Here is a 133,298-nt window from a genome sequence, read left to right as displayed (position 1 = left end):
AAAAATTAAGTGCACCAAAAGGTAATCTGAACAGTAAAAATGCAGTCGATTAATCCATACGAAATTTATCATTTTCGAATAATTAATCTCCATATTCTTTTAACCCGAATCCGAAATTTCATCGATACGTTGAGAGACTTGAAAATTTTTTTATTTTTAACAATGAAATCCCACACAGAACGAAAATATATGTGGAAAAAGTTATTTCTAGTGAGTAGTCAATTTTTAGAAAGTATTATGATTAGAAAGTAGGAATGATTTTTTTTATTATGGCCATACGCTATGGCTTCGGAGGTATACATCTATCTGATGATCCATATTTTCGATTCTTTCAACTTTTGAATTACTATTATCTTATTGACGTGAACTATTTACTTCAAAAAAAAAATTACAGCCCCTTTTTGTGGATTTATTAGATACTGAACCATCATTCGTGGGTTTTTAACTATTAACACTTGAAATAGTCAGTAAAGTTCAGCTTTTGTATTGATTGAATCTTGTATGTCGTCCGTCCGTGTTTTGTATAATCGTGGTTGAACACAATCGGCAAAACGAACCCAATGTTTGTACTACCTACCCTCATATTTTTGCGCTAAGATAGTTGGAGCAAACAGAAAAATAATTTCTTCAAACGCGAACAGTTTATAGAATTGATTCAGCCTCCGTAAACTGACTAATTTATAACAAAGCAGGTCTTAAGGTAGTCACGCACTTGTCGTGATCGCTCGGAGTGTTCGCAACGAACGGATCGGATTTATTTCGACGGCTGTAAGTAAACTGTCGACGCCAGTCGTGAGTTTGACCAGCATCCTGTCGCTACGGATGTCTCGTACGTTTGGTTTTTGACTCAAAAAAGAATTACGGGCCCTGTTTGTGGATTTATTAGATACTGAACCATCAATCGTGGGTTTTTAACTATTAACACTTGAAATAGTCAGTAAAGTTCAGCTTTTGTATTGATTGAATCTTGTATGTCGTCCGTCCGTGTTTTGTATAATCGTGGTTGAACACAATCGGCAAAACGAACCTGGCTCGCATGTATATCATCTCGCAATTCAATAAAGACCCTGTATAACAATGTTTGTACTACCTACCCTCATCTTTTTGCGCTAAGATAGTTGGAGCAAACAGAAAAATAATTTCTTCAAACGGGAACAGTATATAGAAGTGAATCGGCCTCCGTAAACTGACTAATTTATAACAAAGCAGGCCTTAAGGTAGTCACGCACTTGTCGTGATCGCTCGGAGTGTTCGCAACGAACGGATCGGATTTATTTCGACGGCTGCGCACACAGGTAAGTAAGCTTTCGACGCCAGTCTTGAGTTTGACGTGCATCTTGTCGCTACGGAAGTCTCGTACGTTTGGTTTTTGACTCCGTTTATTATAATACTTGTTGCTTACACAATTTTTTAAGAGACGACTCATGCCACTGGACTGAATCAGATCTGCAGGTTTTTCTTTCAAGTATTGAAGGTTTGGTAGTATGAAAAGCAATTAGGGCTTCTAAAGGATCAGAACGTCACAAGGTACACTTGAAGAATCCTTCCAATAACTTGTGTCAAAAATACAACTTATTATTATGATCCAGATGTTGATAGTTTCATCACAAGCCATATCAATGGAATACCTCCAGAAAAACTCTCATTAGGATGTAAATAAAAAACTTCTAAATACATAACATGCATCCTATAAACATATTTTGTAGAATTTTCCGTTTGAATTGAAAGACTCATCGTACAAATTCGAATTTTTTGTTTATGTGTTGGCTGAGTAGTAAGTGGCAACAGATCTGTTGGAACCGAATATGGTTCGGTTCCAAATACTTAATTTATGGTCAGGAAAAGTCAGTAATCATCTCGTATTTGATGTTCAGGTGTTCAGTGCGACGTTTGATGACTCTTCGCGAACAGCGGCAATTTTTGCCATCATTCACTCGGTACTTTGATGGAAAATATCATGGTAATGGATACCCATCGTTTTTGAATACATTGTATAATGATTTTTGATACAAGCACCTGCGCGTTAACTGAATAATTTGTTTAAAAATATTCTTTATTCCAATTTCACAAAATGAAAATATGATAATCGGGAATAATAATAAAAATAATAATACCGGAAGCGATTTTACTTAACCCCATGTATCTGTGTATTTAAACACGATTTTAAAATCTCCTACATGCGCGATTATGTAGGTTAAGTCGAACATTACAATTTACCAAAATTATGCACCTGCTCGAGCGCCTTTAGATCGATACTTTCTACATATATGTTTTATTACTCATTTAAACAAGAAATATCATAATTATTGTGCGGAAAATCGGAAACTGCTAGTAGTTCATTTGAAAATCACGAGCCCGAGGATAGAAGCATTTTATTTTATAAATCGCACTATATAGGATGTCTCAAAATTGATCTTTATAATAAGCCATCCTTGAACGGTTAACACTTGAGTTGAAACGTTCGAAATCTATAAGAATTTTATTTTAGGGTGACTCATTAATAAAATTTGTCTTAAGCATCAAAATAGGCTCCAATTAATGTGATAACCTCTTCATCGGCACACAAGTTTTATACAGCGAGCGTTTTCTTGAGGTTTGAAAACTGGAAAAAGTCGGTGGGGACTGGATCTGCTGAATATGGTGTACGCGGGGAGAATCCAAATCCAAATTCATGCACTTTTGTCATCTTTGTAATTGATTTATGACTTTTTTTCTATAATTTTTTGTTTAAAACACTCCTATAGAGGATAATTTAAGATAGTCGATTGATAGTCTTGCCAAACGACTTTTCCACTCTTTGGGGTCGATTCACCACGTGCAATCCACTCGAATGACTATCTATTGAACTCCGCTAAGAAATGTTGGTCATGGTCACATATCGACGGAAAAATTCGGGATTATTTGAGTTCCAAGCTTTGCTCAAAATCATCAATTCATCGTAATAGTTCAAACAAGGATAAATAGTAAACAGAAGTTTGTATTCTTCGATAAGCGTGGTTACGACCTAAGACGAAAATAAAAAAATTGTAGAAACTTTTCAGCCAAATCTACTTTCTCCAGCTTTGACCAATAAGTCCTTTAGGCGTGTTATTGTTAATAACCTACCACATGTCAGGATCACGTGTTTATTTATATACTTTTTGGTATTTTCGCTGTGTTGTCGTTCCAGTTATTGAATAGTAACAACAACAATTTTCTTTTTGGAACAGAATACAGCTGACACAATTACTTCTGAAGCAAATACGGCCGTTTTTGCTCGATGTTTTCGTTCAAACAAATAATACAAGCCCTGAATAGATTTCACTTTCCAAGATCTTTCCTTCGATTCCTTTTGTCTCACTTTTATAATCAATTGTTACGATTTGTCTATTTTTTTAATGTCTACACTTAACGTGCCTGTTATCTCTTCCTTTTTATATCGTTTTTGGGGTAACTGAAGACTGAGTTATCCAATGTTACATAGGAAATGCTTTTTAACTAAACAATTGTCTCGTCGTATTTACTCAAACTCACTCAAACACTCAACACATGACTATTGAATGGATGAAATTTTCGCGACTTAGTTTCTTGAGGGACACCGGGTATAGGGTCCTTATAATGAGACGTATAACAGACGCAACATGTGGGAACCGAGGCACACGCCCAGGTAAACGTAATCCTTTATTCACTTCTGCGGCTTGTATGAGATTTCGACCGTGCGATAACAAAGAAAATCGGTTTAATGAAACAGGACAACAGCAACAAAAATACGGTACTCTAAATTATTTGGATTTTATGAAATAATTTTCTACATTAAAAAAATTTCAAGTGATCTGGAAATGATAGTTCGAAAGGTTTCTTCAGAAATAAAATCCAACATAAATTATTTCTGCGCCATCGGTACCTTTTTGTGTAATAATACAAAAATGTTTATCGCTAAATCGATTACATCGCAAGTCTGCAAAAGTTGGTTGAGGGGGCTTCACTAGAGGTTGAGCCAATGCCTTGGGACTGGTCTCAATGCGGCGAGAATAGTTCTAGGAGAAGTGACATTCTTTTTTAACTTTTTGAGACTCTTTTTAACACTAAATTTGAAGGTTACAAGCAATAACGCTTTCGAGTACATACCATGAAGCATTTACAACAATTCTAAATACTGTTAACTGAAATCTTTCGTCAAAAGCTATATTTGAGTTGGTTTTGGTGGTGGTTTTTAGGGTTTTTTAGTTTTATTCTCATATGAAACTGTTTTAGATTCAGTTTTAATTTCAGGATTTTTCTCTGAACTAAGCGTTTTTTTTTTGGATTACTGACAGTTTTCAATTCCTCGATAACTTAATTTCGTGAAGGTGGGGACATGTTATATAGCTATGTTTGTGAAAATAGATAGGGTAGGTGCATTTGAACATTTAGAGTGTACGCCACTGATTGCGGTACGGGATTTCTTTGCTGATCTATCACAAATGGACAACAGCGCTAAGGTTGAACTGGAACGGTTCGTGTAAAACCATCAACAAAACGGATAGTTTGAGCCAGGCTCAACTTAATTGATTGAGATTAAACTCCTAATTTCCGCAAAATGCGAAATATCTCAAAAATGATAGAATCAAAGTAGATGAAACCTCATTCAAAGTTGACCTAATTTTCCATTTGTAAAACAAAAATTTGATCAAATATAGGACGCATCATGTATGGTTGAAAATGTTGGTAACGGTATGAGAAAAAAATTTTTATCACCCTATATACACTCGTGATCCAAAATAACGCACCATCCCGATTCCTGAAAATATTTTTTTGTTTAATAAATTTAAAAATATTAAACATTAAATAATATTAAATTAATATTGTTATTGTTCAACTTTTTTTCGATCATTTTGGTGCAACAATAAGAAATGTGTAGTAATTTTGAGTCGTTTTTAATGAGTAAAAAAATAAAACCAAATTTTCTTAAGTAAAACTTGCATTCTAATTTTTTAAAACGCTAGTAGCGTGTATTTCCGCCTCTGGATGTAATTTTTGCTAACATTCTCCTGGGCATGCTTTCAATTAGGCGTTGTATCACTTCTTGAGGTATGTTCTCCCATTGCTCTAATGCCGCTTGCTCAAGCTCATTTAAATTTTGAGGAGATTGATTTCGACGACGAATGCGACGCTTTAAAATGTCCCAGACATGCTCTATAGGATTCATATCTTGGTGTCCAGTCCAGGGTATGCATTCCTACTCCGTTTAGGTAATTCAGAGCATCTGCCTCAACGTGTGATCCAGCATTATCATGCATTAATCGAAAATCATCACCAATCAATGATCCAAACAGAACGACGTGATTTTCAAGAATGTCAGTTATGTACCTTGCTGCGTTAAGGGTGGGTCTAGAAAGAGACACTAATTCTGTACAGGCATCAAAACAAATTCCTCACCAAAACATGATAGACCCTCCTTGGAACGACTCCCGTCTTCGAATTTGATTACGTCCTTAGGGATCTCTTAGACTGTTCCTTGTAAATAAAACTTGGCACCAATTTTTTAAATTCGAATCTAAATGTTGCGTTGCAAATCTTAATCTAGCAACACGATGCTGCTTGGTTAGCAAAGGTGCCTGCTGTGTAGACCAGCATTCTGATGATGCCTTCTTATTGATCTATCAGAAATATTTACATTTCGGACTTGTCGTGAAAGGCTGTTGAGCTCGACACTTGTCTTAATGAATTTAATTGCAAAAAACGGTCATCTCGAGGAGTTAAAACTGAAGGACGTCCTTGTCCAGGCCTCCTAGAATGTGAACTGGTATATCGAAATTTGCCAATGGTTGTGTGGTGTAGGCCAATTTGACACTTCACGATAACTTTGTCCCTGCCCAACTAACTCGGCTATTCTTTCATCTTCGCGTTTACTTAACTGCCTAATTCATTTTTTGTTTAACTAGTCTCGACTTTAACAACTTTGATTGACTTAAATTACTGCTGTCCACAAGATGGTACAACAATAGAATGAAAGAAAAATGCAGTTATTTGCTGATAAGAAATTTTGCTACATTTTATCGCTAACATTTAAGATACTTCAACTTTTTGTTATAAGAAATTAACATTTTAGGTTTCGATATTGAAATAAAGGGTGGTGCGTTATTTATGGCCACGAGTTTATATATGAACAAAAAAAAAGAAACGAAAAACAGAGACGCAATTGTTACCTTAGATGTAATAACTACATTTTAAGAAAACAGCGCGTAATTGCGAACGAATAGTTTGCACAAAACCTCGGACTGTGATTGGACGTGCTCGCTTAGCGATGGTTCCATGAAATCATGTCCTTAGCTGATAATGAGTCTAATTAGTGGTCTCTGAGATTGTCGCAATGGGCGCTATTTTCCATATACAAGATGCCGCGTGTCTTCACGCATCAAATTAAACGATATATTCCTGATTAGGTACGTTACCCAGTACCGATAATGAACTTTGATATCGCCACCACGACCGACACGGTACATTTTTCGCTGCTTCTTTGTTAGAGATGGAATCGATCGTGTCAAATAAGTGGAATGGGATTCCCGTTGGGTATCGTTGTCGCTGTTATTATAGTATTTATCACGTTTTCTATTAGAGGTGGGTATTTACTATTTTCTAATATTCATAGTAACATAAAAGGATTTGATTTAAACTTTTGTCTTGACAAGTGGCACTATCTTGTTGTATAAAATATTGTTTTCAAAGACTAACAAGTACAAAGTTAATCCTAAGTTTTAAGCACTAGTTTTTTCGTCACGCAGATTTTAGTAGATAATCCTTAACAATTTTAAAATTACAAACAGTATATGTTGACTTATAAGCACTGCTGTGTTGAAATTTCAAATGCGACTCTGTTGGCCAAAAGCTTATAGTTAATTTTTTTATTTATATTGGATGTTCAAGCCTAAACTGGACGTTCAAAACGTTCAACTTGTACAGCAACGTTAAGGTACGTGGTTAATTAAACAATATACATCTGTTCAACAGAACATCTTACGTAGAACATGTATTGTGATGCAGCTTGTTCAAAATTACCTTTATTATAGTTAAGAGGTGATATACTGAAAACCCGACTTCTTACTAGCAGCTCAAAACCAAAAGATGTAGGAGGAATTTTAGTTAACGTATTTTTGACTATTTTCGAACAATAGATAAATCGAAATATTGATATAGTCTTCTAAATCAATAATTCATGAAAAATTAACAGTTACTTTTCTATGAAACATCTCTACATCGAACCTTGTAATTTTTTCATCTACTTTTATCGTTCTTCGTGAGCGCGGTGACAGACGAAGAACAAGAATAAGAAGAAAACCAAGACGTGATGCCTTGGACGAGTCGGGTCTCTTTGGTAGTCACATCCTACCAGGAAACGACGAAAAACTACTTATATTTCTTTTCGTTTTCATCAATTTCATTCACTCAGGTATTTAACGTTATTTAAGAATATTCGTTATCTATATACGAGGTCTGGCTACTAAATAACGAGACTGGTTACGAAAAAAGGTTTTGTTATAAAAACTATACTACATTCGAATGCTCCCCTTCAATATACACCTTTCAATACGTTTTATCCATTGATCGATACAGTGCTGGAAGTCTTCTTTGGCGTGGATCTTTAAGAGCTCTGCCCTTTTTTGCTTCACGACTTCCATCGACCTAAATCGGGTCCTTTCATACAGATCTTTTTCTAACCTTTCAAGGAAATCCCGTTGATGGAAGAGCTTTTGGTCAGGAGTCAGAATTTTTGCCAATAACTTTGCACAGACTTTTGTCATGTGTAATTCCTCGTGTAAAATTTTTCTTCATCGGCGTTTACAGCCTCGGTAATCATCCGGATGCTTAGTCGACGATCTGCACGCACAGTTTGGTTGATTTTGGTCACTGTTTCCGGAGTTAATACAGTTACTGGGCGACCTGGACGCTGGTCAGTCACAAAAACATGGGTATCTCTATTGATTCTCCCGCTAAGTGCGAATTGCGAGCTGTTATTCGTTTCTTGTAGGCAGAAGGCAACATTGAAGCGGAAATTCATTGAGGAATGAATCAAGTGTATAATGACACTTTCATGAATGATGTAGTTGAGGTTAAGGACTCAGATCTGTTGCTACAGACCACAATGTTCAGCGAGTTATATTTTGAAATTTTGTAATGCTTACGGAGAGCTATTAAAACGAATGCCAGTCCACACAGCGCTTGTGTAAGTCAACGACTCCAATGGCAATTCTAATTTTCGATACCCTCCATAGAGTTCTGACCTAGCAGCGAGCAGTTCTGAACGGAAGCAGTGGCGCTCCTAACTAACGTGGAGCTCAAAGATACCGTCACAAATTCCAATTATTGAATGCTACATTCCATGAATTGAGTATTGCAATACTTAATCAAAGATACAGACTGTATTATATCTTACTTTTAGTAATGAAATATTTTTTAGATGACGCCATCTGAGAGTTGTTCTGTATTCATTTACATACCGAAAGTTGCGTTCTGCAAAACACTATCGAGACGCTCTGGAGTAGACAACTTTAACTTAACCTTAAATGTGACACTAGCCACTTCGTTATTGACAGTTGACAGTTGACAGTAAATTTTTAATTTTCTCAAATAATTTGTTTTATTCGCCAGATAAAGGCGAAAACCCAACGGAAAACGTAGTGCTCGCTTATTTTTCAGAAAAATCTGAAATCTTGGTTTTTAAGTAGATAAAATATACATTTTATATGGTCCAAGTTGACTTACAAAATGTCTTCAAGGGCAATCCATATCTTTTTATAAGTCACGTCCTTCAAAACAGAATTAAAATCATTTTGTTCAATATAGTGAAGACAAAAAACATTTTTGATATTTTACACTTTTGTTTGAGACTAATAAAAAATTAATTTCGAGGAAAAAAGCTTTTGAAATATTTAGAAAACGTATTTTTCATGAAAATTAAAGTCGACTGAAGGTTCTATTACGGAAATGAAACAAATCATTTAGGATTTCACATTTATTGATTCTAATTTACAAACACACCGTTAATGAAATGGACATGGTATTAGTTTAGATATTTGAGACAACTTGTAAAGCCTCTTTACCTAAAAAATAATCACTTTTAAATGGATTATGACACCTCGAGGAATGTAATCCAGTGCAGACTACGCCCGATTATTGATATTATTTTAAATAAATCCATTTTTGAAAGAAATTACAATCGTTGTAAAAAAATCAGATATGGATAGTTAAATATTAAGAAATGATTGGCTAAAATGAATGATAAGTACACAATCTCATTATGATATAATCAAAACTAAAATTGAATTTATATTTTTAAGATATGAAGGTCGCTTGACATGATGCAAGGCAATTTCTTGCAAGATCAATATAGACCAATATTGCATCGTGGTTGCCACTAATAAAAAGTTCCATAAGTAAAAATAAACAATTTCCTAACTTGTACAAGTGATACAAAATAATTTATAATTATTCTGAGTACTTTCTACAATTCAAACAGTTGTACTGATCTTTTGGTTAAGACAGTGTAGAGGACAGAAAGTGTCTATTGGTGGAAAAAGGAAAAAAGTTAGCGATTATTCTAAGCATCAAAAACTTGTTTTAGGTATAAAGTGAAGTACTAAACAACGTGGCGTCTTCAAACTTGAAACATATGCTGTATAGATTGAGTACTTTCTAATACAGTAACTACAACCATCTGTAGGTCAGTCCAGGTATTTCTGAGACCATCCACGTAATTCGTAATATTGACTTATGAGTTTCGAGTAAACGATTTGCTTTGGAGGTCTTGGAGAGACACACTGTACAGGTTCTCTTTGTATTCATAAGCTTAACCGCGCGTAATGAATCAATTTTAGTAACGGACAGTTTAAAAAAAGTAGAATTTTTATTTTTCTGGACGACGCCACAACCACAATACCATACTTATAATATCCATTGAAAGTGACACTTGTATTATAATTTTTCACATCCGTTATAATTAATTTCAATAGAAAGCAAATGACTAAATTTGAAACGAATTACAATATTGAATATATCGGAGAATCTTCGAAACGAACATAAATCATATTGGGAATAATGCGACATATAAATGCTTCATTGTTATTACATAAGTTTATGTTAATGAGTGGCATTAAATGCGATACACAATCGAAATAGCAGTCATGAGAAGACCATTTGTCATCGGGAATTTTTTTTCTCGTTCAGTCAGATATGTTACAACCATATTCTATAACTATAAGTAGCTGATAGTTAATAATGATGTACGAAAACCGAACGGTCGTACAAGTCATTTTAATGATTTGTTTATGCAAGAAATAATTAGAGTTTTGAATATTTAGTTTCTATTTCAAAACGAGAACGGTACAACAAAGTATTAACAAACTGTATACGGTTGATTTTGCATATTATTAACATTATGCTTCTTCTTGGAATAATTACTTATGTGAAAATCTATTTTTTCTTTCAGTTTAACGTGCCTCGACAGCGCTGGCCATTGGCACACAAAAACAATCATAAGTTAAATACAGGACTGTTACAAAATCTATTACAATGCATAAATTAAATTATATTTTCTTATACAGCTTGGTAGCACGTTTTTCCTTATTTCCGTCAAACTGTTGATACGCGGTAGAATATTCTCTGCAGTTGGTGAGGACGTGCTTAACAGGAACTTGACAAGGACGACTCTCTGACGACATCAAATAGCCGTGAGTAAGTTTCGTGTGGTTGATGCGAAGTCTTCTTATTGTCACAGCTTCTTTTCTATTCAAAAAGTTTAGTGAAATGTGAGAAGTAGATGGGTGGATTTGATGTACTTAGTGCTGTAGTACTCTTGCGCCAAGATTTTTTAATGAGATGTTTGAAGTTAATCTTCAGATCATTGGCCAGCTGAACTGGGATTTCAGGATGATTCTTTGTGGCTTCTTTGGCAATCGGCACATTCGTTTCCAGCAATTCCAGTGTGCGATGGAAGCCAGATGAGAGAGATTGTTATATCAAGAGCAATGAGAGTTTGGTAGATGTCATGAATGTTTTGGACTACTGGATGGTCGGTGAATATGGTTGCGATTGATTGTATGGATGAAAGAGAGTCAGTACATGTTTATGGGGAGAAGAAATATATTTGAAGGCTTGAAGGATACTGTATAGTTCACCAGTGTAAACACTACACGTCGAGGGTAAGCGCAAAGAACTTATGAGTTCGTGGTTTGTAGTGACTGCGCAACCCACACCGGATTCAGCTTTGGAGGCAACCGTATAGAGAATGTATTGTATATTAAGATGTGGAATTTAACCATTTAAATACGAATGAGAATATGATCACAAATCTATAGGTGGAGTAGGTGAGTTAAAGAAATCAAACAAACCAAGTACGGCTTAGTAAATGTGGAAAAGCCTTATAGCAAATATTTCGGATTTTCAATGTTCGTTCTCGTTTCCTAATATTTTTCTCTTTGTATTTATTACAAAGTGATTCAGTTCTTTCTCGACAGTTTTCCTCAAATTTAAAAAAAAATAATGGGAATTACTTCACTTATTTTAATTGTTATATTTTTCAAGTCATTTAGTCAATAAATCTAGTTAAAACTTGATTTTGATATTCAAAATATTTTGATAAAGCCTTAAAGAAAAGTCAAATTTTATCTTACAAAAATTATTGAAAAATCTAATTTTAAAACAGAAGAGACCTAAAATCAAGAACATTTAGTGCATTAAAATCTTCTTCATGAATCACTCTATCTATGAGAACTTCGTGAAAATACCGAACCGCAGAGGCAATACAGATCTTTATTTGGTAATATGTGGTTATTTCCACTAATTCACCAAGAAGCCCTGTCAAATCATACATCTATATCTTTCTCATGAATCACTCTATCTAATGGCGAAAACTGCGTGAAAATCTGTGCAGTAGTTAGTTTGAGTTACTCAAGAATAAACAAAACCACAGAAGCAACAGGGGTCTTTGTGTTATAATATACGGTAATTTCCACCACTTTACCTAAAAATCTTGACATATATATCTAAAATCTTCCTCTTGAATCACTCTATCTATTTGTGAAAACTACGTGAAAATCTGTCCAGTAGTTTTTGAGTTAATTAAGAATATACAAAACTACAAAAGCAGTAGGGGACTTTGTGTTATAATATACGGTAATTTCCACCACTTTACCTAAAAATCTTGACATATATATCTAAAATCTTCCTCATGAATCACTCTATCTATTTGTGAAAACTGCGTGAAAATCTGTCCAGTAGTTTTTGAGTTACTCAAGAATAAATAAAACCACAGAAGCAACAGGGGTCTTTGTGTTATAATATATGGTAATTTCCACCACTTTACCTGAAAATCTTGACATATATGTCTAAAATCTTTCTCTTGAATCACTCTATCTATTTGTGAAAACTGCGTGATAATCTGTCCAGTATTTTTTGAGTTATTCAAGAATATACAAAACTACAAAAGCAGTAGGGGACTTTGTGTTATAATATACGGTAATTTTCACCACTTTACCTAAAAATCTTGACATATATATCTAAAATCTTCCTCTTGAATCACTTTATCTATTTGTGAAAACTGCTTGAAAATCTGTCCAGTAGTTTTTGAGTTAATCAAGAATATACAAAACTACAAAAGCAGCAGGGGTCTTTGTGTTATAATATACGGTAATTTCCACCACTTTACCTGAAAATATTGACATATATATCTAAAATCTTCCTCTTGAATCACTCTATCTATTTGTGAAAACTGCGTGAAAATCTGTCCAGTAGTTTTTGAGTTAATTAAGAATATACAAAACTACAAAAGCAGTAGTGGTCTTTGTGTCATAATATACGGTAATTTCCACCACTTTACCTAAAAATCTTGACATATATATCTAAAATCTTCCTCTTGAATCACTCTATCTATTGGTGAAAACTGCGTGAAAATCTGTCCAGTAGTTTTTGAGTTAATTAAGAATATACAAAACTACAAAAGCAGCAGGGGTCTTTGTGTTATAATATTCAATAATTTCCACCACTTTACCTAAAAATTTTGTAATATATATGTAAAATCTTCCTCTTGAATCACTTTATCTATTGGTGGAAACTGCGTGAAAATCTGTCCAGTAGTTTTTGAGTTAATTAAGAATATACAAAACTACAAAAGCAGTAGGGGTCTTTGTGTTATAATATACGGTAATTTTCACCTCTTTACCTAAAAATCTTGACGTATATATCGAAAAACTTCCTCTTCAATCACTTTATCTATTTGTGAAAACTGCGTGAAAATCTGTCCAGTATTTTTTGAGTTATTCAAGAATATACAAAACTACAAAAGCAGCAGGGGTCTTTGTGTTATAATATACGGTAATTTCCACCACTTTACCTGAAAATATTGACATATATATCTAAAATATTTCTCTTGAATCACTCTATCTATTGGTGAAAACTGCGTGAAAATCTGTCCAGTAGTTTTTGAGTTAATTAAGAATATACAAAACTACAAAAGCAGCAGGGGTCTTTGTGTTATAATATTCAATAATTTCCACCACTTTACCTAAAAATTTTGTAATATATATGTAAAATCTTCCTCTTGAATCACTTTATCTATTGGTGGAAACTGCGTGAAAATCTGTCCAGTAGTTTTTGAGTTAATTAAGAATATACAAAACTACAAAAGCAGCAGGGGTCTTTGTGTTATAATATTCAATAATTTCCACCACTTTACCTAAAAATTTTGTAATATATATGTAAAATCTTCCTCTTGAATCACTTTATCTATTGGTGGAAACTGCGTGAAAATCTGTCCAGTAGTTTTTGAGTTAATTAAGAATATACAAAACTACAAAAGCAGTAGGGGTCTTTGTGTTATAATATACGGTAATTTTCACCTCTTTACCTAAAAATCTTGACGTATATATCGAAAAACTTCCTCTTCAATCACTTTATCTATTTGTGAAAACTGCGTGAAAATCTGTCCAGTATTTTTTGAGTTATTCAAGAATATACAAAACTACAAAAGCAGCAGGGGTCTTTGTGTTATAATATACGGTAATTTCCACCACTTTACCTGAAAATATTGACATATATATCTAAAATATTTCTCTTGAATCACTCTATCTATTGGTGAAAACTGCGTGAAAATCTGTCCAGTAGTTTTTGAGTTAATTAAGAATATACAAAACTACAAAAGCAGCAGGGGTCTTTGTGTTATAATATTCAATAATTTCCACCACTTTACCTAAAAATTTTGTAATATATATGTAAAATCTTCCTCTTGAATCACTTTATCTATTGGTGGAAACTGCGTGAAAATCTGTCCAGTAGTTTTTGAGTTAATTAAGAATATACAAAACTACAAAAGCAGCAGGGGTCTTTGTGTTATAATATACGGTAATTTCCACCACTTTACCTGAAAATATTGACATATATATCTAAAATATTTCTCTTGAATCACTCTATCTATTGGTGAAAACTGCGTGAAAATCTGTCCAGTAGTTTTTGAGTTAATTAAGAATATACAAAACTACAAAAGCAGCAGGGGTCTTTGTGTTATAATATTCAATAATTTCCACCACTTTACCTAAAAATTTTGTAATATATATGTAAAATCTTCCTCTTGAATCACTTTATCTATTGGTGAAAACTGCGTGAAAATCTGTCCAGTAGTTTTTGAGTTAATTAAGAATATACAAAACTACAAAAGCAGTAGGGGTCTTTGTGTTATAATATACGGTAATTTCTACCACTTTACCTAAAAATCTTGACATATATATCTAAAATCTTCCTCTTGAATCACTTTATCTATTGGTGGAAACTGCGTGAAAATCTGTCCAGTAGTTTTTGAGTTAATTAAGAATATACAAAACTACAAAAGCAGTAGGGGACTTTGTGTTATAATATACGGTAATTTCCACCACTTTACCTGAAAATATTGACATATATATCTAAAATATTTCTCTTGAATCACTCTATCTATTGGTGAAAACTGCGTGAAAATCTGTCCAGTAGTTTTTGAGTTAATTAAGAATATACAAAACTACAAAACCAGTAGTGGTCTTTGTGTTATAATATACGGTAATTTCCACCACTTTACCTAAAAATCTTGACATATATATCTAAAATCTTCCTCTTGAATCACTTTATCTATTTGTGAAAACTACGTGAAAATGTATCCAGTAGTTTTTGGGTTATTCAAGAATATAGAAAAATACAAAAGCAGCAGGGGTCTTTATGTTATAATATACGGTAATTTCCACCTAAAAATCTTAACATAAAGCATATTTTTGATCCGTTCTGCTTTTATTGTTCTTTCTTCTGCTTTTCTTCCATTCTCGATCAGTTTCCTGTTGCACGTTTTTGTCGTTAATCAACACAATCTTGTTATCGATTCTCGATTTGTATCACAGTTTAATATTAAGCCGTATTTAAACAGGGCAAGTCACCGATGTGCCAATCGGCTTATAAAGAAAGAAAATTATGCGTACTTGTTGAACATTCACCTGGGGAAAGAGCAGCACATGTTGAAGAGCTAAACGCGTGCTTTGGTGATGTAGGTCAAGCTCTTGCTGGTCTCACCTGTAGACACATATATATATTATAATATCTTGAGCACGCAGAAGAGAGGTAAGCCGACAATTAACCGGCAGATAACTATCATGAGATATTTATCGTTATAAGTCGGAGGCGATTCGACTTACACCGGATCAAAATTTTTGAAGAGCCGTCCGTATGCCATAACATTATTATTTAATAAACCACAATTGTTTTTAATAACCTATTATAACGTTAATTGCATCTTTTCAATGATTCGTTTTCATTTTAAACTGTCGCTGATTTATGAGCAAAAAATTTAATTACAACGTATACCTATAAATGAATATCGGATATATGTGGACGGCGAATTGATTAAATAATTTATATCTAGCTGGACACAATATGATTGACAAATAGGAAATTTTTCACAATTGGTATGAACTTGTTCATATTAAAAATACTTTCTAATTGACAACTTTTGGAAAGCTCCTTTGTTGTGTTAACTCTGGTGAGTACTGCGGATATGGATGGACAAAAAGAAAGACTTTAGCAGTGGAAAACTCGCAAAATAAGAGTAACAACTTCTAGAAGATTTCTTTTATATGCATTGTAAAGGATGTGGTTAGAGAGTGGAGACTTTGAGCAGCCCGAAACTCGCGAATTAACTTCTAGAAACCTTTTTCCATTTGCATTGCACTGCTCTTCAAAAAGTTATAATTTTCACAATAGTCTGAAGTTGCCTGTTGTTGATAATGGTGAGTAGGGCAGATATAGATGGACAGAAAGACTTTTAACAACCAAAAGTTCACAAATTAAGAGACGATTTCTGGAAGGGTACTTTCATCTGCATTGTTGTTGTGGATCTGGATAGACAGTTAAGACTTTGAGCAGCAGTAAACTTGCGAATTAAGAGCGACAACTTCTAGAAGCTTTCGTCCATTTGTATTGCACTGATTTTCTTAAAGTTATAATTTGCCTATTGTTAATTATGGGCAGAAAGACTTTTAGCAACCAAAAGTTCACAAATTAAGAGAAAACTTCTGGAAAGCTCCTTTCATCTGCATTGTAGTGGCCTCCTCAAAGTCAGAAGCTGCATGGTGTTAACTCTGGTGAGTACTGCGGATATGGATGGACAAAAAGAAAGACTTTAGCAGTGGAAAACTCGCAAAATAAGAGTAACAACTTCTAGAAGATTTCTTTTATATGCATTGTAAAGGATGTGGTTAGAGAGTGGAGACTTTGAGCAGCCCGAAACTCGCGAATTAACTTCTAGAAACCTTCTTCCATTTGCATTGCACTGCTCTTCTCAAAGTTATAATTTTCAGAATAGTCTGAAGTTGCATGTTGTTGATAATGGTGAGTAGGGCAGATATAGATGGACAGAAAGACTTTTAACAACCAAAAGTTCAAAAATTGAAAGACGATTTCTGGAAGGGTACTTTCATCTGCATTGTTGTTGTGGATCTGGATAGACAGTTAAGACTTTGAGCAGCAGTAAACTTGCGAATTAAGAGCGACAACTTCTAGAAGCTTTCGTCCATTTGTATTGCACTGATTTTCTTAAAGTTATAATTTGCCTATTGTTAATTATGGGCAGAAAGACTTTTAGCAACCAAAAGTTCACAAATTAAGAGAAAACTTCTGGAAAGCTCCTTTCATCTGCATTGTAGTGGCCTCCTCAAAGTCAGAAGCTGCATGGTGTTAACTCTGGTGAGTACTGCGGATATGGATGGACAAAAAGAAAGACTTTAGCAGTGGAAAACTCGCAAAATAAGAGTAACAACTTCTAGAAGATTTCTTTTATATGCATTGTAAAGGATGTGGTTAGAGAGTGGAGACTTTGAGCAGCCCGAAACTCGCGAATTAACTTCTAGAAACCTTCTTCCATTTGCATTGCACTGCTCTTCTCAAAGTTATAATTTTCAGAATAGTCTGAAGTTGCATGTTGTTGATAATGGCGAGTAGGGCAGATATAGATGGACAGAAAGACTTTTAACAACCAAAAGTTCAAAAATTGAAAGACGATTTCTGGAAGGGTACTTTCATCTGCATTGTTGTTGTGGATCTGGATAGACAGTTAAGACTTTGAGCAGCAGTAAACTTGCGAATTAAGAGCGACAACTTCTAGAAGCTTTCGTCCATTTGTATTGCACTGATTTTCTTAAAGTTATAATTTGCCTATTGTTAATTATGGGCAGAAAGACTTTTAGCAACCAAAAGTTCACAAATTAAGAGAAAACTTCTGGAAAACTCCTTTCATCTGCATTGTAGTGGCCTCCTCAAAGTCAGAAGCTGCATGGTGTTAACTCTGGTGAGTACTGCGGATATGGATGGACAAAAAGAAAGACTTTAGCAGTGGAAAACTCGCAAAATAAGAGTAACAACTTCTAGAAGATTTCTTTTATATGCATTGTAAAGGATGTGGTTAGAGAGTGGAGACTTTGAGCAGCCCGAAACTCGCGAATTAACTTCTAGAAACCTTCTTCCATTTGCATTGCACTGCTCTTCTCAAAGTTATAATTTTCAGAATAGTCTGAAGTTGCATGTTGTTGATAATGGCGAGTAGGGCAGATATAGATGGACAGAAAGACTTTTAACAACCAAAAGTTCAAAAATTGAAAGACGATTTCTGGAAGGGTACTTTCATCTGCATTGTTGTTGTGGATCTGGATAGACAGTTAAGACTTTGAGCAGCAGTAAACTTGCGAATTAAGAGCGACAACTTCTAGAAGCTTTCGTCCATTTGTATTGCACTGATTTTCTTAAAGTTATAATTTGCCTATTGTTAATTATGGGCAGAAAGACTTTTAGCAACCAAAAGTTCACAAATTAAGAGAAAACTTCTGGAAAACTCCTTTCATCTGCATTGTAGTGGCCTCCTCAAAGTCAGAAGCTGCATGGTGTTAACTCTGGTGAGTACTGCGGATATGGATGGACAAAAAGAAAGACTTTAGCAGTGGAAAACTCGCAAAATAAGAGTAACAACTTCTAGAAGATTTCTTTTATATGCATTGTAAAGGATGTGGTTAGAGAGTGGAGACTTTGAGCAGCCCGAAACTCGCGAATTAACTTCTAGAAACCTTTTTCCATTTGCATTGCACTGCTCTTCAAAAAGTTATAATTTTCACAATAGTCTGAAGTTGCCTGTTGTTGATAATGGTGAGTAGGGCAGATATAGATGGACAGAAAGACTTTTAACAACCAAAAGTTCAAAAATTAAGAGAAAACTTCTGGGAAGCTCCTTTAATCTGCATTGTAGTGGCCTCCTCAAAGTCAGAATTTTCAGAAACTGCATGGCGTTAACTCTGGTGAGCCCTGCGGATATGGATGGACAAAAAGAAAGACTTTTAGCAGTGGAAAAATCGTAAAATGAGACTTTTCTTTCTTACAACGCAGATAAAGAAAGATAAAGACTTTGAACAATCTGAAATTCGCGAATTAACCCTAGAAGACTTCCCTCATCTGCATCGCGCAGCTAAAAATTCGACAATACTTTTTGGAACTACAGTTTTTAACATCTAAAAATATTCTAGTGCTACTATAACCACTCTAATCGACGGATCTATAGCCACGCGACTTTTTTCTGTTCCTCAAAATAGGAAATAACTAGAAAAATCGCTAGATTTGGTGTATAATAAATAATTACAGCGTCAATCTCATTCGTTTAATTATGAAGCTTAGTACTAATTTTATTTATGATGTATTGTTTATTGCAGCATGGTCATAAAAATACGTTTAATGCTCGTAACAGATAATAACGTCATTATAGAGATATTTACAAAGTATGTAAATAATTTGTTTTCAGTCTATAGTGCACTAAGCGTGTTAGAATATTTGCAGTTGTAATGTAAAAATAACACTCGACAATCTGCGTTCTATGAAACTAACCAACTAACCATCTTCGACAGTAATACACTTTTATTACTGTCACTCAACTATTTTCATCAAATGATAGCCATGATCATTACACAGATCCGTCTTAAGACGATATTACAGCTGGTTTTATATAACGTTTAAAAGAAGCTTGAAATTCAAAGTTTCGATCAAATTAAGTCATAACTGCCATTTAGCCTAAATATTCTTTTAATTTGAAATCAGAAATGTTCAACTTTAGTAGATTAAAGTCTCTTTCTGGTCTATATGGAAAATTAAGTTTGATTTTGAAGACGCAGAAATTTTTTGAGACCGAAAAGGCTTTTTCACGTACAAACTGTATTAGATGCTCGGCTCGGGACTCGTGCTCGTTGGCCGTTCAAGACCAGACAATACTCAATTATAGTGCTTTGAGAAGGTAGTTTGAGGAAGGACATTTTAGAAGACATCTTCATCTCGATCGCTGGGAATTTATACAATGAATCTATTATAAAAACGAGGAACATCGTAGAAATAAAAAGTTCGGATAAATCATGTAAAACCTTCAATATTTCAAAAACTATTGAATAGAATCATTGAAATGAAAAATTGAATTGGCAAATACAAAACACAACACACCACCAAACATCAAGCCGAAATAATTATTAGCGACAAACTAAAACGTCTACGTCTAATTTTGTTTCTTTGTTTTGATCCAAGTCGAAAGATACCAAAATATACTTAATAATAAAAAGGTTGAATGTGAAGTAGTCGCTCACTATTTTCGATTAGGGGATTAAGGGTAAACGGGTAAATAACAAACCCTTAAGACGTACAGTTGGGTAGATCTCGAAGACTTATGAAGAACGTACCATCTACCTGCCTTATCACAAACTTTCTCGACTTTATACTTCACGTTGAAGAAGTTGTTGGTATGTGTATCAAGAAAAATTTAATAAACTACAACTACATGTTATGAAAATAAAAAAAAACAGTTAGTGGCATTTGGACAAATCATAATCCGTTGTTTGGACGTTGATAGCTGTTTACAAGTCCAACTATTATTTCTTTTGATGCAGGAATCTTGAGAGACGATATTTCAGAACAATCTAAAAATTTTCTAAACTGAACAATTGAACAAAAGCAGTCTCGTGAAGGTGTTTCCATCCGAAACAAAAGAACAATCAAAACAATGAACTGAAAAGGGAGAACGGGCTCCAAAAAAAGAAAAGCTATCAACGGAACTTATTGCAACGTTTGGGCAAAGAAATCAAACAAAAACGGCCACATTTTGCTAAGAAGAATGTGTTGCTTCAAAATTAATGATTTAAAGTTTGAATTGCTACACATGCACCATTTTGGTGAATGAGTTTCCAACAATGAACAAGTTTATTATCTTTTTTTGTAAGCCCAGGCACTTCTTGCAAAATTTATTGAGTATAGATGTTTATTTTTGACTAAAATTCTCATTATTTCAAATTTATTTTGAACATAGTAGGAGATGGAGAGTATTCTGGTACAAGTCCTTTAGTTGTTACCAAATTATTGGTGGTGTTGTGGTTAAAAGTTGCCTCTAGATCGAAATGACGCATGGCCGCGCATTCTAGTTCGTAAATTAGATAAAAGTCTTTTATTGAACTGAATAATAGCGAAAAACAATAATTCCGATTGTCTATATATCCGTCGACGGTCCTGTATTATCGTTCGGAGAGCCGATCACAAAAAAAGTACAAAATGATGCCTTGTTTGTAAAGCACTTCCAGTAAATGCGATTGCACGAAATGCTTCAACGTAATTTTATAGAACAAAAATCAATGGGCGAAGAGATCCGCGCAAATATTCAGAGTCCTGCAAAATTCGAAGCATGTCCATTAAAAAGTCTTGGTTCCGCTTAAAACTAAAATGTATTAAGGATATTTGACATTTTATTGCGTAGCGTGCTTCGCGACATTTGGTGCTTGTTGAAACATGTTAATTGTTTTGTCTTTAAAAAGTTTCTTTGTCAGAATATCTCGCTAATATGGATACGAAAGTAATCACAAAATTTGGATTAAAATATCGTCGTTTTTTATCTCGTTTCCATTGCTATTCATAACTCAATTCAATATCATATATCCAGTGACGGATTTAGACTTATCGCGCCGCCCTTATTCAATGTATTTCGTTGGAATATAATTTTTAATTATAACTGATACATAAGTAATTAACGACAAATTAATAAATATGGTTTTTTTTAGTATCAATCAATTTTAAAATTTACTTTTCCTGTCTTTGTTCTGCACAAAAATATCACCATGATTAATTTCTTGGACTGAGTTTGAATAGACAGTATTGCAAGAGAATTAAGTCTATCTTGACTCATACTTCCACGTAAATAGTTTTATTCTTTTCAACAAAGAAAAAAAATTTTCTTTACAACAATTTGTAGACGAAATACTCAAAAAATGTGTGTCAGCTCTGACGCACGACTGGAGTTCGATAGTCTAACCAGACGCAAAAAGAGTTTATTTAACTTAAAAAATATTGGTTGATTGCCAGAATATTTTGGGCTTCCTTTATTAATTTTTTTTTAATCTGTAAGCTCGCTGGCTCTCGGCTGGAGTTTTTGGAGGTTTAGATTTTTTCCTAATTTATAAATGAATAATTATAAAAATTTTAACCGACTCTAAGAAAATTGATAAAAAAAGGTTTTTATAAACATTTTTTTTAAATTATTATAATTAATTTTTTATTTAAAATATAATATTATCTTAATAATTAACAAAAATGGTTATAAAAAGATAATTATGTCACTAAATCTTTTACATACAATAATAAATAGTACATGAATTATTTAAATAAGCTAAAAAATAACTTTTCGAAAGAAAATTATATAAAAACATTATTATAATGAAAAAATATTGTCGATTTTTCTGATAATATTATCGAATTATTGACTACAGTTGTTAATATTTAAAAATTATTTATAAAATAAATCATAATAACGTGGAAGAATTTATAGACATCGACAAAAAAATTAATTTTTGGTTAGGTTAGAAATTTTCTATTTTATGTGGATGCGCCCGATAATTCAAATTGGGTTAATTATCTAATTTTATGTGTTGTTTTCAAATATATATATTTATATAAACTACATCGATAATTATTAAAATATTTAATAAATACAAATTGCACATGCTCATACATATAATACATGAATTATAACGTACCTTGCAACCACGTGTTTGTTAGATGTTCCGGCAATATCACCTACACCTCTTTCTGCCATAGTTATTTGAAAATACTTTCAGTTCACTTTAGCGGAACACAATGATAAAAATTAAAACTTCACAATGACAGCTATATAAGTATGTTGACACTGACAAATTAGAAAGTTGCGCATCATAGGGTGCGCACCAAAAACGTAACGAGATCATTCATCGATAGATTTTACTCCTTACATTTTTCTCATACCGGGCCCCTTATATATGCAAATCGATTCTTAAGGAGTAAACTCCAATAAACTCCAAAAATACATAAAAAAATATAAAAATTTCGGTGAATGTTGCATATACTTTCTGCGTACAACTTTGAGTAAATGGGAATAAATACATTCAATTTCCAAATCGCCGGGATACTTGTCGACCAGTTTATTGGCAAGATTTTTCAATTCGTCTATTTCAGATAAATTATCGAAGGATTTGAAATTTTCTTGAAGCTTTGTCTAGAAAAAGCTATTCTTTCATCTGGCTGTAGCACACTTGACTGATAATGTTTTAGCGTTTTCCTCATATTCGGAAAATTATCTGTCTCTCATATCCCGAAGGAATAGAGCCAGAGAATTATAGAACTGCACGACTGATGATAAATCAGCTTAAGTTTCTTGAAGCTTCTCACTACATTCCAAACAAAGACTAGAATTGCTGAAATGAAAGAAATTCCATACCACTCTAAGGCACCATGTTGAGCAGACCAAGGAATTTGAGAAAGACTCTTTACTTTTAAATTTGTACGCTGTACCAAGATTTCCGAATATAGTGGATATAGTTACTGATAATTCTTTACACAAATTAATCTGAATATATTTTACTTTTCTGAAATTTTGGCGTTTCAAAAATTTCAAAAATCATGCCGTCCTAGGCGTGAATCCATCACAGCATATATCCTTAACTCATATTTAGATTTTCCTCAGAATTCTCATTTTTAAAAGTTCACCAAATTATATAGGGTGTTCTAAGATTATATTTTAATATCGAAATTGTCGGTATACGGAGTGAGCTAAAAACTAAGCTTATGATTTCATATTTGGAATAGTTTTGGGGGGCTTGAAAATATCAAAAATCTGCTCTTATTTTTGTATGATAAAAATAAGAAAAACGAGTTGGAAAAGTGTGAAAAATGAGGCTTGAAGGTATGATAACTTGATCGTCAGTGATTGCTAATAAATAAAATGGTAAAAATATGGAAACTGGGTTATAAATATATGAAAGTTGATGTTCACTCTCTGTTTTATTCTTGATATTAACTAAGATTCAAATCTACTACTAAAAATCAGGGTTGAGATATGAAAAATAGAGCGTCGAAATTTTTTTTCATTGCTTCCAGCTAATAACATGAAAAAGTGGTTCAAAGATTTGAAAAATCCATCATCAATAAATTTCTGAAAATGTAACGACAAGAGAAATTGTAGAAAACTCAATATTTTTCTTATGATTGCTATTAACAAATGTTGAGAAAATATGCAAAATTATGTTTAAGAATATGGAAAATGCGCTGAAAACCACTCGAGAGAAATATGGAAAATTAGGCTTAAAAACATAAAAAAATTTGCCAGTAATTGAAGTGCTGGAAATGTGAAAAAAGTAATTGATGATATAAAAAATAGATTGTTAGATTGTTATTTGTAATTGCTAGTGACTAAAGTGTTGGAAATCCGGCTGAAAAATATTAAAAAATGGCTCCGATTATTAAAAATTTACTCTCAGTATTTTTTCATTAATGAAAATTATGGGAAATGGGGCTTGAAGATATGAAATATTTATCGTCAATTTTTTCCTGTGATGACTGGTAACAAAAGTAGTGAAAATATAGAAAAAGCGACTTGAATGTGTGGAAATATGACCTCAGTATTTTTTTGTTAACGCTAATCTGGCAGAAGACGTTCAAACCTAGAAAATATCGATCGTCAAAATGTAACCTAGGATTGCTAGTAATTAAAGTGTGGAAAATATTAAAAACGGAGTTTAAACATATGAAAATTGATAGTCAGAATGTTTTTTTTTATAGCTATTAACAAGTGAGAAGAAGATGGAAATGGGGCTTAAAGATAAGAGAAAGTAATGCATTCACTTTCTATTTTTATGATTTTTTAAAACCTATGGTTTATGGTTTTGATAATTATGTTTGATCGAAATCTGGTTTTGTGATTTCCCATTCCTTCTGGGTAATTTTAGACGAAATAAAACATGAAATTTTTATTGAAATCAACATATATTTGCAAAAGTTTACATACACAATTCAAAAAATACGTTATATACCTAAGATTATCTTAATTTAATAAAAAAAATTTGCTTAAATTATAAACAACCTTTAAAGGCACCAATCCGTACATTCTGTATATACAAAAAAATATATATATAATAGATATCTTTGGTTTCGTAAGCTGCATGACGTTTTACTGAAAACTTTCGATATAAAAACAAAATTTATCAGTAAAACTAAAAAAGTGCAATACTAAACAAAAGTGTGCAATTTTTACAATTTATTACAAATTTAACCAATGGAAAAGTAGAAAATGATGAAATTTCGAACACAATTATCGAAAAGAATCACCAGTATCTTAGTTCAAAGTGAGGGATTTAGTATTTTCCAAAACCAGCACACAACTTTCCTGGATTTTATCCACAAACGACAAAGTTTTAATTTTATCACATAAATCTGGAAAGCAATTATTTAAAAACATTTTGGTGACAATGAAAAAGCTTTTGGATACCTATATTAGAGAGGAGGTATTCAAATTTTATCATCGAAAGAACTATCCATCTCTCTAACTAGATAAAGCTGCAGGCTCCGGTTAGTTTGGTCTCAAAGTGAATATATGGTAAAAAAATTGCAATTTGGAATGTTGAATGGGTATTCAACAATATCATTAACACAACAAATAAATAGGGGATACCTTCTGTGATTTACAGAAGACTAGAGGCTAGCATTGGAAATAAGATAGTCATAGTCATTCTGAGCAAAAGCAAAAGCTGGTGGAGGTTGCTTACGAGAAAATCCAAACTTATTTAGCGCAGAATAATCCACGACGGATTTTTTATCCCTAAGGTACTAGATGACATATTAATTGTGGTCAAAGTTAGTAGTTGTGATATCTGGAAAAATTCAGGCTACCCTGTGGTATATAAGCCATAGGAATTTACAGTCATTAGTTAAAAATAAGAGGAAGAATGTGTGGTGAAAGCTTGCATACTATTCGTTTGAATGTGGAATTTTATATTTGTCCAAACATGCTCCATTAGAGTGGACGAAGAAATGACAAAACTAGTTACGCGAATTCCATTCATTGGAACCAGAACCCTTTCTTTTGCATTCTGAAATCAATAACTAAACCTGCTACTGAAATTTGAGTAGATAACTGTAGGTTATGTTGAAAAAATGCGTCTCAGGTTGAGAATAAGCGAATAGATTGGAATATTTTAGACAAAATTCAAGACAAACCTGATAAATAAAGAGAAAAAACAGCCAAATCTGTGATATTTTGTTTTCCGGGTATTGTGAACTCAATAAATATATCAAATTGATTTGTTTGGCAAAGAAGTCCTAGTATAAATCCTGTAATTCAGAGGAAGCAGCTGTGGAGTACATTATTTGTCACTTAGACAGTTTTCCAATACTATGCTTAGAACTAAATCAAAAAATCAATCTCTAGGCAAATAAGTTTCATAAAAAAATGAAGGTTGGAGATTTGTGGATGACTTTGAAACCTATTTGTGTAATTATCTACAAGTATTCGATGAAGAAAGTGGAAAATGGAAAAAAACATACCTTTATGTCCAAAATAGGGTAAAAATGTTTTCATAATACCTAAAATATCATCACCTCAACTAACTATAGTTAATTTTAAATCTAAATATTACCAGTAAGATGCAATAATATGTAGAATAAGCCATTCCACAACAATGTATCAAATCTTGTTCAAATTTGACTTTCGATGGTACAGCTGGTTATCTGTAGAGCTTGAAATTGAGTTCCATGAAAAGATTTGTTGATCGAAAATGACAGACAGCTGGTTGATTATTTTTTAAATTGAGTTCGAAAATTAAAAACCTCACGGTAACATTTTGCGCATATTAAAATAAATTTTTCATAACGTTTTAAATTTCCAATGAATCATTAAATAAATATGAACAAATTGTAGACCATTCTTTTAAATACGTATACAAACGGCGAGTAATTTTCTATATTAAACTCGATAAAAATAAATAAAGTTCCACTTGATTATTGTTGCTGTGAGGTAATCAATTATTATTTATATAAATTTAGAAAACGTATCTGCACTTTTTACACTTCATACTGGGATGACAACCGATAAAATTATTGTAGTAGATTCATTTTGCAATAAAGAGTAATCAATCTTACTTTTCAGGAGGTTCAGATCGTTTTTCACTAATTTTTTCCTCCTATTATAAAGTAGAAAGCAGTAATTAAATGTTGAAAATATATTTTGGATTCGTGTGAATAAGATATATAACAAGACATTGTTATTTGGAATAAAATTCAGTTTATTTGTAGATTAGCAATCTTTCAATACTCAACAGTTTATTAATAAAGTTTGGTACGTCTTTCTTCGTTAACATTTGTTTCAAGCTGCCAAAATAACTCACAAAAAAGCTCATGGAAACTTATTTGAAGTAACCGAGTTAGTTATTGTCGAGAAGAGATTGAGACGTCGTTCGTTGAAGAACTTTTCTTCTTCTTCATGACAAATTGCTTTTGACTCGTGACTTTTTGAGTGCGAAAAGCCTTTTTTTTTGTCCTTATTTCAATTATCCACTTGCGATCGTTGTTTTAGCTCGACAACGTTAAAATAACGGACCATTACAACCCCTGGAATGAAATTTCTTGGGCTTTTTGTTTGATTATTTAAAAAAAATTGTAAGTGAAAAATTTACACGTGGATTAAATATATTTTCAAATAAATTGATCAACATAACCTTTTATCTTTCCTTGATGTAACAATTTTCAAATTCAATGCAACTTTGTATTATCAACATCAAATTTTGTTTTGTATAAAACTTGTTCATATTTTGTTCTTAGATAGTTTTCAAAAGAAACGGACCGAATGAAGAAAAAAAAAGACAAATTATAAGAAGAATTGCAAAGGGAAATAAACAATACTAACTATGATATATTAGTAATGATTAGCCTGAAATAAAGAACTAATATCGGAGATTTAAAAGTAAGCTTGTGCAGAAAAAATTGATTTTTTAGCAAGTAAAAGTATTTGGGAAAGAACTTAAGAATATTAAGGTCAAAAGAGGTGCAGAAATTGGACGTTACCACCACCTGCTGGTGATGAAATGGTATAAAAAAGAGCCCGAATAAATAACTGATGAAAATAAATACTAAAAATGATAAGAGAAAGAAATAAATACATTAACAAAGAATATATATTGAGAAATATGATAGATGCATGTGAAACAACGAAAATGGTCAGCATGCAACACAAGAAAACATATTAGTGGTCGAAAACCATAAAAGACACAGTTAAAAAGAAAAAATACAAATGGAAAGAACACCTAGCAATTAAAACACAATCAGTCTTCGAAAAATACAGGATTGAAATAAGTTAAACGATTAATTAAGAAACAAAAATAGAAGTTAATGCGACAATTAAGATGTCATAAATGAGTTTAATGGAGAAGTTGGAGTAGCAGAAACCCAAACCACGAGATAATAAATAATTATAACAGAAATACAATAAGCATTATAGATAACGAAATTAGATAAAGCACCTGGAATAGTCTAAAAAATGACAGTCTTCATTTTAGATTTGAATTATTGCTTTTTCATTTTCTTGGGAAATTCCTCAAACTCATCTGTACTATAAAATAATGTCTTATAAATAAATTGGACAATTAACTTACCTTAAATCCAGCTTTGAGCTACAAAAAAACCTCAAAGTCTATATAAATACGAAAAGAAAACAAGAAGCAGCAGAAAAACTATGAAACTAATAAAAAAAGAAACGATAAAAACATTAAATTATATCGAAAATTCGATTATACTAGTATCGATTGTATCCCAGTATTCGATTTGGTAACAACTAATCCTACCTTAGACTAGACTGGTCAATGCCCCGCGATACTCAACTATGTACAATATTTTTTACGGTTAAAACAAAACACAATAATGGAATGACGAAATTATAATAATCATAAGTACAAATATTTACATTTAATATATATAAAAAAAAATAATATTTTCACTAGAACATTAACACTAAGCGTACATCTTTGCTTTGGTCATTTTTGGACGGCATACATTTATTAATTATGGCATAGAAATGGCCAATAGATATTTAATGGCAACTACAGCTCACGGTTATATATATTTTTCGTTTTATAATTATTATCACTCAGTATATAAACGGAAAACTATAAAAAGAAATGTATTAGAACATATTTGTATATTATTAGATTAGTTATAAAACGCGAAAACTGCCTGAAGATATAAGTAGATAAACGTGTCATGTCTCCATTTTTAATTAATAACATTTATTTTGAAAGAAATTTTGTTCAATAACTTTTTAATATTGTTTGTTAGTATCACATAAATGCAATGAACAAATTAAAATTTTTTCAAAGATCTTGGAAAACTCACATTTTCTAAACATTCCCATTCGTTAATATCAACTACAACAGTGTTAATTTCTTCTATGAATCTCATTCCTAGAGTGATGGGAAGGAAATAATAAATAATTTCTGACCTAGAGATAGTTGAAAACAACGAACAACAGATAAAAACAAGCAAAAATTCAGAAGAAAATGGTATACATTCTCTCATACAATATTTCAATCATTTCGTGGATTATATTGGGTGTAGTATTTTATTATCGAAATTATATTGCCGTTTTTTGCAATCATGTGATTCAAACCTTCATTCATAAACTGAATTTTGCATTATAAAAAAAATTCTATACAGTGTTTAATGGAAAATGTAGGTATCTACCAGCGATGTACAAAAATTTGATTTCAGATAAAATGTGATGTTATACCTTTATCCACTTATATCTCTAATTTTTTTAATTCGAATTCACAAAGAAAATTTTCATTTATTTCACATTTTCGAATAATTTCTGACCCAGTTTCTAAAAATATAAACAATCAAGGTACAAAATTATATACATTTTTTTAAAAACAAAAATTTGTATTTGTGGTTTTTAACTGTTGACGTACTTTTTGTTATACCCTGTTTAAAATGATCTATTTTCATATAAATAGTACAATATCATTCACAATAACGTGAAAAACCATGTCACAAAGATTTTAAATTGCCGAGATCTAAATCATAATACAAATACATACTTAATACATTTTTTTCGATTATATATTTTCATGTAAAGTTAGTGGATTTTATGATGGGCTAAAAGTCACATTTCGCTGCAGAAAACTCTATTTAGTGTGATAAAACAATGTTGACAATTCGATAAACACGACGGTGATATTGAAATAGACGAAAACAACTTGTCAAACATTATGATGATATTATTAGACATTCTACCGTTTTTGTATTATATTGCCATTATTTTTATTACCTAAAACCTAGACCTCATTAGTCTTTTATCTATTTTTTCCAAGCTCTTCAAACAAAAAACTTTTTCTAAAACTATTAGCTACTGAAGCTGCACGAAGAACTTGTTCACAAATTGAAGCACAACCTTGGAGAATTGTAGTTATAACTAACGCAGATGACAGACATTATTGCTTTTTACGCTAATTCTAAAGTAGCATCCTTAAATTTGAAAGATAGTTGCAACAAAGTCCAAAACTGGCTACAAAGATGAAAATAAATCCATCAATACGAAACTTTTCGTCTTCCTAGTAGATACAGACTCTACCAAATCTATAGGTATACATCTGGGTTGGTGGTTGATTTGGAAAAAGCTTACGTTCACCAAGAGAAACAACTCGGGGTAAATTTGTAACAAATGTAGTTGATGATTGGTGGATAATCATGATTATCACTCGCAAACAATCTCCTCATAAACAAAACAAAGTTCACGGCATCAAAAAATAAATTAGCGAATACAGATATAAATATGAAGAAAGACTGTGGATTGGACTGTTGCAGATTGAAGCGTATCAAACCAGCCGACTTACTTTCCAGATTTTAAATGTTTTTTTATGAATTTGTGGTTTTCAAAAATCATGTTCTCATTTCAAATCATTTTAAGTTATCGTTTCGTAAGAGATAAATACACTGAACTTTATAAAAACAATTTTTGATTATATTTGGCGCAGATATTTTCGAGGCAGTAGCCCATGAGAAAATCCACACAGTCTACTTTCTATACAAATATTCAATTCATCGACAAAATTGGTTATATCTTAATGTAAAATAATAATATATCGAGGGTGGGTCAGAAAATTTCAATATATTTTTTATTCGGCTACGTTTTCCTTCAAACATTTTGAATATTCACGTATTTTGGCACAGTAGTCACTTTTTATTGACACTCCATTCGAGATATTCAATGAAACCTCGGAATTTATTCTAAATCGTCCTCTACCTATCTACACTACAGTGTTTAAATTAAAGTAGACTTGTGGTAAGTTTAAGGTAAGATAACTTTTCAACTTTGAAATTTCAGTTGTCTTTATTAATTTCCTTCTGTTTTAAGTAAATTGTGTAAAATAGTTTCCGTGTAAATTGGTATTTTCTATTAATTTGTCTAACAGAACGAGTAGAAAGAATAGATTTGAATAAAAAGGAGTTTATGATCTAGCTCTAACTGAATTCACGTTTTTTTATAAATATGACCAAACAAGAATTTATTATATAATAGTTTTGGGGGCACAGAAACTACCAATACCAAGTTATAATATATGAAATTGGTATTTTCTGTTCCCCAAATAAATAAAAAATATGAATTTATATGGAAACTATTATACAAAATTTGCTTTAAACAAAAGAAAATTAAATATAATTGGATTATAAATATAATAAACAAAGAAAAAAATATATTTGAAAAGCTTACCAGTGAATCATCACAAATTCACTACAATTTACTTCGATTTAAACACTGAAACGTAGATAGATAGAGGACGATTTAGAATACATTCCGAGGTTTCATTGAATATCTCGAATGGAGCGTCAATAAAAAATTAAGTGACTACTGTGCCAAAATACGTGAATATTCAAAATGTTTGAAGAAAAACGTCACAAGTCGAATGGCAGATGACACAGAAAAATGGGTCGCAAGACACCTTAAAAAATTTCGTAGGAAATTTCATGCTTTACAAAAAAGGTATTTGATATTTTTTCCAAAAATTTCATTTTTGTTTTGATAATGAATGATACAACAACAGAGAGGGAGAGAAATAATTTTGATGGTCATTAGAAAATTTTACAATTTTATGGACAGGTGAAAGTTTGATGATGAATATCTTTCGACCACTCAATTTAATGGGCAAAACATAAGATACAGAAGGTAGCAACCCATTTGTCCTTGTCACTCGTTAAAAAAACCACCTTAGTGTTTAAGTATATTAGATCAGTTAGATCATATTTGAAAACCTCACATTCCAACAATAGCACCCTGTAAGTAACAGTCTAAATTTTCCATATATACTACGAGACAACTTAAAATTCCCGCGTAAAAAAATACAATACAGTAAAAGTGTCAAAAATGGCCTATTACGATATAAATTGTCTTGAAAATGACAAATTCAACTACTACTGCTAACTTCACCTTTTCCATTGTCCGACGAAACATCGTTTGTTCTGTTATTGTACATAGCCAATATGGCTTCCGGAACGTCAGGATGCATCGTTTCCCTATGCCTTCTTAAATCTACTTTCCTCTGGAACGCTTTTACACATAAACCGCACGAGAACGGTTTGTATCCCGAATGTTTGCGCATGTGCGTTATGAGATTGGACGATTGGCTGAAGGCTTTCTTACACACGACGCATTTATGTGGTTTCTCGCCTGCAACAAAAAGGATTTAATTAGGATTATAAAGGTTAATGTTAGAGATTCATTTACGTCTAGAGAATTATATAACAAATCGTTTTCTTGCGCATGTGTTTTTTTTTAATAATGAAAATGATTGGTTTTCAATGTAAATATATCTGACGCTTATGTGGTTTCCTCCTATTTCAATAGAGGTATGCAGTCAGGGTCGTTAAGGGTTTCTTAAGGTATTAATTTACCTTTGAAATATTAATGGTGTTGAAGTTTATATTGATTTTTTTTACAAAAATTACGGAAATTAACAAAAATATTTGAAATTTCTTTCTACCTTATCAAACTATGATAGTTTCATCTTTTATTTGCTTATTTCGGACCAGGTTAAGACTCTCTAAGAGTTCCCGGCTCCCATACATAATTCAGTCATTAAGTCATAAATGTATTCTATTGGTAATTCGATGGTATTTTCTATCTCTTTAACCATAATCCGACCATCGTCTAGTACCAATCCGAACGCTTGTCGTCAGTCAATCTGATCAAGCAACTGGATTAATTTAACCATGATTAGACGTAGGCGTATCAACACTTGAACGATTCTTAAACTGAAATTGAGTTTCCCAACTCGTGCGCAAATATATTCCCCAACTTATATTGATAAGTGCTGATACGTTCAGAAAACTTTTATAAGAAGAAAAGCCCGGATTCGTAGCTATGTTTACTTGGTCCCAATAGAAAAATAATAAGCGTAGTTATTTCGAATAATATATTTTTAATCAAAATCTTTGTGTATACGTTTTTTTTGTTATTTGTCCATAATATTCTTTATATTATCCATCTAATCACCAAATGATTTAATATTATCATTTTTAGACGAAAAAAATGAAGACAACAACAGTTGTTGCATGAAACTTTGTATGCAATCCAACTGATCTATAGAATCATACATATCAAACATTCAAACTTTCAATTGCTGATAATTCTGTCGAAAAAACTTCAAACGTTGTTCTGGAGAGAGATTTGGCAAATTTCGTATTGATTTAAATAGTTCTAAAAGTTTTCTTCTGGCATCTTCACAAAGCGTATGGTCTAACAATGAATTTGGTTAGAAATCTTTGGTAAAACAATGCGGAATTGATTGATTCGGATGGGGTCCACCTAGAACGTCTTGGCCATTTTAAAAATGTAATGAATGATAATTCACAGGATATAGAAAAGAGGAAACCACGAATGCGTTGATCAGACGATTCTTTTTATTATCCACCTCATCACCAGATGATGTAATATTGTCATTTTTAGACGAAGAAAAAAAATGAAGACAACAACAGTTGCATGAAACTTTGTATGCAATCCAACTGATCTATAGAATCATACATATCAAACATTCAAACTTTCAATTGCTGATAATTCTGTAGAACAAATTCCAAACGTTGTTCTGGAAATTACGTAGGAGATTTGACAAATTTCGTTTTGATTTAAATAGTTCTAAAAGTTTTCTTCTGGCATTTTCAAAAAGCGTATGGTCTAACAATGAATTTGGTTAGAAATCTTTGGTAAAACAATGCGGAATTGATTGATTCGGATGGGGTCCACCTAGAACGTCTTGGCCATTTTAAAAATGTAATGAATGATAATTCACAGGATATAGAAAAGAGGAAACCACGAATGCGTTGATCAGACGATTCTTTTTATTATCCACCTCATCACCAGATGATGTAATATTGTCATTTTTAGACGAAGAAAAAAAATGAAGACAACAACAGTTGCATGAAACTTTGTATGCAATCCAACTGATCTATAGAATCATACATATCAAACATTCAAACTTTCAATTGCTGATAATTCTGTAGAACAAATTCCAAACGTTGTTCTGGAAATTACGTAGGAGATTTGACAAATTTCGTTTTGATTTAAATAGTTCTAAAAGTTTTCTTCTGGCATTTTCAAAAAGCGTATGGTCTAACAATGAATTTGGTTAGAAATCTTTGGTAAAACAATGCGGAATTGATTGATTCGGATGGGGTCCACCTAGAACGTCTTGGCCATTTTAAAAATGTAATGAATGATAATTCACAGGATATAGAAAAGAGGAAACCACGAATGCGTTGATCAGACGATTCTTTTTATTATCCACCTCATCACCAGATGATGTAATATTGTCATTTTTAGACGAAGAAAAAAAATGAAGACAACAACAGTTGTTGCATGAAACTTTGTATGCAATCCAACTGATCTATAGAATCATACATATCAAACATTCAAACTTTCAATTGCTGATAATTCTGTCGAAAAAACTTCAAACGTTGTTCTGGAGAGAGATTTGGCAAATTTCGTATTGATTTAAATAGTTCTAAAAGTTTTCTTCTGGCATCTTCACAAAGCGTATGGTCTAACAATGAATTTGGTTAGAAATCTTTGGTAAAACAATGCGGAATTGATTGATTCGGATGGGGTCCACCTAGAACGTCTTGGCCATTTTAAAAATGTAATGAATGATAATTCACAGGATATAGAAAAGAGGAAACCACGAATGCGTTGATCAGACGATTCTTTTTATTATCCACCTCATCACCAGATGATGTAATATTGTCATTTTTAGACGAAGAAAAAAAATGAAGACAACAACAGTTGTTGCATGAAACGTTGTATACAATCCAAGTGATCTATAGAATAATACATTTCAAACATTCAAACTTTCAATTGCTGATAATTCTGTAGAACAAATTCCAAACGTTGTTCTGGAAATTACGTAGGAGATTTGACAAATTTCGTTTTGATTTAAATAGTTCTAAAAGTTTTCTTCTGGCATCTTCACAAAGCGTATGGTCTAGCAATGAATTTGGTTAGAAATCTTTGGTAAAACAATGCGGAATTGATTAATTCGGATGGAGTCCACCTAGAACGTCTTGGCCATTTTAAAAATGTAATGAATGATAATTCACAGGATATAGAAAAGAGGAAACCACGAATGCGTTGATCAGACGATTCTTTTTATTATCCACCTCATCACCAGATGATGTAATATTGTCATTTTTAGACGAAGAAAAAAAATGAAGACAACAACAGTTGTTGCATGAAACTTTGTATGCAATCCAACTGATCTATAGAATCATACATATCAAACATTCAAACTTTCAATTGCTGATAATTCTGTCGAAAAAACTTCAAACGTTGTTCTGGAGAGAGATTTGGCAAATTTCGTATTGATTTAAATAGTTCTAAAAGTTTTCTTCTGGCATCTTCACAAAGCGTATGGTCTAACAATGAATTTGGTTAGAAATCTTTGGTAAAACAATGCGGAATTGATTGATTCGGATGGGGTCCACCTAGAACGTCTTGGCCATTTTAAAAATGTAATGAATGATAATTCACAGGATATAGAAAAGAGGAAACCACGAATGCGTTGATCAGACGATTCTTTTTATTATCCACCTCATCACCAGATGATGTAATATTGTCATTTTTAGACGAAGAAAAAAAATGAAGACAACAACAGTTGCATGAAACTTTGTATGCAATCCAACTGATCTATAGAATCATACATATCAAACATTCAAACTTTCAATTGCTGATAATTCTGTCGAAAAAACTTCAAACGTTGTTCTGGAGAGAGATTTGGCAAATTTCGTATTGATTTAAATAGTTCTGAAAGTTTTCTTCTGGCATTTTCAAAAAGCGTATGGTCTAACAATGAATTTGGTTAAAAATCTTTGGTAAAACAATGCGGAATTGATTGATTCGGATGGGGTCCACCTAGAACGTCTTGGCCATTTTAAAAATGTAATGAATGATAATTCACAGGATATAGAAAAGAGGAAACCACGAATGCGTTGATCAGACGATTCTTTTTATTATCCACCTAATCACCAGATGATGTAATATTGTCATTTTTAGACGAAGAAAAAAAATGAAGACAACAACAGTTGTTGCATGAAACGTTGTATACAATCCAAGTGATCTATAGAATAATACATTTCAAACATTCAAACTTTCAATTGCTGATAATTCTGTAGAACAAATTCCAAACGTTGTTCTGGAAATTACGTAGGAGATTTGGCAAATTTCGTTTTGATTTAAATAGTTCTAAAAGTTTTCTTCTGGCATCTTCACAAAGCGTATGGTCTAACAATGAATTTGGTTAGAAATCTTTGGTAAAACAATGCGGAATTGATTGATTCGGATGGGGTCCACCTAGAACGTCTTGGCCATTTTAAAAATGTAATGAATGATAATTCACAGGATATAGAAAAGAGGAAACCACGAATGCGTTGATCAGACGATTCTTTTTATTATCCACCTAATCACCAGATGATGTAATATTGTCATTTTTAGACGAAGAAAAAAAATGAAGACAACAACAGTTGCATGAAACTTTGTATGCAATCCAACTGATCTATAGAATCATACATATCAAACATTCAAACTTTCAATTGCTGATAATTCTGTCGAAAAAACTTCAAACGTTGTTCTGGAGAGAGATTTGGCAAATTTCGTATTGATTTAAATAGTTCTAAAAGTTTTCTTCTGGCATTTTCAAAAAGCGTATGGTCTAACAATGAATTTGGTTAAAAATCTTTGGTAAAACAATGCGGAATTGATTGATTCGGATGGGGTCCACCTAGAACGTCTTGGCCATTTTAAAAATGTAATGAATGATAATTCACAGGATATAGAAAAGAGGAAACCACGAATGCGTTGATCAGACGATTCTTTATATTATCCACCTCATCACCAGATGATGTAATATTGTCATTTTTAGACGAAGAAAAAAAATGAAGACAACAACAGTTGCATGAAACTTTGTATGCAATCCAACTGATCTATAGAATCATACATATCAAACATTCAAACTTTCAATTGCTGATAATTCTGTCGAAAAAACTTCAAACGTTGTTCTGGAGAGAGATTTGGCAAATTTCGTATTGATTTAAATAGTTCTAAAAGTTTTCTTCTGGCATTTTCAAAAAGCGTATGGTCTAACAATGAATTTGGTTAGAAATCTTTGGTAAAACAATGCGGAATTGATTGATTCGGATGGGGTCCACCTAGAACGTCTTGGCCATTTTAAAAATGTAATGAATGATAATTCACAGGATATAGAAAAGAGGAAACCACGAATGCGTTGATCAGACGATTCTTTTTATTATCCACCTCATCACCAGATGATGTAATATTGTCATTTTTAGACGAAGAAAAAAAATGAAGACAACAACAGTTGTTGCATGAAACGTTGTATACAATCCAAGTGATCTATAGAATAATACATATCAAACATTCAAACTTTCAATTGCTGATAATTCTGTAGAACAAATTCCAAACGTTGTTCTGGAAATTACGTAGGAGATTTGGCAAATTTCGTTTTGATTTAAATAGTTCTAAAAGTTTTCTTCTGGCATCTTCACAAAGCGTATGGTCTAACAATGAATTTGGTTAAAAGTCTTTGGTAAAACAATGCGGAATTGATTGATTCGGATGGGGTCCACCTAGAACGTCTTGGCCATTTTAAAAATGTAATGAATGATAATTCACAGGATATAGAAAAGAGGACACCACGAATGCGTTGATCAGACGATTCTTTTTATTATCCACCTCATCACCAGATGATGTAATATTGTCATTTTTAGACGAAGAAAAAAATGAAGACAACAACAGTTGCATGAAACTTTGTATGCAATCCAACTGATCTATAGAATCATACATATCAAACATTCAAACTTTCAATTGCATATAATTCTGTAGAACAAATTCCAAACGTTGTTCTGGAAATTACGTAGGAGATTTGACAAATTTCGTTTTGATTTAAATAGTTCTAAAAGTTTTCTTCTGGTATCTTCACAAAGCGTATGGTCTAGCAATGAATTTGGTTAGAAATCTTTGGTAAAACAATGCGGAATTGATTGATTCGGATGGGGTCCACCTAGAACGTCTTGGCCATTTTAAAAATGTAATGAATGATAATTCACAGGATATAGAAAAGAGGAAACCACGAATGCGTTGATCAGACGATTCTTTTTATTATCCACCTAATCACCAGATGATGTAATATTGTCATTTTTAGACGAAGAAAAAAAATGAAGACAACAACAGTTGTTGCATGAAACGTTGTATACAATCCAAGTGATCTATAGAATCATACATATCAAACATTCAAACTTTCAATTGCTGATAATTCTGTCGAAAAAACTTCAAACGTTGTTCTGGAGAGAGATTTGGCAAATTTCGTATTGATTTAAATAGTTCTAAAAGTTTTCTTCTGGTATCTTCACAAAGCGTATGGTCTAGCAATGAATTTGGTTAGAAATCTTTGGTAAAACAATGCGGAATTGATTGATTCGGATGGGGTCCACCTAGAACGTCTTGGCCATTTTAAAAATGTAATGAATGATAATTCACAGGATATAGAAAAGAGGAAACCACGAATGCGTTGATCAGACGATTCTTTTTATTATCCACCTAATCACCAGATGATGTAATATTGTCATTTTTAGACGAAGAAAAAAAATGAAGACAACAACAGTTGTTGCATGAAACGTTGTATACAATCCAAGTGATCTATAGAATAATACATATCAAACATTCAAACTTTCAATTGCTGATAATTCTGTAGAACAAATTCCAAACGTTGTTCTGGAAATTACGTAGGAGATTTGGCAAATTTCGTTTTGATTTAAATAGTTCTAAAAGTTTTCTTCTGGCATCTTCACAAAGCGTATGGTCTAACAATGAATTTGGTTAAAAGTCTTTGGTAAAACAATGCGGAATTGATTGATTCGGATGGGGTCCACCTAGAACGTCTTGGCCATTTTAAAAATGTAATGAATGATAATTCACAGGATATAGAAAAGAGGACACCACGAATGCGTTGATCAGACGATTCTTTTTATTATCCACCTCATCACCAGATGATGTAATATTGTCATTTTTAGACGAAGAAAAAAATGAAGACAACAACAGTTGCATGAAACTTTGTATGCAATCCAACTGATCTATAGAATCATACATATCAAACATTCAAACTTTCAATTGCATATAATTCTGTAGAACAAATTCCAAACGTTGTTCTGGAAATTACGTAGGAGATTTGACAAATTTCGTTTTGATTTAAATAGTTCTAAAAGTTTTCTTCTGGTATCTTCACAAAGCGTATGGTCTAGCAATGAATTTGGTTAGAAATCTTTGGTAAAACAATGCGGAATTGATTGATTCGGATGGGGTCCACCTAGAACGTCTTGGCCATTTTAAAAATGTAATGAATGATAATTCACAGGATATAGAAAAGAGGAAACCACGAATGCGTTGATCAGACGATTCTTTTTATTATCCACCTAATCACCAGATGATGTAATATTGTCATTTTTAGACGAAGAAAAAAAATGAAGACAACAACAGTTGTTGCATGAAACGTTGTATACAATCCAAGTGATCTATAGAATCATACATATCAAACATTCAAACTTTCAATTGCTGATAATTCTGTCGAAAAAACTTCAAACGTTGTTCTGGAGAGAGATTTGGCAAATTTCGTATTGATTTAAATAGTTCTAAAAGTTTTCTTCTGGTATCTTCACAAAGCGTATGGTCTAGCAATGAATTTGGTTAGAAATCTTTGGTAAAACAATGCGGAATTGATTGATTCGGATGGGGTCCACCTAGAACGTCTTGGCCATTTTAAAAATGTAATGAATGATAATTCACAGGATATAGAAAAGAGGAAACCACGAATGCGTTGATCAGACGATTCTTTTTATTATCCACCTAATCACCAGATGATGTAATATTGTCATTTTTAGACGAAGAAAAAAAATGAAGACAACAACAGTTGTTGCATGAAACGTTGTATACAATCCAAGTGATCTATAGAATCATACATATCAAACATTCAAACTTTCAATTGCTGATAATTCTGTCGAAAAAACTTCAAACGTTGTTCTGGAGAGAGATTTGGCAAATTTCGTATTGATTTAAATAGTTCTAAAAGTTTTCTTCTGGCATTTTCAAAAAGCGTGTGGTCTAACAATGAATTTGGTTAGAAATCTTTGATAAAACAATGCGTATTTAGCTCATGTTGAGCCAATTAACAGTTTAGGAATGCGAGTTGAGTGATTCGGATTGACAGGAATAGATTTATATTCAAAATTGGTCGTATATATTTTACGCGTTCCTCGTGCATCTTGTATTTTGATTTTGAATTTGAATCAAATTGAATTATAACCCGTTTTCATTAATGTTTTTTTTTATTCTAATTTCCAATCATCTATTCCATTATTAAAATTGAAACGGCAACTACTGTTTTCAATATACTAATAATGTGTCGTCTTTTAAACAACTATTAACTACGTAACGGTTATTTCAATCAATAAATAATTTCAAATAGGAAAAAAAACCGCGGAAGCAATTATTCAATTATATGTTTAATGAAAAATGATGGCGATCCTTTTTGATATAAGATAGATATAGAAGTTGGTTACATTGTTTTCTACTAAACTTTATTAAACAGTCCCCCAAGGATCAAACGAACATTGTACGGTTGTTGTAGGCCATGTAGGTGGTTAGCAAACACGAATACAATCTTTTCGAATGTGTGTAAACATGCTTTTAAAAATAATCAGATTCTACTAAATAATTTTCTTCAGTTGTAAGGGGAAAATTAGAAGCAGAAACCAACAAAAAAATTATGTATTAGTAGTCAATAGAAAGAGTATGAATAAAAAGACACTTGAAAAGATGAAATAAATAAAATTTGAAAGAAATTAACTACATGAACAACTATATAAATAGATGTGGGGAAAGAAATTGGACAAAATGATACAATACATTAAAAGGGTGATCAATAACTGTACCAAAACTACAGACGAACTATTATTCTAAATGTGGCTCATGATAACTACCAGGATGGTACCAGAAGTACCTGGATCAACAGAGAATGCTGTTCAAAGCTGTTCAAAATAGCCATTAACTGCCTACATTATCTCTTCATTGTTGGAAAATCTGCGAAAAGGGTTTAATTCGATAATTTTGGCCATTGCAATAAAGGATTTGTGATCTAGTGCTAAGTCTTGATGAAACACTATTTTCATCTTAGCCAAATGCGGCCGTTTTTGTTTGATTTCTTCGATATAACGTTGCAATAAGTTCGCCATGATCTTACCAGCAGATGGAACTGTCTTTGCCCTATTAGGAGCCGGTTCTCCTTGTTCTTTTATTTCGGGCGTGTTGGACTCACGGTTTATCCATGCCAAACTCTCGATGGAAACATCTTCACGACAATGTTTTTGTCCCATTGCGAGCAAACACGGCTTCCATCTTACAACGTGTCATGCAAGGTCGTCATTTTAAAAGCCATACTAATTAAAGTCATCCAAAGTTACTACCAAGATTATGAACGAGTCTGTTAGTGTTCAATTGTCCAAGAAGACTACTTTAAATGATATAAAATTGCTAACAAAGTTTTGGTAACTGGAAAATCAGTCTCTTTACTTTTTTACGCATAGTATAAACTAGGAAATGGAATGTTTCTAGTTTTTATTGATAGATCGACATGAGAAGACAATGTGAACTCCTGTGTACAATAATACATCGTGATTGTGAACATTTGGTGTACGGAAAGAACTAGAATCGAAACTATAGATAAAATAAAGTTATGAAATATAGGTGAAAATAGATATTGAAATAGTTATGATTCGATAAAAGCAAATAAAAGGGACACAAAAATGGAGACGTGAGTTTGAAATTGCAAAAACCGAAAAACTAGGACGAGGGAAAAACTGAAGATATTCAATAAAAAAAACAGAAAAAATGAATAAGAAACGTTTGAGTTTGAGGTATAGCTGGTATGAATAAATACAGACAGACTAACAGGAAAATTATAAATCGAAGAAGATAACCAAGACTGAAATGGATACACCAAACAAAATCACTGACACCAAAATATAAGTCATTCTTCAAAATTCTTATTTAGTATTCTAAATCATTGGTTTTCATAATTGTAATGGAAAAAGAAACTGAAAAACGCAAATTTCTTTCTTATTTCAAAAACTTGGAGTTTGAATTCGTATAATATCCTGGCCTAAACATATCAACATTAATTTCAATTAGGATTTGACGGTTTATCATGCATAGCTGTTTGGAAATTTGTAATTTTACTCGTGAAACAATCTTTAGGTCATTTGATTATCATAAATTGGTTACTAACACAGAATTCCTTTGAGGAATCAGTTGTAGCTACCGACATTCATCAGGATTATCGATGACGTAGCTCTGAATTCTCAGACACTGAGATTTTTTCCATTTTCTTATATTACAGAGCCAGGATTTCTTCTTCCAGCCCATGCCTTTCCTCTTTCTCTCTACTCTGCCTTCCATAATGTTCTGTATCCTATTTAAGATGTTTTTTTTATCTTAATAATTGTATTTTGTGACCAATTCGTGTTAGTACTTCGTCGTTAGTGATTCTGTCAGTCCACGGTATCTTCAGGATGCGTCTATAGAGCCACATCTTAAATTTTTTGATCATTTCAGTGTACAAGGTCCAAATTTCCACTCTGTATAGCGGTACTAACCACACATAACAATCCATGAATCCTATTTTGACGTGAAGGTTTAGATTTATGTTTGCAAAACATTGAGGTGTACTTTACAAATGCCTTTCGAGCTATTTCAATTCATATCTTGATTCCTTCGTCGGGATCCATTTTAACGGATGCAGATATCCTTATTTTCGTTATTTAATATCTGGTTGATCCTTCTAAGGATTTTTTATCAAGATGTGCTTGAAATTATAAGGATATAAGAATATGTTCAGAATACTTTAATATTTTATTGTATGTTTGGTGTCTTCGTAATTTGTAGATGAAGAGATTTATTGTCGAAATAATCCAAACTTTTAACTATTACCGATTTTTAAAAACTTGTTTTGCGTTTGATAGCTCGTCATTTTTTTTCATTTTAATTGTATTTTCACCACTTTTATCATTTTTAACAGTCAATTATGTCTGTCTATATTTCGTTCAGTCCAGTTGAGTACTAGTATACATATTTGATTGGCTTTTTATTACGATCATCATCGTTTCGTCCCTTTCTCTCTGTTCTGTTATTTCCTATTATGATTTTCACCTCACGTAAGTTCGCATTCTGTTCCTAATAAATATTACAAAAAATAGAATAAATCAATGACTATACCACCGCGAGTTGTAATCAAAGTCTCACATACACGTTGAAGGTAATACCCGCATTTTAAATGATAACTATAGATAAAAGATAGGTGTAATATTTTGTTGCGAGGTGCATAACCTTCAAAACAAAATACGTTTCACCAGTTATATACGTTATTCTCGTTATCATCAAGGCTACAAGACCTTGTAACTCAATTTGTATTCAACTTCTTTCTCAACTCTATCAGCCAAAACCTAATCGTAAATGAATAGTTGGCAGCGAATGGCAGGATCATATTAATCGAGGTTAAAAAAATGTTTGTCTATCCCTTTGAGGGTGTCCACAAACTCGTGATTTTAATACCTGCTACAACATTTTAATTTCTGTTACAATGTGCCTACTCGTGATCGTGGTTGTCATGAATATTTGACAACTCGTTAAGGAATATTATGCAGCTCGGGATTTCAATTAAGTAAAAAACTGGAAAAAGTACTTTGGATAGTATTTAGAAGTGCCATCCATGTAAATCAACCCCAGTATACAATCAAGAACGTTTGTTAAAAGACTTCGTGTTGAAAGAAAACTTTGATCAACAATCGAATACTTCTACATCAATTTACTTTATCAGGTAATTCTAAATCCTTCTAAATTTAGATTTAATGGTGAAAGAACGTCCAATAAGCTGAAAAATTAACGCATATACTGTTGAATTATGCATCCGATTCCATAGTTTCAATATTTGTACATTTTCTAACCACATATATGTTATTTCGTAAACTATTCACAAGTTTTTCACAGTTACCAGGTAAAACTTGGTACCACTGTTCTAGAACACGATTCCTTACACTGTTCAAGTTCTATGGTGATGTTTTATATTCATTTAGATGCGTTCTCAGTCTCCTAATATCCATAAAAAACTTGTCCAGAATCAAAATTCCATTTATAAATGCTTTCAAAAATATCTTCTACGTAAATTTTAGTTCAGCCCACAAACTGATTCGATGTTTCCATTTTATTTGGATAATCTGAGTAGTTTTGTGAATTCTATCCATGGACAAACCGGAGTTGATGAAAATCTAAGCAATGCTCTGTTTAATTCTCTCTGGGTTTTGGCATATTTTGCCCATCTGTTTTCTGGCATTATTTCGATGTGATCTTCTCAACATCATTTACGTTTTCGAACCCATATCACCATATCCATGATTTCTAGTTTTTCGCTACTTTCCTGACTTCTTTGAGGCTCATTCCTTCAATCGTTCTTATCGTTTTCATTTCATTATTTGTTGCAATCTGCAATATCTAACAGGATCTTTGGTTATGTCTTCATATTTCTTCAGCTAAGGCTCTCTCCATGATCTGTAATTATTTGGACAGTCCCTTTTTGGTTTTGCTCCTTGTTATATAACCCATTCTCCAATACTGTTTTGATATATTTAGTTCTTCTGTAGAATGTTGAATCTGAATCATACTGCATCATATGCTTAAGTGAGGTCAACAAAACATACTTTATCTGAACTTTATCGACCCAATCCTTGCTGTTGGAAGTTGTGTGTCTAAAATAGCTGCGATTTCTTTCTGTAATGTCATTTACTATCTCCTTAACTTTTTTTCTGTTATATTTCACACCGCCATTTAAATCTTGATTGACGATATTCCTATGCGTTCCATACTTTAAATACACTCTGTATATATAATATTACAAAAAGTATATTACAGTAGGTAATTATTACTTTATCTATAATAGTTACCATTGCTTTTAGCTGTTTAAATGAAGTGTATTTAATCGGTAAATTGGAGCTATGTCAGCGCGTTATCTTTTCAAATGGTTTCTTTATAACTAAGATAGAAGTTGTAATTGACATTTTATTATTATATTTAGCGTGAATCACACAGGTCTAGATATCTAACAGATACAAAAAACGTAAAATAGAGAGGTGATGGGTACGGCGACTGATAATACTGTAAATATAAACACACTGCTTAACAATTGATGTATCCTGCTGTTGTACTTACTGCAGCTTCTACTAAAGGACAATTTTCCTCATTGTAATAAAAGAAGATCTGTTGTGTTTCCTTTTTTGTCATGGCACCAGGCGACACCACGTTGTTATTCATAAATTGCTTTTACTTAGATTCATAAATTAAATATAACTTCCTCGGTTAAAACACCTTATCCTGACTCGATCTCTGTAGATTTTTCCAGTAACTGGTTTTACTTATCTACCTAGACAGGATTTATGGAACCATTTTCAGGCTGATTATACTGAAGCCACAAATAATTGGCTGAGATCTAAATCCCAGAGAATTCAACCCATTTCCAAGCTAGTCGACAAAGCCTTTCAAAAAGCTGCAACTTTGTTAACTGCTTACAATGCTTTTCGATCCACCGACATCTGGTTATTAAGGACTGATGTGTTCACAGGAGCAGACTTTTTGGCAGCAGCGACCACTAATATTCAGATACCAACAGCAACGGCAAGGGATAATGAACGTAGACCATCAATGATTCGACCTGTAGAAGCTCGCTCCTTCGACGAACTGAGGATTCATGAAACTTTTTTTCAAACTTATTATACCAAAACTGCAAATAACTCACTAAGATTCAATCCACATGAGGAATAACTCGTTTCCAAGCTGCAGAGCTGATCGACAAAGCCTTCCGAAAAGCTGCAACTTGTTCAACTGCTTAAAACGCTTTTTCGATCCACCGACATCTGGTTGTTAAGCAGTGAGGTGTTTAGAGAAACAGACTTTTTGGCAGCAGAGATCACTAATAATGAAGATAATGAACATAGACCATCAATGATTCGACCTGTAGAAGCGCGTTCCGTCGAGGAGCTTGGTTTATCAGTATCTGATAGGGTTCATGAAACTTTTTTCCAAACTTATTATACCAAAGCTGCAAATAACTCACTAAGATTCAATCCACATGAGGAATAACTCGTTTCCAAGCTGCAGAGCTGATCGACAAAGCCTTCCGAAAAGCTGCAACTTGTTCAACTGCTTAAAACGCTTTTTCGATCCACCGACATCTGGTTGTTAAGCAGTGAGGTGTTTAGAGAAACAGACTTTTTGGCAGCAGAGATCACTAATAATGAAGATAATGAACATAGACCATCAATGATTCGACCTGTAGAAGCGCGTTCCGTCGAGGAGCTTGGTTTATCAGTATCTGATAGGGTTCATGAAACTTTTTTCCAAACTTATTATACCAAAGCTGCAAATAACTCACTAAGATTCAATCCACATGAGGAATAACTCGTTTCCAAGCTGCAGAGCTGATCGACAAAGCCTTCCGAAAAGCTGCAACTTGTTCAACTGCTTAAAACGCTTTTTCGATCCACCGACATCTGGTTGTTAAGCAGTGAGGTGTTTAGAGAAACAGACTTTTTGGCAGCAGAGATCACTAATAATGAAGATAATGAACATAGACCATCAATGATTCGACCTGTAGAAGCGCGTTCCGTCGAGGAGCTTGGTTTATCAGTATCTGATAGGGTTCATGAAACTTTTTTCCAAACTTATTATACCAAAGCTGCAAATAACTCACTAAGATTCAATCCACATGAGGAATAACTCGTTTCCAAGCTGCAGAGCTGATCGACAAAGCCTTCCGAAAAGCTGCAACTTGTTCAACTGCTTAAAACGCTTTTTCGATCCACCGACATCTGGTTGTTAAGCAGTGAGGTGTTTAGAGAAACAGACTTTTTGGCAGCAGAGATCACTAATAATGAAGATAATGAACATAGACCATCAATGATTCGACCTGTAGAAGCGCGTTCCGTCGAGGAGCTTGGTTTATCAGTATCTGATAGGGTTCATGAAACTTTTTTCCAAACTTATTATACCAAAGCTGCAAATAACTCACTAAGATTCAATCCACATGAGGAATAACTCGTTTCCAAGCTGCAGAGCTGATCGACAAAGCCTTCCGAAAAGCTGCAACTTGTTCAACTGCTTATAACGCTTTTTCGATCCACCGACATCTGGTTGTTAAGCAGTGAGGTGTTTAGAGAAACAGACTTTTTGGCAGCAGAGATCACTAATAATGAAGATAATGAACATAGACCATCAATGATTCGACCTGTAGAAGCGCGTTCCGTCGAGGAGCTTGGTTTATCAGTATCTGAGGATTCATGAAACTTTTTTTCAAACCTTTTATACCAAAACTGCAAATAACTCACTAAGATTCAATCCACATGAGTAATAACTCGTTTCCAAGCTGCAGCGGATTCTGGCACCTAGCAATGAACGTTTCACTGAACCATTGTTATTAATAACTGAGATTTTAACACCTTTGGATTACCGTCATCAATATCAAGTGATCAGAAGCATTTTTTAAAATAAGGATCTAACTAGCAAATATGAACAACAGTCATCTTTCGAGTACATCCTTTTTTATTTCTCCAAAGGATATTGTGGCCATCCCTAGAACATCTAAAGAATTAGTGGTGGATTGGAATTCTTTTCACTTAGCCCCCTCGGATTATTTTCTGTCCCCAGTCTTGAAAAAATGGATCGTTGGTCAAAGATTTTCCAACAATGAAGAGGTGATGTCAGTAGTGAATGATTATTTTGAGGAATTTGACGATTCTTATTATCTAGCTTATTGAACATCGCTGGGAAAAGTGTAGGAATGCTTTAAAGAGATTACGTTGAAAAATAAATAGATTTTTTCCCAAAATTTTTGTTTCCTTTGCTGGACCAGTTATTTCTAGGACCATCCTCGTATATTATCAAAGATTAAATTGTAGTAATCTAAGGACGTCGATTTTTATAGATTATTAAAGAACATTGATGGGAATAAAAGTTTTGAATCGTGGTTTCTTAGATTTTTCAAAGCAATATGTAATTTGTGAAGGGAAGAATTATATTTGAACCATAAACTAACTTCAAAAGAAATAAATGATATATAAAGCTATATAAAGCTAAGTTTTCTTTGTCAGTCAAAGCCTTTCAAAGATTTAATGACAGAAATTTATTGATCTAGATAAGTTAATTATTTTACTCGATAAATAAATTATCTGAAGGTTTTGAATCGAATTAATCTAGGGATAGTTGACTTTTATAAAGATCCATTGGTCTATTGAAAAAATTAATAAAAGTAATAATACAGGGTGTATAACAAACAAAGATCCACACTGATATTTGGAAATATTTATCAGAATACACTTTTGAATTAAAATAGACGTTTTCCATTATCTTATTAAAATGTTATAAATACTCCCAGCTTAATATCAGCATGAATTGTTTTCATGAATCACTCTGTATTTATATTTAACGTATTATGATGTGTTATTTTTCTGTTGAATCTTGGAATACCAGAAAAGTTATGGAATCAAAATGCTACACGATAAAAGTATCAAAATCAAGTATTTTTTTCCGTGTTGGTAAAGCTTGTATCACACGTTGCGTCCAATGCTTGCAAAGTTGGACGCTGGTATGATGGGACGCATCGTGTGGCATTCGAATGTTTTGCTTCCAACGTTGGTCATAGGATGTCGGTTCTTTTGAGCCAACATCGGAACGAAGCTTGAACACTTGTGGTAAAACTATATACACTTCTTGTCCTCTTGCGCGCGAATGCTACGTGTTTTGTATGAAAAACCAAAGTTGTCATTATCATCCAGGTTATTTCAATAGTATTTATATACTTTTTCCCACGTTTTCACTTCTTTAGAAAAGGTTCCAGGATTCGATGAATGTTGGAAGGTGAATATTGACGTAAACGTTGGACGTATCGTGTAGTACCAGCTTAAGACATGTTTTGATCTAGGATGAAAAGTATTTATTTCCGTAAAACTTTTTTTAAAACTTTATTTATTACATTCGCACGAAATATACCTGAAGAACTTGAACATTTAATGAATAAATCGAATTCTTCTTTATTCGTCTTTCAAATGACAAAATCTATTTGGAAAAAAACATCATGTAGAAACTGTTTTCTTCTTGTTAACAGTGTATGTAATCTTGTACGTCTTTTTTAGACAAAAAATACTTTCTTAACGGATTAATTACTAGGAAATATTTCAATTTCGTTAATTATACTAAAAATATAGAGTTTTTTGCTTAATTCTATGAATTTTCCGATAAAAGTTACACTAATTTTTCTCAATAAAGCGGCCTAGAACAGAATTTTCACAGTCTACTAGATTTTCTAGTTTCTCTACATAAATTTGGGTTCTCAGCCTTTTCTTCTTCATTATTTGTTAAGTTCCATAATTCAACACCATGAGATACAAGGGAGGTGTAACTTTTGATTGAAAAAGATATTTATTTTCACATTCTTGTTCAAAATTATTTTATTTAAAGCCATTCACAATAAATTTTTGAAAGTTCCTTGCCATCATCATTTCATTTGTCTGAAATTGCTTTCCAATAAGCTATTTTATTTATTTGGAAGCATGGAGTAATCTAAGGGAGCTAGATCTGGTAAATATGACGGATGAGGTAATAAATTTTCGGCTAATTTTATACCTAAATACCGACCGAAAAGGTAGATGCATTAATGTGATGATAGTAAGTAATATTTTTGTTCTTTTACATCAACACGTGTCAGTAAATCAACGAAGCAATCATCAGTATTCCCTTCCATCATTCTGAATCCCCAAACACAATGATATCGAACTTTTATTTTTCACAAAAACGTTTTTATTTTTATTTCTCGAATGAAATTCCTTATTTCAACTTCATATGTTTGTTATTAAACACGATTTTATCAAACATATCGTAAAGTAACTGGAGGATTCGTATTCATACGATTATAACTAAAATCAGTGAAACATCTACATGGGACTTTTCTTTTTTTAATTGTTTTTCCACGTAAAAACCAATGTTCAATTAGAATTTAGTTCCTTCTTCATATTGACTCTAGGATGAAACATTTTTCTTCACATGAGTTGTACAACGAATTCATCTGACAGATTTATGTGAAATTTTGACAAATGACATCATGAAAATTGCGACAACTAACGATATAATCTGAAATCTCCCTCGTATTTTACCATTCCACTATGCTTTAAAATTCGCAGAATAGTGAGTATAATAACTTCCATTCTGTGACTATGTGACTATAAGACAATAGTATGACTCAGATTTATCGCTAAAACGTCTTGTACGTGGACAATTCCTTTCTTTTATTAATTAATAGTAAGATTCGTACAGTGATTTCCGTCGTGAATGCATGATTAAATAAAAATATCTTTTATAATATTTCTTTTCACGTTATCAAATTGCTTTTTATGAGAAATTCGAATTGAGGAAACTGTCTAAAAATCTGCGATTCGAAAAGACAAAATATATTCCTTTCTTAGAGAGATCTAGGTCAGACCCTGCCGACTACCTTTTTCTCTCCAAATCGATTCATCTGAATTAAGCAATTTGAATAAATAACGTGTTTGATGAATTTTAATACACCTCGTATTTATATGCAAGCGACGTATATTTTTAACATCGACACGATACCGGTAGGATCATTACAGACACATTCTTCGTATAAATAAAAGGGCACAAGAGGTTGCAAAACGACGAGAACCAGGACCAGTTGATTGATAGCTCGCCGTAAAATGAATCATAAATCTGGCGATGTACTCGACCACATTGGAAACAAACAATTAAACAGGGTGATAGAGAAAACCGAGTTTTGATTGTGAAAATATTTTTTAAAAGTACTAGAAACGATTATACCTCAATTCGAACCAATAGTTAGTTGATTAATTGATATAAATAACTAATAAAAACGAAAATGCTTTTTTAGACGACGCCATTTGAAAGTTCTTCGTTCTGTATTCATTTACATAATACCGAAAGTTGCGTTTTGAGTGTTCCATGTATTGAAAGTGACAGTTCCGTACTGCAAAACGCTTTCGAGACGTTCTGGAGTGACCTAACCATTTCAATGTTGACAGTTGACAGTTGACAGTTTCATTTCGATAATTTTGCATAACCTGATGATAAATGATGAAATTTGTAGCATCTTAACGTTTTGACCTATTTCGGTCTTTATCAAAATCTTAGTGGACAACGATTAGTTGCGTAATAATTATATTAATCACTAGATTATCTAAATATTAATATCATTTAACAACAAAAAACGATTTTGTTTTACTTGTTATATGCCAAACATATGTAGTAATCAATTAATATATTCCTAGCTGCATAATTCCTGATTTTTTAGAGATTTTTTCTTCATTTTATAAATATTTCGAACATAAAAATGTACTTGTACAAATGTATAACCAGTATAAGTTACAACAAAAAGTTGGGGCATAACAATTTTAAATTTTCCATAACCTGTTCGATATGCAGCTGGTCTCTTTCTATATGGCTCTCCATATATACGAAAAGCGATGAAATAGTCGACTTGTTGCCAACTAAATTATCAGTTCCAACCAATATACCAATTACAATGTATGTTAGAGTCAAACATGATCATTATATAGAAGGATTCTCATTGAGCAGACATTTCCATGACAAAGAATGATTAGCCCTGCTGTTATACCCATCAGACATTTTTTTTTTTTTTGATACACGCATCTTGAAAGAGCTAGTTACTCTTATTTTTGATCAACGATCATTCTCAGATTATTTTTAAATTCCTTCAATACAACGTCGTTTCAAAATTGCAAAATATGATCAAGAATCTGAGAAAATATCTGAGAAACAACACAGTAAATAACTTAAAGATTGAAATATCATAAATAAAATGCTTGGAATGGTTAATTTCACCAATGAATCTTCAATATAATTAATGATATAAGAATATGGAATTATTTGAAATCTCAGGTTATGTGTAACTGAAACCATTTCGATTTACGAAATCTTTGCAACAGATGACAAAGACAGAATTTTCATTTTTACCTAACATTTTAAAAAGCACCTCTATCAACTGTTTCTTTAGTGGATAGAACCACTTTTCCTGCTCATCTTCACAAACACTAAAGTAAAGTACTAGTTTGGTCCAAGTATCTAAGTTTGGACGCTGGACAAAGAAGATTTTTGGAGTGAGATCGCTCACTGTAGTACAGAATGATGATACCAAGGAGATGATGATATTAAGAGAATGTAATCAAATTGGTAAATGTCGCACAGAATCAACACCATATGGACTCAATTAGGGGAGGCTTATATCCAGGAATTGACTCAGATGAGATGAATTTACCTTACATTAATTTGGATACACTCTTAAACTAAAATACTCGTGAATGAAATTGAGAATCAAATCGTACGTCATTATTTAAAACTTCTCAAATTTCTCCACTGCCTTTTGGAAATTGTTGAGCTTATATGGCACACTACCAACAACAAGATGATCAGGTGAAGTTGAACTGTATCTAGCGGATTCAACACCAATAATTAATTCGTAGTTTCGTGGCATCTTCGTGCGTGGAAAACGAAAACATTCACTCGAAATCTCTTCTTGCGTACTGGTTCATCATTTACCAAACAACCTTAAGTTTGACGATTATGTTAAGAGGCTATCCTGGCATCATACTGATGGTGGCTTACCACTGCCTTCCCATGAATGGCATAACGAGTTTCCATTTTAAATATTGAATCTACTCCGTGCCAACTTAGGAGGCAGATTATCGTACTTATAATAAAATAGATAAATGTATAGGAATCAGATTATTGATAAATATTAATCGATTACAACTTTTACGATTATTTCCTTTCCTTAAGTTTTAAAAAATCACCTCAAGGTAACTCATTTTGGATCTCGTAACCGACTAGCTGAAGGTTGTTCTGGTATCGTATTTCTAGTATGACTAATGGTGGGACCACACGATACAGATTTTTGTTCGTACAGATATCTGTACCCAAACATTTGGATAGAATGTATGTTCAGACATTTCATTCGAAAATACAATTTAAATTTCTAAGCTACGACAAATACGACTTTTAGATCGTAACGAAATTTGTCTGTATTGTCTAGTTTGCACAGACAAAGTCTGTATTGTGTAGACCCACCATATTTAATTGTGATTCTACATATTTAAAGAAAACCTCTCTAATTACAAATCTTTTGTGTATTTATATCTACTATTTAGTTGAATCGATATACTGATTGATAAATTGTTAAATCACCCTGTATTAAGAATTGACGATTAAAAATTTATTTGAATGGGGCGCAGCCAATTCTAACGGGAATCCTGTGTATACATGTGCGTGTAAACGTAAAGTGCATATTGCGTGTTACGTTGCATTTACACAAGTAATGCTAATGTGTTTAAATAAACTCGAACTAAATTTCAATATTAAACTTAATTTTGAACATTACAAAAAAAATACGCATCGCTTGATATTTATGGAACAGATTTATTTTTTAATTGGTTCATATTCAACAAAAAAAATATAAGCATTTAGCTTGAAAGTTTTTGGTTTACGAGGAGTGAAAGTTTGGAAGCTTCAGCTTCAAATTTTGAATAAGGTTTCATGTATGTGGGTTTTGTCATTCTGGAGGCATCCTTTTTTTGCGATATAAACAAGTGAGGTTAACAAGAAGATGTTCGAATTATCAAGATTGATTTGGTCAAACTTCGATCGTGAATTTTTTTATCATTTCAAACGTAACAACCTGTACATTTCTCGTGCATTAAATGGCACTCTCAATTTCCTATCAAGTGCATAAGGACTTCCTCAACTTTTTTTCTAACCTATCTTTTTATAGTCGCTTGTTGTCAATTATTAACAAATTTGGTAAATGTAATAAACAGAATCGTAGTTTGTGTCCGATTCTTTTTGTTATTAACAGTAGTTGATGATGAATACAAAAACAAGAAAAATCGTAAGACAAACAGGTTTAAGTTAAACCAGATTTGAGTTCGATTGACCTCTTTTTAAGGCGTTCCTCTATAATGTTGCCAAATATTACAGTACAGATTACCGTTTACAGTAAAATTGTTAGAAAAATTATATTGATTGAATTGGTCATTTGAGAAACACCTTCAAAAAATTAAGCATTCAGGAAATACGAAAAAAAGTCAACTAGTTCATAATTTAACATTATTTGACTTGACAGATGACAGTTAAGACTTCTGGTGACTAATGGCGTTGGTGACATTTGACATTAGAGATGGCGTAATGGCTTTGTTTATTTACTGATTTTCATGAGGTAATAAACGAAGTACAGGATAGATAATAGCTAGAAAATAGTTAAAATTGGCGATAATCTAGAGGAAAACTCACTATAATCCTACATGCTGAAGCTGAAGAGAATTATTATTGTATATTGAAAAAGTTAAAAACTACGCGTCTGATTGTTATTATAAAATGACAGCAGATTCATGTGAAAAATGATTTAGTGGGCTAAATATTCCACCAAGAATCGATAATCGTTATCGGCCACGCGGCAACTACGTAAAGTACCGAATATCATCAGGAGAAACGCTTTTATGATTGAAAACATATATGTATCTCTTTCACACGATTAACGGTGTAAAAATGTATAAAAGCTTTGTGAATAAGAAAGTCAGAAGCTCTTCTCTACCAAAAAATACGCAATAACAGTATTTCTAATGTACCAAAATACAAAAGAAAAGGCGTTCTACCAAAATACAACTTAACAGTGATTATAATGTACCAAATCACGAAATAACAGTTCATAAAAATTCTTTATGATTATTTTTGCTTCAAAGATACATATTTATTTCGATTTTGACGTTTCAAATATGTATTATTTCGAAATGTTACTATTTGGTTGTAATACTGATGGAAGTGTAGAATTAAAAGTACTAAAAAAGTATACCGTTTACTGTAAAATTGATAGAAAATATTTTATTGATTGAACTGGTCATTTGAGAAACACCTTCAGAAAATTAAGCTTTCAGGAAACACGAAAAAAAGTCAGCTAGTTCATAATTTAACATTATTTGACTTGACAGATGACAGTTAAGACTTCTGGTGACTAATGGCGTTGGTGACATTTGACATTAGAGATGGCGTAATGGCTTTGTTTATTTACTGATTTTCATGAGATAATAAACAAAGTACAGGATGAATAATAGTTAAAATTGGCGATCCAAATAACAGGATTTATAATGTACCAGAATACAAAACAACATGCGTCCTACCAGAATGCAACTTAACAGTGATTATAATGTACCAAATCACGAAATAACAGCTCCTAAAAATTCTTTATGATTATTTTTGCTTCAAAGATACATATTTATTTCGATTTTGACGTTTCAAATATGTATTATTTCGAAATGTTACTATTTGGTTGTAATACTGATGAAGGTGTAAAATTAAAAGTACTAAAAAAGAATACCGTTTACATTAAATTGATAGAAAAATTATATTGATTGAGTTGGTCATTTTAGAAACACCGTCAAAAAATTAAGCTTCCAGGAAACACGAAAAAAAGTCAGATAGTTCATAATTTAACATTATTTGACTTGACAGATGACAGACAAGACTTTTGGTGACTAATGGCGTTGGTGACATTTGACATTAGAGATGGCGTTACGTAATGGCTTTGTTTATTTACTGATATTCATGATGTAATAAACGAAGTACAGGATGGATAATAGTTAAAATTGGCGATCCAAATAACAGGATTTATAATGTACCAGAATACAAAACAACATGCGTCCTACCAGAATGCAACTTAACAGTGATTATAATGTACCAAATCACGAAATAACAGCTCCTAAAACTTCTTTATGATTATTTTTGCTTCAAAGATACATATTTATTTCGATTTTGACGTTTCAAATATGTATTATTTCGAAATGTTACTATTTGGTTGTAATACTGATGGAAGTGTAAAATTAAAAGTACTAAAAAAGAATACCGTTTACATTAAATTGATAGAAAAATTATATTGATTGAGTTGGTCATTTTAGAAACACCGTCAAAAAATTAAGCTTCCAGGAAACACGAAAAAAAGTCAGATAGTTCATAATTTAACATTATTTGACTTGACAGATGACAGACAAGACTTTTGGTGACTAATGGCGTTGGTGACATTTGACATTAGAGATGGCGTTACGTAATGGCTTTGTTTATTTACTGATATTCATGATGTAATAAACGAAGTACAGGATGGATAATAGTTAAAATTGGCGATCCAAATAACAGGATTTATAATGTACCAGAATACAAAACAACAGGCGTCCTACCAGCAACTTAACAGTGATTATAATGTACCAAATCATGAAATAACAGTCCATAAAAATTCACGAGTATTTCGGAAAACGCTCCAAAATGCTAACGAGCTGTGTAATTTATGAAAACATATTTGTATATTCCTTCTGGTCAGTTCGAGTTACCATGGTGAAACAATGTCACCACCACGATAGTGCTTCAGTAATCAAATGATAATATAATATCGTCATTGCGAGATGTATATATATATATATATATATATTGTATATAACATAATGAAAAAGGACACGAACGTGCTGCAACGATACGCGAAAACGGAAGTCCACTAAGCGGCTGACGTGAGGGTGTAACTCTGATTCTCTACCAGTTTCCGGTACAACACGTGTCCATCACACGTTTCCAGCTCACACGATCTTATCGTAATTATATTATGATTAACGAGACAACATTTTGTTGATGATGACCGTTAGTTATTGTTTTATAACTTGATATTGATAAAATTTAAAAATATGTACCGGATACATTTAAGTGTGGTAAACATTTGAGACTTATTTCCACATTATGTGAAGTTCGGGATATTGCAACATTACTAAGTATAAGTTAGGTTAGGTTAGTAACCTCGATTTACTTTTGGGTCGCGAATTTGGGATAATCGCTTTTAAAATCTCATTGTCACTTTTGATTTTGCTGTTTCTAAGGCTTTGTGTAGATTGTTGTTCATTGAAAGAGACCACAACAGTACATTTATAACATAACCTAAGAAAATTTTGTCGCATTCGTTGCTTTATAGTTACTCTACCGAAAAACGAGTGCGACAAAATATTGTCTTATAATAATAATAATTATCCGAGAAAAAATGATAAACAACATATTCAAGAAAAGGATAAACAGTTACTACTAAAAATTAAAGAACAAAACAGGGTAATTATACACTTTCACGGTCACCTGGTTTTTTGGCTCTAGAAAATCGAAAAATGGATGGATTTTAATGATCTTGGTCTCAAAATGTTCCATTTTACGGCGGATTTATAAAAAAAATTAGTAGAAATAGCTGGAATGAAAATTTCCCATAGTTTTACTGTTTTAAATCGTGAAAAAAACGGTTTTGCAAAATAATCATTTACAAAAAATTATCTCATTATCAGATAAAGTTCTTATATTTTTTTTGTATTCTACATAAATTAATAAACAATTTAAAAAAAAATCCAAAAAGAATGATTTTTTCAGTTTTTATAGCTTAAAATGAAATCGATGAAAAACAATCAATTTTCGTGAATAGCTTCGTAATATATTCTATATTCTATATAATCCGCCGTAAAATGGAACATTTTGAGACCAAGATCATTAAAATCCATCCATTTTTCGATTTTCTAGAGCCAACCTAACCTAACCTAACCTAACCTAACCCAACCTAACCTAACCTAACCCAAACCAACCTAACCTAACCCAACCTAACCTAACCAAAAAACCAGGTGACCACGAAAGTGTATAATTACCCAAAACAGGAACGGAATATTAAAATCCAATACATTTTTCCTTACCATATGTACAAGGACTTTCCCAACAATTATTGAATTTATTTCAATAAATATGATATTAGTATTAGTCATAAATGACATAATACATTATCCAAATATTTCACTAAATAAAAATCTAAAACATCAAAAAACAAAAGTAAAATTATATATCAAATGCCTTGTACTAATTTTGACGGTGTCTACATAGGGCAGACATCTCAGTATTTGGAAAATAGACTAAAAGGTCATCAATTCGATAAAAAAAATAAAACTGCATTAACGAACCACGAAATATCAAAAAAACATAAATTCAATTATAAAGATACAAAAATTCTTGAAACGGAATCTAATACACGAAAAAGGGAATTTTTAGAAATGGTTCACATTCATAAGAACGAAAAAGTTATAAATGATAAAAAAGATCTAATTAATTTAAGTAAAATTTTGTAAATTGTAATGAAACTACAAATAATTTCATTGATTACAGCTATATATTGGAGATGTAGGGACTGAGGAAAAATTAATTTTTCTTATTTTTATTCTTATTTTGATGTTATGATGTAAGTGATCTATTGATTAATATAAATACGCAAATTTTCAGTGTCAATATCATATTTTCATGAAGAAGTTAAGTCGAAACGACAATTTTTCAAAAATTATTTAAAAAAACTAATTTTAAAACAAAAGAGACCTAAAATCAAGAACATTTATATGCATTAATATATCAAAAGGTCTAAGAAATGAGAAATAACTTATATAGAACTCCTTTTTTTTCTTTAAATCCTTCTGTTTTCCTCAGCAAGGACTTGACTACCTAACGCCTGCACTTTGGCTGTAATAAGGTTGGAAAATTTTCAGACACACTCGTATTCAGGGCCGGATTAAGATTTATAAGGCCCGGGGCTAAAATAATGACGGGGCCCCCATAAGGAATTCGAAAACCCGGAAAAATTCACAAAATAATATCAATACGTTAGATTTGTGGTATCAACACATCAAAAAATAATTTCCAAATGATGGGGCCCTCTTGGACCTGGGGCTCGGGGCTATAGCCCCCCAAGCCCCTAGCTTAATCCGGCCCTGCTCGTATTTAACCCTTGATCTCGTATTTTCACTCATGTTTTTCATATTCTTTTTACTAAATTCGTCTTTTGAAACCTGGATCTTGAATTAGAGACGTTTCAATTTCATTTTGTATACAACCCTCAATTTTTATTGTTTCACGATATATATGAACAAATACCGTTAAGAAAACATCAATTCCGCTCAGTATAAACATCGACACGTTAGAGCGGTCGTATATATAAACAAATAAATAGTAAACACGTTTTACTTAAGTAATATCCTCAAACGTTCAATTCAATTTATACACTAATATGATTGATTTGTTCGTGTCACATGTCAATTGAACAGTGGTAACCACTTTGGTTATTAGAAGAAATCGAGCAATTACCGCCGCGTTCCCTTTATTGCGATCAAACTATCAAGAATATTATATGGAAAAAGTACAAATAAATAGATATATGGATTGGAACTAAAATTTCGTAATAGGACGTTACGAATGTAGGTCGTGAAACAACTATAATTTGAAAATAATAAACATTAGGGTGTACGTAAAATCGATATCCTATTGGGAAATGTTATGACTTATCTAAGGTATTATTTTTCATGTGGAAGATAACAGAGCATTGGTAACTTTTTTATTATTAATGTTACCCACACAAAGAGAGATTCGTTGAAGAATTTTTAGGAGGGATTAGGGAAATTAGTTATAGGATAAAGGTTTGTTGGATCTGGTCCTGATATAGGATCTGCTCCTCTGTACAACTTGTAAGAGTTGCGTGGCGTTGTCTTAACTGTCCTGGTTGGAAAAGAGGAAAAGCCAACGGCATTTACCAAAATAATTATTCTCGATCTGGGGATTTTGTTTTGTAAGTTTTTCGTGAGTTTTTTTGTTTGTTTTTTGAAAAATTCAAATGGAGGTTGGACGGGTACAGCTGCGGCTGTATTATTCCCTATCGTCAGCCATTTGGCTGGTGAACCAGTTCACCAGGTTCCAGAGAAACTGCGGAAGTGATGATTTTTATCTTATGGATATGGGAAAAATGTCAAGGAAGTTGGGGTAGATTTCATGGAGAACTTCGTATGCTGTTGTTAGCAGCATTAATATTACATATATAAGAGAAAAAAGGACTAGATTTTAGTTTGAGGTTATGTACAAAATTCTTGTGGTATAAAACAAGTGGAAATTGCATATCCCACCCTCAAATATAGTCACTGAATCAGGGTAAATACGACAGTAGTAACCAGTCTTAGTTCGAACTTTAGAAATATACATCAATTAATAAAGTAGAAACTGAATGTAGTTCTTAAAATTTTAACAAATCGGTCCTTCAAATACAAGCAACAGGTTGTATTTGTACAAACGAAATCTAGTACTTTTTTCTGCGACAAGAAAATAATGTTTTAGTATTGAAAAATTATTAGAGTCAGAAAATTATTGATTGTGAAATTTTGAGGGATATGTTGTACTTATACGGGGATATATTGAAAAATTCTTAGCCTACTATAGAACCAAACAAAATTTCAATGTCAAAATATTTGATTACTCAACATATTCTCCTCTTAATTGGATACATTTATTACAGGGAACAAGCAACGTCTTTAAGCCTTTCAAAAAAAATGTTTCGTCTTGCTCTGCCAGCCAAACCTCCACAGCTTCTGTTACCTCCTCGTTTGAAGAAAATTTACGACCTTTTAAGCTTTTTTTCACTTGAGGAGAGAGATGATAGTCGGACGGAGCCAAATTTGGTGAATAAGGAGGGTTTTCTAGTAATTCAAACTTTAAATCACGAGTTTTTTGCATGGCAACATGAGATTTGTGTGCAGGGGCGTTGTCTTGCAAGAACAAAGCACCTTGGAGAGGTGGAGAGTGGTCAGTAATGTCGAATAGTAATCTCCAGTTATTGTTCTACCCTTATCCAAAAAATCAAACATGATTACTCCACGACAATCCCAACAAATTGAAGCAAGAACTTTTCCAGTAGATTTTTGGACACGAAACTTCTTAGGTCTTGAAGAACCAGAGTGTCGCCATCGATTGTTGCTTTGTTTCTGGATCGTAGAAATGTACCCAAATCTCTTCCATAGTTACCATTCGGATTAAGAAGTCTACATCGTTTTCAAATCGAGCGCAGATTGATGCTTCTACACTTGTACGCTTTTGGTCAACATTCAAACATTTGGGGATCCATTTTGCAGCAATTTTTCTCATGTCCAAATTGACGTTAACTATACGATGAAATATTCAGTGCTTTAGATATCCGTTTTAGCCCAAATCGACGGTCTGATAAGTCATGAACTGCATCGATATTTTCTGGGACTGACACAAAAACTGGCCTTCCCGATCGGTCATCATCTTCAATGGAAAATTTACCACTTTTGAAGCTTGTAGTCCAATTTTTCACGGTCGCATACGAAGGACATTGATCACAAAAGGAATTAAGCATATCTTCGTAACTCTGCTTACATTTTAACCCTTTTAAATACAGGTACTTGATGATGGCTCGAAACTCCAATTTTTCGATTTTCACTATTTCGTTGGACACCTTTTAATTTATTGCGTGACTCTTGTTTACTTTTTTGACGTCAAACTTTACACTTACACTTCTAATAAGTTATTGTTGCTATGGTAACGCAATATTTTGTTGCATGGAATTGGTCTAGGCTAACTAGATATCAATACATCATCGTAGCAACTATAAAACCCGCGTTGCTAAGTAATCGAATAGTTTTCAATAAAATTTTGTGGTTTGATTCAAAAAGTGTGAACTTAGTGGTTGTTTTAATACTAAAAAAATATCTCGTTTCAAGTTTTTTTGAACTCCACCGGAATCAGTGAAAGTAGCGTCACAAAAATTATCACCAGCTAAATGGCGGAAAATTCACGAAACCGCATTTTCAAGATGGAATGGATCATGGAAACGAAGATGAAAAAACATACGAAAAAACATCAAAATTGTGGTCGAATTATCCAATAATAAATAATTTAGACATTAAAATATTTCAAATTAATTACTTTTCTGAAACCAAATGAAAAAGAAAAGATGCAAGTCCAAGGAAGCAGCGACTTCTACGAGTACAAAAATTAGTGACTTCCTAAATAATGCTCTCGATGAAGTTTATTTAATGGTCAAGCTTGTTGTATTTTGGCACGCACGAGCTTGTCGAACTTGCGAAATCAATCAAGTAACACCAAAACCGATGATGGTACTGAAACTTCTTCAAACGAAATCAAAAAAGAGACATTTCTTAGGTATTTTTGAAAGAGCGCCCAATTTTTAGAGACTCCGAAGAATTTTTCAAAATGATTAAAAAGTTACACTATATGGCCTTCAGACGCGTAAAGTCTAATTTCGTAGAGTTTGAAATGATTCTTACAAATTGAAATTCGTAGTGGTACTGGTCAATAGTAAGGACATTTTAATTTTTTTAGGGCTCATGCTATCCCTTTCCTTAAAAGAAAAACACAAGTTTAAGTCTATATGATGATAAACTTTGTTTGTTGGTGAGCACCAAAATGTTAGACCGTGTCAGTGACTGAATTATTTTGAAATTGATAAGATTTAGTATTTTGAAACTTTGGAAACAAAAACTAGAAACTATTCACGTAAAAAAGTAAGAACGAAGACTCTAATGGAGAAAAAGAAATAACATACATCCTGTATAACAATTCTATGTGAGCCATCATCAATTTCAGATTCACAACGTTGAACAAAACCCATAAATAAAAAATAAAAGAGGATACCATCAATCTGACAGTAACAAATATATTTCTGAATATTTTAAAGGCACGTCGATACCGCCTCCATTATGTCTAAACACCTACGTTTGAAAACATAATATATTCTTTGTTGAAAAGCCCTTTTCGATTCTATTAATTCTAGTTCTAAACTGGCCTTTACGGTAACGTTTTATTGACGGAAAATTGTATCTATTACACGATTAAAACGAGATAATATATATGTTGTGGTCGTTTTATTAATTTGATAAGAAATATCTAATAAAAACATAATTAAATTGATGATACGAAAGCAAGCAAGGCACCAAGAAAGACTAGTACTGCAGTGAGATCTCTCAAAAAAGTTAATAACTAAAAAAAATCTAAACATTATTAATCACTAATCAACAGAAGAAATTATCACTTGGCAATCGCCTTTTAATACTTTGATCAACTGGGTGAAGTCGACCAGTTAAATGATCCTCCGATATGTATAGTACTGGCGATCTAAAATAGTAGCGTATTTAACCATAGTAGTTTGTTGCATATAGTTGCATTGTGTTTATGTCTTATTCATTCAACAGTCTCTTCACTAACCAAATTACACATGACCAAAATCTGCGCGAAGTTGGTGCCCAAAAAATCTGATTCCTGACCAAAAGGTCTTGCGTCAACGGGTCTGCTCAGATTTCCTTGGAAGGTTAGAAAAAGATCTGCTTTGGAAAGGACCTGATTTGACTCGATGGAAGCGGTGTGTATAGTCCCGCATAATACTGGCCAATCGAAAGTGATGTTATAATAAAGAATACGAGGTCCGTTTATTAAATAACATCCCAAAACGTCACTATTATAGTATTTGTGCAGTAGCAGTTTGAATCTAACGTGTTTTAGTGATGGCCGAGAGAGCACTGAAGATGACCAGCGCCAAGGTCGCTCTGTGACTGTTTCAACTCCGGAAACAATGAACAAAATTTACCAAATTGTTCGTGTAGATCGTCGAATAAGCATCCGGATGATTGCCAAGGCTGTAAATGCCGGTAAAGAAAGTTGGTGCCAAAAAATCTGATTCCTGACCAAAAGGTCTTGCGTCAACGGGTCTGCTCAGATTTCCTTGGAAGGTTAGAAAAAGATCTGCTTTGAAGGGGACCCGATTTGAATCGATGGAAGCGGTGTGTATAGTCCCGCATAATACTGGCCAATCGAAAGTGATGTTATAATAAAGAATACGAGGTCCGTTTATTAAATAACATCCCAAAACGTCACTATTATAGTATTTGTGCAGTAGCAGTTTGAATCTAACGTGTTTTAGTGATGGCCGAGAGAGCACTGAAGATGACCAGCGCCAAGGTCGCTCTGTGACTGTTTCAACTCCGGAAACAATGAACAAAATTTACCAAATTGTTTGTGTAGATCGTCGAATAAGCATCCGGATGATTGCCAAGGCTGTAAATGCCGATAAAGAAAGTTGGTGCCAAAAAATCTGACTCCTGAACAAAAGGTCTTGCGTCAACGGGTTTGCTCAGATTTCCTTGGAAGGTTAGAAAAAGATCTGCTTTGGAAAGGACCTGATTTGACTCGATGGAAGCGGTGTGTATAGTCCCGCATAATACTGGCCAATCGAAAGTGATGTTATAATAAAGAATACGAGGTCCGTTTATTAAATAACATCCCAAAACGTCACTATTATAGTATTTGTGCAGTAGCAGTTTGAATCTAACGTGTTTTAGTGATGGCCGAGAGAGCACTGAAGATGACCAGCGCCAAGGTCGCTCTGTGACTGTTTCAACTCCGGAAACAATGAACAAAATTTACCAAATTGTTCGTGTAGATCGTCGAATAAGCATCCGGATGATTGCCAAGGCTGTAAATGCCGGTAAAGAAAGTTGGTGCCAAAAAATCTGATTCCTGACCAAAAGGTCTTGCGTCAACGGGTCTGCTCAGATTTCCTTGGAAGGTTAGAAAAAGATCTGCTTTGAAGGGGACCCGATTTGAATCGATGGAAGCGGTGTGTATAGTCCCGCATAATACTGGCCAATCGAAAGTGATGTTATAATAAAGAATACGAGGTCCGGTTATTAAATAACATCCCAAAACGTCACTATTATAGTATTTGTGGAGTAGCAGTTTGAATCTAACGTGTTTTAGTGATGGCCGAGAGAGCACTGAAGATGACCAGCGCCAAGGTCGCTCTGTGACTGTTTCAACTCCGGAAACAATGAACAAAATTTACCAAATTGTTCGTGTAGATCGTCGAATAAGCATCCGGATGATTGCCAAGGCTGTAAATGCCGGTAAAGAAAGTTGGTGCCAAAAAATCTGATTCCTGACCAAAAGGTCTTGCGTCAACGGGTCTGCTCAGATTTCCTTGGAAGGTTAGAAAAAGATCTGCTTTGAAGGGGACCCGATTTGAATCGATGGAAGCGGTGTGTATAGTCCCGCATAATACTGGCCAATCGAAAGTGATGTTATAATAAAGAATACGAGGTCCGGTTATTAAATAACATCCCAAAACGTCACTATTATAGTATTTGTGGAGTAGCAGTTTGAATCTAACGTGTTTTAGTGATGGCCGAGAGAGCACTGAAGATGACCAGCGCCAAGGTCGCTCTGTGACTGTTTCAACTCCGGAAACAATGAACAAAATTTACCAAATTGTTCGTGTAGATCGTCGAATAAGCATCCGGATGATTGCCAAGGCTGTAAATGCCGATAAAGAAAGTTGGTGCCAAAAAATCTGATTCCTGACCAAAAGGTCTTGCGTCAACGGGTCTGCTCAGATTTCCTTGGAAGGTTAGAAAAAGATCTGCTTTGAAATGGACCCGATTTGAGTCGATGGGAGCGGTAAAGCAAAAAACGGCAGAGTTTGTAAAGGCTCCCAGTAAAGAAGACTTTCAGCACTGTTTAGAACAATGGAAAAAATGTATGGAAAGGTGTGTGCCGAAGGAAAGGGAGAATATTGAAGGGGAGCATCCGAATGTAAAATAATTTTCATAATAAAACCTTTTTTCTAAATAGTTTCGTTATTTAATAGCCAGACGTCGTATACGTCTGTTACCGTTTAAGTTTTTACAAAAAATCTGACTGAAACAAGCTCGCCCTTAAGATCTATACATTTCGGCATAAGCTGAAACCAATTCTGGAAATAACGTTCCACTTTGAAGCTGATATCTTAAAAGGATGATTTCGAAAGTTTTCAACAGCTTTTTGATGTAATGGAAATCGCTGTCCGCGCACTTTTTGTTTGACAGTGTGGAACAAGAAAAAGTCATTGGATGATAAATCGGGTCCATATGGGAAATGAGACGTTAATTCGATGTTTTTCTTCATTCAAACATTCATTTGTTTGACGTGCTTTATGGGAACTAGCATGAGGGATATATCTGGAACATATATTTCTGATAACTAAATGTTCATGTCAAATTTATTGTTTTACGGTCTGCGATCTATTTTTTTAGACGCATGTCGATGTTTTTCGGAATGATAATCGATTTTGACTGACTTTACCTCTGATGAAAGCACGACCATATCGAAATTCTTCTCAGTCTTCTCTGATGGTGCTTCATTATAAAAAGTTGCACGAAGCGATTGTGTACCTTCACAGGTTATTTCCATTTTTGCACAAACTTCATTATCCTCAACCAGAACTCGCCACCTATTATCTATTGTAAAAACTTAAAAGGCAACCCTCGTATTAAATGAAAATTAAATAATTCCTGTTGAAGATTTCTTTGAGCTGAGAGATTTCTGTCAATCATTGAAATTCACGAGTCTCCTCAACTAACTATTTTTCCATCTGATTTTCATTCAATGATTTTACGTGTTTGTACCTGTATAAAGTGGTAAAAACCATTATCACTAGTAAGAAATCAATGTGTAATTTATGAAACTTTATTGTCTGGAATATTTAACTCAGTAAATAACCCTTCTTGGACAAAGACTAAAATGATATATTATTATATGGAGATGCACATGCCCCAAACTTTATAATACAAGTTCATCATATATAACTCGGTTTAGGCCAGTTACTGAATGTTTATTATATATAAATTTGAGATATCGAACACAATACACAATTTTATTTATGTATACTTCAGTTATGGAAAAAATTACTTCCAATTTATGATAAAGGATAAGTAGCTCTTAGTTTTGCCGTCCCATTTTATTTCATTGTATTTTATATTGTGGACAAACAAATTGAGTGAGAACTACATTGGAAGAAATCTTCCTAACACTAAATAATCAAACCCCAAGTTTGCAGACTAAAATAAGAAGAAGAATTTTATACCTGTCATTTTAAACCAATCAGATCCTCAACTTTATACCGAATTACTGATAATCTCCCTGGTTTGACAGCGGATGTCATGGTAGCAGTACTTTTGAAACTTCAGTTTTTTGTTTTTGTTTTTTGAGGTTAAGTTTAATTGGGCCGTCTTTTGATTTGCGTCAGGCACAGCACGAAATGCAAAATCTTGGAGTTTGCAACCTCCGTGGACCGTGTCAGTACGGTTTTTAATTGCATTAAATGTCTGTGCTTCATAAAATAAAGATAATACTTCGATTTTACTGAGTTTCTCTCAACACTGGTTTCATGGTTGAAAATTTGGATGATTTCAATGCTCAAAATTGTTTCAATTTTTTTGATTTCGACATTTGTTTCCCACAAATAAAACTACGATTTTAAAAATTGTCAGGAAACGTCAAAACTACATTAATTTATTAAGTCACCAAATATCAAACCAAAACAAACAGTTGTAAATATGTAAAAACTTCTATTTTTCATTTTTTATTCTTAGTATAACTTTTTCGTGAATTTTCGTGAAATTCAAGTTCTAGGAAGAATATGGGTCAATATTTCCCTTTTTCCACAAAAACATATCTAGACGAACTTTTCTTTCTACTTATAGTTCGATGGCAAAGAATATAAGCAAAACTCTTTAGTGTGTTTCGCAGACGCCATTTTGTTAAGTTGAGCGGCGCGTTGACAGAAACGCCCTACTGCTATCTAGCGGAAACTACGTAAAACTCGGTTTACACAATGTATTGCTGGATTCTTAGTTAAATAGCTACGATTTTTCTGAATCTGATGATTCTTTTTAATCCGGCATATTAGAAATTTAATTGTTATTATACAGATGATATAATATAGTTTCACAATACCCCGACTAAATACTTAAGACAGTTGTAGACGTCGACGTTTTCTCTATAAATATCCCATGTTCGAATAACTCGCTTTTGTATAAATAATTTATAGAATTTAAACTTTGTTGGAGTAGTTTGTAATTTATTGGAAGCCGGTCGTTATTGGAATAGCAGATTAAAGGTGAATTCATGCAATCAAAAGGTTAACAAAGACATATTTAGTGTTTTGCTTCTTTACTTCTGCTTAGATTTTCATTGATTTTCAGTCAACAAATTATTAAATATATTCGGAATTATTAGAGTTAGTTGATTATGTTAAAAAATTAATTTTTAATATGTTTAATAACGTTATTAAATAAGCAAAATGTAGTGGTGGATTTCGAAGTCATCTTTGACAGAATTTGTAAGGTTAGAAAACTAACCTTACTGAATGTGTATGCCTCATCGGAGGAGAAAGATAATGAATTAAAAAATGAGTTTTATGGGATAATTCAATTATAAAAAATATGATGTTGAATTAAATATTAGAAAACTTTAATAACAGAAACCTGGATCTCTCCGCAAAAGAAACCAAATTGATTATGTATTAATGGAAAGAAATTACGCAAGATTAATAACAACATATTGATGGTGACAAAATTGAAGGAAGCAAATGCAAAAAACGAACAAAGACACAAGATCCCAAGAAGTATAAAGTAAAGAACGAGTGAAACAAAATTAAGAAGAGAGAATGCTGAGATTGGAAGGTTATGTTAGGTTAGGTTAGGTTAGGTTAGGTTAGGTTAGGTTAGGTTAGGTTAGGTTATATGATCAGATAGAGATTGGCCATAAAGTGAGGTTTATATAAAGGTAATTCTCATCTTATTGTCCTTTCAGTTTTTACTAAAATATAACCAATACATGGTGGTAATTATTTTTTCCTTGTAAAAAACATTTCTCGAGTTAATAGTGTTGGTTATACTTTTTTAACCACATGGAGATATATATATAAGATAGAGAGAACAATGAACAAAATTTGTTTCAAAATTTTTATAATTAACTCAGTAGTCATTTAAATTTGGTACAAAAACTTTTCATATGTTTTCTTATCATTTTTGTTCCTCTGAAAATCAGAAGGGCTCTGTCAAAAAAAGGGTGAAATATCAAAAAAAGAAAGGCTGAGTAAAACTTATTTCTGTTATGAGTTTCAGAGACAAAATACGCAAAAATTCGTGAGAATTCGACATGACTTTTGAATGATTTCATTGAGAACCTGCTACAGAACCTATTTTTCGTAATATCAAGCGCCAAAGCTGAAAAAATTGAAAAAAAACCAAAATGAGGAGAAATATGATGTCAAAAGTAAACTAAAATCGCTCCATCATAAAATCATAAAAGAAAATTTAGTGAGGAATCTACTTTTTCAAAATTATTGAAAATTACTGAAAATTCTGAAATCAGAACTTTTGAAAAAACTCAAAAGTAAAGTTTGCTAATTTCATTTTATAAAAAAAAAAACTTAACTTTAGTTACCACCTTTTAAGCGGAATATCTCGGAATGGTATGGGCCGAGAAATTTTTTTTACAGGAAAAAAACCCATCTTAATTTTGTCGCATGGATTTAGAAACACCCTATATTTTGAAAATCATTCGTTTTTTTATCAATTGAGGTTCATTAATATCCTAAAATCATATCCTCATAGTTTATTCTTGCGTTTAATATATTATTGAAATTATCATATGCATGACAAAAAAAATATAAATGAAAAGTAAATTTTTCCCATAATTTTTGTGATTTTTTGTGATTTCCATATATAAACTGTCATTTTCTTGTTAGTAGTTTGATAATAATTTGTTGTATTTGTTAATAATAGTTAATTTATAATAAAATCAAATTTAATAGTTAATTTTGACTCACCAGTATGGATGTAGGTATGTTTTTTCATGTCGGATTTCTGATGGAACCTTTTACCACAATACTGACACGGATACGGCCTGGTATCGGAATGTATTAAAAGATGTGTTGAGAGAGTCGAGGAACGTTTGAAAGATTTTCCACATTGCTGACACTGGAACAAAAACAATTTCCACATCACTTATATTTATCGAAAAAGATTATCAATATTAATGTCCCGAGTGCATGTCAAATTGTCGATAATTTAATTTTCTCGGAAATTATGAGACAATTTGACATGCACGAGAGGGCATTTTGACAGACTATTTCCTGAGAAAAATTTAATTTAAAATAAACTTAATTCTGTGTTTAAAATTTGTTATTCTTTAACAAATTAGGTTAACAGAAAAAAGATGGTTAGTCCAAAACACCACCGAGCCTGATAAATGCCCAATAAGGTATTTAATGTAAAGCATGATATCAAACAATCTATCATTATAATTTTGCAGGCTTTTTAAAATGTTGAAAGAAAAAAGAGGAAAACATATTACGGTCGATCGTCTTTTCTTAATTGTAAACCCATCATGGATGAAAGAAACATCAAAAGGTTTTTTTAAAAATTGTCCAGTAGGACGAAATGAAATTTGAAAGTGGACAAGAGATGCAGCGGAAGCTATAGGAATTGACACGAAAAGAATAAAAGTGACAAATCACTCGAACCGTGCTGCGGCAGTTACTCAGCTTGCCAATGTTGGGGTTTCAGAAAATCAAATTATGAAGGTTACCGGACACTCAAATCAGGCCTCGATAAAGAGTTACCTCCAAGTAAATAGTGAACACCACGAGGAAATTGTACAAAAAATGCGAAATGACAGTAGCGAAGTAACAATAAGAAGCATAGAAACACCATCGTCGGCCTCCAGTAAAGTTGTATATTCTAATTGCATTTTCAATAATTGTTCCTTTTCTTAAAATATAAAATTAAAACCAAATGATGTTTATTAATCCTAGACGAAAATTTGGCAGGCACTAGTGCAAATTATCGATAATTTGCACTAGTGCAGTATTATCGCTGAAATTTTATCGTTGCTAGGTAAACATAAAATATTACAGCTTTTTGGTTGGCTTAAATTTTTCGAAGGAAATAGTCTTCAAAATTTTCTTCGTTATCAAGGAATTACTTTGTAAACACTAAAATAAAATAATGGATACAGTTGAAAATTTGGAAAACTTATCATATCATAGTTACATCGGAAATATTTCTATACATGCGTGTTTTGGTATTCAAGAAAATCTCATAATTTTCAAAAATACAAGAATTAGATTGTTTTTTGATAACTAGCACCTACTGTTTCAGTCGACATCAAATTGGAGAGAATACATATTGATAATATAGCCTTACAATACTAAGAGCTCATTAGAAATAAGGGCTGACAGATCAACTTTAATGTGGCTATATAAATCTCAGAGCAAATATAGAGCAAAAACGACTTGGTGGTAAATATGCAGTTACTTTCCTTGCAAATAATCCAACATTTGAATATTTTCTTCCAACAAATTGACAATCAACACCTATAATATGAAACGCTGGTTGGTAAAGATTCTAAATTGCGACAAAAACCTAAGAATGCAAGAAAAACAAGATCCAAATTTATAGAAACTCTTAAACATTATCGAAACTATCAGAAGATACATAGAGGTGCCTCTAAATCGTAACTGATTCACAGCAAAACCACCAAAACAATTCTCTCATCCTCACAGACTCGATTCCCTCCACTCTAGACAAACAATTTATTTCCAAACATCATTTGAAAGAGCTCAACATTGCTAAATGATGATATCATCTTTCATGGATTCCATTCCATATTGGTATTGGTATTGATATTCCTTAAAGCATGATTCGTGACTAATTATGTGACTAATACGAAAAATTACACAAGAAATACAGTTTTACTGGATCAAGTAACTTATCTAGTTAAGTATGTTTTTTATAATTATCAGAAGCAAGCAAATAAAAAATTAACACGAAAATTTGTGCTTGCTTGTGATATAAAAACATATAACTCAATCCAACTCTGTGTTTGGAAGAATATTCCTAGTTGATATTGAAGATCTAAATCGTAGACAGTTAGACGTAGAGCGATATAATAGAATCCAACTTAAATCCGAACCAGTAGCTCTATAAAACACAAACTGGACACTCATAATATGAAATGTTGGTAGGTAAAGATTCCAAATTGCGATAAAAACCTAACTATGCATGACAAACAAGATCCAAATGTCCAAGATGCCTCTAAATCGTTCGTAGGATTCGTATCTGGTTGTCAGCAAATCCTAAATAAAATTCCATCTTGGACAAGCATTCTCCCAGCAGAACTATTCGCTAAAGATCAAGCCTTAACAGATATAAAATAAAGTAGCCACCAAAACAATTCTCTCATCCAGACAGACTCGATTCCTTCCACTTTAGACAATTTATTTCCAAACATCATTTGAAAGAGCCCAACATTGCTAAATGATGATATCATCTTTCATGGATTCAACAACAACAATAACAGATCCTATCTCAGGATAATGCTTATTATAAACTGATGATATTTATTAAAATAATTAATGTATTCAATTCAGTAACTTTTCTATACCTAGATGTGAGATGTCGAATGTGTATCGGCTCTTGGAATCCCTTTTGACTCCTTTTTTTACTGTCGTAATTTCTCCTCTATATCTCATTATTTTTTCCCCATTTAATACTTCTCGTATTTTCAGGTCACTGTTTAGTGTGTATTTGGTTTTCGGTCTTTCTTCTTGTCAACTTCCTATTGGTTCAAAAGCTTTTTTCATAAGTACGAAGGATCTTTTCTCTGAATAGTATTTGAGCTTTTATGTCTTTTCGCTACATTGAATTTTAAGTTCACGATCTTCAAGAATAGTTATTGGATTCTTCTCAATATTTTCCTTTATATGATTTTTAGCTAATTCCGTCTAAACTTGAACTTGAACTTAATTCATTCTTGTTCAAATTATTTGTTCAATCATCAATATTCTTTTAGTATCTTCCACTAATCATTTCGACATTCAAGTGTATCACAGGATACTCCATGTTTGCCTTATGTAATCATTTTTCTGAGCAAAATTACAGCATTGGCCATATGTATATAAATTAAAAGTCCTTTTCACATCAATATGATGGTAAAGCCTTATAAGTAATCATTCAATTAGCACTTCAACAAAGATAATGTGCAGAAGCGGCTTCTTTAATAAGTAAAAAAAAGACATTAATATTTTGTTTGTTTTTCTTCGCCATTCTACCTTTTTTTTTTATTTTTAAATAAAAAGTTATACGACAAACCGTTTCAAATAATAGTTGCTGTCTTTCACGTCCGCGTCTGATGAAAATCGCTTTCCACGTCAATCCCGAAAAATCGACCAGTGAATTTATCCCAAATAATGAATTAGTTGAGTAGGACTTGAATCCATGTAATTTCTAATCGTGAGATCAAATCAAATGAATGATCCACAAAATACTGTTACTTGATATCGACGATTTGAAGATATCGTATTTAAAAAAGAAGAAATGCGCTAAAACGTCCAAAAAGAGAATCGTTTTACACGGCCAATCACCTCTTGAATGTGGAACACCTTGTATGTATGTGTTTTATAGTTTGATATCTGATTCATTATATTTTTTCATCCCTTCATATAATTTGATTGCCAATATGTTTGTTAATTTTTATTAATGATATCTTTTAAGTATTACTGACTTTTTAATATCAAAATATCTCACGATGCGACGTCGTTTACATAGGACAGACATCTCGATATTTGAACGATAGATTGAAATATCATATGTTATTTAATCATCAAGATCTGACGTATTAAGTACATAAAGGTTTTCGATATGCAGTTAGATGATTCTTTGCTAGGTATATTTTCTAATTCCAAATAAAAAAATTGTGTGTGTGTGTGTCAGCTTTGACTGGAGTTTACTCCTTAAGTTCGATAGTCTAACCAGGCGCAAAAAGAGTTTATTTAACTTAAAAAAGATTGGTTGATTGCCAGAATATTTTGGGCTTCCTTCATTAATATTTTATTAATTAATTAATTTTATTAATCTGTAAGCTCGCTGTCTCTCGGCTGGAGTTTTTGGAGGTTTAGATTTTTTCCTAGTCAAAAAATATAAAAAAAAATTAGAAAATTTATAAATGAATAATTATAAAAATTTTAACCGACTCTAAGAAAATTGATAAAAAAAGGTTTTTATAAACATTTTTTTTAAATTATTATAATTAATTTTTTATTCAAAATATAATATTATCTTAATAATTAACAAAAATGGTTATAAAAAGATAATTATGTCACTAAATCTTTTACATACAATAATAAATAGTACATGAAAATTATTTAAATAAGCTAAAAAATAATTTTTCGAAAGAAAATTATATAAAAACATTATTATAATGAAAAAATATTGTCGATTTTTCTGATAATATTATCGAATTATTGACTACAGTTGTTAATATTTAAAAATTATTTATAAAATAAATCATAATAACGTGGAAGAATTTATAGACATCGACAAAAAAATTAATTTTTGGGTAGGTTAGAAATTTTCTATTTTATGTGGATGCGCCCGATAATTCATATTGGGTTAATTATCTAATTTTATGTGTTGTTTTCAAATATATATATTTATATAAACTACATCGATAATTATTAAAATATTTAATAAATACAAATTGCACATGCTCATACATATAATACATGAATTATATCGTACCTTGCAACCACGTGTTTGTTAGATGTTCCGGCAATATCATCTACACCTCTTTCTGCCATAGTTATTTGAAAATACGTTAGCGGAACACAATGATAATAAAACTTCACAATGACAGCAATATAAGTATGTCGACACTGACAAATTAGAAAGTTACGCATCATAGGGTGCGCACCAAAAACGTAACGAGGTCATTCATCGATAGATTTTACTCCTCACATTTTTCTCATACCGGGCCCCTTATATATGCAAATCGATTCTTAAGGAGTAAACTCCAAAAATTAAAAGTTTGCCTCAGCTTCCTTTGTTATGTAATAAATTACGAGTAATATTGTCCTGATATTCCTGATTCGTGACTAATTATGGAAGCTAATATGGAAAATTACACAAGAAATACAGTTTTACTGGGTCGGGTAACTTATTTAGTTAAGTATGTTTTTTATAATTATCAGAACTGAGTTAATCAGAAGCAAGCAAATAAAAAATTAACATAACATAACAATGTATACCTCAATCCACCTCTGTATTCGAAAGAATATTCCTAGTTGATATTCAAGATCTAAATCGTAGACAATTAGACGTAGAGCGATATAATAGAATCCAACTTAAATCCGAACCAGTAGCTCTATAAAGCACAAACAGGACATTATTTTTTCTTTATTTATGTATGACGTCCTGCAATAATTATAGTGGAAATAATTGATTCGGGTTGGTAAAAGACAATCGTAATCGATACAAAGTACATCAAGTCATGAAACTTTATAAAATATTGAACATGTTAAATGAGAAGAAATATATATATATATGCTTAGATTTAATGGGCGGCATTTATACGATCTAATACAAAGTCGGAATTTGTATTATTCATAAAGACATTAGAAAGTCGTAGAAGGAAATAACCGATAATGAACGTATATTAGAACACTTTATTCAATCAAATATGAATATCATTTTTCTGATATGATGATTCATAACCCGACAAACCAACCTGGCTTTGACAAAATTCATCCAATCATACCAAAAGGTGATCATACGTTACTGTATCTCAAAATTAAGCTATCGCAAACTATTTCCAAGTCAGTAGAAAAACACCACGTAGCTTGTCTGCCTGTCGGTAAGACATAAAACATATCTAACGGTTTCAGTACACACAGATCAACCGGACATTTCCTGGTTTATGTCCTCAACGCTTAGACTAAAGTTATGAAGAAATATGGGGAACCCAGAGCAATCGCACTGGACATATCGAAGGTTTTCGACAGGATTTCGCGTGCCAACCTTCTAAATAAATTGAGATCGTACGGTTTGTCGTCCTCACTCATCGGCTTAGTACCTTCTTCTCGATTACCCAGGTATCATAAGCAGTCGTTGTTTTGTTGCCAAAACTCAAGAAAGAAATACTGTATTCCTGGTGGGTCATTTCACTGTTTCGCAGTTCTGTGTTAACAAATCATTGTTGTTTTCAAATTTTAGTGATGTTGCAGGCTACAACGATATTGCTGCTTCTTTTGAAATTTGCATTTTGTTAATCTTAGATCATAATTTGCGGTAGACAATAATAACATCCCAAAACCTCACTATTATAATATTTGTGCAGTAGCAGTTTGAATCGAATGTGTTTTGTCTCGTACCGAAAACCATGACCAACGTATCAATCTCAAATTTCTCGTTAAATTAAAAAAAAAACTCCGACTGAGCGCTTTAATTTGTCACAAGAGGCTTATGGAGACAATTCTCTATCTCGTGAGTGTGTTTTTGAGTGTTGTAAGCGCTTTAGTGATGGCCGAGAGAGCACTGAAGATGACCAGCGCCCAGGTCGCCATGTGACTGTTTCAACTTCGGAAAAAGTGACCAAAATTCACCAAATTGTTCATGTAGATAGTCGAATAAGCATCCGGATGATTGCCGAGGCAGTCCATTCAAATTTCTTTGAAAGGTTAGAAAAAGATCTGCTTTGAAATGGACCCGATTTGAGTCGATGGAAGCGGTAAAGCAAAAAACGGCAGAGCTCCTGAAGGTCCTCAGCAAAGAAGACTTCCAGCACTCCTTCGATCAATAGAAAAAACGTATGGAAAGGTGTGTGACGAATAAAGGGGATTATATTGAAGGGGAGCATTCGAATGTAGAATAATTTTCATAATAAAACCTTTTTTTCGTAACCAGTTTCGTTATTTAATAGCCAGACCTCGTAGTAGTCAAAAGGAGCGTTCTTCGTTTCAAACTGACTTAAATACACCTCGCACGTATCAATTTTTTCATCATTAAATTCCAATAAACCATATTTTGAAGATGTGAAACTGTTTCTTCAGCTCTCCGACTGAAAATTTCCAAGTGTTTACCTGGTTGCAGTATCTAAACAGATTCTTCAAGTAGATAACTAATTATAATACAGAAAAATTACCTTCAAGTTTCAATTCTATATAATACCTCATTTTTTTGTAATGAATTCTCATCAATTCAATCCATGGATTGAGAAAAATTTGCCGTGAATTTTGCACTGCGCCCATAATTTTTTTTCAATATTTTACAGACGTGTTTTGTTAGCTTCAAATAAACTCTATTTTTATCTCCTTAAACGACATAATATCAAAATCAATTAACCTATTGATCTAATTGATGTAGCAAAGCCTTTTCGGAAGGCAGATTGAAAATTCTCATTCAGTAAATTATGTGATAGTTTTTTTTTTTTTCGAATAGCGAAAAGTTATAAAGAAAGTATTAAATCTAAATTGATTGAGTACAGGAAATCCTTTTAAAACTAATCTAATTTATCTTCCAACAATCCAGATCAGAATTGCTGATTATAAGGTTTCTATTCCTAACCTTAAATACGATGAAAATGAAACCAGATTCTACCGTATTATTATTAAATTACGAATTTCTATTGATTAAACTTTTGTATTGAAATATCGTATCATATCAATTTTATTTCTAATACATCTCTATCTGATTTTATGAAATGTATTGTATATAGGTTTCATGATATCTCAAAAAGGAACTTACTGTTTTTTATGGTGAATGATATTGACTTAACCAAAAATGGTCAATAATTGATTCCGATAATGATTTGTCACAATATAAACATAAATTATATTCAATTGGTACACGAAAATACCACCGATTTTAATATATAAAGCGGAGTAAAGGCCCGTTTACACGGCTTAAAATTAACTAAATACTTGCTCATTAAACTCGTGTAAACGGGCCTTAAGGCATCTCACGAAAACTGTTTAGTATTCAACTGGAATAAATATTCAAGTAAATTGAATTTGACAACAAAAGTGTTAATATACAAAGCGAAAAATTAATCATCTCAAATCTTTGTACTAATAGTATTAAGTATTATTGATTATGATAATAAAACTTCCAAAATAATAGGTTAGGACATGAATGAATTAAAAATAGAATACAAGAACAAACATTTAGCTGAATCATGTCTTCAGATCTGAAATCCTTGTTCAAAATATTCTCTCACCGTTTTTAGTAAATCTACACTTACAGAAACAAAATTTCAATTAATAGCATTCATAAACGCCTTTCCAGATAACCAAATATACTTTAGGAATATTGTTAGCTTTTGAATTGATGTATATTTTTCAAATAAATGACAAAATGTTTGCTTTATGTAGTCCTAACTTACTTGCTAATATTTGGGTTTCTATTTCTATTTCAGTTTACCTAATTTGTAAGCACACTTCTCCAATTTCAGAAAGATCTTTGCGCCTACTTACTCCACGTTCAGAATTAGTTAAGGGCTCAATATTTTACAATGCAAAAAACGCACAATCACTTGCCAAAATCATCTTTTCCCGCAATAATTTGAGGGCGTATTTAGTGGAACATTCCTTCTACTCTATTAACGATTTCTATTCTAATAATAATATATACCAAATTCTTCGTGTATAATCTGAAGTTGTTGCGTATATCGGTGTATAATCTACCACGACGAGCTTTATACAAGTACCTCGGTTCGGTTGTGTAAAGGAACCGGTTGAATCAACAGCGAATCGAGTTGCTTTCGTTTCGTTCAATGTGAAATAAATGCAAATTTTCTTGACATTATGGTATAGTAAAAAATAAATTTGTCTTATTTAGGTATGGGTAAATACGATACTAACAGAAAACAGAACCGTAAAAATGTGTAATTAGAATGTAATTCTTCTGTAATAAAATCCGTAGTGCTGTACTAAAAGAAATTCTTCAAAGATCGTCGTATTGGATTTCTTTTGAATGGAATTTTATCTATAATTAGTTTTTTGGTAAGAAGAGTTAATAGTTGTTGATTGCTCTTTTTAAATTATTTCTTTTTTAAATGTATAAATAACGTATCCTATACGACTAAAGACTAATCTGATATTTCTAATCTTGAAGGAGCTGGATCTATCTAATCTTTTAGAAATTACTTCAACAATATCCTTGGTGGTATCATTATTTGCGTTATTGCTACACCTCCGAAGAAATCTTGTATCTATCGAACTAAAAAACTGAAAAGGAAGTATACAATAAGGAAAAAACCAAAGGAAAAAGGTAAATTAAAGAAGAAAAGTAAATATGACGCCATATATTGATTGTGAGATATTTTATCTTCATGCTGTAGTTTTGAGGGTAAATCTGTAGATTTTATAATCACAATACCTCACGAATGAAAATTAAATCACAAAAAATTCTTTTAAAATACGCACCAAAAGAGTTTGAGACTTTCATATCGGCAGTCGAATGACTTTTTTAAATGAAACCCGTATTTGGTATTTGAAAACTGTCTTTTTCAAACTGGAGTCGTCATTTGTTTTTCTATACTGTGTTTCACAATTTCAATTAATAATTTTTCTTTTGAGACTGTCATTTGTCTTTAGAAAATGTCTTTTCATTGTATGCTTTGTCTTATCAAACTTATGAAACTATTTCAAATTGGAAACGTAATTTGGTTTTGAAAACTGTGTTTTCCAAATTCTAGTCATTATTATTTCCTTTTGAGTCTTTTTCATATTAAAACCTCAATTTATCTTTGGAAACTGTTGTTTACAAATTCATTTCATTATTTCTCTTTTGAGACTGTATTTTGCAAACACGAACAGTCATTAGTGTTTCAAAACTGTGCTTCAAAATCTTCATTCATTATTTTTTTTGAGAGTGTGTTTTTCAGATATATACCGTCATTTGTCTTTAGAAATTGATTTTTCACAAATTCATTCCATATTCCTCTTTTGAAACAGACTTTTCGAAACTCGAACCGCCATTTGTTTTTGAAAACTGTATTTTCAAATTCTAGCCCTTATTTTTCTCTGAGACTGTCTTTGTCAGATTCAAACCGTAATTTATCTTTGAAAACTGTCGTTTACAAATTCATTTCATAATTTCTCTTTTGAGACTGTATTTTGCAAACACGAACAGTCATTAGTGTTTCAAAACTGTGTTTTAGAATTTTATTAAATTATTTTTCTTTTGAGACTGTCTTTTTTAGATATAAACCGTTATTTGTTTTTGGAAACCGTCGTTTACAAATTCAGTCCATTATTTCTCATTTGAAACAGTCTTTTCGAAACTCGAACCCCCATTTGTTTTTGAAAACTGTATTTTTCAAATTCTAGCCCTTATTTTTCTCTGAGACTGTCTTTGTCAGATTCAAACCGTAATTTATCTTTGGAAACTGTCGTTTACAAATTCATTTCATAATTTCTCTTTTGAGACTGTATTTTGCAAACACGAACAGTCATTAGTGTTTCAAAACTGTGTTTTAGAATTTTATTAAATTATTTTTCTTTTGAGACTGTCTTTTTTAGATATAAACCGTTATTTGTTTTTGGAAACCGTCGTTTACAAATTCAGTCCATTATTTCTCATTTGAAACAGTCTTTTCGAAACTCGAACCCCCATTTGTTTTTGAAAACTGTATTTTTCAAATTCTAGCCCTTATTTTTCTCTGAGACTGTCTTTGTCAGATTCAAACCGTAATTTATCTTTGGAAACTGTCGTTAACAAATTCATTCCATTATTTCTCTTTTGAAACAGTCTTTTCGAAACTCGAACCCCCATTTATTTTTGAAAACTGTATTTTCAAATTCTAGCCCTTATTTTTCTCTGAGACTGTCTTTGTCAGATTCAAACCGTAATTTATCTTTGGAAACTGTCGTTTACAAATTCATTTCATTATTTCTCTTTTGAGACTGTATTTTGCAAACACGAACAGTCATTAGTGTTTCAAAACTGTGTTTTAGAATTTTATTAAATTATTTTTCTTTTGAGACTGTCTTTTTTAGATATAAACCGTTATTTGTTTTTGGAAACCGTCGTTTACAAATTCAGTCCATTATTTCTCTTTTGAAACAGTCTTTTCGAAACTCGAACCCTCATTTATTTTTGAAAACTGTATTTTCAAATTCTAGCCCTTATTTTTCTCTGAGACTGTCTTTGTCAGATTCAAACCGTAATTTATCTTTGGAAACTGTCGTTTACAAATTCATTTCATAATTTCTCTTTTGAGACTGTATTTTGCAAACACAAACAGTCATTAGTGTTTCAAAACTGTGTTTTAGAATTTTATTAAATTATTTTTCTTTTGAGACTGTCTTTTTTAGATATAAACCGTTATTTGTTTTTGGAAACCGTCGTTTACAAATTCAGTCCATTATTTCTCTTTTGAAACAGTCTTTTCGAAACATGAACCCCCATTTGTTTTTGAAAACTGTATTTTCAAATTCTAGCCCTTATTTTTCTCTGAGACTGTCTTTGTCAGATTCAAACCGTAATTTATCTTTGGAAACTGTCGTTTACAAATTCATTTCATAATTTCTCTTTTGAGACTGTATTTTGCAAACACAAACAGTCATTAGTGTTTCAAAACTGTGTTTTAGAATTTTATTAAATTATTTTTCTTTTGAGACTGTCTTTTTTAGATATAAACCGTTATTTGTTTTTGGAAACCGTCGTTTACAAATTCAGTCCATTATTTCTCTTTTGAAACAGTCTTTTCGAAACTCGAACCCCCATTTGTTTTTGAAAACTGTATTTTTCAAATTCTAGCCCTTATTTTTCTCTGAGACTGTCTTTGTCAGATTCAAACCGTAATTTATCTTTGGAAACTGTCGTTAACAAATTCATTCCATTATTTCTCTTTTGAAACAGTCTTTTCGAAACTCGAACCCCCATTTATTTTTGAAAACTGTATTTTTCAAATTCTAGCCCTTATTTTTCTTTTGAGACTGTCTTTTTTAGATATAAACCGTTATTTGTTTTTGGAAACCGTCGTTTACAAATTCAGTCCATTATTTCTCTTTTGAAACAGTCTTTTCGAAACTCGAACCCCCATTTGTTTTTGAAAACTGTATTTTTCAAATTCTAGCCCTTATTTTTCTCTGAGACTGTCTTTGTCAGATTCAAACCGTAATTTATCTTTGGAAACTGTCGTTAACAAATTCATTCCATTATTTCTCTTTTGAAACAGTCTTTTCGAAACTCGAACCCCCATTTGTTTTTGAAAACTGTATTTTTCAAATTCTAGCCCTTATTTTTCTCTGAGACTGTCTTTGTCAGATTCAAACCGTAATTTATCTTTGGAAACTGTCGTTTACAAATTCATTTCATTATTTCTCTTTTGAGACTGTATTTTGCAAACACGAACAGTCATTAGTGTTTCAAAACTGTGTTTTAGAATTTTATTAAATTATTTTTCTTTTGAGACTGTCTTTTTTAGATATAAACCGTTATTTGTTTTTGGAAACCGTCGTTTACAAATTCAGTCCATTATTTCTCTTTTGAAACAGTCTTTTCGAAACTCGAACCCTCATTTATTTTTGAAAACTGTATTTTCAAATTCTAGCCCTTATTTTTCTCTGAGACTGTCTTTGTCAGATTCAAACCGTAATTTATCTTTGGAAACTGTCGTTTACAAATTCATTTCATAATTTCTCTTTTGAGACTGTATTTTGCAAACACAAACAGTCATTAGTGTTTCAAAACTGTGTTTTAGAATTTTATTAAATTATTTTTCTTTTGAGACTGTCTTTTTTAGATATAAACCGTTATTTGTTTTTGGAAACCGTCGTTTACAAATTCAGTCCATTATTTCTCTTTTGAAACAGTCTTTTCGAAACTTGAACCCCCATTTGTTTTTGAAAACTGTATTTTTCAAATTCTAGCCCTTATTTTTCTCTGAGACTGTCTTTGTCAGATTCAAACCGTAATTTATCTTTGGAAACTGTCATTAACAAATTCATTCCATTATTTCTCTTTTGAAACAGTCTTTTCGAAACTCGAACCCCCATTTATTTTTGAAAACTGTATTTTCAAATTCTAGCCCTTATTTTTCTCTGAGACTGTCTTTGTCAGATTCAAACCGTAATTTATCTTTGGAAACTGTCGTTTACAAATTCATTTCATTATTTCTCTTTTGAGACTGTATTTTGCAAACACGAACAGTCATTAGTGTTTCAAAACTGTGTTTTAGAATTTTATTAAATTATTTTTCTTTTGAGACTGCCTTTTTTAGATATAAACCGTTATTTGTTTTTGGAAACCGTCGTTTACAAATTCAGTCCATTATTTCTCTTTTGAAACAGTCTTTTCGAAACTCGAACCCCCATTTGTTTTTGAAAACTGTATTTTTCAAATTCTAGCCCTTATTTTTCTCTGAGACTGTCAGATTCAAACCGTAATTTATCTATCTAAATATAAACCGTCATTTATCTTTGGAAACTGTCGTTTACAAATTCATTCCATTATTTCAATATCTTTTTGAAACTCGAACCGAGTTTTTGAAAACTGTATTCTCCAAAAGAAAACTGTCGTTTGTTTTTCAAAACCGCGTTTCATATTTTTTTTTTCATATACAAACCATTTTATTGAAAATTAACTTAACAAACAAATATAAATTTACAAGATGATATTTAATCATAGTTAGAAAGAGGTTTGTCATCAGGCGTGTCCCCTTTTTTCAATTACATTTGTCATTATCACTAACAAACATACATTTTTCACAACCCTTGTAAATGAACTTTTTCCAATTTATGTCATTTTAATTAAAGAAATATTCCGATTTCTATAAATATAGCTACCGCTCGTTAAGTTTATTATTCCGTATCGGATTCCTATTTCTCGTGATTTTAATTTCCGTTTGTTCTTATTTACAAATAAATTGTCAAATTTTTGTTCAATTATGATAATTGTTCACTGTCGTACATTACAATGAAAAACCGTTAATTTTATTTCGGTTAGATATTACGTCGGCGAGCCATTTGTATTATTTCTAGTGATATTATCAATCGATGTCAGTGTTTTCCCCGGAATTTTCAGCGTTAACACGGAAAATAAGTAAATTGAACAATACTACTGTAATATTTCAAGTTACATTAAGATCTACAATGTTATTAATTTCCTTTACATTTCAACTCATCTTTTTACTAGCAGTAAATCTTTTATTGTCTCAATCTTCTAATAAATGTAATAATAATTAAAATTCTATTTCCTTTTTTGCGTAGAATATTTTCTAGAATTATCAACATAACTCTGGGAGAATTTCCTCCTATCTAAATTGAAATCTTGTACTGCTTTTTATATATTTTGTTTTTCCTACCTTCTCAAGATTTTCCTTCATTTTCCCTTGTTTTTTTTTGTATGGCTTTGTACCTGTCAACTTCTATGACATGTTTGTTTGACAAATTGTGAAATTTCAAAAAAACATTGTGATCTAGACGTTAGGGTGAGTGTTGGAAGTACAATTGGAATAATAAAAGTTGGCGTGGCAATTACAAACATTCTGAAAGTTGATCTTGAAAGTTTACAGACGAGTTTTAAAACACTGTAGCTGATAACCTCCAAAGAAAACAGATTCTCAATTGAAACAGTACCGAGTACAAAGAATAATCTATGCCATAGAAAAAACACTAGAAAATCAGGAAGTCTACCTCTCTGTTTTCTTGGACGTGGCCCAGGCATTTGACAAAGTTTGACATGATGATTTCCAAACCAGGAAAACCACCAAACGTAATAAAAGATTACTCAATCAAAGAAAACTCATACCTTCACAACAGTTTGGCTTCTGACCACCATAGATCAAGTACACAAAATAACCGATATCATAGAAGATATAGAAAAGAAAGTCTGTTCCTCTGTTTTCTTAGATGTGGCTCAGGCATTTGACAAAATTTAACATGAGGGGGTCAAATACAAGCTGAGCAAACTCTTTCCTAACCAATATGCAAAACTGTTAGATTTCTATATAAGAGAACGAGTCTTCAGAATAAAGCAAGAAGATGCTAGTTTTGAAAGGTTATCAAGGCGGGTATACCATATGCTTACACAGCAATATATTTGGGACTAACACTAGATTGTAAGTTACGCTGGAAAACTCACATAAAAGGGAAACTAAAAGAACTAGGTATTTGTTACAATTTATTATAAACTACTTGTATATGAACAAATCCTGAAAGTGGTATGGATCTACGGAATTCAACTAAGGCGATTTACCAGCAAAAGCAACACCCAAATAACCCAGAGATTTGAAAACAAAGTGCTAAGGAGTATTGTTGATGAATCCTGGTACTCTCAAAATAACTTTCTCCATCGTGACCTGGAGATGGACTCTGTAAAACAGGTATCTACTAAATTTGTAAGGAGTCACTAACAGCGGCTCTTAAAACATGTTAAAATCAAGAATCCAGCTCCTCGACAACACCAACCAAGAGATTAGACTCGAGAGGACGAAACTTTTTGAGTAAGTTATTTAAATGAATAGAATAAAATTTTTCACAATGAAAGGAAACCCTTGCAGGTTTTATTGAAAAGAAAGGATGCAACATCCATTAAATAGTTCTGGTTACTGAAGACGATAAGTTGGTAATCGTTGGTATACCAGTGTACCAATAATGTATCTGTTTAATTTTGGTCAAAGTTTTGCATGACGTTTCGAAATTTTTATGGTATAGATCTGGATCTATCGGAAACAACAACATTTACGCAAATTTTTTCTCACTTATTCGTATAACAATGAAAACATCGATTTATATCCATGCTTACAAGTTTCCACGATTTTTCGTAGTGAAATAAAAAGAAATCCGAATGAAAGTAATTATTCGTAATACATAATTTATTTCTTTACCATGTAAAATCTAAAATATAGATGGTTTTTTTAGATAATTACAGCTACGAAGGAGGTAAAATTATATATTAATTATGAACGTCGTTTGAAATATTATCGGTTGTTTTTAATTGTATCTTTAGAAATTATTAAAGAAAATGATGCGATTCTTCGGGAATCCTGTTGTCGATTTAATTGTTTCATAATTATCGAATACTTTGTTATACAAACGCTACGTTTTTAATTCCACCTTGCTTTGTCACGACATCTTCAATTTATTAGGTGGGTTGAACGACTTCTATACAAACTAACAGATATTTCATTTATTTTATTGGTGTCGATCAAAACATAATATGTTTACTTTACATGAATCTCGACCTACCACATAAGAAAACCTTCCGAAAGGGTAGATACCATTAGAAAGATTATGTGTCAAAAAAAGACATTTCAAATTTACCGCCTTAATATATACTGAACATACTGTTTCAACTACCACAACACCAACACTATTGTGTAAATGGATTCTTTATTTGAAGATTAAACTCTTCATTTATTTCATTCTAAACAATTCCGTTTTCTTCCCTTCACGATTAAAATTATTTTTAAATCTTTTTCGAACATGTATTTATCACGGTGAGATTTTTCTAACACAGTTTCGCGATTAACAATAAGTTTACATATAATACAGTTGTATATGACATGAAGTGTTGCCAACTGTTTTACTGTTTTTCACTAAATTATACTTAATACTGTAGAGCAAAAATAAAGTATACAAAATATTGTTTCCAGTATAAAAATGCAAACACAGTATTATTTGACTTGGACGCTCACACAAATTTGTTTTTATTTAGTCAGAGGGCGCTCACTGCTCAGTGCAGTGCAGCCACAAACAAATCACATTGAGTTTTTGAACGAATCTGTCAATGTCAAATATTCTGTCACTCACAGACATGCGAGTGAGTACATAACCTCTTTTCGCGTGGACAGATAAGAACTCGTTGACTATTTCTTCTGATACAATTTTAATTAATTGGACACCAATTTGTAAATGTTTGTTTGATGTTGACTGTTCAATCAATCAATAAAACAATCAAAAAATTAGAGGGTAATAATGTAACTATTTTAGATATTTCTAATTATATGACTGGTTTAAACACTGACATAATTAAAAAAAAATGATGAATATTTTGGCCATTGAACAAAAAAATATTACATACTATTGCAGAGTATTCACAAAAAGTTTTTGATAGAATTATTATAACTTTGAAGAAAAGGTTCGCTTTCAATTAAACTAACTGGCTTTTCTTAATAAAATGTATTTTCATTGAAGTCTTCGATCATTTCGAATAAATTATAAATAATCTAAATTTGTATAGACTAAATATTGGTATGGATAATTTATATTCAGAATTAACAAATTACAAAGTAATTTATAAGAAAAATATCAGAAGCCAAAGACTTTCTTGAAATGAGTACTGGCCAAAAGTGGAGCCAGTTAGTTTTTAGAAAAGATTGTAAATTAGTAAGTTGTGCTGTCTAAAAAATATGTATTTAAAACAATGAATAAATAAATAAAATACTGTTAATTTTTCTAAAATAATGTTTAATATTATTCATAGACCTGAATATACTATTAAAAAATGTTGGCATCCCTAATTACATCCCAACTTTTTGTGGCCGAATTTACCACACCAAAAGGTCATCTGCTTGGTATCTGGACGAACTTATAAAAAGTTTTTAAACATTAAAATATTCTTTCTAAGCATTTTTCTATTAATAGGTAGTAAAAAATTTGTTTTTACTCACCGTGAACTGTTTTTCTCCGGAAGGGCCTATCGTTGGTATCCTACTATTATGAAGTTCCCTATCATTGTCCCATTTCCATCTATTTTCCATTTTTACTGGGCTGATTACAGTAGTAGTGACATTGGAGTCCGGTCGTAGTTCGGTTGCTTTCATTTCTTGTTCGCACAAACTTCCAGGAGACCAAATACGACCCTTAAGGGATAAATTAAGAGGTACTTCTTGATCTGTAATAAGTAATTTTCAATTGAATATTCGTATTTTTTCATAAAGACGATTAAAGCAAAAAAAGAATTGGTTTTGTCATTCCTGCGTGCTCAAATAAACTCCAAATTTAATAAAACCTATATACAAGTGTTTTCGTCGTAATGAAATAACTAGAAATAACTATTATCCAACCAATAAATCCTTTTTATCTAAGTAACTTTCAGTTGCAATTTTTTCGCAGTAACTAGTATGCAAAAAAATTTATAAACGTATGTAATGACTTTCGGAAAAACACATAGCCATTAGTTGACGCAAATTTTGATATTTCTTATCACGTCGAAAGTATTTGTTTTAAAACAAAATAAAAACAAAACCTTTTCCTGGAGTTTCAGTGATTATTAAGTGCAGTCTATTCATAAATAATTCTAATCGGTAAAGTTCTATATTAAGGTACTAATTACTTAGATAATAAAAAGCTCCGTTAAAAACAACAACAAAACTTACACAAAAATAATGAGAACAATGCAATTATTTATAAATAATAAGGCTAGAGTTTGGTCACCACAAATCACATCTTTATCGGTATTTATCAAATCTCCATGTTTAATAAAATGCAAATTCAACATAAAAAATACTTTTTCATCAGAAACAACCGTCATTGACGGTTTTTAAACTCGACTGTACAGGCTAAGCCGTCTTTAACAGAAAATATTGGAAAAACCATAAATATCGTGATTAAAAATACAAAATGAAATTGAAGGAGGAATGGAAGGGCACTTGCTTAATTTTCAAATCCCTTGTATAACGGGTTGGTGATATCTGACCCCTTACAGGAAAGTTCCAAGGGCACAAGCTTGGCCCAGGCTTGGCCCAACTATGTAGAACTCTGAGCCAAGCTTGGAAACTTGTAAGCATGTCAATTCGAAAATCAGCTCGAAATTTGGTCAGGAAATTATAATTTTTCATATCCGCCACTGCGAGATAGATAATCCACCAAAAATTGCAAGATGGATCCCATTAAACCTTCATAATAATTTTTGTTGTCAACCAAGTTTAGTAATTTGGACCACGCTAAGAATTGGGACTCTTAAACTAAATTCCCCAACTCATTAACTCTTGCGACTGTAGTTTTGTATGATAAACTGATCTTTAAAAATTCCAAGTATTTTTTCAGGCCAAATTTGTAAAAGAAAAACTGTTAGACTTGTTTCTATATTTGAACCTTGCTTTTACGTGTGCTGAGCACTCATCGATGACATGATTTGGAGTATATACCCTCTCCATACCACCATACCAACATTTCCTATACCTAACGCATCCACCATCTTTCTCACCAGGTGCTATAGGGACAGCTAATGCCACAGATACCGTGTATCTCACGAAGAAAGAATACTCAAAAGGAAAACGCCAATATTAGAGTCAAATACAAAAGATGAAAGTGCATTTGGAAGGCTGGGGAATAAGAAACTAGATGAAGATGATGAAAATACAAAATATATTTGAATTTATAAAATCCCAGATATTGAAATGGTACAGTCAACTAAAGAGACGAAATCCGGAGTCTTTGATAAAAAAACATTGAAGAATTGGACACCAATACGGAGATGATTAAGAATAAGATGTTTGTGAGATACGAAATTAACAATAGAAAAGAATGGACAAGAAGATAAATGCCACAAAAACAGATGCGGACCATAAGTGGCAATGCGAAGCGACTCGTAGCAACCGAAGCGCCTTGCGCAAATAACGCAGAAGCGAGTTAATTCTAAATTTAGCGCAAAGTAAATAGACAATAAGTTGGTAGAAAGAACACGAGCTTTTTTTAATTTCCCTTAAGTCTCTGAAGACGATAACTTGATTATCGAAACGAGCGTCAGACAGTGTCAATGGTTTTATCATTTTTCTATTCAATTCATAACTTTCTTTGCTGCTTAATCAACTTACCTCTTTTAAAGATATCAGTAAATCTAGGATCCAGCGTTGTCTTATCGGGACTTCTTGAATCGGAGGAAGTTTCGAACGGTAAGATGGTTTGTTTAATTTTTTCAGCGAATCGCGGATCTAACGAAGCATTTTTCGGACTTAGAGCTTCAGATGGGGGATATGGGAGAATAACTGTTGGGTGCCACATGTAACCGGGAAAAGGAGAATTCACAAACTGGTTTATAGTGTTCGCGTACATCAGCGCTCGCATTTCTGAAACAAAACAATAATATTGAGTGAGTTTTGCGGAAAGGGGCAGCACGAAATTGATTGGTGAATGATAATATTCAAAGTGATACTTGAAATAAACTTCGAGGCATATTTTTTAAGTAAGTACCGTTTCGCGATTCCGCCGCCGCAACCCCAAGGTCGGCGTTCCGAGCAAGCTGGAACTACATCTCTTGTCTACGCACTGAGGCCATTACAGTCTGATTCTTCATTGTTTACACGTTGTTTACTGAGTGTTTAAGATGCCTCCGACGATCGCGAGTCCCGCCGATTGTGAAGTACGATTTCTTAGTGCTTAGTGAGATCTGTCAAGTTTCGCATTGTGACCGAGAACTTGAAATACCGGAAATTGTGTTCACGTTGGGTTCCAAAAATGTTGCACAAAACCCAACGTTTAGGCAGTGCATTGACTTTCCTTGAGCAGTACCACAATGAAGGTGAAGATTTTTTATACCAAATTGTTACTGGTGACGAAACATGGGCGGCCTACGTCACACCAGAATCGAAACAACAATCCTTGGAATGGCTACATTCATCATCGAACAATCTGCGTCGTGCAATCCAGAACAAAAGAGGTGGCAAGTTGAATAAGGGTATCGTTTTGCTGCATGAGACAATGCCCGTCCACATGTGGCTAATCAGACCAAATCTTTTCAATGGGAAACTCTAGATCGTCCTCCCTACAGCCCTGATCTGGCACCCAGCGACTACCATTTGATCCTGCACTTGAAGAATCACCTTGGCGGTCAGCGTCTTTAAGACCACAACGAAGTCAAAACAGTTGTGATACAGTGGTTAACAAGAAGTCAGGCGGCAGAATTTTATGAGGAGGGTTTTCAAAAACTGTTGTCACGTTATGACAAATGCCTCAATATTCACGGAAATTATGTAGAAAATTAGATTAAGGTACAGACTTTCATGTAAAAATAAAATCATTGCGATATCTTTGCACTTCTTTTTTTAATTCCAAAACGGTATTTACTTAAAAAATATGCCTCGTTTTTCACGAAATACAGATGTTTTGAAAGATATCAACCGATAAGTATTACAGTTAATCTGTACTTCTCGATACTGTTAACAAATCAGTTTATTCGTAGTTATGTCTAACATAAGATTTATTAGCGCGGGAATCAGCTATTTATTTATTTCGATTATTTCTTTAAATTGTTATGATTCACGTAATTAAAAACGATACAGATAAAAGTATACAATAAACAAACAAAATAAATAGAATCTGGTGCAATAAATTATGAAATTGCAATAATATAAAATCTAACCAGGAAATTCATATTTTTGGCCTTTATCTAATGATTGTTTTATTGAAGTTTGACGTAAAAAAATTCGAAACCAGGGATACTTTTCAGTAACTTTATGACAAACTAGATAAAGTACATATATTTGCTAATAACAATAATTATAATTTATTGAAATAAATGTATGACAATGAATGTTTATCTTGTACATTGAAAGACTTATTCAGCATTGTCTGTCAAGAGGTTTACACTTGTTCACCAAAGTGAAATCCACATCAAAAGGAACTGAATTTGAGTCCTTTGAATCTGTTCAAGAGGAAGTTAGACACGTAGTGGGTGAGTTGGTGGAGAAGACTTCCAGTTTCAAACCACGGAAAGTTCGCATGGAGTACTGTGGGGACAGCTGATTTAAAAAACAAATCGAGTATAAATATACAGTGTGTCGCTTTTCGTCTTATCGACTTACTACTTTTTGAAAAGATCTTCCAAGCGATTGTTACATTGTGGAATTGTTTACAAAAAAAAGTAGAATAACAAAGTACATATTACGAAAAACAAATATAGAAAACTATTTAAAGAAAATGCTAACTCGCTACAAATAAACAAAATAAAATGGTTTTACAAATTACTGCACATTCGATTACTAACTATGTTTTTCAAAAAAAAAAAAAAATACATGACGTTTCTGTTATTTGTTATGATTAAATATTAATTGATGAAAGGACTTTTTTAACTGACATAATTAACGTATTTCTATAACCTATGCACATTTTCTAAATTCTATATTTATCTCCCAATTATTAAGTCTCAATTTAATACCGTTTGTCACATTTTTTAATCAATATTCGATTCTTACACTTTTAATTGATGATTTTGACATTCTCAAGTCAATTGCATGAAAAAAACTAATAAAATAAAACGATCGATTGGATTTTTACTACTTTAGAGATCTGCAATCTGTTTAACAAGGTTTTTGATTGTTCAATTTGTTGCTGACATTCATTAAATACCTAATTATATATCGAAATAAACTCTAATCTAGAATTGTGAACAATAAGACTGTAAGTTTCGAATTATTATAGTTTAAGCCTGCGTTGTTCTCAATTAACTTCGTGTAGAATTATACTGTTGAAAACATCTTAAGACTTAAGACTCTAAAACCTCTGGTGGATCGGTAGAGCTGCTGGTGTTGGTTCACACGGGATTTAGAACGATTTTGTGAAACAGCACTTAGTTGTCTAATGCTAGTTTGGATTCACGATCAACAAGCAATTTGCTATAGTTCAATCCCAACTTATTCACTCTTAGTTTTTTCCAAAAACATCATATTCTTCAGGATTTGGCCTCTGCAGTATCTCAGGACAGTAGAGACAAATTGGTCAGTCTGTAAGCACTACGAGTAATTGTATCAGTTGTTTTCTATTGATCTGAACTTTAACATTAAGAATTAATCTTCATATCCAACTAAGGAATCAAACTTCTTTCGCTTCCCAGTAAATTCATGGGTATCAAGTCAGTTGATACTGTTAGAAATGCATTGTAGATTCTAACGGGTAGTTTTCGTTAAATTATCATAAATATATGTCATTTTATGGGGTTATTTTAGCCCGCAGTTAAGTTAGTATAAGAAGATAATACAGCTCTTGATCTGCAGAATACTTCCTTGGAGAAGCACAGATCGAGTGTTTCCATTAAATACATTCTAAAGAACTAAGTTTGATTTATAAACCTTATAAAAGGCTTGAAATTTGTCCGCAGAAAGTATCTTTTGGTGTTCAAATGTTTGTTGGTTTGGTTGAGTATAATTTTCCTATCCAATATTATTTTATTTAGTTTCTTTTGTAGAAACTACGTAGAAGGTTTGAAAACCTATGAGACATGTTTTCCGAGATAAGAAACTAATTACTACTCAGTACCGCATTGAAAATTAACTTAAACAGTTTAGGCATCATTTGGTTCCGGAAATAAGGTCTTACTTGGTGGCTTTTTCCATAGGGATCTAAGTCATTTAACTAGTTCTGGTATTAGAAGGGAAATTTTCCTGGTTTTTCATTAAAAACTTCTTTATAGATTTTGTTCCAATGTCTATTCTGGTGATTTGTTTACATTACACATTTATTCATACTCAAAATTTTTACTACTGAATATTTGTTATAATATTTATGTTGATATCATTTTCTAAACTCGATGCCTCATACAGGAATAAAAATGGATGTATTGGGATAACTCACCGCATAATTTCAAATGGTTTTCGTTGATATTTGTTTCTTTGGGATGAACTAGTGAGAAGGCGCTGTGCCTCGAATTCGTTATCGGCGATATCGGTGACGACGGACTTACACTTCTGGAGGAAATTCTTGCATTCGGACTACTCGCTGGACTAGAAGGTGATTGAGGTGGAGTTTCACCGTGTATATTGTAATGCTGAAGCGAAACACAGCGTGGCATTCTGAAAGAAAACAAACATTTTCAACTTATGCTCCCAAATTTTCAATTTCAAAATGAAAGTGACATCATCTAAACCTATTCATACTATATATGGAGTAGTTTGTACCGGGTGTCCCAATAAGGGAACCGTTCATAGTACAGCTTCGGAAAAAAAAATGTATAACAAAAATGACCTCGAGAAAAACTTGGAAATTATTTACAGAGTTGTAGGTCCACCGCCAGAGGGCGTAATTAAATACCAAAAATTATAAAATGAATAATTTACAAATTTTACCCAATTAAGATGCATTTAAACTATGATTATCGTATTCCTCAAGAAATTCAGCGTATTTTTGATCCACAAGTTTGAGTCTATCTCTTCAAATAAGTGGTGGGGGGAAGCGGGAACTTTATTATGAAAAAACGGCTGTAACTCCAGTTCTACTTAACCTATCTAGGCAAACTTAGTTTTTTTGAAGAGAGCTCCTTTCGAACAATGTAAGAGTTATAATTTCGAAACAACCTAATTAGTAACGTATACGCTAGAGGGCGTTATTTATTTATTTTTTTAAATCCAGCGATCCTTGAATAATGTTGAATAGAAACATGCAGTTTTAATTAAGGAATATGAAAGTAGATCAAATTAGCAAGAGAATAGCGAAAACCGCATGTCGATATCTTTTTCGTATTACGAGATATCCTAAGAAATGTGTGAATTTTAAGCATTTTCCTTTAAACATAAATTACTCCGGGTTGACTGAACGGATTTTAACATTTTTCGGCTCCTCAAAATTGTCTTTGCTTGTTCTATTAATAATAGTTCCAATTACTATGTCAATATTACCGGGAAACTGCGTTATGGAAGTAAAACTGTTCTCGATATATGGCCGAGAGCCATTATTATTGTAACACCCGGTACATTGAAAAAAGTTGCTGTAGAAAGTCGAATAGGTGGAAAAAATCAAAAAAACATAAGAAACTATTTTCAAATTAGTTAATTTGTATGATTTATGGTCGCAACGCGAATACATTGAATGGAATATCAAATAATTTTCGTGTGCTACACCCCAATTTACGTTACGTATATAGAAACAATTAGGGTGACAATCTCTGTGATCAATAGACAAAATCATCGCCCATCGCGTGATTCCTACCGATGCAAACCCAAACAGTGTTACCGCTCATGATCCTCCCGACCCTTCCGTCTAACCCCTGGACATCAATTTATTCATTTTGGACATTCAAATAAAGGCTCTATTCAATAATTCAAATTCATTTTATCGGATTTAAATGACGTTAAGGATCAAATTGGAAGATTTTGTAGACTACTGGAATGAAAATTATTTAGTTTCAACTCTACTTTCGTGATTTCAAAGGAAATATAGTAACAGTCGTTTTTATTTACAAATCTTCATTGTTTCCTCATGCAATAATTGTAGTTTCGGAATTTGAGTTCGTAAGATGAAGCTCACATCATTTTCTCCGGAAAATTATTGAGAATATATATTTTCTAATAAATTTACTTGAATTCGCAAAGCAGATTGAGAAACTTGAAGACTGATATCTTTTTCATTTTTGCTCTTACAAAAATTACAGTAAATCTCATGATTTTTGCGAGAACTGATGAAAAATTTGAAAATTTGTACATTTATGCGAAAAGTATAGTAAGAATTTCAAATTTCACTTTTGCCACATCGGTTTAAAATTACAATGTATTATTCAGGACGTGTTGTTGAAAGTAGAAATGAATTTTTCAAAATTTCAGGGCAACATTTACATTTAGTATTGAGAGATCCATTGTCAACATGAAAATATTAACGCCAACTACTTGTAGTCTTTTTAGACGTAGACATTGTTAAAAAACGAGACTTTTCAATAAAATTCAAAACTTTTTGTGACGAAAAATTTTCGAAATTGTCGTCTGTCACCAATGAATAATGACATATCAACCAAATGTCTGTAAAATAATACAGTTCGTTGACTCCATCTAGTGAATGTTTGATTAAATAAACTAAACTGTTTCAAAATCCCAAAAGATGGCGTTAATGTAATATTATGGAGATAGTATTCTTTGACAGTTCGCGGTACCGGACTTCGGGCCAGAAAATCTATTTTAATATCGGGGGGTAGCAGATGTAAAATCGATAATAATTGATTGATTATTAAAAAACCGATTGAATCGATTTTCACTTTTAAAAAATCGATTCTTAGTTGATTATCTCCAAAATCGATTATTTTTTCACATCCCTACCACGAAGTCATGCATGTTGATTATTTAAGGAAAGGTTCGAACAAATCTACATCTTTAGAACTGTATAATATCAACGAAAAATGCAAGTTATCATTCGAAACTGGTCCACAACCAAGTGGTTAAAGAATAATTAAGGAATTGGCTGAATTAGATAAAGAATATTAAGTACCATCCATAAGGAGAAAGAACTGTATTCTTTGTGTTCCCTTCAGTAAATGAAATTGCATAAAATCGTGGTTAGATCTTCACCATATCATTACGAACTAAACTAAAGACTTAATACAAACTAAATCGTTTTGTAGACTGTGAGAAACCTGAAAATTGGGAAAAGGCAGTACATTATATAATTAAAGAAGAAGAGATAGTCTGGAAATTCGACAATATTATTATTGAAATAATCGAACAAATCATTGTGGATATTAGTTCCGACAGTACGGAACCAGTCTCGTTATTTAATAACCACACCTCGTATTCATACAAACAAAAAGAAATATTTTAATTATCTAGTAAAAAAAATTGGTACGCCTATGAATTGCGAATGTTTCATCATTTTATTACTCTTTATTACATCTATCTACATAATATTTGAACAGAATCTGTCTCCAATGGGAACAGGTGATATATATAATATGTTTTTTCCATTTAATCAAAACTATACCATCACATTATTGTTTTGATGTATTGGTGGTAAATAAAATAGGTGGAACACTATTTATTTATGTTTATTACAACATAAATAATGATGTATTAATGTAATCGATTCGAAGCTATTTAGTGAAAAGTTTCTATATCAAATATCGATAATATTATGATTACTGTGCGAGTGTGTGTGTTTGTGTGCGTATACTTTAATATTTTATATCTTACTTCATTCTATGCAGTACCGTAGTTTACTATTTTCTGTCAATTAAAAAATTCACAGGAAGGTCTACAATTAATATAACAAAATTTTCAATTTCAAAATATAGTAGAAAAATAGATTTTAAAAGTGCTTTTGATTGATTGGTTGAAAACAGAAAATATAAAAGAGGATAAAAGACACAAAAATTAAGAAAAACAGAAACGATATCAATAGTAATATTACTGGAAATAGCGATTTCAAAAATATTTTCAAAATCAACCTATTTGGTGATGTAGTAAGTACTTGGAAGTTTAGAAAAACGAAATTGCGTTGGAAACTAATGGAAAAGTATAATAAGAAAAGCTAGAGCCAACAAGAAAATGGTTGAGAGAAAGATAATGGTACACATGGCACTGGCAGGTGAATCTACATCAAAGAATAATTAAGACAAACAATAAAAGTTACAAGAACTCAAACTCAACTTGAGTTGACGTCCAACAAGAACGCGAGAAAAAGAAAAAAAGCCAAGAAACATTTGACGGATTAGTATAGAAAGATAAGGACGATGTGAGGACTAAATAATAAGAACAAGAACAAAAAAAGAATAGAAATATAAATTTCGTAAATTTTAACACCAAATAAAAAGATGAACACATTTTATGAGAAAAGACGAGGTAAAGAAATTAACCTAGAGACAAACGTGATACAAAGACAGAGAAAAAATGGAAGTAAAACAGACGGCGAATAAAGGAAATGAACCTAAAAACAAACGTGATAAAAAGACATAGAAAAATGAAAATAAAACAGAAGGCGAGGAAAGAAAACGAACCTAGAAACATACGTGATACAAAGACAGAGAAAAAATGGAAGTAAAACAGAAGGCGAGGAGAGAAAACGAACCTAGAAACAAACGTTATAAAAAGACAGAGAAAAAATGGAAGTAAAACAGAAGGCGAGGAGAGAAAACGAACCTAGAAACAAACGTGATAAAAAGACAGAGAAAAAATGGAAGTAAAACAGAAGGCGAGGAAAGAAAACGAACCTAGAAACATACGTGATACAAAGACAGAGAAAAAATGGAAGTAAAACAGAAGGCGAGGAAAAAAAACGAACCTAGAAACATACGTGATAAAAAGACAGAGAAAAAATGGAAGTAAAACAGAAGGCGAGGAAAGAAAACGAACCTAGAAACATACGTGATACAAAGACAGAGAAAAAATGGAAGTAAAACAGAAGGCGAGGAAAGAAAACGAACCTAGAAACATACGTGATACAAAGACAGAGAAAAAATGGAAGTAAAACAGAAGGCGAGGAAAGAAAACGAACCTAGAAACAAACGTGATACAAAGACAGAGAAAAAATGGAAGTAAAACAGAAGGCGAGGAAAGAAAACGAACCTAGAAACAAACGTGATACAAAGACAGAGAAAAAATGGAAGTAAAACAGAAGGCGAGGAAAGAAAACGAACCTAGAAACATACGTGATAAAAAGACAGAGAAAAAATGGAAGTAAAACAGAAGGCGAGGAAAGAAAACGAACCTAGAGACAAACGTGATACAAAGACAGAGAAAAAATGGAAGTAAAACAGAAGGCGAGGAGAGAAAACGAACCTAGAAACAAACGTGATAAAAAGACAGAGAAAAAATGGAAGTAAAACAGAAGGCGAGGAAAGAAAACGAACCTAGAAACATACGTGATACAAAGACAGAGAAAAAATGGAAGTAAAACAGAAGGCGAGGAAAAAAAACGAACCTAGAAACATACGTGATAAAAAGACAGAGAAAAAATGGAAGTAAAACAGAAGGCGAGGAAAGAAAACGAACCTAGAAACATACGTGATACAAAGACAGAGAAAAAATGGAAGTAAAACAGAAGGCGAGGAAAGAAAACGAACCTAGAAACATACGTGATACAAAGACAGAGAAAAAATGGAAGTAAAACAGAAGGCGAGGAAAGAAAACGAACCTAGAAACAAACGTGATACAAAGACAGAGAAAAAATGGAAGTAAAACAGAAGGCGAGGAAAGAAAACGAACCTAGAAACAAACGTGATACAAAGACAGAGAAAAAATGGAAGTAAAACAGAAGGCGAGGAAAGAAAACGAACCTAGAAACATACGTGATAAAAAGACAGAGAAAAAATGGAAGTAAAACAGAAGGCGAGGAAAGAAAACGAACCTAGAGACAAACGTGATACAAAGACAGAGAAAAAATGGAAGTAAAACAGAAGGCGAGGAGAGAAAACGAACCTAGAAACAAACGTGATAAAAAGACAGAGAAAAAATGGAAGTAAAACAGAAGGCGAAGAAAGAAAACGAACCTAGAAACATACGTGATACATAGACAGAGAAAAAATGGAAGTAAAACAGAAGGCGAGGAAAGAAAACGAACCTAGAAACATACGTGATACAAAGACAGAGAAAAAATGGAAGTAAAACAGAAGGCGAGGAGAGAAAACGAACCTAGAAACAAACGTGATAAAAAGACAGAGAAAAAATGGAAGTAAAACAGAAGGCGAGGAAAGAAAACGAACCTAGAAACATACGTGATACATAGACAGAGAAAAAATGGAAGTAAAACAGAAGGCGAGGAAAGAAAACGAACCTAGAAACATACGTGATACAAAGACAGAGAAAAAATGGAAGTAAAACAGAAGGCGAGGAGAGAAAACGAACCTAGAAACAAACGTGATAAAAAGACAGAGAAAAAATGGAAGTAAAACAGAAGGCGAGGAAAGAAAACGAACCTAGAAACATACGTGATACAAAGACAGAGAAAAAATGGAAGTAAAACAGAAGGCGAGGAGAGAAAACGAACCTAGAAACAAACGTGATAAAAAGACAGAGAAAAAATGGAAGTAAAACAGAAGGCGAGGAAAGAAAACGAACCTAGAAACAAACGTGATAAAAAGACAGAGAAAAAATGGAAGTAAAACAGAAGGCGAGGAAAGAAAACGAACCTAGAAACATACGTGATACAAAGACAGAGAAAAAATGGAAGTAAAACAGAAGGCGAGGAGAGAAAACGAACCTAGAAACAAACGTGATAAAAAGACAGAGAAAAAATGGAAGTAAAACAGAAGGCGAGGAAAGAAAACGAACCTAGAAACATACGTGATACATAGACAGAGAAAAAATGGAAGTAAAACAGAAGGCGAGGAAAGAAAACGAACCTAGAAACATACGTGATACAAAGACAGAGAAAAAATGGAAGTAAAACAGAAGGCGAGGAGAGAAAACGAACCTAGAAACAAACGTGATAAAAAGACAGAGAAAAAATGGAAGTAAAACAGAAGGCGAGGAAAGAAAACGAACCTAGAAACATACGTGATACAAAGACAGAGAAAAAATGGAAGTAAAACAGAAGGCGAGGAGAGAAAACGAACCTAGAAACAAACGTGATAAAAAGACAGAGAAAAAATGGAAGTAAAACAGAAGGCGAGGAAAGAAAACGAACCTAGAAACAAACGTGATAAAAAGACAGAGAAAAAATGGAAGTAAAACAGAAGGCGAGGAAAGAAAACAAACCTAGAAACATACGTGATACAAAGACAGAGAAAAAATGGAAGTAAAACAGAAGGCGAGGAAAGAAAACGAACCTAGAAACATACGTGATACAAAGACAGAGAAAAAATGGAAGTAAAACAGAAGGCGAGGAAAGAAAACGAACCTAGAAACAAACGTGATAAAAAGACAGAGAAAAAATGGAAGTAAAACAGAAGGCGAGGAAAGAAAACGAACCTAGAAACAAACGTGATAAAAAGACAGAGAAAAAATGGAAGTAAAACAGAAGGCGAGGAAAGAAAACGAACCTAGAAACATACGTGATACAAAGACAGAGAAAAAATGGAAGTAAAACAGAAGGCGAGGAAAGAAAACGAACCTAGAAACAAACGTGATAAAAAGACAGAGAAAAAATGGAAGTAAAACAGAAGGCGAGGAAAGAAAACGAACCTAGAAACAAACGTGATAAAAAGACAGAGAAAAAATGGAAGTAAAACAGAAGGCGAGGAAAGAAAACGAACCTAGAAACATACGTGATACAAAGACAGAGAAAAAATGGAAGTAAAACAGAAGGCGAGGAGAGAAAACGAACCTAGAAACAAACGTGATAAAAAGACAGAGAAAAAATGGAAGTAAAACAGAAGGCGAGGAAAGAAAACGAACCTAGAAACATACGTGATACATAGACAGAGAAAAAATGGAAGTAAAACAGAAGGCGAGGAAAGAAAACGAACCTAGAAACATACGTGATACAAAGACAGAGAAAAAATGGAAGTAAAACAGAAGGCGAGGAGAGAAAACGAACCTAGAAACAAACGTGATAAAAAGACAGAGAAAAAATGGAAGTAAAACAGAAGGCGAGGAAAGAAAACGAACCTAGAAACATACGTGATACAAAGACAGAGAAAAAATGGAAGTAAAACAGAAGGCGAGGAGAGAAAACGAACCTAGAAACAAACGTGATAAAAAGACAGAGAAAAAATGGAAGTAAAACAGAAGGCGAGGAAAGAAAACGAACCTAGAAACAAACGTGATACAAAGACAGAGAAAAAATGGAAGTAAAACAGAAGGCGAGGAAAGAAAACGAACCTAGAAACAAACGTGATAAAAAGACAGAGAAAAAATGGAAGTAAAACAGAAGGCGAGGAAAGAAAACGAACCTAGAAACAAACGTGATAAAAAGACAGAGAAAAAATGGAAGTAAAACAGAAGGCGAGGAAAGAAAACGAACCTAGAAACATACGTGATACAAAGACAGAGAAAAAATGGAAGTAAAACAGAAGGCGAGGAGAGAAAACGAACCTAGAAACAAACGTGATAAAAAGACAGAGAAAAAATGGAAGTAAAACAGAAGGCGAGGAAAGAAAACGAACCTAGAAACATACGTGATACAAAGACAGAGAAAAAATGGAAGTAAAACAGAAGGCGAGGAGAGAAAACGAACCTAGAAACAAACGTGATAAAAAAACAGAGAAAAAATGGAAGTAAAACAGAAGGCGAGGAGAGAAAACGAACCTAGAAACAAACGTGATAAAAAGACAGAGAAAAAATGGAAGTAAAACAGAAGGCGAGGAGAGAAAACGAACCTAGAAACAAACGTGATAAAAAAACAGAGAAAAAATGGAAGTAAAACAGAAGGCGAGGAGAGAAAACGAACCTAGAAACATACGTGATACAAAGACAGAGAAAAAATGGAAGTAAAACAGAAGGCGAGGAGAGAAAACGAACCTAGAAACAAACGTGATAAAAAAACAGAGAAAAAATGGAAGTAAAACAGAAGGCGAGGAGAGAAAACGAACCTAGAAACAAACGTGATAAAAAGACAGAGAAAAAATGGAAGTAAAACAGAAGGCGAGGAGAGAAAACGAACCTAGAAACAAACGTGATAAAAAAACAGAGAAAAAATGGAAGTAAAACAGAAGGCGAGGAGAGAAAACGAACCTAGAAACATACGTGATACAAAGACAGAGAAAAAATGGAAGTAAAACAGAAGGCGAGGAGAGAAAACGAACCTAGAAACAAACGTGATAAAAAAACAGAGAAAAAATGGAAGTAAAACAGAAGGCGAGGAGAGAAAACGAACCTAGAAACAAACGTGATAAAAAGACAGAGAAAAAATGGAAGTAAAACAGAAGGCGAGGAAAGAAAACGAACCTAGAAACATACGTGATACAAAGACAGAGAAAAAATGGAAGTAAAACAGAAGGCGAGGAGAGAAAACGAACCTAGAAACAAACGTGATAAAAAAACAGAGAAAAAATGGAAGTAAAACAGAAGACGAGGAAAGGAAATGAACCTAGAAATAAAAGTAATAAGGAGGCAAAGAAAAAAAGGAAAATAGAACAGAAAACAAACGAAACTGAAGAATAACACAAATTCATGTGAGATAGACGCATAATAAGAATACAAAGAGTTATAATTGGAAAAGACGAGGAACAGAAAAACACCGAGAAAGACCAAAGAAAAATTAAGAAATAGAACAAAAAACGTTTTAAAGGCACAAATTTCTCTGGGATAGATAAAAAGTGGAAAGAAGAATAATGAAAAATTGAGAAATAAAGTTAAACTTACATGACTAGTTCAGCCTCACATAATAATAATTGTAATATGTTATGAGAATACTTATAGGAAATAATAGAATTAGCGAAAAGCGCTAAAAGGACATGATAAAGGATGACATGACGATTGCAGAGACAAAATGTTAGATTAAATAGAAATCGAAGAGTATTGAACTAATCTGAGTAAAACAGCAGACGTGGAAAAGACATAGGGAAAAATTAAGAAATAGGACAAAAATATAAAGAGAAACGACAGTCATTTGTGTTGAGTACATAATGAGAAAACTAGGAATAGCGATAAGCAGAGGAAGACCTGGAGGAATAAGGTGGAAGACCATATGCGAATTGTAGAAGAATGCTAAAGAAAGAATAAGTGATATTTAAAAAAGCATCTAGAATTAAAGAGAAAGTAGTAATAAAAAGATAAAGCGGATATTTCTGAGGCTAATCATGACACCTACTTCTCACTATGTGAAAGGGACATTTAGACAAAAAAATTAGTTTGAAAGCGCTAACAAAAAACGGAAAAACTGATTGTAAGTAATAATTGAATCATAAAAGTTAGCGGCTCATTTTTTCGAACTATAAACTAAGTAATTGAAACATTTGTCTTCCGTTTTTATAGTAGGTAATGATTTTTATGTAAATTATTGTAACATACATTCATTTCGAAAAATTTCAACTATCCTAAAACGACATTATCTACATCTACCTCTATTTGATATATCGTACTAATGCATTGTTCGAAATCTAGTACAGGGACACCAACTTTGATAAATTCGTTCGAAATTACCTGTAATATGTATATTGATATATACATGGAAAGTCTGTAACTTTGAGCACTGAGTTTTGAAAAATATTCGGACACTTCAATTAATAACCGATAGCTACTTACATAGGGCGTGTAAAGTTACACATAACTGACGAAAATCAATTTTTTATTGTGTATCAATAACAAGAAAAACAAATTTGCTAAATCTCACATTCAGCATTTGAGATTTTTGACAGCTCTTTTGAAGACATCGATCAATACGATATAATTAACATAAACGCACAAAATGCATTTATTTATAGCAAAAAAGCGACGAATATTCCAATCTACCACTTTAAGTAAAATAGAAAGACGTTTAAGGACAATAAGCATGAAGTAAAAACTTGTACTCTTCGACAAACTGTCCATAAGTCCATAATTTATGAAGGACTAGAAGTTGGTGTTTAAATATGATATTAATGACTAGTTTCATGTAATAATTTTTTGTAACTACGGATAATTTTAAATGTTGAAGTAAATTGACAAAATTATATGAGTATTTCGATGTTGTGAATTCGAAATGAAAGAGAAAATTCCCATATCTCAATCCTTTGGACTCTATTTCAAGAAATGTTTTGTTTTAATAAAAACCCAAACAAATAATGCCCTAAATGCAAAAACAGCTGTTTGTAATCTTATACACGGATGCATCCAAAACAGGAGTAGACTGTGTCACTTTTTCTTTTGAGCTTTTAAGCTTGAGGTAAGGCCAAAACCAACAAAATGATTATTTATAAGGAGTTGAAATCGAAAATTAAAATAAAAACGATAATAACTTGATAAGACAATTGACATGTCCTCATTAGATTACTCCCAACCAAGTAACTTCGTAGGTATCTCAAGACAAGATTTAACCCATGTAGAAGAGTGAGAATCAGTCACTCAAGACTTACTCATTGTCTCTTCTTCTTAACCCAATTGTACCAACTGTATTTCAAGCTTATTTTGAACCCAGAGAACCCCAGAGAAAACAGATTCAGCTTCAAGACATCCTAAACGTGTAAAGCGTCAAAAAAATAACATTTTGGGTGGACTTTATGTGTTTTGGAAGCGGAACAATTCTCCAAAACAATCTACGGACTATTTTACCATAAACTATGGAACTTCCCATATTATTTCAAATTGTATTAACGTGTGTTGTAATATATCGTGCAATGGACAATAAAAAGGTACTGGATTGAGTAGATGACTTGAAAATGATGCTACGACTCCTCGTTTCTGAGTTATAAGGCTGTAAAGTTGTGTATTTTCTAAATTATTCATTTGACCGTTAAGAATTTTTAATGGTCGATTACGTATGTTTATTTATTTATTTATTAGTTCCCCAAGAAATTTTTGATTGTGTTTTAAAACCTAAACCTGTAAATATTTTCAATATATAATTACAAATTTATAATAATTTTCTTCAGAATGTCTCTTTATGGCGAACGGTTTCCTTGGCATTTCCTAAACCATAAATTTTAACGACTTAAACAAAGAGTACCTTTTTCTTAAAAAATCGGTTGAAACATTCATTTTTGATAACATTAGATTATACAGGTTGTCCCTGTAAAAGTTACGGATTATTAACCTCATTCATAATATTCGAACGTATAATTTGGAAAATATAGTTAAATCTAATTTCTGATTTCGCAACTTCAAACTCCTATAATTCAGAAATGAGGAGTCGTATGGAAAGGTCTTTTTTCATGTCATCTATTCACTCACACAGATTTTTTTCCGTTAAGTCCCTGTATATTTAAATAGAAATTACTGGCCCGATTGGTTCGATGTAATAATTATAATTGCATCATGTATTTAGATTTCATTATTTTTTTCAAATTTTCTCTAATTTTATCGATGGCATTTAAATTGCTAACTAATTAGTATTTGAAGTAGTTTATAATTTCATTTTAACAATCCTAGTGTACATTGATTTCTATTTGATTAGGAAAGTTTTTCGTGCGAAATATTTGACGAAAAGTATCCAGAAAAATTCTTTGATTTACATACGGTTAAAGAGGAATTCTGAGTGCCAGCTGCTACATGTAAACTAATTGATATAAAATAATTGTTGATGGATTGCCAGAACATCCAAAATAACGAGGTTTGTTCAAAAAATATAACAGTTAGAGAGAAATGCTTTATTGTCAAAAAATTGTTACTATTTGTAGACAATAGCTTGTAAGAACCAAACAAACAAACATAAAATTAACTAAATAAAGATGCGAATACAATAAAATTCCAATATATAGAAGTAAACTAAAATTAAGCCCACAAATTATTGGCAAGTGATTGTGCATTTTTTTGCATTGTAAAATATTGAGCCATTAACTAGTTCTGAATGTTCCTACATGTAGCGACTTTTCTGAAATTGGAGAAGCGTGTTTACGAGAAGTCCACATGACCAGAGTTGTTTGACAACTGTGCTTGAAGTTTTGAAAGCGTTTTTAGTATTGGATTTTACCGAAAATTTTGTTATCACTGGATAACAAACAGATTCTGGATCATACGACATAGTCTATGGTACTAAAACTGGTCTTAATTGACTGAAGACATTTCTTGACCAGCACACGAACTGGAATAATCAATATTCAGATCCCCACATAGAATTAGTTTGGTTTTTAGAGGTAAGGTCAGTAGTTTGTGAAAAAAAGTATGCACGTTATTTGACTGAATGTATCTAAGAATCGTTTTTAATGAGTCCCCATTACCGACTATCTGGAAATATGTGGAATAATCTAGAACCTCAACAACGACGTGTTGTAGATCCAATCGTTAAATCGCTTAGTGACTTTACAAATCCATAGAAAAAAAATTTAATTTAATACTGTCAAATCACATGGACAAGATCAGTTTTTTAGAGAAAAAAAAAGAAGATTTTAAAATATTCTTTTTTGAAGATTGTCAAATTCGGCGTCGATTGATACCTGAATTAGATCGTGTGATTGGCTGGTACACGTTTTTATTTGGCGATAAGTTGCAAGTTGATTTTGTATATGGCAACATATTTTGAAATTTTGATGTAAAATTTAACCAGACTCGGACAGGAAAAGAAAAATTGGATCGAAAAATTACTTCTAGCGGAAAATGTATCAAGATAATTAGGATTCCATATTTAGACACTTATTTGTCGTTTTAGCATTTGAATTTTGGGAAACACTCGAAATTTTATATACCGGGACTGATAGCAAATTTGATTAGCTTCAATACAAAAATAGCAAAAAATAGGTAAAAAAACCAGGATTTCACAACATGACAAGGTATTTTAGTCTACTAACAAAGAAAACTAAAAAATTTATATGACGGTTTGATGGTACAATCAACCAGTTTTAAAATGGTAAAAAAATTGTAAATCCTACAAAACTTTACTAGTTAATAGCGGAAATATGACAAAAAATATAGAATTTCACAACAATATGCTGAAAAGAAAATTTTGCGGAACTTATTTAATACTTAAGGTAAGGGGCTGACTGTTAATTTAATCGGCTTCAAGATTCAAGAAGGAAATGGTGGATCCGGAGTTGTGGATAAAAATATGGATAAGACAACGAAGATTTCATAAGAGGACACGGTTTTTGGTGTGCTGATATGAGAAAATTGCTAAACTAAAACTTTCATATTGGATTTTGATAGTGGATTCAACCAGCTTTGAAATGATAGCAAATTTTGCGAAACCAAAACTACCACATTCGATTTTGATAGTAGATTCGCAACAAATTATGCATGCTGACATGAAGTCTTGCGAAAATGAAACTATAATATTGGATTTTGATAGTAGATTCAACCAGCTTTGAAATGGTAGCAAATTTTGCGAATCTGAAACTACCACATTCGATTTTGATAGTAGATTCGCAACAAATTATGCATGCTGACATGAAGTCTTGCGAAAATGAAACTATAATATTGGATTTTGATAGTAGATTCAACCAGCTTTGAAATGGTAGCAAATTTTGCGAATCTGAAACTACCACATTCGATTTTGATAGTAGATTCGCAACAAATTATGCATGCTGACATGAAGTCTTGCGAAAATGAAACTATAATATTGGATTTTGATAGTAGATTCAACCAGCTTTGAAATGGTAGCAAATTTTGCGAATCTCAAACTACCACATTTGATTTTGATAGTAGATTCGCAACAAATTATGCATGCTGACATGAAGTCTTGCGAAAATGAAACTATAATATTGGATTTTGATAGTAGATTCAACCAGCTTTGAAATGGTAGCAAATTTTGCGAATCTGAAACTACCACATTTGATTTTGATAGTAGATTCGCAACAAATTATGCATGCTGACATGAAATCTTGCGAAAATGAAACTATAATATTGGATTTTGATAGTAGATTCAACCAGCTTTGAAATGGTAGCAAATTTTGCGAATCTGAAACTACCACATTTGATTTTGATAGTAGATTCGCAACAAATTATGCATGCTGACATGAAATCTTGCGAAAATGAAACTATAATATTGGATTTTGATAGTAGATTCAACCAGCTTTGAAATGGTAGCAAATTTTGCGAATCTGAAACTACCACATTTGATTTTGATAGTAGATTCGCAACAAATTATGCATGCTGACATGAAATCTTGCGAAAATGAAACTATAATATTGAATTTTGTTGGTAGATTCAACCAGTTTCAACTAGTTCCAGAATGGTAGCAACAAATTGTGAATGTCGACATGGAGTTTTGCAAAAGTGAAACTATAATATTGGATTTTGATAGTGGATTCAACCAGCTTTGAAATGATAGCAAATTTTGCGAAACCAAAACTACCACATTCGATTTTGATAGTAGATTCGCAACAAATTATGCATGCTGACATGAAGTCTTGCGAAAATGAAACTATAATATTGGATTTTGATAGTAGATTCAACCAGCTTTGAAATGGTAGCAAATTTTGCGAATCTCAAACTACCACATTTGATTTTGATAGTAGATTCGCAACAAATTATGCATGCTGACATGAAGTTTTGCGAAAATGAAACTATAATATTGGATTTTGATAGTAGATTCAACCAGCTTTGAAATGGTAGCAAATTTTGCGAATCTGAAACTACCACATTTGATTTTGATAGTAGATTCGCAACAAATTATGCATGCTGACATGAAATCTTGCGAAAATGAAACTATAATATTGGATTTTGATAGTAGATTCAACCAGCTTTGAAATGGTAGCAAATTTTGCGAATCTGAAACTACCACATTTGATTTTGATAGTAGATTCGCAACAAATTATGCATGCTGACATGAAATCTTGCGAAAATGAAACTATAATATTGAATTTTGTTGGTAGATTCAACCAGTTTCAACTAGTTCCAGAATGGTAGCAACAAATTGTGAATGTCGACATGGAGTTTTGCAAAAGTGAAACTATAATATTGGATTTTGATAGTGGATTCAACCAGCTTTGAAATGATAGCAAATTTTGCGAAACCAAAACTACCACATTCGATTTTGATAGTAGATTCGCAACAAATTATGCATGCTGACATGAAGTCTTGCGAAAATGAAACTATAATATTGGATTTTGATAGTAGATTCAACCAGCTTTGAAATGGTAGCAAATTTTGCGAATCTGAAACTACCACATTCGATTTTGATAGTAGATTCGCAACAAATTATGCATGCTGACATGAAGTCTTGCTAAAATGAAACTATAATATTGGATTTTGATAGTAGATTCAACCAGCTTTGAAATGGTAGCAAATTTTGCGAATCTGAAATTACCACATTTGATTTTGATAGTAGATTCGCAACAAATTATGCATGCTGACATGAAGTCTTGCGAAAATGAAACTATAATATTGGATTTTGATAGTAGATTCAACCAGCTTTGAAATGGTAGCAAATTTTGCGAATCTGAAACTACCACATTCGATTTTGATAGTAGATTCGCAACAAATTATGCATGCTGACATGAAGTCTTGCTAAAATGAAACTATAATATTGGATTTTGATAGTAGATTCAACCAGCTTTGAAATGGTAGCAAATTTTGCGAATCTGAAATTACCACATTTGATTTTGATAGTAGATTCGCAACAAATTATGCATGCTGACATGAAGTCTTGCGAAAATGAAACTATAATATTGGATTTTGATAGTAGATTCAACCAGCTTTGAAATGGTAGCAAATTTTGCGAATCTGAAACTACCACATTCGATTTTGATAGTAGATTCGCAACAAATTATGCATGCTGACATGAAGTCTTGCGAAAATGAAACTATAATATTGGATTTTGATAGTAGATTCAACCAGCTTTGAAATGATAGAAAATTTTGCGAATCTGAAACTACCACATTTGATATTGATAGTAGATTCGCAACAAATTATGCATGCTGACATGAAGTCTTGCTAAAATGAAACTATAATATTGGATTTTGATAGTAGATTCAACCAGCTTTGAAATGGTAGCAAATTTTGCGAATCTGAAACTACCACATTCGATTTTGATAGTAGATTCGCAACAAATTATGCATGCTGACATGAAGTCTTGCTAAAATGAAACTATAATATTGGATTTTGATAGTAGATTCAACCAGCTTTGAAATGGTAGCAAATTTTGCGAATCTGAAACTACCATATTCGATTTTGATAGTAGATTCGCAAGGAATTGTGAATCTCGTAGTATATTTTGGTATATTGTCGATTGAACCAGTTCTAAAATGGTAGCAAGAAATTGTGGATCTGACATATACTCTGACTAGGAGCGAAAAAATTTAGGATTCCACGATTTTAAGCATGCTGACATAACTATATATTTCACATAAGGCTGTGATAATAAATTTAATCATGATGGATCGAAGAAATTGGAGATTTGACTATTATCTTCGGATATATAACCGAAAACATCATCATCAAGAGATATTAGATCTTACACCAGGACATTTTCAGTATGTAGTATTCAAATTGATAGAAAAAAATTGAGGATTCGAAATAATAATTGTTCAAAATGCAACCAGATAGAAGATGGTGAAACAAAATTGATATACAAACATTAAATTTCAGAATTATATTCATATATTTGAAATACGTATTATTCCTGTACCTGATTTGGTTATTTAATTAAGGAAAGAAGAAAATTTTTGTACTGGTACTACATTTAAAAAAAATAATCGATATGATAATATATTAAATAGACCATGCAACAAGGTTACATAGAAAATATAGAATATCTAAAAAATATATCGAAACGCGTACAATAATAAACGAAAAGAAAAAAACCTTTTTCTGAATGTAGATGGAGCCAAAATTCTTCTGTAATCTTCAAAGGCACAACTAGTCTTATCACTTCATATCAAGTCAAAATCAATTCACAAAATCTATAGTCGACGCGGTCAACACAAGATTTATAAAAGATTTCGTAAACCTCCCAGATTACTATTGAGGTAACACTTCACGTGTAACATTTAGCACCTGACTGGATTCTAAAATTGACTGTAATCCAAGTATAACTTTCATACCGATGCCCCACCAGGTAACAAAAAAAGACAGGTAAAATTATACCGGCCACGTGCGGGGCTCGATTCCCGCCTTTCGATCAATATTGGTGCCGCTATTGGAGGAGAGCGGTGCGTAGGAGGGACTAGAGATCGTGATTGGGAGACAGCTTGCATCTTAATTTACAGGTATCTTGATGAGTTATTTAATTGGAAATTGATTTTTATGTCAGTGTCAACTAAGAGAGTTTATTTGTTTAATTGACGATGTTCTTTTTTTTGTTTGGGTAAAGAAAATCGTAACTAGATTTAGATTTTTGATATCTTATCGATACACTTTCGTAATACAACATAACACGAATAAAACAAACTTTTTGGATTTCTTTTTTATGCTTCCATGTCATTCTAATAAAAATAATAATGCAGGGTGGTCCGGAACTTGACGCAAAAAATTCGGGAATGACGTAATTGACGTAAAAATAATTCTGTGACATAAAACATGAAAATTTATTTGGCCCAGAAGGTAAACGTCGATATAACATCGATAATCAAAGATGGAGGAACTGTGTAATGAAATGTTTTAATTGGTTTCGAAACAAAAATTTTTGGTTTTCTTTTTTTTTGCTTTCATAACATTCTAACAAAAATAATTATATCTACAAGGTGTTTCGAAACTTTATGCAAACAATTCAAGATTAATTGACGTAAAAAAAATTCTGTGGCATAAAACATCGTCAATCAGTGATGGAGGAACTGTGTAATGAAATGTTTTAATTGGTTTCGAAACAAAAATTTTTGGTTTTTATTTTTTTTTGCTTTCATATCATTCTAACAAAAATAATTATATCTACAAGGTGTTTCGAAACTTTATGCAAACAATTCGAGAGTAATTGACGTAAAAAAATTCTGTGACATAAAACATCGTCAATCAAAGATGGTGGAACTGTGTAATGAAATGTTTTAATTGGTTTCGAAACAAAAATTTTTGGTTTTCTTTTTTGTTTGCTTTCATATCATTCTAACAAAAAAAATTATATCTACAGGGTGCCTCGAAACTTTATGCAAACAATTCGAGAGTAATTGACGTAAAAAAATTCTGTGACATAAAACATCGTCAATCAAAGATGGTGGAACTGTGTAATGAAATGTTTTAATTGGTTTCGAAACAAAAATTTTTGGTTTTCTTTTTTGTTTGCTTTCATATCATTCTAACAAAAATAATTATATCTACAGGGTGTTTCGAGACCAGATACAAACAATTCAAGAGTAATTGACGTAAAAAAAGTTCTGTGACATAAAACATCGTCAATCAAAGATGGTGGAACTGTGTAATGAAATGTTTTAATTGGTTTCGAAACAAAAATTTTTGGTTTTCTTTTTTTTGCTTTCATATCATTCTAACAAAAATAATTATATCTACAAGGTGTTTCGAAACTTTTGCAAACAATTCGAGAGTAATTGACGTAAAAAAATTCTGTGACATAAAACATCGTCAATCAAAGATGGTGGAACTGTGTAATGAAATGTTTTAATTGGTTTCGAAACAAAAATTTTTGGTTTTTATTTTTTTTTTGCTTTTATATCATTCTAACAAAAATAATTATATCTACAGGGTGTTTCGAGACTTGATACAAACAATTCAAGATTAATTGACGTAAAAAAAATTCTGTGACATAAAACATCGTCAATCAAAGATGGTGGAACTGTGTAATGAAATGTTTTAATTGGTTTCGAAACAAAAATTTTTGGTTTTCTTTTTTTTTGCTTTCATAACATTCTAACAAAAAAAATTATATCTACAGGGTGTTTCGAGACTTGATACAAACAATTCAAGATTAATTGACGTAAAAAAAATTCTGTGGCATAAAACATCGTCAATCAAAGATGGAGGAACTGTGTAATGGATTTTTTTAATTGGTTTCGAAACAAAAATGTTTGGTTTCCTTTTTTTTCGCTTTCATATCATTCTAACAAAAAAAATTATATCTACAGGGTGTTTCGAAACTTTATGCAAACAATTCAAGAGAAATTGACTTAAAAAAAAATCTGTGACATAAAACATCGTCAATCAATGATGGAGGAACTGTGTAATGAAATGTTTCAATTGGTTTCGAAACAAAAATTTTTGATTTTCTTCTTTTTGCGACCATATCATTCTAATTATGAATTTTCAGAATAGAAAGTTAATGAGGGAAAGGACCAGCTTTGGTTCAATAGTTGAGATTTAAAGCTTGCATATCTTTGACGCTCAGTTCCTCCATCTGCAAGGAAAACAGTAAATTTTCAACATGTGTCACAATGTGCCAACTCGTGATCGTGGTTGTATGAAGATTAGACAACTCGCGACGGAAGATTATGCACCTCGGGATTGTAATTATGAAATTAAAGACAAAAATAAACCTAATTTATACTGATATGGTTTTTATTTCAAAAAGGGGATCTTGAGAGGTTTTTTTTTATAGACACGATCAAGGAAACCTGATGAAACATTAATTTATTTTAACTACAGTTATCCTGATGCGCTCCTAGCGTGAACCTCGTCAGGTTGGATCTTGTTTTAACCTGATAAGGTCGTTATGATGTTTCTAGGAAATGAGGAAACGGTTCTAGTCGGGTTTATCATAAAAATTACGTACCTACTGCTGAAAAATAATACCATCAGATACTTTTTAATCCATATAATAATCATTAACTCAAAAAGTAATGATTCTCTCCAAAAGAATCATTATGATGTACTGGAAAGCCGGGTTTAAATCACAAAAAGAGACATTTAAACTTGTACCAACAAAATTTGAGTCTATTATATGGATTCTAGCGTTACAATCGCTCAAACTGTATGGCGCAAATAACAGATTCTGTACTAATTAATCGAAATTCAATTAGAATGATTGAAAAATCAGTCAACTACTAAAATGATGAATCAGCGATGAAAATGTGCGTGCGTGTGTACGAAGCAAACGAAGCAGAATGAAGACCGTTGAAGACGTGCCACAAACTAACACATGGCACGTGTATGTGCTCACCTACTGTGACAATTTTTGTTACCCCTCGGTAGCGTCTTCGTAAACCAGTTTGCTTTTAAACAAATTGATAATATTTGTAAGTCCTTCGATGAAAAATAGTAGTATACTAAGCCACAGCCCCAAATTCCGAAAAAAAATTAATTCCTTTACAATTTTATTTTTGGTTCACTGTATTATACTGTTGAGGGTATTAAATAATTAATTAAATAATAATTGAGTATTGAAAAGTGTCCTTATTGGTCACACAAAGATTTTCTATTTGTAAAAGACGCCGTTTGTGTATTTAGGTGGTAGTTTTGAACATTCATTAATAGTACACGTTCGTAATTTACAAAACAATTCTTAAACCATTGATGGTGGTAATTATCGATCGCATTAATGATTTTTGGACAGTAAGTAACAAATTTAAATACGAGAAAGTTATATTTTCACATTAAGTCATTATAAAGAACTAAGCGAAATATTTATTAGATAAAATTGGATGTCAGTTTGAATTTTGACGTATTGTGATAACATTTATTATTAAAATACTGAAATATTTGTCTATTACTCATATAGGTGAGATCTCCTTTCACAATCTGCTTGTCTTGATTAAATGCGGACGAGATTCGATTAAAAATGAAACCACTAATACGCATATCACGTATTTCGAATTTTGTGTTACATCCAATTACAATGTTATGAAAATTCTTTAGCTCAGGTGTAATGATTTTTCTTTTTACCATTGTATCTCCACTTCAATCTACTTTCCAGCATGGATGACCAAACTAGTAGGCTCCTGCAAGCAAGTCTTCCTCGGAAGACAAATTCCAGCATTCTTGCCAGGTGGTCTTCGCTCTTTCTGATTTGTTGTCTTCTATCCTTCATATATTTCATTCCAGAATCTTTGTCTATGTTTCACCCACCTTTCTACGTCCACTTTGCTTCTAAATCGTCTTGATTTACAAACCTACTCTTCTGTTTTAAAGTTAGTGTTAAATTTGATGTTTCAGTCATTATCAAAATATTTTTGTTGGGATTTTGGTTTAAGTAACGATTTTTTCAATATTCCCGCAATTTTGAAAAATACTAACCTGCACCACAGTGGTGGACCCAAGAAATGATGCGCAAGCTAGCAGACATAGTAGGCATTCCAAAAAGTATGTTACATCGCATATTGACAGAAAATTTGGACATGAGAAAGCTGAAGATGGATGTCGCCTTTGCTCACAATGGAAACACCGTCGTGAAGATGAAACACTCGATAGTGTTTGGCAATGTTTCACACAAACAAAGCCGTTCAATAACCTTGGAACTTGGGTTCATTATTTCACACTAGAAACCAAAGAATAATCAAAACAATGGACTGAAAAGGGAGAACCAACTCCAAAGAAGGCAAATACTGTTCCAACTGCAAGATTTCGGTTTTATTTTGGGATGCGCGTGGGATAATTTTCATTGACTACCTTGAAAAAGAAAAAACTATAAACGGCGAGTATTTTGTAAACTTATTGCAACATTTGAGCGAAAAAATCAAACAAAAACGGCCGAATTTGGCTAAGAAGATAATGTTGTTTCAAGACAATGCACCAGCTCACACATCCGTTAAAGCAATGGCCAAAATTAATGAATTAAAGTTTGAATTGCTATCTCTTTAGCCCCTTCGGATTATTTTCTGTTCCCAGACTTGAAAAAATGGCTTGGTGGTTAAAGATTTTCCAGAAATGAAGAGGTAATGTCGGAGGAGATTTTGAGGAACATCACTGGGAAAATTCTATGGAACTGAAAGGAGATTACATTGGAAAACAGATTAGTTTTAACTTCTCGTATATAAAAATTAGAAATTCATCAATCAAAAACTTGTATATGTATAATTCTATAAATATGAATAATTTATATATACTGAAATTTGATAATTAAAAATATTAAAGGTTGAAACCGATTATAGTTTCATATTCATTTGATGTATTGATTCATCTAAAAAATCACAATTCAGTCAAGAAAACAAATATTCAACAATTTTTATTCATAAACTGGATTTCCAAGTGAGTTTTTTTTTCTAAATTCTATCATTTCCTTTGAGGAAGTTCCGCCACGGATATGAAACTATTTCGCACTATTTACAAAAGGGCAGCTGATCGATTTAGGTATAAAATAAAATTTTTCATTATGACGCTTCAAAAAAAAATAATCGAAACGTTGCTATAACTTGATTTTTTTTCCGGTAGATTTTTTACAGCTGCCGCTACCCCGCTATAGTCTTAACTCAGATTTTTTCTATTACACATGTATCTTATCTCAAATGTTTGCCTCGATTATATCTTTCCCCCAACTTCTTTTTTTGTTGGTTTGCCCTCTAATACTTTTCGAGATTGTCGACTTATTTGTTTTCACGAATTTTCCCGAATTAGTTCCCTATCTTGTTATTTTTGTAGTGATTTGAGAAACCTTTCAAACGATATTTTCCAAATGTAGAAGAAATTTAACATTTTCACGTTAAAGTTTGCAAATCTAAAACTACATAACGAAACCTTGACTTCTATAACTTTATAACTTCTATACTAAACCGATTCTTTTGGGAATTTTCCTTTCGTACCTTTGGAGAAGACCTACTCAACAAAACAATTCCATCTTGCGGAAATTCTTTCTACCTGGCATGGGAAAGTTTGAATATTAGATCAAAAACTAGTTTCAATCAATTCTTGAGCTTGTGTGCTTCTCCTGGAAGCCATAACCAACGCTGAAAGATGCATCAGAAATGGAATCAAGCGAGTACCTCAGAAAAAAATCAGACAGAACTGGATAAACCGATCATTACTCCCTACTATGAGAGCCAATAAAAAACAGTCAGTGCGTCAGATTAGTTTAGGTTGGATTATGTCAGGTTAAGTTAGGTAAAGTTGGGTTATGTCAGATTAGGCAAATATGTTGATAGGTTCCATGTAATTGAGTCCAAATTCGCTCGTTTTCCTCTCAGTTTAAAAATCCCTCTTCCAAGAATACCATTCAGTTCGTGGCTAGTTACAAACTAGCTCAGAACACTGGAATTAGTTTTTCTCAGACCTCACATACGAAGTTTAATCGAAAGAAATTATTGGTACTATTCTGAAGGTCTTATCAAAAAACCAATAGGCATTGTTTGCCGGATAAAAACCAGCCATTAAACCCCTTCTTCAATTTCTTCTTCTATTTTGATATAGCTCTTGATTTCGCTTCTTCTATTTTAGTTTCAAACAAAAATTTTTCCAGCAATTCAACGGCGAACGTGGTTTTCACTTTACAGACAATCTCTGGAGTCGGTTCTCCTAGAAATGTGACTTTCCAGGTACACAACAGCACACAACAGTGCTTTTTGATTAACTTCAACACACGCTGGGCACTACTCCAACTATTCTTCTTCAGAAAGCACCTGAGTTAGGTAGGTGGCTGATAAGTTAGATCTGACCCCTAATAATCCTATTTTGATCTGAATGATTGATAGGAGGTTAGTTTACAAGCAAATGATAGCCAACAAATTAGTAGATACTTAGTATTTCGAACTAATTTTCATTCTTACTCAATATCATAACCAACTTATAACAACATCATCCGCATATTTACAACTTTTGTTATTTTGTTATTCTCTACTTGTAGTGGATCTTCGCTGTCCAATTGGCACCATTACATTCTCGGATATCTGGTACACGCTTTCGGGGCACTCAACCGATAGATTGATGTGACTTTTCGTCATGATTCTTGTCTATGAAATATGTCGGCTGAAGTGGTAACGCCATATGTATACACAGATGTAACTACAGACAACAACGGACCTCCTGAGAGAATTTAGTGTGGGTGTAAATTTCGTCCTTGATTGACTCTTTTATAAATCCTTCTCGATTGCACACAATTCCCTCAAGCCTTGATATGGAGTAATTAATATGGATCATTGGTTTGCAGGGTATAAAGATTAAATATAGATCTAAACTTAGAAAATTATATGGAGACATTGAAAGTTCATTAATTTTTTATACTGATAGAAAACGGATTCCAGATTTAGCAGACTTCGGAGTCTACAAATCTGAAGCACTCAAATAATAGTAATCGAAATACCACCAAGATTAGGCAACACAAATGCCAATGATTTTAGTTTTCATTTGGATAGCTCTCTGGAATTCCAAGTTCCTTCAAAAACTGAAGAAAACATTGATAATATGGTTGAAAATCAATCCAGATAGTAACTTATGGGTCATCCCCAATTAAAGATAAAATTACCACGCCCAAAACTCTTTAGAGGATAATTAAACAAAAAATTATGGACAAACGGAAATTAAGAAAAATTTGGCAAAGAACACACGAAAAAAAGCTGATTCAAGTAACTTTGGAAGTGAAAAATATTTAGGAACTTAACCGCAATAGCAGAAATTGATTATGACTTAGATATATCAAACGAAAAAACTGGATTAACAAATCCTCTTATCCTCCTGAAGGTTAATGGGCAAAAAGCAGCCAAGATATCACCATGTGCTTGCCAAACACTTCGAACAAGTCTGTGAGCCCAACCCGTTAGAAAGTAACTTCAACATTGAGTCCAAGATTTTCTGAAATCTCCACCAGGTTGAAAAATTAATACAGCAGTTGAACCCCAAGAAATCTCCCGACCTAATGACTGCCAAAGTCTTGAAGGAACTGTCAAATTAGTTGAAGTTATTTCCCAATTTTTGTAAAGTAACACAATTTATGATAATCCCTAAGTCATGGAAACATCTTCAAGAAACTACATGTTACATTATAAATTTTACTGATTGCAAAAAAGGGGTTGTTAGAAAAACAAATATTATTTTTCTATGGTATTTGAAACTTCATAAATTTCATTCAAATGATAATTCCTGGCGTATTAACGTTATTAGAAAGAATTACAATAATTTTTTTTGTTTTTTTTTAACATTATTTTCATTCTAACTTTGTATTATGAACACGAGATTTTTTTGTTTTCCTTTAATGTATTTTACGTAAAAAATCAATGATTTTTAATCTACGCATCACGCCTTAATGTCAATGAACTTTAGGTCCATAAAAAATTGCTAGTAAGGTGTCTAATAAGATATTTGCACCTGTATCATTATTTGTTTCTGATCCGCCAAAATTTACCATGAAATTAAGACATGTGATTCAATATTGAATTAAAAAAAATCTATCAAAACCCATAGTGTCATTATTCTAAAAAATATCTAAAACACTTCCTTTTTAATATTAGACATATAAGTGAATTTTTATTTTCAAATTATATCAGCAATATATCTGAATCCATCTAGAACAGGGGCTCCGAAATTGTTCTGAGCCAGAGCTTGATTTGGTACTCTGATTGTACAAAAAAAACAGTTTTAAAAATATTCAAATTCACTTATTATGAACTTACTTTACTAAAAACTACCCATATTTCTAGAAAATCTTTTTAGAGTTCCCAATTTTCCAGTTTTTGTCAGTTTCTTCAACGTTTTTGGGTCTTTTCTGGATTTCCACAGTTTTCAGGATTTTTTGGTTGTTGTCCGGAGTTTAAGAGATTGGTAGGGCACATATAAGGCCCCCTGGTGTCACTGATCTTTACTATCATCGGTGTTGGCGTTTTTTGCGATTTTGTAGCCATAACTATACCCGCCAAACAAACCAAAAATTTATCACTAAACCTTGAAAGAACCGTTTGTTTCTTATACTGGAGCTTTCTTTTCTCCTTAATCTAACCTTGTTTGGTCATCGTTTTTTTTACTTTTCTCAGTCTGAAGCAGTGCAATCACAAACCACAACTCCAGCTCTGCAGAAGAGCAACTCCTAGATCAGCGCCAATTCCAATGAACCTTCCTCTATATAAATATACACAACGAATATTTCTCTTCATTCTACCAAAATATTTTGTCTTGTGACTACTTCACTTCTAAAAAACTTGAACATTGTACAGAAAGACTAGAATTTAGGCATAGGAATTAATATACAGGAAAAGTGAATTTACGAAAAACCTCGTAGAATTCGTGGCGTGTTAAAAACACATCTTCGTTTTTATTTATGACATCAATGTTTCTTTTTATCGCAACCAAGACAATAAATTAACTCTCACTAGGCCAACAGATGATTACAATCACTTATTACATCTCTTTAATTATGTATTTTTGTTAATAATTTTTTTAATTTCCTTCGATTTATATTGTCACTGTAGTTGACACCGCGTTCCATACCAACGTTATTTATATTAGGTATTAAAAGGTAATTATGTTAGTAATAAAACTTGAACGCTATAATCAGCTCATTTATCCAATTAAAAAGTTTATTACACCAAAGGCACAGGTCGAGTTGTTTTTACAAATATACAGGGTGTACCAATCTTAAATATCTTCAAAGTACATGTTTTGTAATTAATAGAGTTGCTACTTAAGTTTTTAGATACGCGTCAACCGAGAATAAAGAGAAAATGTACGGCGGATGACTCACAAATCAAAGTGATGTGTCAGTGCTCGTAATTTCCTGGTGGAGAATTATTCTGGTAAATAAATGCTTGTCTACCATTTAGAATTGACCTAACCTCACAACTTTTGTTAGGTTAGGTTTGGCTCGACTTAGAAAACCCATTCATTCGATCATTTTTGAATATTGAATGTATGTATAATTTTTACAAAAAATAAATACCTTAAAATATATCGAGATACGTCCTTATTGGTTAGTATACGATTTTAAGAATAGTCATTTCGGTTTTCTTTTCATCGCGTATATGAGAGTGTCCGAGACTCAACATAGGGCAGATGGTCACGGAATACTTCAACTTATTAACTTCAAAAAAATTCCCTGCTTTATTATTGCACTTAATGTTTTGTTCGAGCGGAACTTATTATTTGATGTTTCAGTTTTTACGTCGGTCTTTTCGACTTTTTCGGCATTTCAGCGTGTGCTCGATTTGTTTTAACGGGCTTGCTTTCGGTTAGTTTACAAGATTGATTTGAAATGATAAAGCAAATGATTCGAATTAAAATAATTATCTTATCATTGTATCGCTGATAGAAATAGATAGTTATACGTGATTATATTGAGTATATCTAAGCAAATATTTTTTTTATTGTACTATGATTGGAAATAAAAAGTATTGGAAAGCGTTAAATTCTTATTTCTGTTTAATTTTAGTAACTCGTTCCTTTAAATATGTAATAAGACTTGTTTAAGTAACCCACTATATAATTGGATACCTACACTTTATTAACCGCTTTCGGAGATAGCTTTTATTATATGTACGAGGTCTGGCTATTAAATAACGAGACTGCGTGCCTAGAGGGCGCCCTAGACGCGTGGGGAAAAAACGAACGTTTTTTTTTCTCACCATATTTGACGAAAAACAGGAGCATCGTATCAATCTGGAATTTCTCGTTAAATTAAAAAAAAAAAAACTCCGACTGAGTGCTATAATTTGTCGCAAGAGGCTTATGGAGACAATTATCTATCTCGTGAGTGTGTTTTTAAGTGTTGTAAGCGCTTTAGTAATGGATGAGAGAGCACTGAAGATGACCGGCGCCCAGGTCATCCTGTGATTGTTTCAACTACGGAAACAGTAACCAAATTGTGTGTGCAGATCGTCAAATAAGCATCCGGATGATTGCCGAGGTTGTAATTGCCGATAAATAAAAAGTAGAAAAATTTTATACGAGGAATTACACATGACAAAAGTCTGTGTTAAGTTGTTGCCAAAAAATCTGAGACAAAAGTCTGTGCGAAGTTGAATCCTGTTCAAAAGTTCTTTTGCATGCAAAAAGCAAATTTTCTTGAAAGGAAAGGTCTTTTTCGTAACCAGTCTTGTTATCAATCAATCACTGAAACTACTAGTACCTAGTATTGTCCAAATTTATGTCAAACTTTTCAGCTCCATTGGAGTACTTTGAAAATCGAAAAAATAGTATTATTTGACTAATGTTTATCCAAGCTTTACGAGGCTTGACCTTGAGATAGTGGTAGTTGCTGGAAACATAAAAATTTATTACAAAGTAATCAATCTATACAGCACTTATTTTAAGTTTGAAGCTGTGGCGATGTTAAGTATTTGTTTAGCAGCCATCAGTAGTGAACGTTTTCAGTGAATTTTTAACATGGATAAAATTGGTCATCGTTAAATAAAACACTTTAGCAGAACCAATATAAAACTTGAGCTAGATTCTACTGTGGGTGAGACTTCGTAATCAACAGTAAAATCTTGGATAGAAGCGTTTAAACGAGGACTTACGACCTGCGAAGACCAGAACCACCAGATGAGGTGACAACTCCAAAAATGCTTAAGAAAATCCACTGGTTGATCTTTGCCTGAAAGTGCACGAGCTAGCAGATGTAGCAGGTACTTTAAAAAGTGTGGTACATATATTAACTGAAAATTTGGACATGAGAAAGCTGTACGCAAGCTGGGTTTGTTAAAATATTTCAATCGAGTGTTCGGCAATGTTTGACAAAAATAAAGTCAAATTTTTGCAACGTTTGAGCGAAGGAATCAAGCAAAAACTGTCGTATTTGGCTAAGGAGAAAGTGTTGTTTCATCAAGACAATACACAAGCTTACATCCATTATTGCAATAGCCAAAATTATTGAATTAAAGTTTGAATTGCATCCTATTCGCCAGATTTAGCCCTACCGGTTTAGTCTCTGTACCCAGCCTCCCAGATTTTTCAACAATGAAAAGGTTATTTCCGAAATATCTGTATATCTTTGTTGTGCCAATTACTACTGGGACTTCTCCTACTTCATCCACTCAAAATGCTATAGCTATTCAATACAACTAGCGCCTTCTATGTACCAGGTTACGAATTTTTTCAGCCAATATATTAGTAGCAATAAAAAGTTGTTACTAGTGGCCTTTGGGAAAATAACGAAGTTCTTGACCTTTAACCCCAAATAAAAATCTTAGTAATTACGTCAAAACTCAAATACTTTCAATACTAAATAGTATTTGTCAAAACAAGTCATTCCAGTATTTCGTATTCATTAGTTTATTTACCTGTGATGTTTCGAGCTTTTATGAATTTTGAAACTCGTATTTGAAGCCTCTGGTACACGTTTTGACTCTATTTTTGATAAAAACATATTCGGTTAGTGGAAACACGCATCTCAAATACTCGTAATAAATTATTTTCATTAAATAATAGAAAGTGTGCTAAAATTTCTAAATTCTACTATCCATTCATACCTGCCCTAATTGCTTGTGTCCTAACGGTACGCGCGTCCGTTCTGCCACCGAAAAACAATCAATCAAGTGTTACCAAATTCCCTTTTATTCATTCTTCACTTTAATAAGAATAGTATAACAGTATTTTTTCAATACCATCAAATATTATAGTTGATGACAGAATATTTAGCAGCGTTGCCAAATCAAATATTTCATCAAAAAACGATAGATAAGTTTTTAAACATTGAAATCGTCTTCATAACAATCAGCTTTTCGATGCAATTCTTTTATTTAGTGATACTGATGATACATAATCAAATGCTTTTTAATAATCTACAAAGACCACACAGAAAGAGTCGTCGATTTGATCAATAATTTTTGATTTATGAATTCGGTAACAATTTCAGTAACTCATTTCTGAAAATGGAAGAAAACGCAGCGTCCAGTGGCATGTTATGCAAGGTGATACAATGACCCTCTCTTATTTTTTTTTAACATTGTCTGTCTGTCAGCGATGCGATGGTTTCGGTGTGCAGTCTGTGCATACGTATACTCACGTAAATTTGCTTACCAACTGCACTAGACTTCAAAATAATTAATCAAATTTATGGTAACTTTAAGATAATCTATTTTTGTATATTTTATACTTGAATCTTCACAATATAATCAATATAGTTTCTGTTTAACTTTATTACAGTATATCGTGATTTTGTTTTTTAATATTTTTCGTTATCACAATCAATTTGATTCTAATGACGATTTTTATGAATGAATTTTATGAATTTGAATATTCAGTTTTAATTACAAAAAACTGCAATCCAAAATCGAGTTTGACCAGCTTGTAGGGAAAATAAAAGTCGAAGAATCACAGTATGATAAAAAAGTGCGTTAAGAAATAGTAAAAACCCTTGAGAAGAAACGAGGTGCTGTGAAGGTGAATTGGTGCAGTTAAGCCTTGCCTCCCAGCTAGGCACGAGCTCCAGCGAATCAAGCGGGGGAGAGTTCACGTTGCAGGACCAGGTGAGCGCTGGTGAAGCTATAGATTGATGCACATGGCACTATTAATTATATTGATATAGGGGCCGTATACCCACACGAATATTATAACGATTTGTTGAACAAGTTGGGATTGCTGGTATGTCCAGTTACAATAAAACATGTTTGTAAATTATTAAAATCCGTTTTTAATGAGTTTTCGATTGATTATTTACATTAGATATCATTCCTTTTAATTTTTGATGAGTTTTCATTCCATTTATGTACAGGTGCTATAGAAGATTAGAGAATAAATCAAAAAGATTTGGCGAATTACGAAAAAACTGGACATACAATAATAAAGAATGATTCAAATGGAAAACGGGGATTATCATTTTCCGACTATCTTATTACGAATACTTTTGATGAGACGAAAACGCCAGAAAATCGCATAACAAAGGGTTGTGGTGGTTATTAACCCCGAACGTCATAAAAAACCAACTTAGTTGAACTTGGGCGAGGACAAGGTTGTTATAAATCAAAATTATGACCGTAACATTATTAAACTATTAAAAGTTAGTTTAGGAATTCATGTGAACAAACTTTACGAAAAGGTAGATATTTTGGTTCAAGAAAATCATTGGATTAAAAAATTTTGGCTCTCTAGAGAGCTTACAGTTGGTGAGAAAAAAAGTCTTTTGGTGCCTCTTCATAAAGTTCTTCAAATGAAGCGATGTGATGAAATATCAATTTGTGGAGTCGTTCAATTACTTGACATCAAAGTTTCAAGGCTTCTCGAAAGCAAATTTGGAGAAATGTGTTTTCGTTGGACCAGATATTAAAAGGCTTATGGCTGATACACAATTTATAAGGTGAATTCCCCTCAAAGAGGTCATCAAAAAGACAAAGACCTCGACTACAACCAAATCGTATTATTAAACAAAGCGTGGATTGTTTACTACTAATCACAGATAATATAGAAGATGTTCATTTACAATTTTCAATCCTGTATTCCCGACATAAGACGTAAACGTTAACCTTCAACGTAACCATACACCAAAGAATAGCAAAATTCACTGTCCTATGTTTTAATAATTCATAACCTCAACATCTGTTTTGGTGCCTCTTCATAAAGTTCTTCAAATGAAGCGGTGTGATGAAATATCAATTTGTGGAGTCGTTCAATTACTTGATATCAAAGTTTCAAGGCTTCTCGAAAGCAAATTTGGAGAAATGTGTTTTCGTTGGACCAGATATTAAAAGGCTTATGGCTGATACACAATTTATAAGGTGAAGTCCCCTCAAAGAGGTCATTAAAAAGACAAAGACCTCGACTACAACCAAATCGTATTATTAAACAAAGCGTGGATTGTTTACTACTAATCACAGATAATATAGAAGATGTTCATTTACAATTTTCAATCCTGTATTCCCGATTGGGGTAAATATTTATTCGCATTAACCACCGGAGTCGACATAAGACGTAAACGTTAACCTTCAACGTAACCATACACCAGAGAATTTACTTTCACATGTTTTAATAATTCATAACCTCAACATCTGTTGGGAGCTTGTGGCAGGGATGCTCATTTTAACCCTTTCACAGCTAAATAACCTATTCCGCTTTTGTAACCAATCACCAATATCCTCAGGAGCGAATCCTCCAAGATATTTCAACATCTACAGGATCGTCAGCTTTAATAATGTTGTTTTGATGACTTCTAATGAAGAAGATGCGGTCGGTTTGGGAATTAACCTGACCTAACCTCAATTATTTCGATATACTTCCATTTCAAATTTGGAAATTGGAAATAAGTTCACAAGCTAAACGAATATATTATTGATATGTGAATTTTGATTTTGTTTTTTTTTTAATTCAATGATTCGGCACCATCATATGTTTATTAGACGGTATCGATACATTTGAAGGACTTATGCGGGTAATTTTAACTCTCAATTTAAGCATTTCAACACCTGCAACAATCTAAGTACCTGAGTACTTGTTTCGATTCATAATATACAGGGATTGTCCGGAAAATAATGCATCACATTTTCTCCGAAACGACTGTACGTTTCAGTGCGTAAAACCAGATCAAAAAAATGATAAATGACTAATTTGAGGAATCTCAAAGCATCATGGAGAAAAAATTGGACACAAATCAAGTTTAGCTCAGTTTTATAAACATTCAAAAAGCATTTGACGGCGTCCGAAGAAATCAAGTGAGGAATAATTTAGAGAGAGAAGCTGGAGTCAAAACAAAGAAGGATAAAGACAGGTTCCATTCATAATTGAAATAGATGATGTATTGGAAGATAAAACAGATACAAATGGCATACAGAAATGTGGTCATAGATGGAATATTCAGAATAGGGGGCGGACAAATAATAGTAGCGAGGATGGAATGGACTTTATCAGGCATTAAACAGAAATTTGCTGGGAAAAATAGAAATTACAAAATACGAATTGTGGCCACATATTATAGAGGTTATCGCTTGAACCAAATTAGTTTTATGAATGAGTAATTATGTACACAAAACCTTGTAAAAACTAAAAAACAAATATAAAAATAACTAAATAAAGATACAAATAAAATAAACTTTCAATATACAGAAGAAAACCACAATGAGTAATAGGTAATAATTAGTATACAAGTCCATAGCAAAATTAAACCAGTATGCAGCATGTCCAGAATTAAATATTAAGTCGATTAAGAGTAGAAGGCACTTTTTCGGTGAATATGCCCTCAAATTGATTGCAAGTGATTGTGCATATTTTTAGCATTGTAAATAATAGAGCCCTTAAGTAATTCTGAGCGTGGAGTGGAATTCTAAAATTGGAGAACCGTGCTTACAAATCAGGCAAACGGATTCAAAGATAAATAAGGTAGGAACAGTCAGAATTTTTAATCTTTCGAAGGAGTCCATGCAGTGAGCCCTGCTGTTTAGTTTGGGTAAATATCTAACAGCTCTGTTTTGTAGTTTGAAGACTCGCTCAAATTGAGTCGCACCACACGTACCCCGGATGGTAAGGGCTTATCGGAATCGCGATTCAATAAGGGCGTAATAAACTGTTAAGAAGATGGATAAATTCAGTACTTTGGAAACTGATCTCAGCGCAAAACAGGAGGAACTTTAGATAAGATAATATGTAATTCCCATTTCAAAGAATTTCCCACAACAAGCTTTTTGACTAATCCTTCTATGTTCAAAGATTACGTGTGCAATTGTAGACATCTTAAAGTAATTGAGAAAAGTACCATTTTGAAAATAAACTTAATGTGGAATCGGACGGACTCAAAAACATTTTTGATGTGAGTCCATCTGTTCCAGTTGAGTATTTATCTCTGCTAAAGCTACGGACATAAAGAAGAAACTGTATAACTTCGCACTAGCATTTGGTAGATATGAAAGCGGATCATGAGAAGGAGTTATAAAATTTTATGAATTTTTGGCTATATTCACAAAGTGCTCGATTAAGAAGCCTTCTGAGATCTTAGAGAATTCTTCTATTATAATAAATATCTTTCAAGTGTCTCGTTGTTTCAATGTGATGTGTTATAAATTTGAGATATTCATTGCAAAAATTTATATTGCGAATAAACCGAAAGTGATTTTATAGGAAATTATAATCCCTACATGCGTGGTAATTTAAATCTTCATTTTATTAAACAGTAAACGTCGGTTGAAGTCATACGAAAGATAATTTCAAGTACCTCTATTTCATCAAAATTAATTGTCCATCGAACCGGTGGTCGTTGGGTAACGTTGAGAACCGTTTATTTATTTAACTCAAAATTGATAACAACCTATAGGTAATATTATGATGGTGATATTTAATTTGTAGGCAATTACTGCCAACTCCGAGTACCAATAATTTAGCACTAAATTGAAGATGTATTTAGAGATACTTTTATTTCTCAAATTGCCGTTCAAAATGAAAATTAAAAGTGATGATCACAACTGATATGAAAAAACACATGTCTATCCCTTTCGTCTACTTTCCCTTGTATTTTTTTTACCTGAAACCGAATGAGAATGAATCTGTTCGGTGTTTCTAGTGAGAGTTCATTTAGAAAAAAAAATAAGTCTCCTAGACGGCAGATGTTAGCAAGTGGAATTGAAATATTTTATCGCCTTTTTTATTTCATTTTTTCAATAGTTTTTTGTTTTGTTTGTAGAACTAATGGAATGTTATTTTTATTTATTAGATATGCAATATAACTGTTGTATGTGTGGGCTAAGGTAGAAGGTAAAAAAAAATATAACGGCATTTTATTTTTTGACAATTATACGATACATCGAAAAAAATTATCAAAGATTCTGTTTTAGTATTATAGAAACTTAATCCAACAACAAATACTGTGAATTGTCACAGTTACAGCATATCAATGTGGAAATACTTTAGTTCCTTCACACACTCTTACTATTCGAAGACCCAAGTTAACCCCAGTTAACCAAAAACATTGACATTTTCATATCCAAAAAGGTTTTGATCGTATCCAATAATAAAACGTATCTAATCATATCCTACTGACCATTCCATGATGGTCAAAATCTCAACAACTCACCCTTCTGACTGGTTTCTTACTAATCTCCTTTCTACATATACGTATGAGACCCCAGCACCTCAAAGACGGATCATTTATAAGCGTCTCAACGTCTGATTCCAAAATTTCTTTACTCAATCCCTCAATAGGTGCGGAAAATGGAGGGTTACCATCAATACTCGAAACAACTCAACCCTCCCAGCTCTTGATGCTCACATTCTCAATTAGAGGATGCTACTCAAGACAGAGGAAAATTTAAGCGAACGTAGAGAGAGAGAATTGATCGTTGGGTTGCTTATGATTTGGATGGAGACAACCATGTGAAGGTTTTGCCCTGTTATATGGAAAATTCCTGTTCAACGCTGGAGTTGTAGTGGATCTAGAATGGTAGAGTAACGTGAACTGCAATAGAATGAAAAGAGCCAAAAAAGAAGAAGGAAAAAAGGCCTGGAAGCAAACGGTTCTTCGTATGTTTGTTTAGATAAGCGGGAACAGCTGGGGCTAGTAAAACCTATCATACCCTACCCAATCATCAAACAACTTAAGATAACTATAAAACCAGTCAAATTATCAACCTTTGTCGAAGAGTTTATACTAAAAAACCTTTGGAAAGATTCAAATCCTAGATTGTAATCTACTCCACCAATTATGGAAGAAATAATTGGATCAAGAAAAAACATAGAAGAAGAGCCGATATTTTGATATTAGGAAGCTCTAGAAGCACTTACTTACTTACTCCAACATGCACACCACACATTAACCTTTGGGCTGCCTCGTTGAATCTCGACCACTGCATGTGGGGTTTCAGAACCCCAAATTCGTACGTTGTGGCGGTTTATTGCACCAGACACATGGAACGTGGCTTCATCACTGAAACACACCTTTTTCAAGAAATCTTTAACATGCTCAATACGTTGTAACATGTCTACGGCAATATCCACACTTTTTGGTCGATCTGTTGGTAACAGTGCCTGCAACAACTGTACTTTATAATCATACAGACGCAACTGTTTATGAAGAACCCTGTGGATTGTGGTTGTAAGCATTTGGAGTTGTCTTGAAGCCTGACGAATTGAAGTTTCTGGATTGTGTTGGAATGTTTGCCGTATTTTCTGCACTTGTGCGGAGTCGTCCGGCTCTACTTTTATGCAATACTGGTCCTCATGATTTCGTCTCTATGAACCATGACACGCATTGAGTTTTCTGTTGCGGCGTCCACATCTTCACTTATAACTGTTCAGCCTATCAGTTGCAGTAATAATTGCAAAAGACAGAATATAAATGTCTTGTTTTCGTTCGAAGTTATAAATTTTTAAAGTTGTAAAGATTTTGGAACTATATCAAAAGAACTACAGATGTTGAAATGAGTTACAAGGGAGGTGATACAGATATAGCCGGACATCTAGAATCTTTTGTATCGTGTAGTAGCTTAAGACAATAAACACAACAACACAATTTTTAGTACAGGGACATAAATAGGGACAGTGAGCCAGATGCCCAAAACACATTTCTTCGTCACATAATTGTTCTTAGATGGGGAAGTCGAAGTTCAGATGACCAAACTCTAGTTCGAACCAAGATTAATTTTCTCAAAAGTTAGCGAGGAGAGATTGAAATGAACCACGAATTTATGTCTTGAGTCGGTGAAAGATGACGTGAAGCATTCGGAGCCATCAATTTTGAGGGTTTACCGGAGTTAATCGATTCGGTTGTGTGCTAGAATTGCATGTGTACAGCACGAAAACATGTTAACACTTTCGTCGCTGGAAGTTCAGCAGGTTTTTGCCAGTAAACACAACAGAAAGTTTCCATATCGTCCAAATTTGGCACAGGCAGAGCCTTAGTCTCAATATTGTATATAATGGATAAATGAGAATGTTCACTTTGATTTAGACTCTTTTTGGATCTATTTAATTTCCAATTTGATGATTATAAATAAATAAAATATATAATTCTAGCTTATATCTTGTTCCAAAGCAATTTTCATCGAGATTTTCAAACCACAATTTTTGTAAATAAACAATTGCTAGCGAAACTTTCAGCTAAAACTTAATTAAAAAATGTAATCTGCTACAATACTTCTTTAAAAACAAAAGAATGTTTAGAGTGTTTCCGTTAGACTGCTGTCTTGTAGATAAAATGGCCAAGATACGTTCAGATAACCGATTTCACATACCACCGAAGAGGGAGGAAAAAACCACCAGCGGGACGCAGGAAATTAAATTTAAAAGTGCAGTATTTATATCCGGATATTTTTTACAGAAACGTATCTAAGAAATTTTTTCAACTGTTGCTATTTAAAAGAGGAAAAATGGATTTGGAATATCCTTAATCAAAACGCGATAGACAAAATCTGTCTTTTGAAATCACAGTTAAACTAAATGGTTTATCTTAATATATCTACTATATTTTCTACATCCATGTTTAGATTGAATAATGGATTGAAAAAGTTTATTTTAAGGGAATAATTTCAGGATTAGAAGATCTTGAGGCTTAGAAAAATTCGAAATCAAAAATGTGGTATATTGGAATGTCGAATGTTGAATATTGATAGAAAAAATTATTTTCTCTAAGAATGAGCGCATTTTTGGTATTAGATTCAAAATAATTAAAAAATTGGGTCTTTTAAATGTTCCACAAAAAAGCTTATTGATCCAAGAATGATAAGGTTAGATTATGTTAGGTTAGGATAGGTTAGGTTAGGTTAGGTTAGGTTAGGTTAGGTTAGGAGACTAGAACTATAATCGCTTTGATGAAAAAAATATTGAGTCTTTGTTACTCTATAGTTAACTCTTTTATTATTTTTTTCGAACCCCAAAATGAAGTCAACAAGCAGATAACTAATAATTTCTAATCCATATTGCGGAAGAAGCTAGGAAGAAAAAATTCCTTACGAGAAAAAAGTCAAAATCTGGAATTTAGGATCATGGTGTGAGATATTTTTGAATAAAACTCTAAAATAATATATTTCCTGTCTTCTTTTTTATAAATTTTATATAAAAGAGAATTCTCAACTTGATTTAGCTTAGTTTTTAGTTGTTTGGAGTCATGAATGGAATGGGGCAGTTGATAAAGTCTATTCTCTGTTTCATTTTAAGGAGGATACTGGAGGGCCTTGAAAATTTCTCACGACAAAAATCTCGATGTCAAATTACAGAATGTCCAACTTAGGGAAGATCCAGTTGAGCTGAATTATTAAAGTTTCCCCATAATAAATTCTATATCATCTTTCTTATGTATGTATTGTAAAATAGAGAGTTTGAACTCCATTTTAATTAGGGCTACAAAATAAAATTGATAAGTGGATAACTATAATTTCTAATCCATTTTAGGTGAGAAGCCAGGAAGAAAAAATTTCTTCCTGGTGTGAGATATTTTTGAATAAAACTCTAAAATAATATATTTCATGTCTTCTCCTTTGTAAATTTTGTATAGAAGAGAATTCTCGCTTGATTTAGCTCAGGAAATCTTGTAAAATTAATCTTCAATAATGTCGGTATGATATTTTCCATGAATCCTTGTATCTATTTTGTGGAAGTGAACTCTGGACTTATTTGGTTTATATGAAGCCTACGAATGAATGAAAATGCCACAAATTTCAATACACGATAAAGTACGGTTCTGGAAGATGACTTTTCTATTTTTATATCGACCTATTTTTGTGCAAAATACGAAATATATTTCATATTAAAGCGCTATGAGTTATTTTCAAAATTTTTTATTGTTTGTCAACTTTCTATTAAACTTACGTCTCACATTTTTAAATTTTCTGTTGGCCCAATCCTGGTAATTTAGCGATAGTTAATCTGATTATCTGTTGCCGACGATGGTATTTATTATCATCACCATTTGCATTATGTTAGGTTCTTCTCATAATTGCTCACAACCAGCTGATGAATCGAAATATTAAGACACAAAATTTTATCGAATATATGATCTATTGTTTCGTGGATTATAATTAGTTTTATGAGAGGGATTGGAGAAAAAAATATTTTGGATCTTTTTAAAAAAAAGTTCACTAAACTTTTCGAAATTTTCGCTAGCCAGAAGGCGACTGTTGTTATATAGTTCATTGACTTTATTTAATCATAGTTTTTTAAAAACAAACTGCCCAACCTCTAATTTTAATAGACCAAAAATTGTCGCAACAAATAAAGAGATATGATTATGTCAATTATTTAGAGAATTTAATTATTAATTCATACTAACGTTTTGCGTGTGTATTTATTCACAGCTTGCTGTAAAAGAAGGTCTTTAAGGCCTCTTGACATCATGCAAAATAACGTGCAAGAAACTGTATGCAATTTCTTGCAAGTTCAAAGATTGTCTAGATCAATATTGCACGTCGATTGACATTATGCAAGTTTATTGCTGTTACATCATGGCTGC

At 32.5% G+C, this 133,298-nt stretch overlaps 1 protein-coding gene across 1 annotated transcript; it reads right to left on the bottom strand.

Annotated features, from left to right (window-relative positions):
- Positions 1 to 31,886: 31,886 nt before the first annotated feature.
- LOC130441508 (zinc finger protein 568-like) lies at positions 31,887 to 111,208 on the bottom strand. The gene is made up of 6 exons (XM_056775224.1): positions 111,011 to 111,208; positions 93,639 to 93,856; positions 89,888 to 90,139; positions 87,740 to 87,963; positions 70,113 to 70,263; positions 31,887 to 32,542 (listed from the first exon to the last, which is right to left on the bottom strand). The coding sequence occupies exons 2-6, from the start codon at positions 93,853 to 93,855 to the stop codon at positions 32,280 to 32,282; spliced, it is 1,107 nt and encodes a 368-aa protein (XP_056631202.1). The 5' UTR covers position 93,856; positions 111,011 to 111,208; the 3' UTR covers positions 31,887 to 32,279.
- Positions 111,209 to 133,298: the final 22,090 nt, after the last annotated feature.

Source organism: Diorhabda sublineata, chromosome 3 (assembly GCF_026230105.1).
Source record: "Diorhabda sublineata isolate icDioSubl1.1 chromosome 3, icDioSubl1.1, whole genome shotgun sequence".
In the NCBI taxonomy this organism is placed as follows: domain Eukaryota; kingdom Metazoa; phylum Arthropoda; class Insecta; order Coleoptera; family Chrysomelidae; genus Diorhabda; species Diorhabda sublineata.
The sequence above is the reverse complement of the archived record's forward strand: the minus strand, read 5'-3'. Positions and strand labels throughout refer to the sequence as shown.

What these genes read in the sequence shown, in the direction of transcription:
- LOC130441508 (XM_056775224.1), bottom strand. Translation starts at nt 93,855, where the DNA reads ATGCCACGCTGTGTTTCGCTTCAGCATTACAATATACACGGTGAAACT. An exon ending in AAACCATTTGAAATTATGCG is followed by an intron (nt 90,140 to 93,638) that starts GTGAGTTATCCC and finishes GTTTTGTTTCAG; the next exon opens with AAATGCGAGCGCTGATGTAC. An exon ending in CCGGAGAAAAACAGTTCACG is followed by an intron (nt 70,264 to 87,739) that starts GTGAGTAAAAAC and finishes TTTTTGTTCCAG; the next exon opens with TGTCAGCAATGTGGAAAATC.